The sequence below is a fragment of the Chenopodium quinoa genome, unplaced genomic scaffold, assembly GCF_001683475.1.
Source record: "Chenopodium quinoa cultivar QQ74 unplaced genomic scaffold, ASM168347v1, whole genome shotgun sequence".
Lineage (NCBI taxonomy): Eukaryota > Viridiplantae > Streptophyta > Magnoliopsida > Caryophyllales > Amaranthaceae > Chenopodium > Chenopodium quinoa.
The window spans coordinates 464,363-608,541 of record NW_018743369.1 but is presented as its reverse complement, the minus strand read 5'-3'; the positions used below and the strand labels follow the sequence as shown (position 1 = coordinate 608,541).

The 144,179-nt window shown below is 37.2% G+C and overlaps 2 protein-coding genes and 1 long non-coding RNA gene across 4 annotated transcripts; 1 reads left to right on the top strand and 2 right to left on the bottom strand.

Annotated features, from left to right (window-relative positions):
- Positions 1-70,078: 70,078 nt before the first annotated feature.
- On the bottom strand, positions 70,079-84,677 carry LOC110738076. The gene is made up of 3 exons (XR_002514546.1): positions 84,592-84,677; positions 84,267-84,268; positions 70,079-70,100 (listed from the first exon to the last, which is right to left on the bottom strand). It is a non-coding gene; the product is annotated as an uncharacterized LOC110738076 (long non-coding RNA).
- Positions 84,678-99,418: 14,741 nt separating this feature from the next.
- Positions 99,419-102,496, bottom strand: LOC110738079. Of its 2 annotated transcripts, none has more exons than XM_021918448.1 (5): positions 101,545-101,616; positions 101,343-101,454; positions 101,062-101,240; positions 100,862-100,982; positions 99,419-100,444 (listed from the first exon to the last, which is right to left on the bottom strand). In XM_021918448.1, the coding sequence occupies exons 2-5, from the start codon at positions 101,412-101,414 to the stop codon at positions 99,830-99,832; spliced, it is 987 nt and encodes a 328-aa protein (XP_021774140.1). In that variant the 5' UTR covers positions 101,415-101,454; positions 101,545-101,616; the 3' UTR covers positions 99,419-99,829. The 2 variants fall into 2 exon arrangements, with proteins under 2 accessions (XP_021774140.1, XP_021774141.1); XM_021918449.1 differs by lacking the exons at positions 99,419-100,444; positions 100,862-100,982; positions 101,062-101,240 and adding exons at positions 101,701-101,831; positions 101,929-102,034; positions 102,110-102,496 and having other exon boundaries at positions 101,387-101,454; positions 101,545-101,622.
- A 3,495-nt stretch (positions 102,497-105,991) lies between these two features.
- On the top strand, positions 105,992-134,501 carry LOC110738078 (cullin-associated NEDD8-dissociated protein 1-like). The gene is made up of 28 exons (XM_021918447.1): positions 105,992-106,112; positions 106,431-106,505; positions 106,826-106,995; positions 109,786-109,996; positions 111,700-111,865; positions 112,015-112,144; positions 114,119-114,233; positions 114,876-115,033; positions 115,132-115,255; positions 115,359-115,409; positions 115,491-115,573; positions 116,352-116,436; positions 116,552-116,653; positions 116,737-116,835; positions 117,632-117,742; positions 117,852-118,076; positions 120,674-120,766; positions 120,907-121,028; positions 121,116-121,283; positions 121,365-121,605; positions 126,089-126,337; positions 126,403-126,579; positions 126,694-126,840; positions 127,925-128,041; positions 130,473-130,641; positions 131,532-131,609; positions 131,873-132,011; positions 133,826-134,501. Exons 2-28 carry the CDS (start codon positions 106,470-106,472, stop codon positions 133,920-133,922), a joined length of 3,663 nt encoding a protein of 1,220 aa, XP_021774139.1. The 5' UTR covers positions 105,992-106,112; positions 106,431-106,469; the 3' UTR covers positions 133,923-134,501.
- Positions 134,502-144,179: the final 9,678 nt, after the last annotated feature.

Below are 144,179 nucleotides of genomic sequence, written 5' to 3'. Positions count from 1 at the left end.
GTTTTCATCTTGAAATCCACTTACATCCAATAGGAGTATAACCTTCGAGTAAGTCAACCAAGTCCTAGACTTGATTTTCAAACATGGCCTCATGCCATTTAGCAGAGTCGGTGCTTGCCATCGCTTGCTTATAGGTTTCCGGTTCATCTCCACCCATAATCAGGATGTCATCTGAGATCTCGGTTAATAATAAACCAAGATATCTATCAAGTTGAGATCTCGGCCTCTGAGACCTACGTAGGGTAATGGATTGAGCATTTGCATTGTCGGTTTGACTTTGCGCATTTTGATCATTTTGACCCGCGTCAACAGATGTTGTTTGAGCACTTTGACTGTCATTCTGATTTTGTTACTCATCCTCACGAACTTTGTCAAGTTCGATTTTCCTCCCACTTGTCATTTTGGAAAGGTGTTCCTTCTCTAAAAAGACACCATCGCGAGCAACAAATACTTTGTTCTCCGATTTGTTGCAGAAGTAATACCCTTTGGTTTCTTTTGGGTAGCCCACAAAGTAAACCTTGTCAGATTTGGGATGAAGTTTGTTAGAAATCAATTTCTTGACATATGCTTCGCATCCCCATATCTTTAGAAAAGACAACATAGGAGGTTTCTTTGTCCATAATTCATATGGAGTCTTTTCTACAGCCTTTTATGGTGCACGGTTCAATGTTAGTGCCGCAGTTAAAAGTGCGTGTCCCCAGAAAGAGATAGAAAGATCACTATGACCCATTGTTGATCGTACCATGTCCAAAAAGGTCCGATTTCTCCTTTCGGATACTCCAATCCATTGTGGAGTTCCTAGAGGTGTCATTCTGAAAGTATACCCTTTTATTTCAGATGGTCATTGAATTCTTGGCTCAAGTATTCATCACCTCGATCCAATCGAAGGGCTTTGATTTTCTTGCCAAGCTGATTTTCAACTTCACTCTGAAATTCTGTGAACTTTTCAAACGATTCAAATTTAAGCGACATTAGGTAGACATAATCATATCTACTATAGTCATTCGTGAAGGTGATAAAATATCGGTGTCCATTTCTTGTGGTGTAGCTCATTGGTCCACATACATAAGTGTGTATTAGACCTAATAAGTCTCCTACCCTTTCTCCCAGCTTGGAAAATGGCTGCTTAATCATCTTTCCTAATAAACATCCCTCGAAGTTCTCAAACGATTATGACGAGGGGAAAACTAGGTCTTTATCTAATCTTCCCTCGGTCAAACTAAATTTATAAACACTTTACAAACCTAAATACGAGTATAGAGGCAAGTCAAGGGTCGAACCCAAAGGAACGGTAATGTTCAAGCACTTTCAATTATGCGCCTAAGCTAGGTCGAAGACGAAGGTAAGAGAGAATACTAACAACTAAAAAAACAAATAACCAAGGAAATAAAACACTAGGAACGGGGATCAACAAGTAATCATGTCAATTACAACAACTTGGGAAGAGCATGCCAATCAAAGGTTGTGAGGACTAATGATAAGAACAATCAATAGGAATCAAAGAGCTATCTCCTATTGTTAAGCTAGGATTCACTATGAATAACAAACTAAGAGAATCACAATCAAAACCAATCAATAATTGCAATTCCTAAATCAATTGTTCATGTCATTAGCAATTACAATGCAATCTAGCATAATTCTCAAGGCCTAATTAAATTACACACATGCAAACCTTCACTAATCACTTTAATCTCAACAATTAATCAACACAATTCTCAAACGATTCTAAATCGAAAGAGTCTATCCATTGCTCAAAAACTAAATGCAGAGATGATCCCAACAAGGAAGACAATTCAATTGGCCGGTAGGTCGGTGAAATCACCTTGTGGAGAGCTTGAGGATGTTCCAATACAAGTGGGACACATCTACGTGCCTTGTGACTTTGTAGTTATGGTGGAGGATGATGTCAACACTCCTTTGATCTTGGAACGTGAAGCTCTTAAAACTTTGGGGCGGTCATCAATTGCAAGAACAACATCATCATATGTGAGGTGGCTGATGAGAAGATTGTCTTTGAGTTTTCTAAGTTGCTCAAGACCCCCATGGTTGAAAAATGTTATAGAGTCGATGTTGTGAATGAGGAGTTAGATCGCTTGGAGAGGGTCATGATGAAGCCTCAAGATCTAATGGTAAAAGCTCTTACATGCAAGGAAGAGTTCCACTCTCAGGAGGCAAGAGAATTTGTCATGGCAATGGAGGAATACTCAAAGGAGGAGGTTGAAAAACAAGTTGAGATCGAGCTTGAGTTTAAGAAGCAGAAATTTGAGGAGAGTTCTAAGCCTCCTCCCAAGGTAGAACTCAAGCCCCTTCCCCCTTCTTTGAAATTTTCTTATCTTGATAAAGAATGAAAATACCCTATTATAGTCAATGCTACCCTAGATGGTCTTAATTTGTAAAAACTACTTGATGTTTTGAGAAAATATAAGGATGTGATAGGGTATATCATTGAAGATATCAAAGGTATTAGCCCTTCTTTATACATGCATCATATTCATCTTGAAGATGATCATTCCACCTCTATTGAACCTCAAAGGAGGTTAAACCCCAACCTCCAAGAGGTTGTCAATTAATAAAGAAATTTTAAAACTACGTGAGGCGGGCATCATCTATGCTATCTATGATATCAAGTGGGTTAGCCCGGTTCATGTGGTTCCAAAAAAAGGTGGGATGACCATAATCAAGGGTGAAGGAGGAGAAGAAATCTCCACCTGGACAGTGACCAGGTGGAGAATGTGTGTTGATTATAGGAGGTTGAACAAAAACACCAATAAAGATCATTTTCCTCTCCAATTCATGGACCAAATGCTTGAGAGACTCTCTCATCATGCTTTCTTTTGTTTCTTGGATGGGTACTCCGGATTCTTTCAAATCCCTATCCATCCAAGCGATCAAGAGAAAACTACTTTCACATGTCCATATGGGACATTTGCATACCGAAGAATGTCATTCGGCTTATGCAATGCTCCTTCTACCTTTCAAATATGCATGACCTCCATTTTCTCTGAGATGCTTAAAAAAGAAATTGAAGGTTTCATGGATGATTTTAGTGTTGGTGGCTCGTCTTTTGACACTTGTCTTTTTAACCTTGAAAAGTTTTCAAAAGGTGTCAAGAGACGAGCTCGGCTTAAATTGGGAAAAGTGCCACTTCATGGTCGAGGAGGGTATTGTCCTCGGCCATAAAGTTTCAAAAAATGGCATTGAAGTTGATCCGGCCAAAGTTTCAGTGATTGAGAAATTGCCCCCTCCTACTTCTATCACGGGAGTACAATTTTTTCTTGGGAATGTCGGTTTCTACCGGAGATTTATCAAAGATTTTTCATCAATTTCCAAACCTTTGACTGAATTACTCAAAAAAGATGTTGCTTTTAACTTCAATGAGGCTTGCCTTGAGGCATTTCATAAGCTCAAGGAAGTTCTCATTTCCTCTCCCGTTGTGCAAGCTCCGGATTGGAGCTTTCCTTTTGAGCTAATGTGCGATGCGAGTGATTTTGCAGTGGGTGCCATTCTTAGGCAAAAGAAAAAAGGAAAATCATGTGTCATCTACTATGCAATTATGACTCTTGATGAAGCTTAAAAGAAATATACAACAACGGAAAAGGAAATGCTAGCGATTGTGTTTGCCTTTGATAAGTTTAGGTCCTATCTTATTTTCTCTAAGGTGATTGTGTACACGGATCATATTGCGGTGCGATATCTCATGACTAAGAACGAAGCAAAGCCTCGCCTTATTTGTTGGGTTCTATCTCTTCAAGATTTTCACATGGAAATGAGGAACAAAAAGGGAGCGGAGAATTATGTTTCGGATAATTTGTCTAGGCTACCTTTTGGGAACAAAAGTGATGTACCAATCAATGATGAGATAGGATTTGAAACTCTCATGGATATGGCTTCAACATGTAGCCCTTGGTATGCGGACATTGTCAATTATCTTGCTTGTGGAGTCATTCCCCCAGAGTTTTCTTCTCAACAAAAGAAGAGGTTTTTCAAGGAAGTGAGGAGGTACTTTTGGAATGACCCATATTTGTTCAAACAATGTGGAGATGGCCTTTTTCGAAAATGTGTTCCGGATCATGAAATGGAAGGAGTTCTTGAGCATTTCCATTCACTACCATGTGGAGGACATTGGGGTGTTGATAAGATGGTGGCAAAATTTTCTCAATCTGTATTGTGGTGGCCAACGATGCATAAGGATGCTCACAAGTTCATTTCACAATGTGATAGGTGTCAAAGAAGTAGTGGCATTACCAAAAGGGATGAAATGCCTCAACAAAATGTCTTGGAAGTTGATCCCTTTGATGTTTGGGGGGTGGACTTTATGGGGCCTTTCGTTTCTTCTTGTGGAAATCTATATATCTTGGTAGCGGTTGATTATGTGACAAAATGGATTGAAGCCATACCCTTGATCGAGGGTTAGATAGGTCGTTAAGCTACTACCCTAATCAAATTAATCATTTATAATACCTAAACTTACATCAAACTAGTTAGTATTAAGTAAAGGGTTGAACCACTAGGGAAGCGCACTAATCAACATTAATAATCACTAATGCAAGAGTAGAAAGAGAATTGTTTTTCTTGGTTTTGTTGAGTAAGAACACTAAAACTACAAATAAGCAAGAAAATGATGATTTAAATCAAGGGAAAATGACTCTAGAGAATACGGGGGTGTCAAATATGATTATAAAGAGGGGAATAATAATGATTATCATGAAACACATGCCAAAGAACACAAGATTCTACCTAAACTATTAATTCTCATGCAATAGTCTAGGAAAATCATTGAAAGAGATCTACACTAAAAAGGATCATTCTCGTGCATCCTATTAGTTACAATCAAATCAAGAGAATAAAGAAACACAATCTATAAAAACTCCACTTTAATAACTCATTCTCATGCAATCATTGAAATAGAGATGATCTTAATCTAGTTCAAATCACTTTCATGCATTTAAACTAGAAAACATCAAATAGAGTGCAACAATAATCTCAAGCTATTAAAAATCATGTCTTTCATCAATTTATGGCATAAGTTCAATCCAACCATCATCATTCATCCAATATCAACTCATATCATACACCCCCTTCCCCTAGCTAAAAGATTAGCCTAGAGAAGGGGGATAAAACATAATATCAAAACTAGAAACAAACTCAAGAAACTCAAAACAAAACATGATTAAAAACAATGAAATCAATATCAACTTGATGAACTAATAAGATTATCAAAAATAAGCAACAATAAATGATAATAAATAAAGCTAAAGGAAAGGATTAGAAATTACTAAAGAAAGGAAAAGATGAAAACTTGAATTCTTGCTTGATTAAAGATTAAACTTGAGAAAAGTTGAATACTTGGAAGAAAATTGAGCAATAATCTACTTTCTCTCTTTAAAAATTATCTAATCTAACCCTAAAACCTAGAGAGAGAAGCCCTCCTAAAACTAGAGAAAAAGATCTAATAATCTCCAGAAGTCCCGTCCAAAAACAAGCCTCGAATATAAACAGATACGCGCAAAAACGCTGAACAGGGCTCGTTGTGCGCCCGCGCAAGGGAGTGCGCGCCCACGCAAGGCGGCTGCGCGCCCGTGCCTTTGTGGTTGGGGCTTACTGGCTGAGTTGTGCGCTCGCGCAAAGGAGAGTGCGCCCGCGCACAGGTCGCACACAACCCGCGCAAATCTCTCTGCCTCGATTCAGAAATTTACATCATTTTGCGCGGGTTCTGACAAGGCTGCGCGCCCGAACACTATGGCCGCGCTCTCGCGCACATTTTGTGCTCCCTTTCACCTTGCTTCTTCGATTCTACTCTCATGCTTACTTTTCCTCTTCTTTGCAATCTAAGACTTCAAATACCTAAGCACAAGCACCAAGGGAAGCAATAAGGTAAAGGCAACGGTGAAAACACGCAATAAAGGGAAGCATTTAAGCATATACGCGATTTCATCCAAAACACATTGAGACATGTATGGACGCATTATTTGAACAAAACAACTACAAAACACCTCAAGAAAAGCTAAAACAAAGCATAAACACAACCCTAAGCATGACATAAATGTCACTTATCAAACTAAAAACTTAAAATATAAACATAGAAAATAAGAGAAATTTAAATAAATTAACAAAATAAGCTAAAAACTATTATAAACTACTAAAATACATAAAATAGAGATCAAATAAGGAAAATAAGAAAAAGAGTGAAATAAAGCGTAAAACTAGGGAAATTATTAAAAACTAAACCGGAAAATAAGCATAAAAATACCCTAAAAGTGACATAAAAGTCACTTATCAAACTCCCCCAAGCTAAACTTTTGCTCTTCCTCGAGCAAAATAACATGAAACACGAGAGAAGGAAAGTAAATTATTCACGCAAAGCTAAGATACTAAAGGAGATACGAATGTACACTAACTCACTTTTGTAGGAATCACGGTGAATTTTAGCAACTAAAGACAAGCCCTTAAAACCCCTAGATCGCCCTAGAGGATGAGTATGCTATCATGAGGGTTTCCTAAGAGCTTAACCCACAACTCTAGACAAAAACCAAGGCAAAACAAAAGGAAAAAGAAAAGCAAACACAAAAAACAAACACAACCATGACCAACAAAACATAGCAAGGTTTAGGAAAACCAATCAAGCTTAAAGGCGGAAAATACTTTATTAGGACTCAAAAAGAAGAGACATGCACCAAAGAATACTCACCTTTCTCAATACAATGAGGGAAAACACGTTCTAAGATGCTCTTGGTTGAAAGAGACAAACCTAAGCTAAGCATAGAGAACTAGAGAATTCATTCTCCGCCCTAACCCCATCTAAGATGGTCCACGTTCTCTCCAATAGCTTCAAATCACCCCCTAGTTAGCTCCTCATGATTCCACGAAGGAACCGGAAAAAGATTCAATTTGTGGATTTAGTGGGTCATCCCGACATCTCAACTATGCATACTCTCTCCATAGGGTTGAAATATATCTCCCTCCACCGGAATTTGACCTCACCCCTCTAAAGTCTAAGGGTCTTAACTAGGGTTGTAACGTAAGGCAAAGGGTTAAGGCGGGGTAAAAAATTGAAATTTTTGGTGATTTTCCAAAGTGAAGCGAAAGGATGATCAAACCTCAAAAAAAAACTCAAGAAATCATCAAACATCAAACAAAAATACCAATAGTGTCATCTCCCCCAAGATTACTTAACACCAACATACCATAAAAATAAAAACGAAATAACGCTCCAACTCCCCCAAGCTAGAACGAAGCATTGTCCTCAATGCTTAACTTAGGGAAAAAAACAAAACCTAACCTTTTTTTTAAAAAACTTTTATTTGATTTCCTTGCATTTTTTTAACTAAGGACGGCTTTTTTTGGGATGCATTTTCTTTATTACACACAATATATACAATTTACTTTCTTGCTTGGTACAAAGAGCATAATACTTTCTCATTTTCATTACAACACAAAATAAATTCTCAAACCAAAATGCTTCACAAACTAAGGGTTAGGGAAACGAAAGGTCATAAGGCTTGTAATGTGGCTCATAATCAAGAAAGGGAATAGGCTCAAAGGGTTGGAAAGTGGAGCAAATGCAAAATAAAACAAAAAATGTAACAAAACAAAAAGAAGATAAAGAAAAATGAGAAAAGGGTGCCCTTTTCCTCCCCTAGAGCTGCTTGGTCACGATCTTGGGAGTTAGAGGACAACACAAGGATTAAGGTATGCATAGTCAAGGATCCTAAACGCCGCTCAACAAAATTGATGAAGGCTTGAACAGTTTAAACCTCACAAGGGATGGGAAGTAAGCAAATACTAACTAATTAAAGAGCTTCAAATCCACTATAGAGAGCAACACCATCTTACCACTTTTCCGTGAACTAAGGGTTCAAACGTCCTCAATAGTTCTTAAGCTTTCTACCTTAGCTTAAAATTTGTCTATCTCAACCACAAGCACTCTCAAACCATGTAGGCCATCATCAATTAGGAAGAAAAACATTCTTTGGCACATTATCAAAGCAATCAATTCCAAATGCATGAGCGAATTCCAAAATAAATTCATTTCATCTTGCCATAGTCATGTTTGCCACAAAAAATGGAAAACAAAACAAAAGAAAGAGGAATAAATAAAAAAAAAGGTTCACAAACTAGGCATATAATCCAAATAAGTCCCAATTGTCAAACAATTGATCGTTCGGTAACAACATCAACGATCCCAGGTTCCATAGAACCAATGCAAACAACCTCGGACCATTCAACTTCTTCCTAAACTAGTCATAAACTAAGCACTCAAAGAAAGAGTAAAAGAGTAAAAATAAGAAAGGTCTCACCGGGAGGCTGGCTTATCAGAATTAAGGAGCATAAAATAAAGTTCACCAAATGTCACTCTGCTCCAAACTTCCAAAAAGCAACCTACAAGGCAAGACAAGACACAAAAGAAAACATTAAAAGAGAACAAAGAAATAAAACAAAAATAAAAAGAAAGGAGGGGGGAGAAAAAGGGTTAGAAATCCTCCGGGTTGCCTCCCGGGAAGCGTTTGTTTATGGTCTCTAGCTTGACCCTTCACCTCATTCAAGGTGGATTAAAGAACATCACCCTCATCAACTTGAGGATTGAATCATAGATGCCCCCTAGCTTGAGAACTAGCACTCCTTGAGGTCTCACATCACCACAAGGAAAAGGAGGGAATTAATTAAGAGCCAATAGTGGCTCATCTTTTCTCTTTCTCTTCTTCTTGTTGATTCTTCTTCTTTTTTCACTCTTCTTTCTTTTCCTTCTAAAAGGGGTATCGAGCTTGGAATCCTAAATATTAGGAAGGGCAACCTCACCTTCCTTAAGAGAGCCTTCAAACCAAGCGGGAACTTCAAGGAAGTCATCATACCTCATTGTCACCTTATCATCACGTGGAGGTAAGCTCTCATTAGCCATCACATCATCGACTACATTAACTCTACATACACTCATCGCCATAGGGCTATTCAAAACGACATTCTCAACTACCCTACAAGGACAGGGAACCGGGCCTTCAAACTTGTTTGGTTCACTAAAATCAAATGGCTCCTCATTTTGTTCTTGAACCTTCTTCTCAACCACATCATCTACAACCTTGTCCTCCTTGCAAGTTCCGGGTTGATAAGTATGTGAAGGGTTAGTAGATGATTGTAAGGGGAGTTTTGTGGTTAAATGGAGAGAAGAAGTTTTGGCTAGTTGGGAATCAACAACTTCATTGTAAGATTTGATTTCTCGGAACTGTTGAGTGATAATTTGACGTTGTTGAAGAATTTGAGTTTGTGTGTGGTCGGGTGGAGATTTTTCTTAATACGCTTGAGGACATAGGTCATGATTTTGATCTTGAGAGTTCTCTACTTGGTTGGAAAGGTAGGAAAAGTTTTGGGTTGCTGGATTGAAGAGAGGTCCATCTTGCGGGTAGGAGTTTTCTTGCCTTGGAGGTTGTTGAAGTTGTTGGGATTGAGCTTGGGTTACAAACTCTTCTTCCCTCAAAGTCAAAGCCTCACCTTGCTTGGGATTGAACTCTCTACAATACGATGCATCATGATCCGTCCCACCACAACAAGCACATAAGAAATAAATGATTTGTGAAGGTTTTGAACACAAACCAACACTTGACTTAAACTTAGAAAGACCTTCATTCAAGAGCTCAACTATGTGCTTAAGTTGGCCAACTTTCTCCAACTCATAAAGTTCTCCTTGCTTCCCTGGGGACCTTCTTCGTCCTCCCCAAGAATAGTTAGTAGCCACTTCTTCAATAGTAGATTCAACTTGGCTTTGAAAGATCTTAATCAATTGGCACCGGCACCCGCATCTAGATTTTTCCTTGATATTGGCTCCAAGCCATCTTAAAAGAATCTCATGAGCAAATTATGGTTGAATTCATGATGAGGACATGCTCTTATCAAATCCTTAAACCTTTCCCAAGCTTCCCCAAGAGTTTCATCCGGTTCTTGCTCAAAGGAAGCTATCTTCCTCCTCATTTTTGTAGATTTTCTCAACGAAAATGAACCTCTTGAGAAAGGCCTTCGCAACTTCCTTCCATGTGGTGAGAGAGTTGGGCTTTAAAAGCTTGAGCCATTTCTTTGCTCTTCCAGTGAGAGATTGCCGAAACAGATGCATACGAATGTAATCTTGGCTCACTTCATTTGTTTGCATCATAGCACACAACTCAAGGAATCAGTCCAAATGCTCAATGGGGTCTTCACTTACGCCTCCGGAAAATTGCTCAATTTGCACCATCCTAGTATATTGTGGATGGATTGTGAAATTAGTCTCGGTGGTCGGGAGAAGTATACCACTCGTGAGCTCATAGATTTCCGGATTTCCAAACTCCCTAAAAAGAAGGTCATCCTCTTGTCTTACCATATCTCTCTTTGAATATAACAAAGCTAAGCACACGATTGCAATGACAAGTAGGATTAAGCAAGCAAAATAAAAGAAAGGAAAGCAAATAAAGTTACTCTAACAATAGCAAAAATAAATGTTAAACAAGCCGCTTCCCCGACAACGGCGCCAAAATTTGATCGAGGATTAGATAGGTCTTTATCCTACTACCCTAATCAAATTAATCATTTATAATACCTAAATTTACACCAAACTAGTTAGTGGCAAGTAAAGGGTCGAACCACTAGGGAAGCACACTAATTCAACATCAATAATCACTAATGCAAGAGTAAAAAGGGAATTTTTTTTGTTGGTTTTGTTGAGTAAGAACACTAAAACTACAAACAAGCAAGAAAATGATGATTTAAATCAAGGGCAAATGACGCTAGGGAATACGAGGGTGTCAAATATGATTAAAAAGAGGGGAATAATAATGATTAGGGAATTTTGACAATTACCACCTTCTGTTATGTCCATTTTAGCAATTACCACCTTCTATTTTGTTTTTTTTGAAAATTACCACCTTCTACTTTCAAAAACATCAAAAGTTACCACCTTCTTGCCCCCCAACTACCACATGATGTCATTTTGGGCCCATTCTTTCCCTTCCCTCCCTATATCCCTCACATTTTTCATTCCTTTTTGGATTCTCATCTCCCCTTTCACTTTTTTCCCCCAAATCACCAATAATTGTTCGTCAATTTTTTATTTGGAGGAGTGAATTGAAGTGTTTTTGATTGTTTGGGGGAAAAAGGTGAAAGAGGGGATGAGAATCGAGTTAAAAATGAGAAATGTAAGGGAAATAGGGAGGAAGGGGAAAGAATGAGCCCAAAATGACGTCATGTGGTAGTTGGGAGGCAAGAAGGTGGTAACTTTTGATGTTTTTGAAAATAGAAGGTGGTAATTTTCAAATAAAAAAATAGAAGGTGGTAATTGCTAAAATGGACTAAACATAAGGTGGTAATTGTCAAAATTTCCTAATGATTATCGTGAAACACATGCCAAAGAACACAAGATTCTACCTAAACAATTCATTCTCATGCAATAGTCTAGGCAAATCAATGAAAGAGGTCTACACTAATAAGGATCATTCTCATGCATCCTATTAGTTACAATCAAATCAAGAGAATAAAGAAACACAATCCATAAAAACTCCACTTTAATAACTCATTCTCATGCTATCATTAAAATAGAGATGATCTTAATCTAGTTCAAATCACTTTCATGCATTTAAACTAGAAAACATCAAATAGAGTGCAACAATAATCTCAAGCTATTAAAAATTATGTCTTTCATCAATTTATGGCATAAGTTCAATCCAACCATCATCATTCATCCAATATCAACTCATATCATCCACCCCCTTCCCCTAGCTAAAAGATTAGCCTAGAGAAGGGAGATTAAACATAATATAAAAACTAGAAATATACTTAAGAAACTCAAAACAAAACATGATTAAAAACAATGAAATCAATATCAACTAGATGAACTAATAAGATTAACAAAAAAAAGCAACAATAAATGCAAATAAATAAAGCTAAATGAAAGGATAAGAAATTACTAAAGAAAGGAAAAGATGAAAACTTGAATTCTTGCTTGATTGAAGATTAAATTGAGCAAAGTTGAATACTTGGAAGAAAATTGAGCAATAATCTACTTTCTCTCTCTAAAAATTATCTAATCTAACCCTAAAACCTAGAGAGAGATGCTCTCCTAAAACTAGAGAAAAAGATCTAATAATCTCCAGAAGTCCCGTCCAAAAACAAGCCTCGAATATAAATAGATACGCGCAAAAACGCTGAACAAGGCTCGCTGTGCGCCCGCGCACGGTATCTGTGCGCCCGCGCAAGGGAGTGCGCGCCCGCGCCTTTGTGGGTTGTGGCTTGCTGGCTGACATGTGCGCCTGCGCGCCTTGGTTGTGCGCCCGCGTAAGGGAGTGTGCGCTCGCGCACAAGTCGCACACAACCCGCGCAAATCTCTCTGCCTCGATTCTGAAATTTACATCCTTCTGCGCGGGTTCTGACAGGGCTGCGCGCCCGCGCACTATGGCCGCGCTCTCGCGAACATTTTGCGCTCCCTTGCACCTTGCTTCTTCGATTCTACTATCGTTCTTACTTGTCCTCTTCTTTGCAATCCAAGACTTCAAATACCTAAGCACAAGCACCAAGGGAAGCAATAAGGTAAAGGCAACGGTGAAAACACGAAACAAAGGGAAGCATTTAAGCTTATACGCGATTTCATCTAAAACACATTGAGACATGTATGAACGCATTATTTGAACAAAGCAACTACAAAACACCCCAAGACAAGCTTAAACAAAGCAGAAACACTACCTTAAGCATGACATAAATGTCACTTATCAAACTAAAAACTTAAAATATAAACATAGAAAATATGAGAAATTTAAATAAATTAACAAAATAAGCTAAAAACTATTAAAAACTACTAAAATACATAAAATAGAGATCAAATAAGGAAAATAAGAAAAATAGTGAAATAAAGCGTAAAACTAGGGAAATTATTAGAAACTAAACCGGAAAATAAGCATAAAAATACGCTAAAAGTGACATAAAAGTCATTTATCAACCCTCTCCTACCAACGATCATAAGGTTGTGCTTAAGGTTTTAAAGAAGAACATTTTTCCTATATTTGGGGTTCCAAGGGTGTTAATTAGTGATGGAGGCTCCCATTTTTCCAAAAAGCAATTTGAAGCTCTTCTCAAGAGATATGTCGTTCATCATAAGGTTGGATTACCTTACCACCCTAAAACTCGAGGACAAGTGGAGGTCTCAAGTCGTGAAATCAAGAATCTACTTGAAAGGATGGTGAACGAATCAAGGAAAGATTGGTCTCTCAAGCTCGATGTGTTGGGGTTTTGTGAGTCCAACTCACCGCGGAAACAAACCCAAAATCAAGACTGCACTCGCAATAAATAAAACCATAAACATAAATAAATTAATCACAAGATTAAGACAAGATAATTACCTTTGGAGCGTGCTTCGCCCGAACGGAACGAGCTCTTACTTCGAAAGTAAGCCTCGAAAATACGACGACCTCCAACGATGGTCCACCCACAACTCGACCACCGAAAATGGTCCAATGCCTTGGAGTTAGCAAGGCCCAAACAAAAACCCGAGTGATTAATGAGTTCAAAGGTTTTCACAATGGTGATGCCTTTTTCAACTCTCACTCAAGTGATTTTCCCAATACCCCAACTTAGGTATTTATAAGAAAAATAAGAGAGTGAAAAAGCTCTCCCATCAATATGGGAGAATTTGATTTTTCCATTTTATTTTAAAGCTAAAATAAAATTAATAATCAAACTAGTAATAAAATAACAAGTGGCAAGCTCATGTGAGAGGTTAGGTGAGGACCATTTGGATGAGGGGGACCAAACTTGCTCTCGCTCCCTTTCCAAAAACCGGCCAACACACCCCTTCAAGCTCCCCTCAATTCGCGCCACGTGGCACCCACACTTGGGCACCAAGGCACCCAAGGTGGCCTGCCTTACCGAGGCTGCCCAGCAAGCTCAGCAACACTAGCATGCGCGCAATGGCCTAGCCATGCTGTGGCTGGCGCGCATTGCATACTAGCTGTTGCGGCTTGTTGCGGCATGGCTGCTAGCCAATGCGCTCACAAGGCAGCCTTGTAACAGCGCTAGCACGCACTAGGCTATGCCTAGTATTGCGATGCTAGCCAACATACCCCTAGCACTCGGTTTTCTCGGGGCATTCTGATACTAGGGGTATTTTAGTCTTTGTTAATTTATTATTTTCATGTCTCGTCTTTTATTATTTTTCAACTTGACTTTCGACGTTCGGTTTTGACGCTCTAAGCTCGAATTCCCGACGTCTAAATATTAATTACTCGGTTAATTTATTAATTAATTCATAATTAATTAGTGGCTTCGGTTCGTTAGTTGCTTGGGTGTGACCCGAAGGGTTCAGTCAAGATTAAGCTGTAATATTAATTATGCATTAATATTACTGATCGTAAGCGGCCTCCACCCAATCATTCCAATCACTTGACCTTACTGAATATATTAGCTTTCTAATAATTCTAAACCCACTAACAAAATAGTACACTTGTTCGAAGGACACCATTCCTTTCAATCTCCCACTTGTTCTTCCGGACAAGTGCGCATTTATTGTACAGCCACACAATGTCTCTTCATGAACTATAAGGTAAGATTATTTTGTCATCCTTATTATGTCTAGAAGTGTTTCTCGATTCTGAGTCCGACTTTTAATAAACAGATGATTTCTAAAATCCATCTGATCACGGCCATGCATTTTTACAGTCTTACTCTACGAGATGCCTTGTATACAACAAAGACATCTTCCCTATTTTAATAGGGGGACATTCCCAATCTTGTAATGTAGCTCCTCTGACTGAGAGGACCTAGCCGCCAAGTGTTGCCGTTATAATCCCCTATTACGGCAGACGTTTGACAACATCAAAGCGGACTAGTACTCAAACAAGAGAACTCACAATACTCATTGCCGAGGAAATAGGTTTCGATAGCCATAATGAGAAGTATATTTATGACGATTTTTAATCTCTTAAAGTATTTTCATAGGTCGATCCAGTATGGTTCTAAACCAATACCTGTGCAAATTATTTATGACAATCATGTCCTCGTAGCAAAAGAAATGGTGCTATAAATGAGACTACACACTAATCTCAATTGGTCATTAATCGTCCATTGTTTAAATGACCTTGAATAGGGATAATTTTCGATTATAATATTCAATGTTCACTTAATAGGTGTTTCCTTACCAAGACTGGTCTTGATACCCTATTTAGAATATTCCAAGAATCGAATGGACTCATTATTTAATCCTAAACCATAATTAAATAGCAAACGGAGTAATAAAATATTGCATGAAATTTATATTACTCCAAAACCTGAATGGTTTTTCTTAGTGTCTTACATTAAATGTTCAAAATTTGACTAAAACACTAAATAAGGAAATCAAAGCCTATCTCCTACATGCCTGATTCCCATTGCCTCAACGTGCTTGTTGTGCTTCACTTGAGGCAAAGGTTTAGTAAGTGGATTGGCTACATTGGCATCCGTTTCAACTTTGCAAATTCTGATTTTACCTTCTAATTTCCATTCTCGAATCATGTGAAACCGTCGTTTGATATGTTTGACTTTCTGATGTTCCCTTGGCTCTTTGGCCTGAGCAATAGCTCCGTTATTGTCACAATAGAGAGCTATTGGACCCTTTATGGAGGGTACAACATCAAGTTCACCAATGAACTTACGAATCCAAACAGCCTCCTTAGTCGCTTAAGCAGCTGCTAAGTACTCGGCTTCAGTTGTACAATCTTTAGTTGTTCTCTTCTTGGCACTCTTCCAACCGAACGTTCCTCCATTTAGACAGAACACATATCCAGATTGCGATTTGAAATCGTCTCTGTTTTTCTGGAAGCTTGCGTCGGTATAACCTTCCACAACTAATTCCTCTAAACCACCATACACTAGGAATTTATCCTTGTTCCTTTTCAGGTACTTTAGGATATTCTTGGCCGCAGTCCAATGGGCCTCTCCTGGATATGATTGGTAACGGCTCGTATCACTCAAGGCATACGATACATCTGGCCTAGTACATATCATGGCATGCATGATCGATCCAATAAGAGAAGCATATGGAATCAAATTCATTCTTTCCCACTATTCAAGTGTCTTTGGACACTGCTTCTTGCTTAGGATTATGCCATGTGACAATGGCAAGTGACCTCTCTTGGCCTCCTCCATGAAAAATCGAGCAAGTACCTTATCAATATAAGTACTTTGACTCAATCCAATCATCCTTTTTGATCTATCCCTATAGATCTTGATGCCTAGTATGTACTGAGCCTCTCCTAAGTCTTTCATTGAGAAGCATTTTCCAGGCCAGGCCTTTACATACTCTAACAACGGAATGTTGTTTCTAATGAGCAATATGTCATCGACATATAAGACTAGGAAGGCGATGTCACTCCCACTGACCTTCTTGTAAACATAAGATTCATCTGGATTCTTGTTAAAACCAAACTTACCGATAGCTTCATCGAATCGCAGATTCCAACTTCTTCTAGCTTGCTTTAGTCCAAAAATGGACTTCTTAAGCTTACAAACCTTCCCAGCATTGTTTTGGTCAACAAAACCTTCAGGCTGTGTCATGTACACAGTTTCATCCAAAATACCATTTAGGAAGGCGGTTTTGACGTCCATCTGCCATATTTCATAGTTATAATATGCAGCAACCGCTAGGAGGATCCGAACGGATTTAAGCATTGCGACTAGTGATAAGGTTTCATAATAATCAATACCATGAACTTTTCTATAACCTTTTGCCACCAATCTAGCTTTGTAAATGAACACATTTCCATCTTTGTCGGTTTTCATCTTGAAAATCCACTTACATCCGATAGGTGTATAACCTTCGGGTAAGTCAACCAAGTCCCAGACTTGATTTTCAAACATGGAATCCATTTCAGATCTCATGGCCTCATGCCATTTAGCAGAGTCGGTGCTTGTCATCGCTTGCTTATAGGTTGCCGGTTCATCTCCATCCATAATCAGGATGTCATCTGAGATCTCGGTTAATACTAAACCAAGATATCTATGAAGTTGAGATCTCGGCCTCTGAGACCTACGTAGGGTAATGGATTGAGCATTTGCATTGTCGGTTTGACTTTGCGCATTTTAATCATTTTGACCCGCGTCAACAGATGTTGTTTGAGCACTTTGACTGTCATTCTGATTTTGTTACTCATCCTCACGAACTTTGTCAAGTTCGATTTTCCTCCCACTTGTCATTTGGAAAGGTGTTCCTTCTCAAAAAAGACAACATCGCGAGCAACAAATACTTTGTTCTCCGATTTGTTGCAGAAGTAATACCCTTTGGTTTCTTTTGGGTAGCCCACAAAGTAAACCTTGTCAGATTTGGGATGAAGTTTGTTAGAAATCAATTTCTTAACATATGCTTCGCATCCCCATATCTTTAGAAAAGACAACATAGGAGGTTTCTTTGTCCATAATTCATATAGAGTCTTTTCTACAGCTTTTGATGGTGCACGGTTCAATGTTAGTGCCGCAATTAAAAGTGAGTGTCCCCAGAAAGAGATAGAAAGATCACTATGACCCTTTGTTGATCGTACCATGTCCAACAAGGTCCGATTTCTCCTTTCGGATACTCCGTTCCATTGTGGAGTTCCTGGAGGTGTCAATTCTGAAAGTATACCCTTTTCTTTCAGATGGTCATTGAATTCTTGGCTCAAGTATTCATCACCTCGATCCAATCGAAGGGCTTTGATTTTCTTGCCAAGCTGATTTTCAACTTCACTCTGAAATTCTGTGAACTTTTCAAACGATTCAGATTTAAGCGACATTAGGTAGACATAATCATATCTACTATAGTCATTCGTGAAGGTGATAAAATTTTGGTGTCCATTTCTTGTGGTGGAGCTCATTGGTCCACATACATCAGTGTGTATTAGACCTAATAAGTCTCCTGCCCTTTCTCCCAGCTTGGAGAATGGCTGCTTAATCATCTTTCCTAATAAACATCCCTCGCAGTTCTCAAATGATTCTGACGAGGGGAAAACTAGGTCGTTATCTAATCTTCCCTCGGTCAAACTAAATTTATAAACACTTTACAAACCTAAATACGAGTATAGAGGCAAGTTAAGGGTCGAATCCAAAGGAACGGTAATGTTCAATTTAAATTATGCGCCTAAGCTAGGTCGGAGACGAAGGTAAGAGAGAATACTAACAACTAACAAAACAAATAACCAAGGAAATAAAACACTAGGAACGTAGATCAACAAGTAATCATGTCAATTAGAACAACTTGGGAAGAGCATGCCAATCAAAGGTTGTGAGGACTAATGATTAGAGCAATCAATAGGAATCAAAGAGCTATCACCTAATTGTTAAGCTAGGATTCACTATGAATAACAAACTAAGAGAATCACAATCAAAACCAATCGATAATTGCAATTCCTAAATCAATTGTTCATGTCATTAGCAATTACAATGCAATCTAGCATAATTCTCAAGGCCTAATTAAATTACACACATGAAAACCTTCACTAATAACTTTAATCTCAACAATTAATCAACACAATTCCCAAATTAATCACAATTAATCAATCATACAAGTTTCACCCAATTCCTAGCCAAACAACTATTCAAGAATCATCATCTATCAACTAACAACTATGGAAATCAAGAATCAACAAAATATCGAGAACAAGTACACTAATCAAGCATCAAACATCAAAATTAAACCAAACAAACATGAAATTAAACAAAGCAATATGGTGAGATAGAGTTAAGAATGCTCATTGATAATTGAGAAGATCTTGAACACAATTGTCACCCTTGTATCTTCAATCTCTCAATCACCATTGAAATCCTTCACTTTCTCTCTCTAAAACTAATCCTAATCTAGCCTAATCTAGAGAGAGAAGCTCTCAACCTAAGAGAGAAAACTATTCTAAGACTAAGAATTATGTGAATGAATGATAACAAAAACACCCAAAAACAATCTATAAACAAAAGGAGAAAAGAAGCTTAAAATCGTAAAAGACCCAGAAGTCCGCGCCCTCGGAGAAATCGGCCGCGCCTGCGGACATTCTTGAAGTCACGCCCGCGGCCAAAGCCCGCGCTCGCGGGGCCAAGGCCCGCACCCGCGGCCAGCCCGCGGAGAGTTATTGTCCAAAATCGGCAGAAATAGGTTACGGTAGATCTGCAGGGCAGACTTTGGAAGGCTGTAACTCACGATCTAGGAATTTTATGAAGGCGTGAAACGTATCATTGGAAATCGTTTCAAGTCTAGTTTCCAACCCAATTTGAATCACCTCAATCTGATCTGTAGAACTCGAGATATGGCCGAAACAATGCACAAAGGTCCTTTTTGATATTTTGTAAGCCTTCATTTTCCTTTGTTTCTTGGATTGGCTTGACTTGCGTGCTTGGCTTCCCTAAATTGGATCCGTTAAATTCCTTGAATGCACTCAAGCTCCCTCCTTGATGATTAAATCCCGGGAACCTCGACACACCTACAAAACAAGTCAAACAAACGGAGAAGTGAGGGAAAAAGCCGAGAAATGAATAAAATAATAAGAAAACCACTAAAAGCACGCATTTCTCTAAACTAACACACAAACACGCAAATCAAGCATTATTCCCTAAAAACACGACATAAACGACTAAAAACGAGCATAGAAATATAAAGAAAACATAGTCTAAAGGTGTCATAAATGGCACGAATCAAATTCCCCCAAGCTAAACTTTTGCTCGTCCCGAGTAAAACAAAGGCTAAAAAGGAAAAAGAAGGGCTTATTCAAAATAAGAAAAGAAAAAGAAAGAGCTGAGAATATACACTAACTCACTTTCGTAGGAATCACGGTCAATTTTAGCAACTAAAGACAAGCCATTTAAACCCCTAGATTGCCCTAGAGGACGAGTGATGCTCTCGTAAAGGTTTCCTAAGAGATTAACCCATAACTCTCATAATAATACAAACAAGGCAAAGCATAAAGAAGGAAATTAAAAGAAAAGAAGAGCAAACACATGTTCATGAAAGGACTTTTTAAAATGTACAAGCACAAATGAATGCAAATCTTTTTAAATAAGTAAGGGAGTGCACGCTCCAAGATACCTAAGGTTGATTGAAACATAACTATGCTAAGCATAGGAACTAGTTATCACACTCCACTTTCATCCCAAACGGTCTTACCGCGTTCCCCCTACTAATCTCATATCTCCCCTTAGTGAGCATCTCATAGATTCCACGAACGTACCGAAAAAAGATCAAATTTTTGGCTTACTCGACATCTTGACTTCGCATCCCCTTTCCTTAGGCTATAACCCATGATTCCCTCCACCGATGAATGACTCAACCCCTAGGTCAAAATGTCTTCCCAAAGGTTGTAACGTAAGGCAAAAAGGGTTAAGGTAGGCTAAATTTAAAATTTGGTGGTTAACCTAAATTGTGAAGCAAAGATTGTGCATTTCTTTACACCATAACCAAGTAATCACCAAAAAAAAATACCAACACCCCCAAGCTTATTCAAAGCTAAGATCAGAAACATATACACAAAAAGCGTAGAATGCTTCCCCCCAAGCTTAAATGGAGCATTGTCCTCAATGCTCAAAAAGGAAGAATACTCACATAAAAATATTTTTGTATTTTTCACTTTTTTCATTTTATTTTTCATAATTCTTTATTAGTGCTTTGTCCTCGCCTCTTTTAACTTTGGACGGCTTTTACAACTTTGCACTTGCTTTGTCCTTGCCTTTTTTTTACTTTGGACGGCTTTTTTCATTTATTCACTTGGAATTATTCACAAAATATACACAAAAACACGATCTTGCTTTCATTTTTAACCAATAACCAAGCTTGTATACCACAATCTCCAAAATATGATCATTTGCTTCACAAAAATCCAAAGATGAAAACGAAAATGAAACAAAAGGCTCAAGATCTAAAGATGTGGCTTGAAAAGAAGGGAAAAAGGCTCAAAGGGCTAGCAAGAAGGAAAATGTATCCCAAAAACCAAAAGTAAAAAGAAGGACACTATCCTAGTAAAAGGAAAATACCTCCCCGAAAAGAGGCCTTTGTCTTCCCTAGGTGGTTCGGTCTCGGTCTTAGGAATCATACGTCAAGATTCTAGATTAGGTCCGCAATAGTCAAGGATCCATGCCGCTCATGCAAGAATATGTCGAAAGCTTAAAAAAGTATGAATCTCACATGGTTGTGGCAAAAACTCACTAAGGTTGTCAAATCGAAGATAGGGAGCAACTACCAAACGTGCCACAAACAAGTAGAATCCGGCTTCATGATCCCCCTAGTTCTAGACAACTACCTTAGCATGCTTTATCCTAGAATCAACCAAACGTAATCTCAAACAGTTCACACCACTACCACTTAGGAAGAAAAGCATTCAAGTATACAAGTCCAATTGTTATTATGTCCAAAGCAAGAACAAAACAAAACACATTGAAAATTTTCCTTGATAAAAACAAAAATCTATTTGGAGTTTTTCAAATTATGAGAACATGGAAAAGCATATACAAAGGTGCATGACATATATGAATCAACATTCCACCAAACATGATAGAATACCCTCCCCCAAGCTTGAATGAGACTATACACTCAAACATAAATCAAATAATCCATGGGAGGGGAAAACAAGGAGATCAATCCAACCAACCAACATACACTAGTAGAAAATAAGTGATGGGAAGCCCCAACTGGCAAGCGGTTTTAAAAATCCGCTTGCCATTCACCTTTTTTTTTAAAAAAAACTAGTAATATTAAATGGCAAGCGGTTTTGGCGCGAACCGCTTGTCAATATATATAATGACAAGCAGTTTGGGGTTGAACCGCTTGCCATTTAATAAATTGGCAAGCGGTTCAACCCCAAACCGCTTGCCATTTAAAAAAAACCCTAAATCCGCACACCCCTTATTTTATTTGTCTCTCTCCTCTTTCTTTACTGATCAGCTCTCTCTCTCCTCTTTCACTTTGGCTGCTCTCTCTCCTCTTCCGTTTTCCCTCTCTCTCCTCTTCTCTTCCCTCTAATTCGCCCCTTTCTTCTTTCAATTTCTCTTTTCTTTGTTCTTTCTCATCTCATCAAATTTGAACCATAACCGGGTAATTTCGAGCAAAATTTGAAGATAATTTCGAACAATACCGAGCAAATTCGTGCATGCGTGTAGGTGTTTAAGTTTTTTAAGTCAAATTCGACCATGGAAACTCTAGATCTAGAGTTTTTATGGCCGAATTTGACCTTTAAAACCATAATTTGAAGCCAAAATCGGTGGGTTAGATGGTCGTGGTGGGTTATGTCGAAGGTTTTTTTTATTTTTATTTCGATTTTAGTTTTATTTTTTATTTTAATTTGATTTTTGGTGGGGGTCGTGGTGGGTGGGTGGCTGGTTTTAGTGGGTGGGGGTCGTGGTGGGTGGGGGTCATGGTGGGTGGGGGTCGTGGTTTGTGTTAGGGTCGTGGGTGGAGATCGTGGTTTGGGGTGGGGATCTGGTTTGGTTGGTGGGGTCGTGCGTGGTTTTGGTAAGGGGTTTTTTGGTGGGTGGGGATTTGGTTTTGGGGGTCATGGTGGGTGGGTGGCTGGGGGTTGTGGGTTTCGGTGAGGGGTGTTTTTTTGGTGGGTGGGGATCTTGTTTTGGGGGGGTCGTGGTGGGTGGGTGGCTGGGGTTGTGGGTTTCGGTGAGGGGGTTTTTTGATGGGTGGGGGTCGTGGTTTGGGTGGGGGGTTGTGGTGGGTGGATGGCTGGGGGTTGTTGGTTTCGGTGAGGGGGTTTTTTTTTATGGGTGGGGGGTCGTGGTGGGTGGGTGGTTGGGGGGTTTTTTTTTGGTAGGTGGGGGTCGTCGTGCTGGTGGTGTGGGGTGCTGGTTGCGTGTAGGGTGGTGATTGGTGGTGTGTGGTGGTGGCTGGTGGTGTTTGGTGGTTGAAAATAATAAATTGTAATTATTATTAATTTTTTTGTTAATTTTTTTTTTGTGATTGAAAATCAGAAATTGTAATATTATAACAATTAATTAATAAAAATATTAATGTTTTTATATATGGTTTGATTGTGTATCAATTTAATTGAAAAAAAAAAATTATTTTTAATACCTCTAATGGGCAGCGGTTTGGCGCCATAACCGCTGCCCTTTCACTACAATTGGCAAGCGGTTCTGAACCGCTTGCCATTTAAAAGACCAATTGGCAAGCCCCCTAAAGGCATGCGGTTCAGAACTGCTTCCCATTAGGGGGTTTGAACCGCTTGCCATTACGTATTTTCTACTAGTGATATGTCCAACATGGCATCAACCATTAGAGAAAGAGCAAGGAAGGATATTACCGGATTTTAGGTGGGTGTAAATACCCGCAAATGACCCAATTTTAACCTTTCAAAGCTAACAACCTCTAATATTGAATCTTGCCTTCTATATGCTAGCAAATGTGGTGCCAATCTTCCTTGATTCTTGATCCAAATAGAAGCACCAAAGTATATCAAGTCATGTACCTAGCAAAAGGAACACAAACATTTCCATGAGAGAAAATCTATTCTAAAAAGAAAAGAAAATGAAAGCAATAAAACATGGGTTACTTCCCAAGAAAGGCTTGCTTAAGGTCCAAGCTTGACCGCTCAAGAAAATAATAATTCAACGCGCGCAAGAGCTTGTCAAATGCACTACTACACATTTCATAGGAGAGAAGGTAGGCAAATGACGCGAAGAGTACGTGCAACAAGGATAGTGCACACAAATGAGGAGAGAGATGCCAACAAAAGGAAGAGGAAGAATCAAAAGAAAATTCAACAAAATATGAAGAAAAAGAAAAAGAAGGCAAACTCTCCTCAAAATATTTTTGGGTGGCAACATCACCCTTTTCCTCAAATGGGGACAAATGAGCTTCATACAAATCATCATAGAAAAAAGGGTCCCCAATAGGCTCATTGACAAAAGAAGGGAGGGAAATAGGATTGTAAGGGATATGGTTGAATCTTCTTGAAAAAGGGGTATGAGAAAAGAGAAAAGGAGCTATGGTCTCACAAATGAACTTTTTCTCACCACCATGCCTCAAATCACCAATAAGAGCATGGAAATTAATCATAGAGTCCTCAAAAGAAGAAGACTCATGATATCCATCTCCCTCAAACATCCAACCTCCAAGAGGAATAACATAATCCCCTCCATCACAACTATGAACAACAACTCCCTCAACAACTTTAAAGCCCAAGGTCTCAAAACCATGCATGAATGGATGCAAATTCATTTCAAACTCATCTCACTCCCATGAAGCATCCTCAATGAACTCATTTAAAAGGCTATGGGTTTTCTCTCAAAGAATGCATTGGTCATAACCTCAATCGAGTCAAAATACTCATGGATAGAAGAGTCACAAACATGCACATGAGACTCATCAAGATGGGAAAGAGGGTTAGAAATTTCAATATCAACACTCTCTTCATTCTCAACTCCTTCACCATCACTCAAATTCTCACCAATGGGATCCTCACACTCTCTTGGTTGCTCAAAATCATCATCATCATCCTCAACACACACATTAAATTGGGATTTATCACAAACAAGTATCAAGGATGACAATTGGCTTTCTAACTCTTCTCCTCTTCTCTTTTCCTCCTCAATACGCTCCTCATTCTTTTTCATTATCTCTAATTGACCTCTCATAGAAATAAGAATCATCTCCTTACTAGGCCCAAACTCATTATCAAGCTCAATGCGCCTAATTTGAGACTCAAATGTATCAACAAGAGATTCAAAAGATGTAGAAGGTTGAGGCTCAACAAGAGAAGAAGAAGTACAACCAAGATTGGAAGAATCAACATTAAGATCATGAGCATATACATCACATTGGGGAGTGGGGGCACAATTTATAACATGAGATTCATCTTTAAGGGAATGAAGCACATCACAAGAAGGCATGGTAAATAATGAAGAATATTGAAACACACCATTAGCATCAACTTGAGCTTGCACTTCATTATCATGAACAAAAGGAGAAATAAAGTTGAAATCATGTGTTCTAGGTTCACTTAAGGGATCATGTGACAAATCATGGGAATTCTGCTAATATTACAAGAATCAAGACATTTCATATCAATATTAGACTCATGATTACCCCTATCATAAACATCCCTAGCAAACCAAACATAAAATTCCCAAGCATCATCAATTGACAATGCTCTAAATTCACCATTATGCATACATTCAACTTCATCCCTAGTTTTCTCATTCAAACCAAAATAACAAATCTCACAAGCCTCCCAAATATTACAAAAATTATAGTCCAAAAATCCCTCAAGTGTAATGAAATATTCACAAAAAGGCTCATTGCTATATTAAGGAAATGATAGACATGCCATTTTTTTCACAAAACAAACAAAAATCAAATAAAAGTAAAAGATATACACAAAGACCTAGACTCAAGCAATCAAAAACACTCAAACATAGACACCGTTCCCCGACAACGGCGCCATTTTGACAAGGGAAAAACTAGGTCGTTATCTAATCTTCCCTCGGTCAAACTAAATTTATAAACACTTTACAAACCTAAATACGAGTATAGAGGCAAGTCAAGGGTCGAACCCAAAGGAACGGTAATGTTCAAGCACTTTCAATTATGCGCCTAAGCTAGGTTGAAGACGAAGGTAAGAGAGAATAATAACAACTAACAAAACAAATAACCAAGGAAATAAAACACTAGGAACGGGGATCAACAAGTAATCATGTCAATTGCAACAACTTGGGAAGAGCATGCCAATCAAAGGTTGTGAGGACTAATGATAGGAGCAATCAATAGGAATCAAAGAGCTATCTCCTAATTGTTAAGCTAGTATTCACTATGAATAACAAACTAAGAGAATCACAATCAAAACCAATCGATAATTGCAATTCATAAATCAATTGTTCATGTCATTAGCAATTACAATGCAATCTAGCATAATTCTCAAGGACTAATTAAATTACACACATGAAAACCTTCACTAATCACTTTAATCTTAACAATTAATCAACACAATTCCCAAATTAATCACAATTAATCAATCATACAAGTTTCGCCCAATTCCTAGCCAAACAACTATTCAAGAATCATCATCTATCAACTAACAACTATGGAAATCAAGAATCAACAAAATATCAAGAACAATTACACTAATCAAGCATCAAACATCAAAATTAAACCAAACAAACATGAAATTAAACAAAGCAATAAGGTGAGATAGAGTTAAGAATGCTCATTGATAATAGAGAAGATCTTGAACACAATTGTCACCCTTGTATCTTCAATCTCTCAATCACCATTGAAATCCTTCACTTTCTCTCTCTAAAACTACTCCAAATCTAGCCTAATATAGAGAGAGAAGCTCTCAACCTAAGAGAGAAAAGTATTCTAAGACTAAGAATTATGTGAATGAATGATAATAAAAACCCCCAAAAACAATCTATAAACAAAAGGAGAAAAGAAGCTTAAAATCGTAAAAGACCCAGAAGTCCGTGCCCGCGGACACCCCAGAAGTCACGCCCGCGGCCAGCCTGCGGAGAGTTACTGCCCAAAATCGGCAGAAATAGGTTGCGGCAGATCTGCAGGGCCAACTTTGGAAGGATGTAACTCCCGATCTAGGAATTTTATGAAGGCGTGCGACCTATCATTGGAAAGCTCTTCAAGTCCAGTTTCCAACCCAATTTGAATCACCTCAATCCAATCTTTAGAACTGGAGATATGGCCGAAACAATGCAAAAAGGTCCTTTTTGATATTTTGTAAGCCTTCATTTTCCTTTGTTTCTTGGATTGGCTTGACTTGCGTGCTTGGCTTCCCTAACTTGGCTCTGTTAAATTCCTTGAATGCACTTGAGCTCCCTCCTTGATGATTAAATCCCGGGAAGCTCGACACACCTACAAAACAAGTCAAACAAACGGAGAAGCGAGGGAAAAAGCCGAGAAATGAATAAAATAATAAGAAAACCACTAAAAGCACGCATTTCTCTAAACTAACACACAAACACGCAAATCAAGCATTATTCCCTAAAAACACGACATAAACGACTAAAAACGAGCATAGAAATATAAAGAAAACATAGCCTAAAGGTGCCATAAATGGCACGGATCAGATTCTAAATCGAAAGAGTCAAGAACACCTTCCTGTAGAAGTCTCTTGATGCGTTTGATGTTAATGTGGCCAAGACGACAATGCCACAAGTAAGTTTGGTTTGACTCCATGGTCTTAACTCTTTTGTTAGTATCATAAACAATTTGTCTAAACACACAAAGGTGTAATTTCCATAAATATAAACAAGACATTTAGACAAAAGGTCTTGTGATCAAGGTTAAAATGACGTTCAACGTCGCAAGATCCAAGTATGGTGGAAAAAACTTAGAAAGTTTTAGAATTTTAGACAAAATACATGAGATTACAGGCTTTCTTTGGATATATTTTCTTCATATTACTCTTGTGTACTCATGACCACTTGAAAAACACCGCTCATTTCGTTCCTGAAATAAGAGCATAAAATGAGTCAATTTTCCGATATCTAATACCTTATAAATTGCTTATTTTCAAGTGTGTAGATGGTACCTGAGATTGAGGCTTTCTTTCCTCTTGCCTCATCTTCCAGATACTCGCTACATTCTCTTTTGTAGTGGCCTTGCTTATTACAATAGAAGCAGCGCATCTTTGCCTTGTTTTTGAACTCCTTTTTCTTGAGCCTTAGAGAAAACTTAGCCGCCTTGCAAGAATAGGTTTTCTGGAGCTCTTGGAAAACTTCCTTGTAGGATAGTTTGTTCCGATTGTAGGTAAGTTGCATCTTAATTGCAACGTATCCCGAGTGGAGTGAGCTTAAAAGCATATGAGACGCTTGCTCATCCTCCACCGATTTACCAATCAGTTCTAGATGGTTAAATAACCTTGTCATGCACATACTTCTTGTCTTTCTTTTCTAAGACATCCATCTTGCGGTGGCTTGATCCTCATGTTAGACAATGAACTAGTCACTTCTTCCACGAGTCCATCATAGTTGCCCTTATCGCTCTTTGTTACCCTCAAATTGACCACATCTTCTAGAGCCTTGAGAAGTACATCCGGAAGGTAGTTGGAGAATTTCTTCTTCCACTGTTCTGGAATAGAGTTTTCCATGAGTCGAGAGACTCTCTTGCAATCATAACTCCACTCCTCATGAGCCATATCTCTCATAATCCCTTTTGAGTAGTAACTCGGGATGGGAGTATCCAAGATATGCTCTAGGTAGCAATTACGGAGGGTCAAACAGAGTTCCTCTTCCCATTCCTTAAAGTTTACCAAATTCAAGCTAAATGATAACTTCTCGGGAAGTTTTGGGTGTAACACCCCCAAATCTTCCTCTACGGAAATACTAGTATTATCCGTATAATTATACCGTAGAGATAGACTTAGGCATATTACCGTCGCGTGATTACGCAAGGCTATTCAACTTACTAAAAATAACAATACTTTGCAGTGGAAACTCAAATACTCTTCTTTATTAATAATAACTATAATAGTAACCAATGTTATGAGTACTCAAAATAGATACAAGACCAAATCCTAATTTAGTGAAAACCAATCCCGGGACTCCAATGCATCATTTATTGACTCCAACCTGAAAATAAGCAACACTGCTTACCATTACGGTAAACAGGGCGAACCAATGCAAATAAGAAGTACGAGTTAGCAAAGTATGCTAAGTACGATAAGTATAAGATAATTAAGCTCAATTTATTCGCAAACATGCTTTAAAACCAATTTCCAATAAATAATCCAATAATACCAAACTCATGGTGTAAAACCAATTCTCAATAATTCCAATATCAATAATCAATAAAACCAATTCCAATTATTTTAAAAAAAAATCAATTCCTCATATTAAAACCAATTCCTCTCCCAAGTGTGCACACCCCCCAAGCTAGTCTCCTTATGTTACAAGGCTATTCTTGAGGAAAGATCCGGTCATGCAAAGTCCAAGGCCTTATCAATAAACCAAATCCGCATAGTGGGATTACCAACATGCTTATAAGGCATAAATAATTATAAATCCATGATTCAATAAATCCTCTTTTAAATCCAATAATTCAACCTTTAATAAATTCAACATGCTTTTAAAATCAATCCTTTTTAAACATGAATAATAAATAAATTAATCAAAACATGTTATAAAGATCATTACTTTAATTTAATTATTAAAACCAATCCTTTAAACATATTTTTAATTCATAAACCATAATTAAATTCAATTTAATTCAAGCAACATAAATCATTCAAACATGTTATTCAAATCGATCACTTTCAAGGTATCCAGCCACCTAACGTACCTTGATCTTCGCTTAGCCAACAACACTTCAAAATAACTCTCAAGTAGCTTGATCAAAAAAACCCTACAAATAAATATAACCTTAATCAATATAAGGTTAACGAATAATCACAAATAGTTAAATTAAACCCTCCCAACTATATGTACATGAACCTCTTAAATTAATTCAACATGAACATTATTAAAATCTGATTTTATATAATTAAAACTACTCATAATAATTTTATATTAATCTCTTAAAATAATAATAATAATTGAATAAGAGAAAAGGAGAAGAAAAGAATTGGATTTGCGCATGAAATAATAGGCAGAACTTTCAGAGGCTATAACTCCTTCGATATAGCTCCGAATTGGGTGATTCTTGATCCTAACCTCAAGGAATTTTTGAAAGTAACACCTTTTTTTGAAACGTCAATACCCCAAAAACTTACCAGAAGTGCTCGAAAATTGGCTTCAAAGATGAACGGGATGATTTGTGTAAAATTGAGAAGAAAAGAAGAGAATTGGTGTGAAGAATGTGAGAGGTATGAAGGGGTATTTATAGGCTAGTATGAGCATGAATTATGGTAGGAAAATGTAGGAAGAATTATGGTAATTAGGGTTTAAGAGATTACTTGGAGAAGTGAGCAAAGATTTAAGGAAAGTTTTGATATTTGAAGGGATTGTGTATAATTGAATATGGAAGGTATGTATGTCATGAAAAATATTAAGGAAATTGGAATTACTTGGGGAATAATTAAGAAGAATGAATGGCCAGAAAATATAATGATTGGATATCAAAAAGATGGAGAATTAGAATTATGGAAAATAGGAGATTTTAAGAAGATAATTAAAAATACAAATTACCAAAATATTTTCCCAAAATCTTCATGGTATGGCCGAAATTTTTGAGCTTTCCTAAGATCATATTTTCGGCCCTCCTATTTAGTATTTAGGAATATATTTTGCTAGTTTTAAGGAATAAAAAATAATTGTGTAAATAATATTTATTGTAATAATTAATTAAATAATAAAATACCAAATATTCACCAAATAAATTAACTAAATAAAAATCATATTTTCACATAGGAAAATCCGAAATTATTAGCTAATTAATTGGAATTTTCGGACCTATTAAAATAATAATAAAATATAGCTTTAATTAAAATATCCGAAATATATAAATAATCCGATTTTTAAAATGAGATAAATGGATAATAAATCTTATCCAAAATAATGATTAGTTTTCAAAATACTTTTGGCGCCAAAATTCAAATATTATTTTGGCTCCAAATAATAAATTTACTAAAATACCCTTTTTTATAAAATAATTCTTAATTAATTAATTAGGAAAATAAGTATGAAAATACGAGGTATTACAATCTACCCCCCTTAAAATAAGTTTCGACCCGAAACTTGGTCAAAAGAAACGAAGATCATTTTGAAATTATTGGTTCATGCACATCCTAACTTGACTCAAGACTCCAACTCAACTTAAATAAGACTCGAAATCACTCTAAAATGACTCAAAAAGTAGACGCGCGAAACTCTATTGCCCTCTACCCCCCTTAAAAGGAGTTACGCCCCCGTAACTTGACTAATAACCTTAGGTAAACAGTTCTGGGTAACGTTTCCTTAAATCAGCCTCAACTTCCCATGTAGCCTCTTCAGTTTTCTGATTTGACCATAATACTTTCACAATGCTCACATCCTTGTTTCTTGTGCTCCTGACCTTAGAGTCAAGAATCTTTACTGGTCTTTCCTCATAAGTCAAATTCTCATCTATCTCAATGGTTTCTAGTTGTAACACATGTGTCACATCAGGAATATACTTTCGGATTTGGCTCACATGAAACACATTGTGAACCCTTTCAAGCTCGTTAGGCAAATCCAACTTACAAGCCACTTTTCCCACTTTATGAATGATCTCATAAGGCCCTATGTACTTTGGGCTTAATTTCCCTTTCTTCTCGAACCTCATCACACCTTTCATGGGTGAAATCTTCAACAAAACTTTCTCTCCTACTTCATATTCCTCTTCCCTCCTTTTCAAATCAGCATAACTTTTATGTCGATCTTGGGCTGCTTTAATCTTTTCTTGGATCAAATTGACCTGCTTCACCATATCCTCAATCATTTCTGGTCCAAGTACCATAGTTTCACTTATATCATTCCAACATACTGGGCTTCTACACTTTCGACCGTACAAAGCTTCAAACGGTTCCATCCCAATGCTTGCATGGTAACTGTTGTTATAAGAGAACTCTATCAAATCCAAGTGGTCTTCCCAAGACCCTTGATACTCCATCACACAAGCTCTTAACATGTCCTCTTATGTCTGAATCGTTCTTTCTGTCAGACCATCTGTCGCCGCATGAAATGTTGTGCTCATTAATAACTTAGTTCCCATCGCCTTTTGCAAACTCTGCCAAAAGTTAGACAAAAACCTTGAATCTCTATCCGAAATGATATCCGTGGGTACCCCATGGTACTTCACCACAAACTTCACGTAAGCTCTTCCCAACTGATCCATGGTCTAAGTACTTCTCATGGGTATGAACGCTGCTGACTTCGTCAACCTGTCTACTATCACCCAAGTAGTGTCATTTCCCGCCTTGGTCTTTGTTAAAGCTCCCACAAAATCCATAGAAATCGAATCCCCATTTCCACTTGGGCTCCTCCAAGGATTGGACCTTTCCTTGAGGCCTGCGATGCTCAATCTTCACCTTCTGGCATGTCAAACACTTAGCCACAAATTCAGCTACTTCTCTCTTCATATTGGGCCACCAAAATGTCTTCTTCATGTCCTTATACAAATTATCCCCTCCAAGATGCATTGAATAGGGAGAATTATGGGCTTCTTCCATAAATCTTTGCTTCAAATCACCACGATTCTGCGGTATACACCATCTTCCATTAAAACGAAAACTTCCCTCATCACCAATGGTGAAATCCAACACTTTCCCTTCATCAATCTTCTTCTTGATTGCTTTCAACTTCTCATCTTCCAATTGGCTATCCCTTATCTCATCATAAATGGATGGTTGAACCACCAAGGCATTCAACATCCTTGCCACTCCACCATGTTCCATCACCTCCAAGTTCAACTTCTGAAATTCCACACACAACTGATCTGGGACTACCATCACATTCACCGTATGTTCTGACTTTCTGCTCAAAGCATCTGCCAACACATTAGCCTTTCCTTTATGATATTGAATATCCAATGTATAATCACTCATATACTCCAACCATCGTTTCTGTCTCCCATTCAAGTGCGTCTGGGTGAAAATGTACTTCAAACTCTTATGATCCGTGAAAATCCTACAAGTCACCCCATACAAGTAATGTCTCCAAATATTCAAGGCAAACATTATTGCAGCTAACTCCAAATCATGGGTTGGGTAATTCCCTTCGTGAACCTTCAACTGCCTCGAGGCATACGCAATCACCCTTCGATTATGCATCAATACACATCCCAATCCCAACCTCTATGCATCACTATACACGTCATATAGATCACTCCCATCCGACAAAGCCAGCACAGGTGCTGTGGTCAACCTTTCTTTCAAGATCTTAAATGCCTCCTCACACTCTTGGGTCCATGAGAACTTATGCTCCTTTTTCATCAAAATTGTCATGGGCTTCACGATCCTTGAAAACTCCTTCACAAACCTTCTGTAATAGCCTGCTAAACCCAAGAAATTCCTTACATCCGACACATTCTTTGGGGTTGGCCAATCACTCACAGCTCGAATCTTGCTTGGGTCCACTGAAACTCCGCCCTTGGAAATCACATGGCCCAAAAATGCTACTTTCTCAAACAAAAACTCACACTTAGACAACTTGGCATACAACTGATTCTCTCTTAAACATGACAACACTTGCCTCAAATGCTCCTTATGCTCTTCTTCATCCTTTGAATATATCAAAATATCATCAATAAACACCACTATAAACTTGCCCAAGTATGGCCTGAAAATCCTATGCATCAAGTTCATGAACACTGCAGGTGCATTGGTCAAACTAAATGGCATAACTGTGAACTCATAATGACCATAACGGGTCCTGAAATCACTCTTTGCAATATCTTGCTCCGCAATTCTCAACTGGTGATAACCCGATCTCAAATCTATCTTTGAGAATACCCCTGCTCCTTTCAACTAGTCAAACAAAGCATCGATCCTTGGTAATGGATACTTATTCTTCACTGTCACCTTGTTCAACTCTTGATAATCTATACACAACCTCATACTTCCATCTTTCTTCTTCACAAACAATACTGGAGCTCCCCAGGGTGATGAACTAGGCCTAATATAACCTTTATCCAACAAATCATCCAACTGGGTCTTCAACTCCCTCAACTCAGCTGGAGCCATCCTATATGGAGCCTTAGAAATAGGTTCAGTTCCAGGCACTAGATCGATAGTGAACTCAACATCCCTCACTGGTGGCCTACCAGGAATCTCATCCGGAAACACATCTGGAAACTCTTCTACAACAGGAATACCCTCTTCACCTTTCTTTTCCTCACTTTCAACCTCTTGAACACTACACAAAAACAAAGGACAACCCTTCTTAACCAGCTTCTGTAGTTGCATTGCAGAACAATTCTCAACCCCAGATTTTCCCTTCCTTTTTATACACCACTTTGGTCTTACTTGGGCTAGTCAAGGTGACCTCTTCAGCCGCACAATCAATTTTTGCTTCATACTTTCCCAACCAATCCATACCCAGAATCACATCAAAGTCATTCAAGTCAAACTCGATCAAATCAGCCAAAAACTCTACCCCAGATATGGGAATAGGCACACTCAAAAACAATCTCGAACAACTCCTCACTTCCCCATACGGAATAGACACATCTAGAGAAACGGAATCAGGACTCTCTAACCCGAGACTCCCAACTACTTCCTTAGAAATAAAAGAATGTACCGCCCCTGAATCAAACAAGACTTTCATAGGAGAAGAACTTATAAAGAAAACACCAATTACCACATCATTAGCAGACTCAGCCTGCCGACTATTCATCACGAACACACGACCCTTTAGGGCACCTCCCGCACCGCTACTGGTTCCAACGTTGGTTGTAGGTCCACTAGACTGAGGTGGTTTACTAGTTGCACTAGACTCTTTCACTTTCCCAGACTTAACATCAGCTTCCTTCTTGAAACACTCATACTCACGGTGTCCCAACTTCTGACAGTAACGACAAGTTACCGGGTTTCCCTCACAGTCCTTCCCTGGGTGGTCTTTCTCACACCTCTTGCAGAAATACTTCCTCTTGGGTTTCTCACCCCTTTGGTTCCCATTCCCTTTATGGTTGGACGGCTGTCCCCCATTCCCCTTCCCAAATTCCCCTTGTTGTCCCTCCTATCTCTAGAATTCCCTTGGTAATTTCCATTAGGCTTGTGCCTCTTTTCACCCCCGTGAAAAGAGTCTGGGTTCTTCCTTTTCTTTCCCACCTGCTCCATCTCCCTCCCCTTAATTCCGTACAGATGGGTTGCATGGCCATAGACTTCATCTAGGGTCTCAAAAGTCACTCCCGCTAGCTTCCCTTGGAGGGTCAAGGTTAGGCCTTGATAAAATCTTTGAGCCTTAATGGTTTTAGTAGGGACTACTTCCAGGGAAAACCTCATCAACTCAATGAACTTGTTGTAGTGTTCAGTGAGTGACATGTTTCCCATTCTTAGGTTGGTAAACTCCATACACTTCCGGTTTCTAAGGTAGGAAGGGTAAAACTTCTCTCTCAAGGCTTCCTTAAACTCATCCCACCCAAAGTTTGGTCTTTTCAGCAACTCATCCTTTCTTTGGACCCACCATAAGTCAGCTTCCTCCCTCAAGTAGTAAACCCCATGGTTCACCCTCAGCTCACTTGGGCAATTGATAGCATCAAACAGCTTGTCAAACTCCCTAATCCAGTTTTCAAGGTTGGCTGGGTCCTCTTTTCCCAAGTAAACAGGTGGTTTAGCTACAGCTACCCTCTTAAAGACTTCACTATAGGCATCAAGCTCAAGATTTCGGTGTTCCCTGTTCACCACCTTCGTGATGTTCTCAGTAATTTGGGTCAACTGCTTAAGGACCTTTCCAAATTTGGAACTAGTGCGCTTACTCCTTAAATGTTCCCTCATTCTCGGAGACATAATTCCTGGGTATGATTATTACACTTGGAAATCAAAACAAGTTCTACTCATACAAGCATTTAATTCACTTAATAACATAGAGAAAATTCAAATAAGAATAAATTTCATATTATTAATAACTAATGAAGAGTACAACTTTTGTCATCTAGAAAATTATTCAAAGCAATAACATAGTCATAATTTAATCATTCAAACAGCACTCTCAGCATAACCATCTTCAACTGGATCATAATCAGGATCCTCTTGCCTATCACTTGGTTCAGTCATAAAGGCAGGGTTGTAACCACTGTAGCTTGGGGTACGACCTGACGAATTTTATTTTCGAAAATAATAAATATGTACTTGAATCAAGATTAAAGGACGGTCAAGCCCACGTCTCCCAAGAAAGTTACCTATGACGTTGAGGTGAGCCTTTCCTAGACAGAGAGTCGTACCCATTATAGGCCTCCGTAGAGAACTCCAGAATCCTTTTCTCCCTCATCTTTCCACAAATAGGAAAATAGTTTCTAAGTAAAATAAAGCTTTTGACTCAAGCACAAATGCGAAACTCTATCTATCCTATATGCCCCCTTAAGTCTACCCACAATTTTTTTTATTACTATTCCAATTTTAATCTTTTTAGGACCTTGAAAACTGATACCACTTTATAACACCCCCAAATCTCCCTCTACGGAAATACTAGTATTATCCGTATAATTATACCGTAGAGATAGACTTAGGCGTATTACCGCCGCGTGATTACGCAAGGCTATTCAACTTACTGAAAATAACAATACTTTGCAGCGGAAACTCAAATACTCTTTTTTATTAATAATAACCATAATAGTAACCAATTTTATGAGTACTCAAAATAGATACAAGACCAAATTCCTAATTTAGTGAAAACTAATCCCGGGACTCCAATGCATCATTTATTGACTCCAACCTGAAAATAAGCAACACTGCTTACCATTACGAAAAACATGGCGAACCAAAGCAAATAAGAAGTACGAGTTAGCAAAATATGCTAAGTACGATAAGTGCAAGATAATTAAACTCATTTTATTCGCAAACATGCTTTAAAACAAATTTCCAATAAATAATCTAATAATACTAAACTCATGGTGTAAAATCAATTCTCAATAATTCCAATATCAATAATCAATAAAACCAATTCCAATTATTTAAAAAAAAAAAAAAAAACTATTTCCTCATATTAAAACCAAATCCTCTCCCAAGTGTGCACACCCCCAAGCTAGTCTCCTTATGTTACAAGGCTATTCTTGAGAAAAGACCCGGTCATGCAAAGTCCAAGGCCTTATCAATAAACCAAATCCTCATAGTGGGATTACCAACATGCTTATAAAGTATAAATAATAATAAATCCATGATTCAATAAATCCTCTTTTAAATCCAATAATTCAACCTTTAATAAATTCAACATGCTTTTAAAATCAATCCTTTTTAAACATGAATAATAAATTAATTAATCAAAACATGTTATAAAAATCAATAATCCAATTTAAATATTAAAACCAATCCTTTAAACATACTTTTAATTCATAAACCATAATTCAATTCAATTTAATTCAAGCAACATAAATCATTCAAACATGTTATTCAAATCGATCACTTTCAAGGTATCTAGCCACCTATCGTACCTTGATCTTCGCTAAGCTAACAAAACTTCAAAAGAACTCTCAAGTAGCTTGATCAAAAACACCCTACAAATAAATATAACCTTAATCAATATAAGATTAACAAATAATAACAAATAATTAAATTAAACTCTCCCAACTATATGTACATGAACCTCTTAAATTAATTCAACATGAACATTATTAAAATCTGATTTTATATAATTAAAAATACTCATTATAGTTTTATATTAATCTCTCATAATAATAATAATAATTGAATAAGAGAAAAGGAGAAGAAAAGAATTGGATTTGCGTAGGAAATAATAGGCAGAATTTTCAGAGAATATAACTCCTTCGATATAGCTCTGAATTGGGTGATTATTGAGCCTAACCTCAAGGAGTTTTCGAGAGAAACAACTTTTTGTGAAACATCAATACCCCAAAAATTGACCAGAAGTGCCCGAAAATTGGCTTCAAAGATGAACGAGATGATTTGTGTAAAATTGAGGAGAAGAAAAGAAGAGAATTGGTGTGAAGAATGTGAGAGGTATGAAGTGGTATTTATAGGCTAGTATGAGCATGAATTATGGTAGGAAAATGTAGGAAGAATTATGGTAATTAGGGTTTAAGAGATTACTTAAAGAAGTGAGCAAAGATTTAAGGAAAGTTTTGATATTTGAAGGGATTGTGTATAATTGAATATGGAAGGTATGTATGTCATGAAAAATATTAAGGAAATTGGAATTACTTGGGGAATAATTACGAAAAATGAATGGCAAGAAAATATAATGATTGGATATCAAAAAGATGGAGAATTAGAATAATGGAAAATAAGAGATTTTAAGAAGATAATTAAAAATACAAATTACCAAAATATTTTCCCAAAATCTTCATGGGATGGCCGAAATTTTTGAGCTTTCCTAAGCTCATATTTTCGGCCCTACTATTTAGTATTTAGGAAATTAAAAATAATTGTGTAAATAATATTTATTGTAATAAATAATTAAATAATAAAATACCAAATATTCACCAAATAATTTAACTAAATAAAAATCAGATTTTCACATAGGAAAATCCGAAATTATTATCTAATTAATTGGGATTTTCAGACCTATTAAAATAATAATAAAATATAGCTTTTGTCTTAATTAAAATATCCGAAATATATAAATAATGCGGTTTTTAAAATAGGATAAATGGATGATAAATCTTATCCAAAATAATGATTAGTTTTCAAAATACTTTTTGCGCCAAAATTCAAATATTATTTTGGCTCCAAATAATAAATTTACTAAAATACCCTTTTTTATAAAATAATTCTTTATTAATTAATTAGGAAAATACGTATGAAAATACGGGGTATTACACTGGGAACATAAGATTGTTGTCGATAGTTGAAGACATGATTGTACATTTTAAAGAATTTTGAAATGAAAAACCATTCATAATATTTAAATAAGATTGAATTCATGCATTTTTATCAAACTTATTTAAAACGTCTTATTCACACATTTAAAGTTGTCCCCATTTTGTGTGAGAATAAGTCGATTCCAAGATCCGAAGAAACAAAGAGTGGTTAAGCATGCTTTGGCTTGTCTTAACACTCAATCTCCTAAGGTAAGCAACGCTTTGCTAATGGCTCCAAGCCACTCTTGGTTGAATAAATCGTCGCATCTAATGCTCTCTCAACAATTTATTCACTTTGCCACGACATGTTAGGACTCCATTACTCATATCGTTAAGTACAATCAAGACCAACTTGCATACCCGGTATGCCTTACGCTCCTAGGAGAGGTAGTGATGCCTCGCTTTGGCGTAGCCCACCACTACCCTCGTTCGGTTGGTAAGTGTTGTTTTGGAATGGCAAGTTTTACTCAATATTTAGGGACCTAGGGTTTCTATGTTGGTTGATTTAAGTGAGCTTAATTAATCATCACAACATTCGAAATCCTAAACATGCATCTAACATATAATTCATACACATAAACATATATATATTTATCGAAAAACATAAATATAGATGCATTCGGAAACTAGCATGACCCCTTGAGATCTTCAAATCTTCAAAAGGTCTTCATTTGCAACTTCATGGCTTCGTCTTCCAAGACTTGACCATAATTAAATGCAACTACTAGTATCTACGATTAGGACTAATCTAAATCTTAAGGTACAGAAAATACTCAACGGTACGCAGACCGTATTTAGAATTATAAAAATACATCACGGATCACAGTCCGTATTTTCTATCCTAATCGGGCCCCACTAGTTGCCATTTCATAAAACCTGTGAGAGAATATATATTCTATTCATCCATTCACTATTTGTGAATGGCCCATGCATTTTACAACGATAAACAAGCAACAATGCATAAACGCGCAAGAACTAGTAACTAATCTAGGTGGTTAATCCAATTAACACGCCTAATTAAAAACTAGTCAAAGTTGTTTTAACCGGTTATGTAAATAAGCGCAATTAAAATTTGAAGCTCCCACTGAATTCCGCATCCAACTTAATTAATCCAATTAATTAAGCCGGTAAACCCAAAATTTGTCAAAATAAATTTTGCCAATGCCGCTCAAAACCGAGGCCTAGCCTCCAAAATTTATTAAAGTAATTAAAACCAAATTAGATTAATAAAATAATTAAGACGACAATTTAAGAAAAAAATTACGTACTCCAAAACTGTCTAAGTGCCTAGCACTAAGACATGGAGTGCTCACATTCCGCACAACCGTTTGATGCTCAATGAACGTGGGAGTGGCCCTTGATGTCGCTAAGCGTTACACCGCCCACATCAGCGAACTTTCACACATCAATAACGTGGCCCTTGATGGCCATGTTGTACGAACTCATTGAACTACATTGCTTCGCAAGCAACGTCTATGCATATTCCCCTTTATACGACGCATGCACCAACCAAGCACACCATGCTCGTGCCCCCACATCCGCGCCACAGCAGCCCCATGCACCACGCAACGCAGCACGCACACGCACGCACAAGGCAGCGTGCTGCCGCTGTGCTGCTGCTGCTTGCGACCGTGCGCACCAGCCACGGCTTGGCTGCACGCACACACATGGCATACCCTTGGCAGCCATATGCGGGCTGCTATGCAGCCCGGCTAGCCAAGGGTGCTTATGCCATGATTTGCGTGTCATAGCCTCGGGATTTTGATTCCAAATGTTCCGTGACATTTTAATTAATTCTAAATTAATTTTAAAACTAATTTATTGAGAAAAAATAAAATTTTGAACAAGTCTAACTTAAAATAAAATTTTCAAGGTGCATGTAACCAAAATAATTCCCAAGAACCATTCTTTAATTAAATTGGTTTAACTTGGTGCAACAAAAATAAGAGGGCAATTACTCACTATTAATTTAATTAATTTAAATTAATCTTGAGTTTTTGACAAAATAAGAGGGAGTTGGAAAAAAAATGAACATAAGTTCAATAAAGATTCCAACTTTAATACTTGTGAATCCTTGAAAAATTATATTTCCCAATGTGAAGATAAACAATATTCTATCACAAAGTTTCAAACTTTATGATTCCAATCAACTCAAAAATGATTCAATTAACAAAGTTTAACAAAAATCATGGAGTTTAGTAACTTAAAGTTTCAATCACTTAACATAATTAAAGATTGAATCTTTAGTACTTGGAAGCCTCAAAGAACAACAATTTCACACTTAATGCAATTAGTTTGCAATTATGTGAAAAATAAAATCAAGCTTTCAAGCACAAATTACTACCAAGTAATCATGCCTAAATAGGTTTAAAATTGCATATAAAATATGTATTGAACCAATTACATAACCACCATAAATATGCAATTAATTTTCAAGGTTAGATAGACTTAAAAATTTCGTAAAAACGAAAAAACCCTCAAAAAGTGCATTTATGGTCGTTTTTTGGCTAAAAACGGTTCCCTAGAAGAAAAAAAAACCATTTCCATAACACATTTTCACCCAAAATTCACTATTTTGGGGTCGAAATCTGGGTTCGGGGCTAATGATAGCTTTAATACGAGGTTAAAATAAATAAAACGAGCTACTAATCTAATTAGTACTTCAAAACCAGAGAAAATTAAGCCATAAAAATACCTTGAAAAAATATTATGATTTTAAAAATAAACAAGCGAGGCTCCGATACCGCTGTTGGGGTTTGGTGAGTCCAACTCACCGCGGAAACAAACCCAAAACCAAGACCGCACTCGCAATAAATAAAACCATAAACATAAATAAATTAATCACAAGATTAAGACAAGATAATTACCTTTGGAGCGTGCTTCGCCCAAACGGAACGAGCTTTTACTTCGAAAGCAAGCCTCGAAAATACGACGGCCTCCAACGATAGTCCACCCACAACCTAACCACCGAAAATGGTCCAATGCCTTGGAGTTAGCAAGGCCCGACCAAAATCCCGAGTGATTAATGAAATCAAAGGTTTTCACAATGGTGATGCCTTTTTCAACTCTCACTCAAGTGATTTTCCCAATACCCCAACTTGTGTATTTATAGGGAAAATAAAATAGTCAAAAGCTCTCCCATCAATGTGGGAGAATTTGATTTTTCCATTTTATTTTAAAGCTAAAATAAAATTAATAATCAAACTATTAATAAATCAACAAGTGGCAAGCTCATGTGAGAAATTAGGTGAGGACCATTTGGAGGAGGGGGGACCAAACTTGTTCCCCACTCCCTCTCTAAAAACCGGCCAACACACCCCTTCAAGCTCCTCTCAATTCGCGCCACGTGGCACCCACACTTGGGCACCAAGGCACCCAAGGTGGGCTGCCTTGCCGCGGCTGCCGAGCAGCACTAGCATGTGCGCAATGGCCTAGCCATGCTGCTGCTAGCTGCTGTGGCTGGCGCGCATTACGTGCTAGCTGCTGCGGCTTGTTGTGGCATGGCTACTAGCCAATGCGCGCACAAGGCAGCCACTTAGCAGCGCTAGCACGCACTAGTCTATTCCTAGTATTGCGATGCTAGCCACCATGCCCCTAGCACTCGGTTTGCTCGGGGCATTCCGATGCTAGGGGTATTTTAGTCTTTGTTGATTTATTTTTTTCATGTCTCATCTTTTATTATTTTCCGACTCGACTTTCGACGTTCGGTTTCGACGCTCTAAGCTCGAATTCCCGACGTCTAAATATTAATTACTCGGTTGACTTATTAATTAATTCATAATTAATTAGTCACTTCGGTTCGTTAGTTGCTTGGGTGTGACCCGAAAGGTTCATTCAGGATTAAGCTGTAATATTAATTATGCATTAATATTACTGATCGTAAGTGGCCTCCACCCAGGCATTCCGATCACTTCGCCTTACTGAATATATTAGCTTTCTAATAATTCTGAAACCACTAACGGAATAGTACACTTGTTCTAAGGACACCATTCCTTTCACGATGACACACTATGGGCTCTTAGGACGACATACAAGACTCCAATCGGCATGACCCCTTATAGATTGGTCTACGGGAAGACTTGTCACTTGCCGATTGAGTTAGAATACAAGGCTTGGTGGGCCATCAAGGAACTCAGTATGGATTTTTCTTTGGCCGGTGAGAAGAGATTTCTTAAGCTCAATGAACTTGAAGAACTTAGAAATTATGCTTATGAGAGCTCAAGATTGTATAAGGAGAAGATCAAAAAGTGGTCGGGTCCTTTTGTGGTATCGAAGACTTCTCCTTATGGTTCCTTTGAGTTAGATGTGGATGGTAACAAGTTTATGGTCAATGGTCATCATTTGAAGCACTACTTTGCAAGGAAGAAGTTGGTCTCATTGAATGTCTAATGCTTGATCCTTTCGATCCTAATCCTCCCCCTTGATGAATTTTTCTCATGAACAAGCTAGTGACCTCATAAAGAAGCGCTTCTCGGGAGGCAACCCGAGTTTTTTACTCCTCTTTTCTTTATTTTTCTTTTTGGTCGATTTTGTTTATAATTTTTATCTTATGGATTTTGGTTTTTCTTTGTAGGTACTTGACCCCTTGGCACATGTATAAGTGGGGATTGGAGGCCATATGATGGTTTTAATAGAGCTAAGTTTGAGTTGAAAGAGGAAGAAGGAAAAAAATCAAGGTGTAAATGAAAGTGTGAAGTCGCGCCCAGGGATAGCCCTCTCCAGGAGGCCACGGGCGCGGCAAAGGAAGGAGAGGGCGCGGCTCTTTAATCAAAAAAATGATCAGGAACCTGGAGATGCCTTGCCGCGCCCCTGGAGAAGGCGTGGCAGGAAGACCCGCGGGCGCGACCCTTTTGGTACCCGCGGGCGCGGCCTACGGGGTTTCAAATGCTGAATCGGGGCCTCTTTCCCCTTCATTTTGCCTACTCACTCCTCTCTTTATCATTCTCTCTCTAAAAACCCCCAAACCCTCAAACCTAACTACCAAAAATACATCAAAATCCCTCATTCTCATCTCAATTTCTTCAATTTTTCTTCATAATACAACAAATTCATCAAACCTCCATCATAAAAAATCCGAAAATTCTTAAAGCTCCACCATTGTTACTCCTTGAAGCACCAATGGAGTTCTTGTTCTTTGATGCTAGTTAGAGGTGAGTCTTGGCTTCATAGTTGGTATAATCTACTCCCTTATAGTTCTATTGAATTTTTAAGCAATTATTGGATGTTTTTCATGGTTAATTCTTGTGATTTTTGTTTGGTGATTTTTCAAGCTTGATTTGATGAATTTTGTTGTTAGTTTTGCTGTAACTTTTGGTTGATTGTTGTTGTGAAGTTGTTTGTTACAAATTCTTATAGTGTTCTTGGTTAATTTGTGTTGTTTGGAGTTTGAGGAGTATATTGCTTGTTGTGGTTGCTTTGTGTAATTTATGGGTGGATTTGTTAAATTTGATTGAGGAGTTGCAAGTGTTGTTTGTTGAGAAGTAAAGATGGAGGTTGGAACAAGTTCTAAGAAGAGGAAGAGTGGAAGGAGCCACGAGGTTCATCCTCCCAACCCCCTCAAAATGTGGAACCACCACCACCTTTGCCTCCAACCAAATTCTCAAATAGAAACCACAAAACCAAATTCTATGCCCTTCAATCAAGGAAAATCCTCCCCACTAAACACTACCATCAACCCACAACAATCAATCTAGGCATAGATGAAGATTGTTGGTTCTTTTTCAACAATCTAAGGCTAAACACTTTTGTCTTCAAGGCCTACAACACGTACCGGGAACTTACCTTGGGAGTTTCTTGCCTCATTTGAAAAGCACACTTCCAGAAACAACTATATCTCCGTTTCATTCCAACTCTTCAACAAAAAAGAAACCATGTCCCTTCATGAATTCAATGAATACCTCGGCCTTAACCCAAATGTCGATATTCTCCTCCCATAATATGTGGAACTTCCTAACTACAACCCCCAACTATGGTGGAAACGGATCTCCAGAAAAAATAACTTCAATGTTAAGTACTCCTTAGCAATCTAAATCATGCACTTGGTCCTTAAATAACAAACAAGGTTTGGCGAAGATAACACTAGAAGAGATCCGGATTCTTTGGCTTGCATCTAAGCCGAATCTTGGGCATAGAGTAAACTTGGGTTATATCGTCATCCAATGCATCAAAGCCATCTTGTCGGGGATCAAGACGGGGGGGATCTGTTGTGGGGCTATGGTCACTTGGTTGTCCATAAAGTGTGGACATGAGTCAAAGTTGCGCTCATGCACCATTGTTGAGAAAGGTGACAGGAGTGATATATTGTTTGATGAGCGGCAACTTAAAACAATGCAATTCATCAAAGGGATCCCCAAGGTCGACGGGATTTGGCGTCTCCTTGTATCCCGCGAGCATCATTGCTTTCTCCCGAAGCCGGAGTTCACCTCCCACACAAGAGTGGGAGATCACCCTTAGTGGGTGCGGAGGACTCGAGTGTCCTTCCCGATAACATTGTGGTCAATTTGGATGAGGTGCATGAGGAGGATGAGGAGATTTAGGATGGAAGGAGAAGAAGAGGATGAAGTGGAGGAGCAACAACAACAACAACAACAAGGAAGAAGAAGAAGGAAAAAACAACAATATCATCAACCCGATTTTCAACATGACATGGAAAGCGTGAGAGCTCCAATGGAGAGCATGCAACTTTGCATGCAAGGTATGTTTGCCTCTTACCAGCATAATGCTTTTTAAACTAACGCCCTTTATGATTTGATTGTATGTAGGGGGGAGGTCACTCCTCCGATCAACTACCCTTATGCACCGGCTCGATAAGGGCTCGTGCCTTCATGGGGTGGTGAAAACCTCCCTACGTACCCCTATTTTCGAGTGTCAAGAACCCCGACGTGCTTAGGCGTGAGTCTCCTGACGAGTCTGGTCACTATGATTACCGGGTCTCGGGTGGGAGTGACTATAGGGGTGACCTAAACTACCCCTATGTTCACCTCGATCACCCTGCTCCTTGTTTTCAACTCGAGCCCTTTGAACAGTTAATCCTTTCCAACTTGACCTTTACAATGGTCATTATGGGTGGCCCCCCGATTACACTAGAGGGTGGGATCCCTATGTCTCCCCTTGGGATGATGATGATGCCGGCCCTAGTGGCCACTAGTTCCCCCCTTGGTTTGCATGTTCCCCCCCCCCTTTTGGTCTCTCCCTTATGTTTTTATTTGCATGTGAAGTATCGAGGACGATGCTCTTATCTAGTGCGAGAGGGTGTTTGAATCAAAAGGGAGTAGTTTTGAGTAAGTGTGGGGGAAGGCACTAAGGACTCGCGGGAACGTTTGAGAAGCTCATGTTGGGTATTGTTGTTATGCGTCGGGTTGGTTAGCTTTTGGATTGTTTTAAGCTTGTTGTTGTTGGTCAGTGTCTTTGATGATGATGAGATGATTGTGATGTAGGTAGTCGGTTATGTCCATGGGCCAAGTTTGTTAGCTTTTTGTTTTAAGCTCATGTCCATGTGTTGTTGTTGGTCAGTGTTTTTTTTTGCCTTTTCTTTCTCTCCTTTTTGTAGCTTTGAAGAACGATGGAAGCAACATTTGGAGCTTTGGCATTTTGGTAAATGGTTTGGTTGCTTTATTTTTCTTTAAGAGACATTTGGGTGATGTAGGGAATATTTCAAGCATTACCCCAAACTTGAACCCCATTGTGATCATACACTAAAGTATGATGGAGTCCTAAGGGAAGGAAGATAGAGCAAAAGAGTCGCCAACAAGTTTTAGGAACTTGTAAACCGTTCACTGTGTGAAGGTTACACACCTTGACGATCTAGGAGATAGTTAACTCCAATAGGTCTGGAACCATGACTGGAAGTTTGGGGATGAAGGTACAAATCTAACCTAAAAGAGATTGAACATGCCCTAATAATAGGCCTCTACTTTATTCTGATCGTATTCATGTGCGCTTTCTGACTAACATGCAATCAATAGGTTTACCCTAAACCTATTTATCTATGTTGGTTGAATTTAATGCACAAATAAACCTATTATTGGCGATCACTTGAATTATAATCAAATTAACCTAAACAAGATTATTAATTATCTTATTAAGCGTGATTACAAGTACCAATTCCCTTTAAACACGCATAAAAGGCGTGATCAAGCAATAAAAATAAATATATATCAAGCAACATAATAATAATAATAATAATAATAATAATAATAATAATAATAATAATAATAATAATAATAATAATAATAATAATAATAATAATAATAAAAAAAATAATAATAATAATAATAATATAATAATAAATCATTATTATAATAATCATAATAAAAATAATCCTAATAATCATAATTAAAATAATCATGTTAAATCATAATAATAGCAAGATCCTAGGCATGATACTAACAAGATTAATAATAAACCCTAGCATGTCACTAAACAATAAAGATAAAAGCTTTAACCCTAACATGATACTAACATGAATATTAAGAAACAGAATACGAAGCATCGCAGGGATCATTATAAACATATTTGATATTATAACCTTTTCCCTAAACATAATACTAGGAATCATTGTTGTCATTCAAAACATCAAGCATCCTAACATCATACTAGGAATCATAATAACAACCTAGACATGATTTCTATGTCATAATATCAATAAATCAATTAAAGCACTTACTTGGATGCCTCGTACCTCTTTCTATTAACAAAATACACACGTTAGTAACTTCAAGGAAAATATAAAACAAACAATTAAATTAGATAATTGAAAGAGAGATTTGGGACCAAACCCTTAGAAATTAAAACCTTTCACGTCTAGGGCGAAGGCAACTTCGAACTTTGCTAGGTGTGTCTAGATCTTGCGAATGCGGAATTTTGTATGAGAAAAGCTAGTTTAGAAAAGAGAGAGAGAGAAGATACCAAGAATTTTATGATGAGAGTTGGTGATAATAAAGAATTGAGAATTGATGATTAAAAACGGAGGTTTTGGGAGGTTATTTATAGAGAAAATTAGCAGGATATGATAAAAAGCGAATTAGAGTTTCGAAAAGAATAAAACACAACGCTGTCGCCAAACACGCGCCTGTCGCCAGACGCCAAGTTTGTCGCTAGGCGACAAAAATGTCGTATGGCGCTGCAAACAGTTCTCCACGCGTTTTCTTATTTTTATAAAATTTAAACGTACGAAAGGGTAAAACTGTAATTTCCTTTAAAACACTTCTTTTATTCTAATTAAAACTCTTAAAAGTCAATTTATCAATGCTAACCAAATTAGGATTCAAAAGAACCTTCTAAAATATTCTAGAAGACTATAATCAATCCTAATCGTATTAGGAATTAAATATCAATAATAGGCCCTCCTCTAGATCATTGGGCCGCATGTAAATATCAAACCGGGCCCAGTTTAGTAATTTGGCCATAACTTCCTCATTATTTATCGGAATTGGGCTTGTAATATATCTTTGGAAAGCTCTTTACAAACCCGACCCAACTACACCATTATTGGACCCTTGTCATGGACCAAACCAAACTGGATTGGCTGTTTTCATAAAACTAACCGCAACACTAGACTTTCCACACTTTCACTTCATTCGATTATGATTCTACATGAAAGGTACTCATCACTGGGTTTAATTTTGGGGAGACACAAACGGGTGTCTACAGAAACCCCCACTTTGTCTGAGTTTGGAGAAACGCAAATTTCGAAAACAAAAGTCAAAGTATCGATAGCGACGGAGAATGATTAAGAACGTTCTGCGATCATAAATCATACTTGTAACGCCGATACCTGCAAAACTAGCGTTATTTAAAAAAAATAAGAGAGTTAAGAAACGCGTATCTTGCACCATCGAGTACACGTTTCTGAAGGTAACTGATTTGTTTTTGTTGCATTGCTGTTGTTGACAACCTTCCACAAGCTAGGGAACGTCATCCTGCTGTTTGTTTTGAAGATCTTCCGCAAGCTAGAGAATACCACCTGAAGAATGCTACTCCTGTGACTGCCTCCAACTCTGCCTTGATAGACTTCTACAAGCTAGAGAATTCCATCGAAGATTGCTTCGCCTGAAACGACCTTCTAGCATTTTGTGACCATCTTCCGCAAGCTAGGGAACACGATCGAAGATTGCTTCGCCTGAAACTATCTTCATTTGTTGCGACAATACCCTGAAGAGTATCACCGAAGACCAACGCCTGTTGATCCTTCGCTTTTGCTATGCCAGTGCGTCGGTGCTTTGCTGCTTTTGAACCAGTATGTCGGTGCTTCTGAATTGTGAACCAGTATGTTGGTGCCTTTGTTGTATTGTGAACCATTATGCCGGTGCCTTTTTACTTATGAACCATTATCTCGGTGCCTTTACATTGAGCTAATGTTTAGGCGCTTTAAGCTAAGTGAGACGATCATTTATCAGGTCGATCACTTAATGTGATTGTAACCAAGCCGATTACTAAACCATGTTAAATTTCTTATAGGGGCTAACTGGCGTACCAAGGAACCCAAAATTATTGTAAGAGGTCGAAATAAACGTTCTGAGTGGCTTCGAGCTATGTCGCCGCTGCTGTTTTGGGTGTTTTTGTCCCTCGGGAGAGTTACGTCACAAAGATTTGTCCGGCTGAGTTGTACCTGCAAAACAATGGAGACTCTGGGTGGTTGGAGCTCCGCCTCCGAAGATCAAGTTAGTAAATTGAAAGAGAATAAAGAGTGCGGAAATTTAGGTGAGGATCTGCTTGGATTCCAAGCTCAGGTGCTTCTCTGATGAGAGAGAATGTAGGTGTAATAAATTATTGAATGTGTCCCCAAAATGGGGAAATATCTCCCTATTTATAGGGTCATTGGTAGGAGTGCCCCTATCTAGGTCACCTGACCTAGATTTTAGTGGGCTGCGCCGTTTTACGGCGCTTCTACGGATTTGGGCCCTTGAAGGCCGCCATTTTAGAATTCTTCTGAAGGAGCCACGTGTCGAATGGTTATGTGACCACTTAGGTCAGCCTGGTATTGACACGTGGCCTTCTCCTATAAGGACACCTGTCTAAGGTAATTTTTACCCTAAATATTTTCCCCTCACAGGGGTCATGTGGATGTCACGTGGGGCCTGTGACACGTGTCCACCTATCAAAGGTGAACAGTGATAACGGATAGTAAAATTTAAATTTCAAACGAGAATGCCCCCGTTTTCACCTTCTATAAATAGAAGTTTACCTCTCTCTTTTTCTCTCACTTCATTTTCATTTGACTTTCTTGAGAGAGAAAGAGAGATTTTTAGAGAGAGATTCTCTGCTTCCGTCTGCGTCAAAGTTTTTCAGATTTCCGCGTGCTAACGTTGCAACACCCGGTTCACCGTCTGTAGCCGTTTTCAGATTTTTCAGAGCTAAAGTAAGGTAACCGCCTGTACCATCTTTAGCTTTTCTCTTTTTCAACTTGTATACATTCTTTCTCCGCCTGTATACATAGTTTAGAAATAAAAATGAGTTCTCAATCCACACACTCGGCACTGCCTAGGACACTCAGCCGGTCCCCTGGAACGGCTGAGTCTAGAACAGGGGGTGCCTTTTCTAGACTGTCAGAATCGATGTGCTCATCTCCGAATTCCTCCCTCTCTGTGTCTGTGCAGGACACAATGGCCAGAGTCAAACAAATGGCCAGAAAGTCTAGGAGCCGGCGCACTATGGCAGTGCCAGCCGATGAGATTGTTCGGGATGGGGAACATGAGGAATTGGAGGAGGGTGATTCTGATGAAGAGGCTCCCTCTACTTCCGGGAGCTCGGGCGAACGGGAGGAAGGCGGAGAGGAAGCCGCTTCCTCTAATGGATCCGGCGATGATGAGGCTGGTAAAAGGTCGAGGGCCGAAACTTCTGGCTCTAACCAGGTTAAATTTGCGGCTGACTATCAGCAGCCGCTGAAAGTAGCTGACAACCCCAATCCTAAAAGGATTAGAATGCTACCGGGTGACATTGCCCTGTTAAAGAGTGGTTTCAGGGCTTTCAAAGAGAAGCACCCCTTTGGAAAGGGGTAGGATATTATCGTCCCGCCAGCTGACGCGGTAATGGCATGGGACGATGACATTGATAATGCAGACCACTACTTTTTCTGCTACGAGGCGGTTATAGAAGCTGGCCTCCAGTTCCCCCTCCATACCGGGATTAGGAAAAACCTAAAGGGGTATGATCTGGGAGTTTGGCAGCTCACCCTCAACTCGTGGGTGAACATTTTGTGTTACATTGCCGCTTGCGAGCTCCAGAACATAGCTCCCAGCTTCTCCGCCTTCGCTCATATGCATTACTTGAGCAAGACACCAGGTGGTCATGGGGCATGGTACACTCTTTCCAACTTGCCCTAGTATTTGATGAGTTTGGACAAGGTGTCCAAGTGGTCCGGGTGGAAAGATAAGTTTTATTTGATTTCTTCTCCAACTCTGAGACACAACCTGACACTACGCCAGTACAACAAGGAACCGGTTCTTCTGGGCAGGAAATGCCCTCTCCCGGAGTTATCTGCTAGGTCCCGGGAGCAAATAATGGAGCCGGGTTTCTTTAAAACCACTACTGAGCCCATGGGGGATGGGACTCATATTATAGTTCCAAAAAACTGGATCCCCCACCCGGACTACTTCAAGGACGAATGATTCTTGTCCGCCTGTTGGTTAACTCCCATGTTTCCCAAGGGTAGATCCACTTGCATCCTGAATGTTTGTGATTTTAGTTTTACATTACAAACTTTCCATAATTTCTTCTAACTTTTATTTTATTCATGCAGCCGACGCCTTGAAGATGGTTGACCCGGCCAAAACTCTGGCTAAGTCAGCGGCGCTTCTGCGCAAGGAGGCTGTTATTGCCAAGAAAGTAGCCGTTGAAACCAAAGAGTCAAAGAAAGGCGGGGTAAGACCGCCAGACTTATATTAGTATTAATATTTTCTTTTCTTTTCTTTTTTTTTTTACAAAGGAAGTTTTTCGGTTGGGTATACTTAACTTTTTAATTTGCAGGACTCTGCAAAACGTGTGCCACGATCCTTCTCCAAGCTTTTAAAAAGACAAGGAGAAGATCTAGAAAAGGCTCCGGCTGCAAAGGCCGCTAGAAAGGACCCTCCCCGGTCAAACTCTTCTGCCAAAACCGATCGTCCCATGACCGGTGGCAAATCCCCTGCTGCAATGAAGATTCTGAGCGAAGGCTCAAAGCGTTCGCAGCAGAAAGCGTCGGATGCCTCCAAGGCATCAAAGGGTGGCCCGCCACCTAATGTTGCAGCCGGTGCGGCAACAATCGGGGAGGAAGAGACACCTACGCCCCATCCGGATACCCAAGGTAAGGGAAAGATTGAAATACCTTGGCCACTTGACTTCATGAGAGTCAAGACTAAGGTAGACCCCTCCGGGGGTTCAGTCAGCAGCCGCCAACGGATGATGCTAACTATGCTGCTTCCTTCTCACAGAGTAATTCTACATTTTGTGCAGATCTTACATCCGACAAGTCGGATCTTGCTGGTTTTGCAAAACGGATGGTGAGGACCCTCACCCGGTCAGAGAAGAATTCAATGCCTGATTTGCAGGTAGTGGACTTCGACCGGATAATGGGCCAGTTGGCTGAGGTAAAGAATCCCCACCTTAACCCTGATATCTTTTCTTTATTTTAACTAAGTATGCCATAATCCGGCTGCTCTTTTCTCAGGTAATGCTGAGAGTGGACGGACTCCGAGGCCCCTTCAGGCGGAAACAGGAAGAGGTAAATGACTCCAAACGGAGGGCCCTTGAAAACCTCAACTCTACTGAATATGCTAGTTATATGTGTTATTTAGAGATTAAAGTAGTAGAGTTGAAACAGGAGGAGCTGGTCCGGAGCTTGACGGCTGCAAATGTGGAAGCCACCAGCTGGGCTAATGACCTTGAGCAAAAACTGAAGGATGCCAAATCTGAGCTCAAGGCATTAGAGGATGCCGACAAGGAAAACGCCCAACTTGGGGCAGACGTCTCCCGTCAGGGGGTCGAGATTGTCAAACTGCGGAACAAGCAGTCGAACGAGATTGCCCAGGAGAAAATACGGCTGATGGAGGAGAACGAGCGGGACAACGAAGCCCGCCTGAAGATAGCATGTGGGCTGCTCTACCCAGATGTAGACTTCGAGGTCTACAAGCTTAGGTATGATTACGCCACAGCGGTGTATGATGCCCAAGTGCTGGGTGAGGCTCCTCCGCCTCGCTTCCAAGACTGGGCTGCCGAGCAAGGGTATGAAGTGTCACATAATGTGGAGCCGGCGGAGGTAGAGCGAAATGAAGGTAATCAGCCTCAAGTAGCTGATGAGCAATCTGAAGCCCTCCCAACCGGCCAAGACCAGTCGGAGCAAGGTGAGAAAACTCCACTCATTTTTTATTATGACGAAAAAAGGGTGCATGAACCTAGTATACGATCATAAACGACTTGGTGCACGACTCGAATCGGAACATAAAGAAAGTGTGTGGACTATACTTGACTCGTGAGTGACTAAGTGATGTTATAAGACTCGTGGTATGATCGTATGGCTATACATGTGAACAATAACCAAAATGACTGACACGAGGACCAAATTAACACGGAAGACTTGACTGCACTTATTTCAAGGGCACCGTGACACGGTACAAACTGCCGTGACGCAGTGGTTTTTTTTTGGGAAATCCACCGTGTCACAGTGGAAATTTCCGTGACAGGTGAACTTTCCCGTGCCACGGTAAACATTCCCGTGCCACGGTGGATGCTAACGTGGTACGAGAATTATTTTTTTTTTTTTTCGAAATCCACTGTGTCACGGTGGAAATTTGCCGTGACACGGTAGAGTTTCCCGTGGCGCGGCAGACTTTTTTTTTGCTGCAGGTCCACCGCGCCACGGTGGACAGTCCTGTGTTGCGGCAACCCTTCCCCCCCTTTTTTTTTTGCTAATTACTAAGTGAGTAAGGTCCATTGGCAATCGTAAGTCATAAAATAATCCACCATAGACAAAGAAAAATCGTTAAGGTTAGGATCAAAACGACCAAACATAAAACATGTAGGCACAATGATGCAAAGAATAGTTCGCAACCTAAGGTCAAGTTCTATGTTCGACTATGGTCAAGTTTATTTGGTGTCAATAGGGTACCATGGTTAAGAGTTTGGACGCGTTAGCAAGGCAGCCTCCCTTGAGGGTGTATGCCAACGGGCGGCTCCGCGAGTTCGTGATGAAATCGAACTCGACTCCATGGTTTGGGTGGATTTAATAACTCGGATGAACCCTTAATGCCATGAGCGTTTTTGGGTTGATAGAGCTTAAATACCCTGGGGCTAAGACGTATGTAGAACACACACGTTTTTTTCAGAAAAATCAAAGGAAGTTGACTGTGAGAAGAGAAAATAAGCCACCAGACTGATTTTAGGACTGCCGTGACACTGCAAAGATTCCCGTGCCACGGTACGGCACACCGTCAGACAGTGCACTGTACTGTGACACGGCAGATTTTGTCGTGGCGCGACAGTCAGAAAATCTGACTGGTGCCCTGTTTTCCTTCGTACGCAATCAAGTTATTCAATTTTTCCTACGGGACGGACCTACATGCGACGTTAAAACGTGTATACATATGCAAAAATGCCAAATTAATCACAGGAATATTTTTCAAGAATCTTTCAAGTCTCATCCACTCATCTTAATTAAATATCGATCACTCAAATCGATAAATAACCAAGAATCCTCCCCAGTGGAGTCGCCAAATTGTAGGCGTCGTTCGAAGTGCGCCTACGTTAAACATGTGGTGAATATGCTTGGCACTCATAGGAAGTAGGAATTGACATTACGATTAGGGACAAGGAAAGTAGGGAGCCGCCAACAAGTTTTTAAGGAACTTGTAAACCGTTCACGGATCATAAAAAGGCAACCACGAATAAGGGACAACAAAGGCAACAACGATTGACCCGTGAAGGTTACACCCCATTCATAATCCATGAGATTACTAACTCCATATGGTTCGGAACCACGAAAGGAGGATCGGGGATGATGGTACGAAGTGAGTCATGGAGTCACATTCGCCCGTATTGGCCTCTACTCGATTCTTATAGTGAAAAGCATTCCTGCTATCTCAAAGGCATACAAACAAAATATTCAATTTGCTCCAAACTATTATTAAGCTAAATTGGTTGAATATTAATGCAACACATAATTCTAAAATATTGTGATCACTTGATTTAACAATAAGATTAAGAAGGAACCTAAACCGGTTGTCCAAATTATCTTATTAGGCGTTATTTTCAATTACATATTCCCTTTAAACATGCAATATGGTGATCAAAATAATAATAGAATAACATCAATATTGGAAGCAATTTAACAATAATAGTGTTAGTCAAATCAAATATAAAATAACCTAATCATGATACTAGCAATATAAAATAAAATAAGAGTAATTAATTTAATTAATTACTCACATTCTGCGCGTTCCTTTAAATTGCTAAATCATGAAGAAATTGTTAGTAACTTCAATAAAAAATATAAAGCAAATGAAAATTAAATTAAATTAATATATATTTGATTTGGTCCAAACCCTCAGTTATTTGTACCTTTCACGCCTTGGTTTACGGACGAAACCTCGGGTTAAGTATAGACTCCTTGGAGTGCTTAGGGGAATTATTATGGAAGAATAAGGAGGCTAAAAATTAGGTTAAAGAGGTAGAAGAGAATGATTTTTGGTGTAAGGTGAGAGAGAATGATTATTGATGCCCCTAACTGCAAAAAGGGGGGTCCTATTTATAGGGAGAATGAGCAGAGGGAACACGCGGAACCCTAAAAAAATAAAAACCCTAAAAAATAGTATCGTGTCACGGAAAAGAGCACTATGACACGGTGACAGGCACCGTCAGACGGGGAAGATCCCGTGACACGGGGAAAAATTGAGTGACGCGGGAAATAATTAGGTTACGGGAAGTGAAAACGCGTTTAGGGATTACGCGGAGAAAACACGGAGCAATCCCGTGGCACGTGATGTGCACCGTGACACGGGAAGAAATGTCGTGACACGGCATTGTCCACCGTGGCACAGTGCAGTATGCCGTGTCACGGTGTAAAAAGTACGCGGAAATTACACGGAATATCCCCGTGTCACGGAATGGGCACCGTGACACGGGAAATTGCACCATGACACGGTGCAAAATCCCGTGACACGGGAGATAATTGTGCAGAAATACAAAAATGGGCACCGTGTCACAGGGTCAGCTTTTACCGCGTCGCGGCATTTTTGCTGCTGCGCGGTAATTACAGTTTTTTTACCCGTTTTTAAAATAATCATAACTTTTGATCCGTAACTCGGAATAAGGCATATAATATATAATTGGAAATCTTATCAAGTCTAATTTCCAAATCAATTAGAATCAAGTCAAAATTATATGTATATTTTAAGATATGGCCGTTTTAGTGGAAGGGTGTCGGTTTTAGGCCGAGTTTAGTGTTTTGCTCATATCTTTTTCGTTATAGCTCGGAATTGGGCTTATGATATATGTTTGGAAATCTTATTTAAAGGCCTATCCAAAAATTATTATTTGGATCAAAATTATATAGCCATAAAATCAGTTTCTCTCAATTTTGCGATGTGGACACGAAAAGTGGAAAATAGGTTATGGTTTAGGGAAATGAGCTAGAAATTGGATTGGTTCATGAAATATATTGGATAGAACATGAAAGATTAAATACTCAACTACACCAATAATGACGGTGAAAGGTGTTCATCAACGGGTTTGGTTTTGGGGAGACATTTTTAGGTGTCTACAATGTTCTATTGCTCCCGCCGTCACATTCAGGGTAATATTACCAAGCGCTTGACGACGAGTGTTGTCATAGGCCCTTATTCCTTGTGAAGACGGATTTAAATCTTCGTCCCTTATGCCTAGAATCCTCGCATTTCTAAGTGGACAGACGTTGATGGCTGATCCATTGTCTACAAGAGTCATAGGAACAATCATCCTCTTGCAAACTACTGTGAGGTTAAATTCATTGTAATGTTTGTCACCTTCTGGGGGTAAATCCTTGTCAGAAAAGGTGATCAAATTAATTGGACTAGGAAGATCACTTGTGAGGAAGTTGGATAATCCCTCAAGGGTAGTGTCAGAATCTATCCCAATTTTGTCCAAGGCATTCATTACAGCCAACCTATGTTCTCAAGATGTTTCCAAGAGTTTCCATACATTCATCTCAACTTTTGTCTTCTTAAACTGCTTAACAATATCATTGTCTTCAATGATAGGTATGGGAACTTGTTGTGTGGTCGGCATAGGTTGTGTTGAAATGGGAGGTTGCATTCTCCCGGATCTCGTGAGGACGTCTATCGATGAGTCTTCTTCAGCCAAAAAGTCATCTGCGGTGTATGACATAGAAGGTGGTGGTCCTACTATGTCTTTTAGATAGACATCTTCTTCATCACTGTCCCAAAATCCATTAATGGTTGCATCGTTTTCTTGTGGAACTTGGACTAGTTTCTTTTCATCAATCATTTTCTGAACCAAATCCTTGAATTTGAAACAGTTTTCTATAGTGTGACCACCTGATTGATGATACTGACAGTAATATATATCCGTCCTTTTCAATTATTCGAATGGTCTCGGTTCGAGAGGTTTGATCTCGCCACTCTCGGAGAGCATTTTGAACATTTGCGCCTATGGGATCCCAATTGGAGTGTAGATTCTATTACTTGATCGGCCCCCTAGGTGTCGTTAGTTCCTAAAGGTCGAGTCAAGAATAAAAAGAAAACCCACGTCCTAAACTAACCAAAGGTAGCATAGTGGAAGAGGGGTCGAATCCTCAGGGAAGGTCAAACGTCTCTTGCTTAGATCACTTATAAGTCAATTGAAAAGGGAGGAATAAATTTTTGATGGATTTATCTATAGCTACTAGGGAAACAAATAAACTAAGAACTAAATTAACAAGCAACAAGCAGAGGTATAAAACTTCGAAAATCAAGGAATAGCAAACACTAGGGGATAGGGGAGAATTCCTAACTAACAATGATTTCAACAATTAGAGGCAACAAGAATGGTTCAATCGGTCAACCAAACAATTGGGGCCTATGGTCCAACATCTAGGATTCCCTCTCGGGCTCACCTAAACACCGCCTACCCAACCCCGCCTCGGTGGTCGAGGTCATCCCTAACCTAGTCATCATCACATACAAGCTCACTCTCGCGCAACTAGCATGCAACACAAAATAGGGTCTTAGAGGTGATCAATCTCTAATTCCTAACAACTAAAACCTAGGTTGGAATCAATTGCAAAACTTCTCAATCTACCCAATCTTGCACCACATATCATTCATTTCATCATTAGTTCATCATTTCCCCCTCCCCTAGCTAGAAACCTAGCCTAGAGAAGGAAGGGTCATACCAAAGCACACAAGAACATTAACAAAAGCAAAAACTAAGTTTAATGAGAGAAACATGGCTAAAACCAGAAAATAGGATGATTAAACTTTACTAAAGAAGTTAACTTTGAAGAGAATATGTTAAGTCTACTTGTAATCTATTCTAAATAGCATGAAATCTAAGCAAATAAGGATAATATTATACTAATAGCAAGAAAATAAAGGATCAAAACCAGAAATTGCAAGTTTAAACAAGGAGGCAACTAAGACATTAAACTATTCTATTGACTTGAAATAACAACTAAAGATAAGCTAAAACTAATTAAAATAGATAAATAAAGCAATAAATAAAGAGTAGGGATAGAAATAATACCAAAAGATTTAATCTTGGATTGAAAATGAAAGAGAGTAACAAAGAGTAGTGTTTTAGATCTAATGAGGAACTAAACCCTAACTAATCTAAAGTGCAAAAGAAAGAAAGAAAGAAAAACAATAAGCTGAAATCTGATTTTCTAATATTTCTCTCTACATACCTCTCTCCAATTACAAGGAAGAGAGGTATTTATACCCTCCTCTAAAACCTAACCCAAATCAAGGCCCAAAATTTTAGGCATCACGTGCAGAGTAAAATAATTAGAGCCGTCGGCCTACGCGTGTAGCAGAGTTCAAATCGGTCAGGGGAACACGGAGCGCCCGCTCTAAGGCCAGAGCGCCCGCTCTGAAGTCTCGCAAAAAAATGCTCTGATTATTCTGGGAGCTAGAGCGCCCGCTTCAACATTAGAGCGCCCGCTCTGAGGGTTGGGTACTTGGTTTTTCTGCAGCAAGGAATACAGAGCGCCCGCTCCATATCTAGAGCGCCCGCTCTGAACTCTTCTTTCCTTCATATTTTGGGCTCCAATGCTCCAATCCCTTTGACTCCAAAGCATGCCTAATCCTTGCATCCAATCCTTGCTTTCTTAGCCACGGGAGGACCTGTAAGATGGAAAACACAAATCATAGGAAAGGTTCTAATAGGAGCAAATTGAAATGGGTTAAAGGAGAGGGAATAAAACCTTAGGAAATGAGCCAAAAATGACTCAAAACCACTCCAAGTAACAAATATGCTCAATAATAACAAAACTAAGCTAAAATAGAGGAAAAAGGGCAAACAAAGGGCTCAATCGGGGAAGAAACGAAGTAGAAAAGTGGGCCAAATGGCCACTGATCAAATTCCCCCCAACTAAGTCCTTTGCTCGTCCTCGAGCGAAGTAAAATAAGCAAACAAAAATAACCAAAAGCATAAGTCTATACACTAACTCACTTTCGTAGGAATCACGGTCGTTTTTAGCGTAAACGACAAGCCATTTAAACCCCCAAGTCACTTAGGAGGACGAGTATGCTCTCGTGAGGGTTTTCGAGAGAGATTGACCCACAACTTCGCACTAAATCAAGGCAAGGTTTTTAGAGACAAATAGAAAAATAGAAAAATAGAAAAATAAAAAGGGAAAGAAACACAAACATGAATGGTTGAACTTTCACTACAATGCAATCACAAGGATGCGCAAGCTTCTTGACAGGATAGGTGGACAAGCTAGCTAATGCTCCTGGTTGAAGGCCACATAGCTCATGCTCAAAAGCTTGGACTATAAAGATCCTATCCTCCAATTGTCCCTCACCAAGGCAACCTTCCTCATCTCGATCATGTACACTAGGCGGCTAGTCGTCTCGAATTCCACAAGAGAATTAGGAGAACAACAAGTAGGTGGGCAAGGTAGGATTGCCCTAACTTAGTAAATGCAAATCCAATCTAAAAGCTCGACCCATGACTCTCTCCACCGACATTGACTCAATCACTCAAGGTCCAAAGGGCTTTTAAGGTGCAATGAAATGGCTTGGGGTAAGGGTTAAAAAAAAGAATTCTGGCTGGTGGTGTAAGCTCCTAAGAGTGAAACATTAATGAATCGAGCAAAACCAAGGCCAACTAACCTTAGTTGGTGGGTATTATACCCCCCAACTAACTCTAAACTATATACAAGATCGATGCCTTACTTATGCATTCTTATTCCAACCTTTTTTTTTTTTTTTTTTTTTTTTTTTTTTTATACCAAAAGATTTAATTGGGGAAACAAACACGTCCCTTGCAATTTACATTATAGACATCCACTATGCCAAACTTTTAACTTAGATACAAAGCCAAGCTCGAGTTTCACTCATTTCTATAAAGGTGAAAATAAAATTAGGTTCATAAGGCTTGTAATGCGGGTAGACAAAAAGTGGAAGGCTCAAGGGGGTACGCAAAAGGTGAATGCAAACCCAAAAACCTGAAATTTGAAAGTAAAGGTGTCCTAGGAAATAAAAAAAAGGATCTAAAAAGAACGAAAAATTATGCCCTTATCCCGAAATGAATGCCTTTATCATCCTATGAGTCGATTCGGTCGCGGTCTCAAGAGTCAAATGGAGCGAGTTTTAGATCAAGTAGCAAAACACTAAGTCTCCAAATTTCTAGCCACCTAGCTTTCATTCACAAGATGAGCTACGCCCACAACCACAAACCGAGGACAAAAGGGATCAAGGCCTAAATAGCCCAAGATATGTCCAATAGGAGTCATTTGAGCAATGAAGCTATGTGATTTTCAACCAAAACATTAAAGACCTTGTAAACCTATCAAACCAAGGAACCAACTCATATATGTTCATACATTGTAGCTACTAATTCAGCCAAACACAAAACAAAGTTTTAACACTTGCCTTGGATAACACTAAGAGAAAGAAAAAGAAAAAGAAAACATTGAAGAGCAACAAGAGAAGTAGGACTTCGTTTGGAATAAATTCCATAAGTGGGGGCGGTAGAAGGTACGTGAATTGAATGCACGTCCTCCTAGGCATAAAGCCGGGCGCCTCTCACGAGGTGTGAACCTCGCCCCGTTGCTACTCTTCAACAAAAATAGAAAGGAAGGGATAGAAGGATAGAAGAGGAACTCAAGAATGAAAGCATCAATTCACACAATTCTCAGTACACAATTCCAAGTATGCAAACATCCATGAATCAATCAACTTAATCCTAACTCCGCTCCTAGGAACTAAGCAAGATAAAATAAATAGAAGAGAGTTTGGAAAGATCTCACCGGAGCCATGCCAATCCAAAACATAAAAAGAATGATGGGTTCCAAGTCAACCAACCTTGGCTCCTTCCAAAAGTAGTATACAACCTGCCAAAAAGTGAGAAATACCAGAACTCCAAAGCAAAAAGATTAGAAAACAAAATAAAGAAGAAAAAGGAAAAGTGATCATGCATAATACAAACCAACAGATTATTAAGCACAAGCAAGCATAGGAAAGGCTGCTCATCCCCAAAATGATCTTTTCATTTGCCCCTAGATATGAAAATGCTAAGGTACCCCCCCCCCCAACTAAAACCAGGCACCGTCTCGGTGCGATAAAGCATGTAATAGTCAAGGGTGGGTGGGTGGGTCAAAAGAAATGATCATCTAATCCTCAGAATCATACTCTTCCTCTCCCTCTCCCTCTACAACTACAGGGGGCGCCCAATCATAATCAACATCGATTGGCGGCCCATATGGCTCCCACCCACCGTAATAACCGGGGGGAAAGCCGTCACCCTGATAAGGATAGGCGGGATCACCGAGGTAATCACACCCACCTGGGCGCTGGTAGTTGTAGGGGGGAAAGGAGCAGGGAGGGTCATGCAGGGTACCTGGGCCTTGCCAATAGGGGTATTGGCCGCCGGTACGAGGAATGGGGTTCCCATTGTCATCTACCTGAGGGGGCTCCCAATTCGGGACAGGCCCGTGTTGCGGAGGGTAGTAGGGGTAGTTGACACATGGGCTAAAATGTCCCTGGTCCACATGGTAATCATAAATATGGTTTTGATAAATATCAAAAGTGGGACCAGGAGACTGAGCAGGGGCCTCCTCTCTTTCCCTAGGCCGGGCTTGAGCAAGGTTCCTAACCTCCAGAGTGAGGCTAGCGAAAGCTTGCTCAATATTAAATGCAGAAGAGGAAGAGGGCTCACCTCCCCCCGGAAACTGGGGGGGCTGCTGAAGATGTTGCTGTGCTTGAGAAATAAGCTGATTAAATTGCTCTTGTTGCTGCTGCTGAAACTGTTGCTGCTGTTGCTCTTGTTGTTGCTGGAAATGTCGTTGTTGCCGCCTCGCTTGCCTGATTTCGTTTCTATGATCAATCTCGGGCTGGGAGAGGTCAGTCTCGTGAATCTGCTCCATAGGGACTCGCCATGGTAACTCAGTTCCCGGGGGCGGATTCATCATGAACGGACACGGCATGTAGCACCAAGGGACGTCCCGGATACGCCAAATGAAGGCTTTCCCCGTAACTCCCGTGGAATCCGAAATGAATTGCATTCTTTTCATCTTCTCTATGTTCAATTCGGCTGCCATGTTCAAACTCTCCATCTGTTGCAGCTGGGTCTTGTATCTGTACTTGAAGGCGATATAAGTGACCATCCCTCCCATAAAGATAGGACCAGTCAAGAGGGGGGAGTCCCTTATTGCCTTACATCTCTTGGCAAATAGATACCCTAGATTGATCTTGTGCTCCGGGGTGGTGGGTGGGTAAAGAAGCGCACCCTCGGTAGCTCTCCAAAGAAGATATAACTCTTGATCGCTCATTTTCCCTAGATCTTTTCTGGAGAAGAAAATATATGCAAGCATCCGGTGAAAGTACCGTAAGGCGGCATGGTGGATCTCAGAGGCCTTTGAGGAGTTGGATTGGAATTCTCTAGCTCCGCTTGTGATTCGGGCCCAAAATTCTTGAGGATTGTACCCATCTACGTAGCCTTGACCATCAAGCCCGGAGGTATCCAAGATTTGAGCATTTGGGTCCCAACCAAATAATTCATTGAAAGCACGGAGGGTAATGTGGCGGCCTTTGTTGAACAACCGGAATTTTACTTTGAATGCATCAATGCCTTCCATACCCTCTTCTTGATTTAACTCGAAGCTAGCAAGAAACTCCAATGTTAGGGGGCGGTAAGTTAGAGGCGGTTGGGTGGGGTAGTAGTAGGAAGTATCTGCGGTGATGTAATCATTTGGCAATCTACAATCCAAGAACGCATCAAACCCCAGATTCACTGCAAGCTCCCTAACCTTCTCGTCTACTCCAATCATATAACAGTCGTGTTGGGAATAGAAGAGAGTTGGATTAATTGCCCTCCTATCTAATGCGGCCAATTTGGCCCTTTGGGCCGCATGTGGCAGGGTAATGTTGAATTGAGTGGGTTGAGCATGCCCACCACCACTACCGGCACCACTACTTTCTCCTACATTACCACTCCTTGGTTCGGTTCTTTGCCTCTTTGAACCACCAGCCATTTCTCACAACAACAATATAGCAATTTTCCAAAGCAACACACCACAACAACCCAACAATTTCCAACAATTCTACACAATGATCACAAAAACAAAACTCTCCAAAACTTTGCACAACCACCAATTCTAAAACCAAAACTTTCTACACACCAAAACCTAGCAAAAATCCACAATAATTTTCCCTTGCCAAAGCACCACAACAAACAACACACTACAATTCACAACAAATTTTCACCACATAAAACACAAAACCCATTCATTCACCATCAATTCTCCAATTAAGCCAACCTTAATAAGCAAATATCCAAAGAAATAGGGAAAATTAACTTAGTAAGAGTAGGATTATACCAACAATTGGAGACAAATTAGCCTAGAGTTGAAATTGAAGAAGAACCCGACTTGGCCCGACGCGAACCCGGTAGAACCCGCTTCAATTCTTGATGAAATCCGGACTAGGTGCTGAATTCTTGATGGAGATGTATGATTTTTGGAGATAGGGGATGAATAATTTGTGAATTTTAGAGGAATTCGTAGTTGGAAGGTGGAGATTTGGAGGAGATGAAGGTTTGGTTATGGAGGAAGAAGTTGAGGGAGTTTGAGGTGAGAATTTGGGTGCTCAAAATTAAAAGGGGATAAAACGCAAAGTCTGAAATGAGGGTCGGAGCGGGCGCTCTAAGGGTAGAGCGGCCGCTCTAACATTTCGCTGAAAAATCAGGTTTCTGGGTTGAGAATCAAAGCGCCCGCTCTAAGACCAGGGCGCCCGCTCTAAAGCTGCGCAATTTTCCCACACTTAGTCAATTTTTCACCCAAAACTCAGAGCTCCCGCTCTCTGACCAGAGCGCCCGCTCTAGCTTCTCGGATTTTAGCACCAAAAATGTAGAATTTCTGAGGGACCTTCAACGCGCCCGCTCTACACCCAGAGCGCCCGCTCGAAATTCTCGAAATTTTCTTCCTTAGCCCCCTTAAAATCAGAGCGCCCGCTCTACACCCAGAGCGCCCGCTCTAAATTCTCGGATTTTGGCCTCAAGTATTCTGAATAATTCCCAATGATGCAGAGCGCCCGCCCTCTGTTTAGAGCGCCCGCTCTAGACTGTCGGTTTTTTGGCTTTAAAAGCATTATTTCCCAAACCTGCAAACACTCAAATATCACTCAAACCAAAATCGTTAGTACTTCTATAGGATGCGACCTAAGTACCCGACTCAACCATTGATTGGTTGAGCCAAGAGGTCGTGCCCTTCGGTTTATAGCATTTTGGCTAACGATAACCAACATAAACCATCCCCTCTTTGGGGAAAAATCCTCCGGATTTTTGCAAAGTACTTAAAACAAAAAGTAACTAAAGAGATAGTTCAAAGACAAATATTCACAATATACTACAAAGCATGCTAGTTTAACGTCCCTAGCTTGACGTTACGTCACGAGCAATAAAGCTAAGGGGGAGGAACGGTGTGGACCGTCCCAAGCATTAGGCAACCGATCTTTCCAATATCTCCTTCATCATAGTATCTTTTGATCCGTTGCCCATTCACCATGAACCGGCTCCCATCTTCATGATTTTCCAATTCGAACGAGCCATAGGGGGTTACTTTGGTGATTGTAAACGGCCCCACCCATTTGGACTTGAGCTTCCCGGGAAAGAGTCGGAGACGTGAGTTGAAGAGAAGAACCTTGTTACCCACCTCGAAGTCACGATCTCGAATCCTTTTGTCGTGCCACCTCTTGGTTTGTTCTTTGTAGAGTCTAGAGCTCTCATAAGCATCATACCTCAACTCTTCCAACTCGTTGAGCTTGAGTAACCTCTTTTCTCCGGCCAAGTGAAGGTCCATGTTGAGTTCCTTTACAGCCCACCATGCCTTGTACTCCAATTCCACCGGAAGGTGGCATCCCTTACCATAGACAAGTCGATATGGCGTGGTGCCAATCGGTGTCTTGTAAGCGGTCCGTAAGGCCCATAGTACATCATCCAGTCTTAGGCACCAATCTTTTCTAGACTTGTTGACCATCCTCTCGAGCAAACTCTTAATTTCTCTGTTGGACACCTCCACTTGCCCTTGGGTTTGTGGATGGTAAGGGAGTCCAACCTTATGATGTACCCCATATTTCTTCAAAAGTGCTTCGAGTTGTTTCTTGGCGAAATGAGATCCGCCATCACTAATTAGGCACCGTGGCACCCCAAATCTAGGAAAGATGATCTTCTTGAGCAACTTCAACACTACCTTGTGGTCATTTGTGGGTGATGGTATCGCTTCCACCCATTTAGTCACATAATCCACAGCCACAAGGATATACAAATTCCCACATGAGGAGACAAACGGACCCATGAAGTCCACTCCCCATACATCAAATGGCTCAACTTCTAAGATTGATTGTTGCGGCATTTCATTTCTCTTTGTGATTCCTCCCATCCTTTGGCATCGGTCACATCGAAGGATGAACTTGTGAACATCTTTGCGCATAGTTGGCCACCAAAGCTTGCAACCTAGGATCCTTGCCACGGTCTTGTTGACACCTCCATGACCTCCACAAGGTAGTGAATGACAATGTTCCATAATACCTTCCATCTCATGATTTGCCACACATTTTCGGAACAAACCGTCACTACACTTCTTGTACAAGCTTGGATCATCCCAAAAATACCTCTTAACTTCCTTGAAGAACCTCTTCCTTTGTCGAGCATCATAGTCATGAGGTACCACCCCGCTTGCTAAATAATTTGCAATATCAGCGAACCAAGGGATGGTGTTGGTAACGATCGCCATAAGAGAGTCATCTCGAAGCTCATCATCGATGGGATCCTCTTTGTCAAGGTAAGAAGGGTGGTCTAACGGCAACCTTGAGAGGTGGTCAGCCACTAGGTTCTCACTTCCTTTCTTATCCCGTATTTCAATGTCAAATTCTTGTAAGAGAAGGACCCATCGGATTAGACGCGGCTTAGCATCCTTTTTGCTCATTAAATACTTCACCGCGGAGTGATCGGTGTAGACAATGGCCTTGTTGCACACCAAATAGGGTCTAAACTTGTCAAAAGCGAAGACCACCGCCAACATTTCCTTCTCCGTGGTGGTGTAATTCTTTTGTGCCGTATCTAAAGTCCGGCTTGCATAAGAGATCACATTCAATTTCTTTTCTTTCCTTTGCCCAAGGACTGCTCCAACTGCATTATCACTCGCGTCACACATTAGTTCAAACGGGAGTTCCCAATTCGGTGCTTGCACTATAGGCGCATTCACTAAAGCATTTTTCAAGGTTTCAAATGCCTTAGTGCAAGCATCATCGAATTTGAACTCCACCTCTTTTTGAAGTAAACTCGTCAAAGGTCTCGCTATTTGTGCAAAATCTTTGATAAATCGGCGATAGAAGCCGGCGTGCCCCAAGAAGGCACGTACCCCGGTCACCGATGATGGTGGGGGTAGCTGTTCTATCGCCGAGACCTTTGTCGGGTCTACCTCAATACCATTAATGGACACTTTATGCCCGAGGACAATGCCCTCCTCGACCATAAAATGGCACTTTTCCCAATTCAACACAAGGTTCGTCTCTTGACACCTCTTTAAAACCTTTTCGAGATTGTGCAAGCATAGGTCAAAAGACGAACCACAAACACTGAAATCATCCATGAAAACTTCTATTGCATTTTCGATCATATCAGAAAAGATTGCTGTCATACATCGTTGGAAAGTCGATGGGGCATTGCACAATCCGAAGGGCATCCTTCGGTAGGCAAATGTCCCAAATGGACAAGTGAAGGTTGTTTTATGTTGGTCATCCGGGTGAATTGGGATTTGAAAGAAACCCGAATAACCATCAAGAAAACAATAGTGTGAATGCTTCACCAACCTTTCCAACATTTGATCGATAAATGGCAAGGGGAAATGATCTTTTCTAGTGGCTTTATTAAGCCTCCTATAGTCAATGCACATTCTCCACCCCGTGACAGTGCGGGTGGAGATATCATTCCCCTTGTCATCTTGTATGATGGTCATGCCTCCCTTTTTGGGAACCACATGAACCGGGCTCACCCATTTGCTATCGGAGATAGCATAAATGATCCCCGCTTCACGTAGTTTGAGGATTTCCTTCTTAACCACTTCCTTCAAAGTCGGATTCAACCGCCTTTGAGGTTCAATGGAAGAGGCATGATCATCCTCAAGATGAATGCGATGCATACACAAGCTAGGGCTAATCCCCTTAATATCATCAATGCTATACCCGATAACACTCCTATATTTTTTTAAAATCTCAATTAATTTTTGCAATGAGGTGTCATCGAGGTTAGCATTGACAATAATAGGATGTAAGCAATCATCATCCAAATAAGCATATTTGAGAGAAGGAGGGAGGGGTTTTAGTTCTACCTTGGGAGGAGGCGTGGAACTCTCCTCCTTAGACTCACTTTGGATCGATGGGAGCTCATCCACGGCTCCTTGAGTCTCGGGATGAGTTTCACCTTCAAGGCTTTCAACCTCCAAGGCACACAAAGATTCTCCTTCACCCACCTCCTCACATGGGAGGTCTTCATCACCCTTGTCTTTAAATACCTCATGAGACTTCACCAATTCATCAAGTTCGGAGTCCACCAAGTCCACCCGCCAAATCTTCTCTACCATAGGTTGCTTCAAAGTCTTTGAGAATTCAAACTTGTACTTCTCATTGGCCACCTCACATGTAATGGTATTATCTTTGCAATTGACGACCGCTCCCATGGTCTTGAGTGCCTCTCTTCCAAGGATAAGAGGAGTATGAGGGTCCTCCTCCATATCCATCACCACAAAATCGCAAGGCACAAACAAATTCCCAATCTTGATAGGAACGTCTTCTAACTCACCGCATGGGAATTTTGTGGACCGGTCGGCTAATTGAATCACCTTTCTTGAAGGTATCATCTCGAACTTGAGCTTCTTTGCAATGGATAGTGGCATGAGGCTCACACTTGCCCCAAGATCGGCTAGTGCACCCGTGGTCTCCATATCACCAATCTTGACCGGAAGAGTGAAGCTTCCCGGATCACATTGCTTGGTAGGCAAGGTTCTTTGCACTAGGGCACTAACTTGATGAGGAAGAGTGATACACTCATCACTTAGCTTCTTTTTGTTGGAGAGGAGTTCCTTGAGGAATTTTGCATAGGGTGGCATTTGAGTCATGGCTTCAAGGAATGGAATGTTGATGTGAAGTGACTTGAGCATAGCCATAAACTTGTTGTACTTGTCATTCAATCTCCTCTCAACAATCCTCTCGGGATAAGGCGGTGGTGGTTCAAACCTTGATGGTTGATAAGATGATGATGGTTGCTTGTCTCTCCCAACTTCCTTGCTTTTTTCACTACCTTCACCCTTCTTCTTCTCAATGCTTCCTTCAACACTATTGTCAATTATTTGACCTTGGCTATCTCCATTGACCTCTTCAACCTCTTGCTCTTCACCCTCCTTGTTGTGCTCCGATTGATCACTCCTAGGCCCCTCATAAGACTTTTCCGGACCTAAGAGATATAGCCTTGATATGATGGGTGGTGGCGGGGTTGGTAGTAGGTTGGCCCGGAAGCTTCTCATTGGCTAGATTGGTCACCCTCTCGGCGAGTTGAGCCACTTGATTGTCCATCATCTTTTGATGTGCGGCGACCTCTTGATGCCTTTGATCCGCTTTCCGCTCACTATTGGTTATTCTTTGATCCATGGCGGATAGGGTTGATTGGATTCTATTGAGAGTTTCCATGATCATTTGTTGATTAGGGTCATTTTGCATGGAAGGGTTGGGTTGGAAATTCTGAAATTGGTTGGGTGGTCCTTGCTTGAATGGTGCTCTCGGATGGTTGCTTGCATTTTGATTTGGAAAGGGAGCCAATTGACCCGTATTGTTGCTTGGGCCACTTGCATCTTGAAATCTATGACCATAATTGGCATTGGGGACTCTCCAATTATCACGTTGATTGTTCATGTACCCCATTGCCGCTACATGCTCGGGATCTCGACCACCACAATATGATATGTCGTGGTTGGTACCCCCACAATTCTCACAAGAGAAAGAGTGCACTTGCTTGGCGGAGGAAGATGAAGACTCTTGGCTTTTTCCCAACTTCTTGTCAATGACTTGTTCCATAAGGGCCTTGAGTGAACCTTGGTCAAGCTCGAACTTGCCCGAAGCTCTCTCATCACCTCTTCTTCTTCCACCACTCGTAGAATAGTACCTCACAACTTCCTCTATGGTGTCCTCCAATTGAGCTTGAGGCACCTTGCTAATGTGCCCACCACATCCGGAATTCAAGTTTTGCTTGGGTATGTCGTCAAGACCATCATAGAAGAACTTGATGAGAAGTTGCTTGTCAAACTCATGGTGTGGGCAAGCTCTCACATACTCTTTAAACCGGTCCCAAGCTTCCCCCAAGGATTCATACCTTTCTTGCCTAAATGATGAAATTTTCTGCCTCAATTCGGTTGATTTGTCTTCTGGAATGAACTTGTTCAAGAAAGCTTTGGCCGTGTCTCTCCATGTGGCCAACGAGCCGGGCTTTAGGTTTTTGAGCCACCTATAAGCTTTGCCCGTGAGCGAATACCGAAAAAGGTGCATCCGGATGTATTCTTGAGTGACTTGGTTGGTTTGGACTAAAGCACATGTCTCGAGAAATTTGTCCAAATGCTCTATCGGATCTTCATGAGCTGCTCCAGAAAATTGATCTCCACGCACCATTTGAGTGTAGTGCGGGTGGATCGTGAAATTTGTTTCCGTTGTAGGAAGTAGAATCCCACATTGCAATTCATGACTACCCGGATTACCAAAGTCACCAAAAAGAGCGCCATTGGCATCCCCCATGTCTGAAGAAATATCACTAGAAGAATCAAAGAACTCCTCCTCCTCACCCGTTTGTTCAACAAATAGTCTCCTCACTCGCCTTAGAGTGCGGTCAATGTCGAGATCGAGGTCGTGAGTAGGTGGTCCCTGTGATCTTCTAAGCATTCAACACAGCTAAGCAGACAATTAGCGAATGACAACAACGGAGAAATAAATGAAAAATAGAAGGATAGAAGTAGAAAACAATTGAAAAACAAGATAACTAAGCAATAAACAATGTTGCCACTTCCCCGGCAACGGCGCCAAAACTTGATCGGCCCCCTAGGTGTCGTTAGTTCCTAAAGGTCGAGTCAAGAATAAAAAGAAAACCCACGTCCTAAACTAACCAAAGGTAGCATAGTGGAAGAGGGGTCGAATCCTCAGGGAAGGTCAAACGTCTCTTGCTTAGATCACTTATAAGTCAATTGAAAAGGGAGGAATAAATTTTTGATGGATTTATCTATAGCTACTAGGGAAACAAATAAACTAAGAACTAAATTAACAAGCAACAAGCAGAGGTATAAAACTTCGAAAATCAAGGAATAGCAAACACTAGGGGATAGGGGAGAATTCCTAACTAACAATGATTTCAACAATTAGAGGCAACAAGAATGGTTCAATCGGTCAACCAAACAATTGGGGCCTATGGTCCAACATCTAGGATTCCCTCTCGGGCTCACCTAAACACCGCCTACCCAACCCCGCCTCGGTGGTCGAGGTCATCCCTAACCTAGTCATCATCACATACAAGCTCACTCTCGCGCAACTAGCATGCAACACAAAATAGGGTCTTAGAGGTGATCAATCTCTAATTCCTAACAACTAAAACCTAGGTTGGAATCAATTGCAAAACTTCTCAATCTACCCAATCTTGCACCACATATCATTCATTTCATCATTAGTTCATCATTTCCCCCTCCCCTAGCTAGAAACCTAGCCTAGAGAAGGAAGGGTCATACCAAAGCACACAAGAACATTAACAAAAGCAAAAACTAAGTTTAATGAGAGAAACATGGCTAAAACCAGAAAATAGGATGATTAAACTTTACTAAAGAAGTTAACTTTGAAGAGAATATGTTAAGTCTACTTGTAATCTATTCTAAATAGCATGAAATCTAAGCAAATAAGGATAATATTATACTAATAGCAAGAAAATAAAGGATCAAAACCAGAAATTGCAAGTTTAAACAAGGAGGCAACTAAGACATTAAACTATTCTATTGACTTGAAATAACAACTAAAGATAAGCTAAAACTAATTAAAATAGATAAATAAAGCAATAAATAAAGAGTAGGGATAGAAATAATACCAAAAGATTTAATCTTGGATTGAAAATGAAAGAGAGTAACAAAGAGTAGTGTTTTAGATCTAATGAGGAACTAAACCCTAACTAATCTAAAGTGCAAAAGAAAGAAAGAAAGAAAAACAATAAGCTGAAATCTGATTTTCTAATATTTCTCTCTACATACCTCTCTCCAATTACAAGGAAGAGAGGTATTTATACCCTCCTCTAAAACCTAACCCAAATCAAGGCCCAAAATTTTAGGCATCACGTGCAGAGTAAAATAATTAGAGCCGTCGGCCTACGCGTGTAGCAGAGTTCAAATCGGTCAGGGGAACACGGAGCGCCCGCTCTAAGGCCAGAGCGCCCGCTCTGAAGTCTCGCAAAAAAATGCTCTGATTATTCTGGGAGCTAGAGCGCCCGCTTCAACATTAGAGCGCCCGCTCTGAGGGTTGGGTACTTGGTTTTTCTGCAGCAAGGAATACAGAGCGCCCGCTCCATATCTAGAGCGCCCGCTCTGAACTCTTCTTTCCTTCATATTTTGGGCTCCAATGCTCCAATCCCTTTGACTCCAAAGCATGCCTAATCCTTGCATCCAATCCTTGCTTTCTTAGCCACGGGAGGACCTGTAAGATGGAAAACACAAATCATAGGAAAGGTTCTAATAGGAGCAAATTGAAATGGGTTAAAGGAGAGGGAATAAAACCTTAGGAAATGAGCCAAAAATGACTCAAAACCACTCCAAGTAACAAATATGCTCAATAATAACAAAACTAAGCTAAAATAGAGGAAAAAGGGCAAACAAAGGGCTCAATCGGGGAAGAAACGAAGTAGAAAAGTGGGCCAAATGGCCACTGATCATTACTCTTCTTGAGTTTTTCAGTGACTTGTAAGGGAAAACGCTTTGCCTCATAAATTGTTCTCACTGGTGTGAACTCTCTTTTAGGTTCATCTTTCGGAAGTGGAACCTCGTCACATTTCTTTTGGGGTTCCTTTATAGCTTTGAGAGCTTCACGTAGTAAATGCGATACCTCCATCATAGACAGCGTGAGCAATTGTATATCTTCTTTACTTGCCGGTTCTGGAAGGTTATCCTTGACATCAAAGAAGGTTTCCTCCTCCTTTTCTGTGGCATAGATTTCTTTGACAGGTCTAATGAGAGACGAAGGGTCAACCTCTCTTTCCTCATCGGAGATAGCCAGGGTATGAGCAAGAGGTGCATTATCAATGCTTGACTTTTTACTGGCAGGGGGCAACGGCAGCTTGTTGTTGTCGATTCAGTCTTGGATAGCTTCCTTAAGCTTCCAACAGTTTTCGGTGAGATGGCCCCTACCTTGGTGATACTTACAGTGTGCATTGGGGTTCCAATTAGCCGACCTCTTTTCGACTGGTGGGTCCCCAAATGGTCCAATAGGAGTTATAAGACCTTTTGTATTCAAGCGATCAAATGTGGTGTCATAACTCATGCCAATAGGAGTAAAGTTCCTCCTAAATGGTTTCTTTTGTCCTTGATTATTCATAGCAAGGACTTCTCCTAAATTAAAAGTGCTAACATGGTTTGAGTGGGTGGTTTTGGAAGAAGAAGGATTGTCGTTCTTCTTTCCTTTCCAGCCACTGTTGGAGTTATTGTTGGCAGCTTTTAACTTAGTCGGGTCGTCTTCAATATTGATCCCAATGTCATAGACGGCCTTGAAGGTATGGAGATTATTTTGATACTTGAGATGCTTGGAATATTTTTCTTGAAGGTTCTTGATGAACAACCTCACGGAATTTTTGTCACTTGGCACCTCAATCATCTTAGCTGAGGTTTCTCTCCATTTGTTAAAGAAAGAGGTGAAGCCTTCGTTCTCTTTCTGTTTGAGGATTTCAAGTTCCCTATGGTCAGTCTCAAACCTGAATGTTGCACTTGTACCTATCAATGAAAGCGTTTGCTATGGACTCCCAGTTAGAGGTCTTTTCTTTCTCGAGAGAAAAGAACCATTGTTGGCAAACGGTCTCGAGAGATAATGAGAACAGAGAGGGGAAAACTTTCTTATCGATACCCTTAATACTCATTATTGTTTCGAATGCTCTTAAGTGAAAATAAGGGTTATCAGTTGCTCTGAATTTTGGGATGTCGTTGGCATTGAACTTCTGCGGAAGAAGATCTTTGTCTACCGAGACCCCTTGTGATGTAACCCCTTGAAAATTGTAGTCACTAGACAGCTTGCTTAGACTCTCTTGCATGAGGTCCATCTGTTGTTGCTTCACGGGATCATCGATCTTGAGTGCTAGGAGCTTCAGTGTTTCAGTCACAGTGACCAGTTGGTTCCTAAGCTCATTGACTTCTTCTTGTGTTGCCATTATAGTCTTAGCTTTCCTCTTGCGAGCTATAGGTTTGTCGAAAAGTTGGACTTGTACGAAAAGGTTGTCTTTGATTAACCGTCCTTCCTTTCTTGTCCACGCGCTGTAATTTAAACCATTTTGCGTTTTAATTACTTGACTCGAATCAACTTGACTTTACGGTTTATTTTAGGGAGAAAAAGATAAAAAAAATAAAAATAAAAAATGGGTGCATATTTTTGGCAAAAATAATGTACATATTTTTAGGGAACTAAGTATAGTTTTTTAAATTGGAGGATTAATATCCGACTTACCCCCCTAAAAAATGACGGAAAAAAACGCGCACGCAAGACTCTCTTAGACATGGTCAAAGTCTGTGTATTGGTGTGTGCGTTAAGTGTAAGTGACATGTTTGGACTCTTGTGTAATACCATGGGACTTAGTGCCTAAACTCGATTAATGACTCAACCAAGTGCTATTGACAGCAAAAATTAACCGAATTAATTAGAAAATTGGTTAATTAGACACTAGGTGATGACTCGACCAATAATCCGAACTGTCGGCCAAACGACAAAACTGGCATCACACTGTGTAGCTTGGCGCCAGACGACAGAGTTGTCGCCAGGCGCCACACTCCACATTGTGGAGCTACAGCTCAGACCTTGGCGCCAATATTGGAGCTTCAATTTGGGACTGTTTTCGGTGTTATTAATCAATTGGGGTATGCCTAAAGTCGTACTAGGACAATTCCAATTAAAATATTAGACTTTATTGACTCTAATTAATTAATTAATTAATTAATTAATTAGGCAAATTTCTTTAAGTCATTAATTTATTTAATCTCAACACAAGTCAAACAAACGGTTAGGAGAAACATAGAATAAATGCACAACAAATAATGCACAATTAGTCAAGTAGGCACAATACGATGCAATGAGTTTGCAACCTAACCATGGCTCTAGTTCTCTAAAGTTCGGGATATGGTTTAGTCAATAGAGGGTCCATGGTTAATTGTCCGAATGCACCACGCGGAAGCTTAACCGTGAAGGGTTGGCGCGAGTGGATGGGACACCGCGAGCTTTAGAAAAAACTCGCTTCCATGGTTTGGTGAATTCAACATCTCTGATGTACCCTTTGTTGCACAGAGCGTTCAATCAGGTAGATGGAGCATGAATTCCCAAACGGTTATGTACATATGTAGAACACATATGGGTTTCAGAAAAGTGAGAAAAAATTCAATCAGGAAGTAGGATCGAGCAAACAATACGAAAAACCGGTCGAAATTAGAACGCTATTTCTGGCTCGGTATTGGGGGAAATTGGCGCCAGCAATCAGAGACTGGCGCCAGTTTTTAACTATAACGCCTGGCGCTAATGCTGGCGTCTGGCGCTACGGTTAAAATGCTGGCGCCAATGCTCTGGCCCCTGACGCTACTTCCCACATGCCTCAGCAGCTTTCTGTGCTCGATAAAATTTTCCAGTTTCGCGCGGTGTTATTTCGGTCCTAGTTGTGAAAGATATTTCTCAAATTTCCTACGTGTAAAATCCTATGTTTTTAACTTATTACGGATGGTCTTTCCAATGAGATCTTTTTTATGCATATGACAATAATGTTAATCAAAATTACGCACATGAAATACTTAGAACGTTTCAAGTCTCATCCACTCATTCTAAATCATTGCCGAAACAAATTCAGGAATTAAAATAGAAATCCTCCCCAGTGGAGTCGCCAAAAACTGTAGGGAATAATTTCAAGCGTTAACCCCTAGCTTGAACCCCACTGTGATCATACACTAAAGTACGGTGGCGTGCAAAAGGGAAGAAGATAGAGCAAAAGAGTCGCCAACAAGTTTTAGGAACTTGTAAACCGTTCACGAGGTGAAGGTTACACCCCTTAACGACCCAGGAGATCGTCAACTCCAATAGGTCTTGAACCAAATAAGGGTTCGGGGATGAAGGTACAAATCCAACCTAAAAGAGATTGAACCTGCCCTAATAATAGGCCTCTACTTTATTCTGATTGTATTCATGTGCGCTTTCTAATTAACATGCAATCAATAGGATTAACCCTAAACCTATTTATCTATGTTGGTTTAATATTAATGCACAAATAAACTATTATTGGCGATCACTTGAAATTATAATCACAATTAACCCTAAACAAGATTATTAATTATCTTATTAAGCGTGATTACAAGTATAGATTCCCTTTAAACATGCATAAAAGGTGTGATCAAGCAATAAATAACAAATATCAAGCAACATAAAATAATAAATAATTATAATAATCAATAATTAAAAATAATCATGATAATAAAATTATAATAATCATCATAATAATAATAATAACAATAATCATCATAATAATCATCATAATAATAATAATTATAGCAATAATAAAATTATAATCATAACCAAAACAATTATAAAAATAATCAAAACTCATGTTAAAGCATAATAAAAAGGAAAATTGTAAACTACTAATCCCACCTTTAGTCGGTCTTCCAGAAACAATCCCACCTTTTGAAATTACACAAATAATCCCACCTTTAACATGCATCTTCCACTAACGATCCCTTTGACCTACAACCTGTTAAACAAATTAATCATTATTATTAATTTTTTTTACCTAAATCTCTTATGGGGCCACCAGTCCACCACCACCCACAAGGCCACCACAGATTACTCCAACCATGCTGTAACCACCCCTAAAACTCAACCTCCGCCCCAAAAACTTGACCCACAGCCCCGAAAAACCTCCACCCAACCTGAAAACTAAACCCTCAGCCCTTAAAAGTAAACCCCGGCAGCCCTAATCACCTCTAAATTCAATTTTTAGCTTGAAATTAAACCCAAAAGCTCCTCTTTAACCACCATCTTTAACCACAAACATATGCGGCAACGACGTAGTCATCGAAGCTGATGAATCGATCTTCGTAAGACAAGCGAGAACATTACAACCACCGATGTTCATAGCCCTGAAACCAAAAATTTCTTCGTGGCAAGATCGGCAGAAGGTGACTAGGTGAGAGAGAAGGATCGATTTTGTTCTTGATCTTGATGAGAGCGTCAAGAATCATGAGACCGTACTCCTTGAGGTTGATCTCATAATTTTTGAGCTCGGGTTTCGAAGGAGTCGAGGTTCTAGCGGTAGATTTAGAAGGTTTTAATTGACATTGGTGGCGGCGATGGTGAGTTGAGGGCTAGGTTGGGTTGCTGGGGAAAACAAGGGCGGCAATGGGGAAGGGAAAGTAGTGGCGGGGGTGGGGCTGTGTCGGGGCTGGAGATGGGGGTTTGGTTTTTTTTTTATTATTAGTTTTTTTTTATTATTATATATTATTATTAAAAATTTGAATAAACCTATTAAAATTCGACACGTGTCTTATAACCTAAGAAAACCGGTTACCAAAGCTATCCAACCGGTCAGGGATCGTTAATGGAAGATCCATGTTAAAGGTGGGATTGTTTCTGGAATTTCAAAAGGTGGGATTATTTCTGGAAGACCGACTAAAGGTGGGATTATTAGTTTACATTTATCCTAATAAAAATAGCAAGATCCTAGGCATGATACTAACAAGATTAATAACAAACCCTAGCATGTCACTAAGCAATAAAAATCAAATCTTTAACCCTAACATGATACTAACAATCATAAATATTAGGAAGAACATAAAAGGCATCATAACAATCATATTTGATATTAAAAATTACCCTAGACATGATACTAGGAATATCATAATAACAATGTAAACATGAACTCTACATCATAACATCAATAAAACCATTAAAGCACTTACTTTGATGCCTCGTACCTCTTTCTAATAACAAAATACACACGTTAGTAACTTCAAGGAAAATAATAATTAAACAAATTAAATTAAATAATTGAAATAGAGATTTGGGACCAAACCCTCAGAAATTAAACCTTTCACGACTAGGGAAGGCAACTTTGAATATGGCTAGGTGTTTCTAGATCTTGTGAATGCGGAATTTTGTATTTAAAAGCAAGTTTAGAAAAAGAAAGAGAGAGGAAAGGATGAATTAATGAATTAGAAGAGAATGAGAATTAAAAACTAATTGTAGGTGAATGAAAACGGAGTTTTTAATACGTTATTTATAGAGAAAATCGGCTAAAAAGATAAATTAACATAACAGAGTCCTGGCGCAACTGAAACAGAGCTGGCGCCAGGCGCCAATGGCTGGCGCCAGGCCTAGCTCCAAGCGCCAATGCCTGGAATCAGGCGCCTGTTTTTGACGCATTTTCGAAAATCAGATAAGTTTTACCGTACAGGAGGATAAAATCGTATATTTTCCTCAAAAATGCTCTTTGATCTTAATTAAAACTCTGAAAATTCAATAAAAGTCAATTTATCAATGCTAATTGAATTAGGAATGAAAAGAACCTTCTAGAAGAATCTAGAAGACTAAAACCATTCCTAATTGCATTAGGAATGATAAATCATATTAGGCCCTCCCCTAGATCATTGGGCCGCATATAAGACTCAAACCGGGCCCCGTTTAGTAAATTGACCATAACTTCCTCAATATTCATCGGAATTGGGCTTATAATATATCGTTGGAAAGCTCTTGTCAAACCTCATCCAACTACACTACTATTGGACCCATATCATGGACCAACCAAACTGGATTGGCTGTTTTCTTAAAATAAGTTTTCAAAAACAGAGAGAAGAGAAAAGAAATTAAAACTATCCGCAACACTAGACTTTCCACACTTTCGCTTCATTCGATTATGATTCGACGCGAAAGGTACTCATCATTGGGTTTGGTTTTGGGGAGACACAAGTGGGTGTCTACACACCTCCAAAGTAGTTAGGGTCTACATTTTCCCCCATCCCCCCAAACGGAGCATCGGCCCCATAACCATGGACTGAAAAGTAGTCCACATAAGTATCATAGGCTCCGGGGGTTGAATACCCTCCTTGGGGGTATTGGAACCAATCGGGAACTAATGCCTCGGGGGAATAGCCCCTCGACGTGCATTTTGTTGTCTTGATATCTTTGAAGCCATTTTATATGTAAAAGGTAGGATTTGAAGCTTTCTCTCTCTAAGGGTTTTGAGAAATTTTGAGAGAAAGTGGTAGAAATTTAGTGGGGATTGTAGAGGAAGGTGTAAGAATGGAGAATATGTAAAAATTTTGGAGTTTTGATGGATGAATTTGATGAGATTTTGAAAGGAAAGTGAGTTTAAAGGTTTGAAAATGGAGATTTTAGAGAGAGAAAGTGTGAATGAAGAAGAAGAAGTAAGAAGGAAAAAGAAAAGAATTTAAGCCCGGCCAAAAAAAATAGGCGCGCCCGATCGGACGAAGATATGTATTCAGATTTCTGAAGTTGTGCGCCCGATCGGGCGCAAACTCGAAAAAAAATTTCGCCATTTTGCTCACCCGACATTTCTTTTTACTTTACTCGATTTCTCCAATAATCCGCCCAATCAGACGAATTTCCCTTGATTTTTCTTCCTTCCTTGCGCGCCCGATCAGGCGAAATAAAGCTCCAATAAAACTCAAATTGCGCGCCCGATCGAGACTCCTTGCCCGATTGGGCATATTTTTCCTCGATTTTGACCCTTAGGTGCGTGCCCGATCGGGCGAGCCTCGCCCGATTGGGCCCGTACCCAAATCGGAATGCTCTTTTCTTCGGACTTTTTCTCTTTAAATCTCCTTACTTTATGATTTAATACCTGTACAAAAACACTTATGAAAGATAAAATTGCACTCTCCTCACCTCTCTAAAAAAATAAAAATAAAATAAAGGAAAAACTAGTCTAGAAAGCAAGAAATACGGGTTGCCTCCCGTAAAGCGCTGGTTTATCTAGGTCCCGCACAACCCTCTTACCACATTGAAGCTCAAAATGAACCGGAACCGCTTAGGTGAAGTAGTTCAACTACACCAATCGTAGCCCCCTCATGATATAGCTTGAGTCTCTGGCCATTAACCTTGAACTCGTTACCATGTTCATCAAATACCTCCACAGAACCAAATTTGTTAGCCCTTTTGACAGCAAAAGGACCTGACCACCTTGACTTCAACTTTCCTGGGAATAGTTTAAGTCTAGAGTTGAACAACAACACTTTATCACCTTCTTTGAATTCTCTCAGAAGGATCATCTTGTCGTGTCATCTCTTTGTCTTCTCCTTGTAGACACGAGCACTATCATAGGCCATCAACCTAAACTCATCGAGTTGGTTAAGTTGAAGTAACCTCTTTTCTCCCGCTAATTTGGCATCCAAATTGAGCTCCTTAATATCCCAATATGCCTTGTATTCTAATTCCACCGGAAGATGACATGATTTACCGTACACGAGTCTATATGGAGTAGTACCTATTGGGGTCTTAAACGCAGTTCTGTATGCCCAAAGGGTGTCATCCAACTTATCGCTCCAATCTTTCCTTGATTTTGCCACCACCTTCTCTAGAATGGCCTTGATCTCACGGTTGGAAACTTCAACTTGGACACTAGTTTGGGGATGGTAGGCTAAATCTGTCCTATGGTAAACACCATACTTAGCTTTTTGAGGAGGGTATCTAACTTCCGCTCATGAAAGTGAGATCCTCTATCACTGATTATAGCTCTAGGCACTCCAAATCTCGGAAAGATAGTCTTCTTGAAAAGTCTGTGGACCACCTTGGCATCATTAGTAGGAGTAGAAATGGCCTCAACCCACTTGGATACATAATCAACGGCGACAAGTATATAGCGGTTCCCGTTTGAAGACGGGAACGGTCCCATGTAATCAACACCCCAAACATCAAAAATTTCAACTTCTAAGATTCCAGTTTGAGGCATCTCATGCCGCCACGAAATGTTTCCAGTCCTCTGGCAAGAGTCACAAGCCTGCACAAAAGTGTTATCATCCTTAAACATAGTGGGCCAATAGAAACTTGACTCATTAATTTTGGCCACCGTTTTTGTGGGGCCATGATGTCCTCCATATGGTGAGGTGTGGCAACTAGTAAGAACACCGTGAACTTCCCATTCGGGAACACACCTGCGAAATAATCCATCTGCACACTCACGAAACAAAAAAAGATCATCCTTAAAATAATGTTTAACATCATAAAGGAATTTCTTTTTCTATTTGTAGGACAAGTCAGGAGGTAGGGTACCACCCACTAAATAATTAGCAAAGTCAGCATACCAAGGGTGTTGCTCTACAACTGCATACAGGTTGCCATCAGGGAAAGAATCATCTATAGGAAGAGAATCCTTACCCTCATCATACCTGATACGTGACAAGTGGTCTGCCACTACGTTCTCTGCTCCCTTTTTATCTTTTATCTCAATATTGAAATCCTGGAGCAAAATAACCCAACGGAGTAGCCAAGGCTTTGATTCCGCCTTGGCTATCAAGTATTTCAAAGCTGCATGGTCAGTAAAAACAATGACTTTAGAACCAACAAGATATGATCTAAATTTTTCTAAAGCATATATGACAGTAAGAAACTCCTTCTCCGTAGTGGCATAGTTGACTTGGGCTTCATCCAAAGTTTTTCTTGCATAATAAATAGCATGCAAAACTTTGTTCTTTCTCTGTCCGAGCACGGCTCCTAGTGCAAAGTCACTTGCATCACACATAATCTCGAAAGGTAGATTCCAATCGGGAGCACATATGATGGGTGCCGATATCAAAGCCTGCTTAATCCTGTTAAAAGCCTCAAGACACTCGTCAGTAAAAATAAAAGAGGCATCCTTGAGTAAAAGTTGAGTCAGTGGTTTAGCAATTTTAGAAAAGTCTTTGATAAAGCAACGATAAAACCCCTCATGTCCTAAGAAACTTCTAACTCCCTTAACATTAACTGGGGGAGGTAATTGCTCAATCACTGAAATCTTAGCTTTATCTACTTGTATGCCCTTGTCAGATACAATGTGACCTAGAACTACTCCCTCTGTCACCATAAAGTGACATTTCTCCCAGTTTAGCACCAAATTTCATTCTTCACATCGTTTCAAAATTTTAGCGAGATTTATTAAACATGCATCAAATGAAGAACCATACACGCTAAAATCATCCATAAAGACTTCCATAATAGGCTCTATGAAATCAGAAAAAATGCTCATCATGCAACGTTGAAAGGTAGCGGGGGCATTACATAAACCAAAGGGCATCCTACGATATGCAAAAGTACCATAAGGGCATGTAAAGGTAGTCTTTTCTTGATCTTCAGGGTGAATTGGAATTTGGAAAAATCCCGAATACCCATCCAAATAGCAAAAGAACTTATGGTTAGCTAACCTCTCAAGCATTTGATCTATAAAGGGGAGGCGGAAGTGGTCCTTTTTAGTGGCGATATTTAGTCTACGATAATCAATGCACATACGTCACCCTGTAACAGTTCTAGTGGGGATTAATTCATTTTTTTCATTTGTAATCACAGTCATCCCACCTTTTTTAGGGACTACCTGCATAGGACTTACCCACTTGGAGTCAGAAATAGGATAGATAATAACTTCATGACCTCTTTCTTGACTACTTCCTGCATATTAGGATTCAATCTTCTCTGGGTTGAATGCAGGGCTTATAGTTATCCTCTAAATGTATCTTGTGCATACAAAAATCAGGGCTAATACCCTTGAGATCATCAATATTGTACCCAATTGCTCTATTATGGGTTTGAAGAACCCTAGAAGTTGGGAAGTTTGTAGGTCATCAAGTGTAGTAGTGATGATCACGGGGTATAGTTCCTGCTCATCTAGAAAAATATATTTTAAGTGAGAAGGGAGAGGTTTTAGTTTAGGTTTCTTAACCTCTGTAGGTTTCGATTCCTGAACTAAATTTACTACCTTCATTGTCTCCTTAGGGTCTAACTCTTATAGGGAAAGAGCTCTTTCAATATCATGTACTTCATTACCCCAGACGCTTGCATTATCTACAGATAAATTCCCACAAAGAATTTCCTCCAAGGGATCCCTTGCAAGAACCTGTGGCAAGCTATCATCACAAATATCATCCATTATATAAATTACATCAGTAAGACAACAATTTTCCTCTAGCATAGGTCCTTTCAAAATTTTCCCTAAATTAAAAGTAACATTATCGTCACCAACAGAAAGGGTTAGTTTAGTATGGAGCAAAGGCCTACCTAATATAATGGGAATTTGTGTGCCCTCAACCATGTCTAAAACAACAAAATTAACAGGGATAAAAAATTTACCAACTCTGACAGGGACATCCTCTAAAATACCTAGAGGGTATTTTACAGAACGATCTGCCATTTGCAAAGTTATATTAGTAACTTTTAAATCGCCCATATTAAGTTTAACACAAATAGACGATGGCATAACACTGACACTGGCACCCAAATCACACAAAGCTTTATCAATAAAAACATTCCCTATATGACAAGGGATAAAAAAACTACCAGGATCCTTTAATTTAGGAGGGGATTTATTTTGCAATAAGGCACTACATTCCTCTGTAGAAGCTACAGTTTCTACCTCAATAAAGGCCCTTTTCCTAGTCAAAATGTCTTTCATAAATTTAGCATATGCAGGAACCTGAGTGATTAAATCAGTGAAAGGAACTGTTACTTGCAAGTTTTTCACAACCTCCAAGAACTTACCGAATTGTTTATCAAACTTACTCTTCAATTGTCTATTAGGGAACGGTAGTTTGATAACTGGGTTCTGCACATCTCCTTCCTTTTCCTGAGATTTACCCTGCAAAGAAACATTAGAAGGGTTAGTATCTTTTTGTAGCCCTGCAGGGTTAGCAGGATTAGCGTTTGGTATAGAGGAATCTGGATCAGGAATAGGTCCATCATCCTTTGGCATAGGAGGTCCATCATAATGTGAACCACTCCTTAGAGTGATTGCATTGACATGATCTGTGGGATGGATTGTTTGTGATGGTAGAGCTCCCTACTGACGGGTTTGTAGGGTAGATGAAAGTTGTGCAATTTGATTATCCATGATTTTATTATGAGCTACAATTGAATCAATTTGTGCATCCCTACTCTCCATATGCTTTTGCATGTTGGTAAGCATTGCTCTAATTTCTGTCATAGCAGGGTCAGAAGATGATGAGGGTTGTGCTTAGTTTTTCTGGCCATAATTAGGATGGTTAATATTTCTGCTGTGGTGGAGGTTGTTGTTGTGGTTGTTGTGAAGGTGGAGGGTTTTGTACATTGGTACTCCGGTAAGAAAGATATGGATGGTTCCGGAAACCAGGATTATAAGAGTTGGAATATGGGTTATTTTGCCTATAGGTTTGTAAGGCATTAACTTGTTCCATAGAACTCCAACAATCTTGCTCCCAATGCCCTACAATTCCTCAATTTTCACAAAAAGCTTCATTGTTAGAAACAGCAGAAACATTAGCTACAGAGTTAGGAGTAGCAGTAAGATTATCTAGTTTCTGACAAATAGATGTTAATTGAGCTTGCAAAAAGGATACGGAATAAACATTATGTTTTCCTTTATTTGCAAACCCTCTCGGATTCCCGTATTGGGAATTGTGTATTGTTATATCTTCGATAACCTGTCCTGCATCGTCCACATTTCAATTCATGAATCTCCTACTAGATGCAGAATCTAGAACTGATCTAGATGAATTTCCAATTCCATTGTAGATTAATATAGACTTGTTTATTAACTTTCCTTTTTCCCATTCTTAAGCCTCAATAATTATTCAATCAAGCCCAAAAGAAGAGCCTTTAACCGATGTATTATGAGGCTTGTTTGTGAGCTTCATTTGAGCCTTTTTAGGCTGATTTTTGCAGCAGCTTTGAGGGATTAGTGGATGATCATATTACCCTAATTAACCCCCTCTAATCAATGGTAATAACACCTAATTATGGCTGCCCAACTTCTCCACTTCTCCTTCCTCTTTTACGTGTACATTATATGCTAGCTTCATCAGTTTTTCTTCACCAAAAAATGATGCATATACTCTCCTCTCTCTTCATCTTTTTCGTGAGTTTCAAAGGCAAATCAAGAGAGAAATCTAAGCCTAATTTGCTGCTTAATAAAACTACAATTCGTGGCCAAATTTCCTCCTCTTTCAAAGTGTCAAAACCGAAGAACTTTGAGGGCTCCAAGAGGGCTGCTTGTGTGGGTGTTTGTGCGTGTTGTTACTGCTGTTTGTGCTTGGGAGTGCTGTCCTTTTCTTCTTGGTTTGATGGCTTATGCATCAAGGTAACTGACAGGCTCAAGTCGTATTCACCTAATAAAAAATAAAACCTAAATCCACTAACTATGTAGATAGGGAAGAAGGGTCGAACCACAGGGAAATAAGTCAATTTATTCCTAATTAATTAGAAGCAATCTAAATTATCAAGTAACCAAATTATTGTAAAAAGGTAATTAAACTACTAAAGGTAAGAGTAGGAAAGGAGTAAAATAAAAGGTAAATGAATGGAAGAAAAACCTAGGGCATAGGTTCACTAATAAACAATATTCCAGGGTAAATCATAATAAGCAATCATCAATGCATCAATTAATCAGATCATAAAGGGCTTTCGCTACGTATTACAATCACAGAGTTAATTTACCGGTATTAAATCTCATCTCTCAAATCTCGACTTAACCATTTATAAATTAGTCCGCCTATTGAAACTAAGCCTAAACATCAATTCTCATCTCTCGAATCTCGAATCAATATTGCTAAACTCATACAATTAAATCTGGCCAAACCTAATTGCATAGCATTAAATCAATCAACAGGAAAATAATTAAGCATTGACAATCAACAATCACAAATTACCCCTTCATATTATTTATTGGATCCCCATAAACCCTAGAAATTAAACTACTCACGCATAATTAAATCTAAACTAATCAAAACAATAAAATAAGACATGATGAAAGAATTAAAGAAAATAACTGAAATTAAAAGAGAAGACATTGTTACCCAAAAGTAATCTGAATTAAGGAATGGAATTAAGAACAAAGTTGAGGGAATTTTAGAGAGAGAAGATATTCTAAGTAGAGAGAGAAAGTCTTAAAGAGAAGGTAAATCAAAATTACGTACAAAAATCGTACTTAAACATCCCTAAAACAAATCCTAATTGAAAACTAAGATCTCGGCAATCAGGTGCCTCCAAAAACACGCGCCCGATCGGGCCCACCTTTTTCTTCAAGGTTCTCCTGGGCAGCCGAGCCCGATCGGGCGCGCCTTTGTTGATGCCCTCTTCTACGCGCCCGCCCGATCGAGCGCAAGCTTGCCCGATCGGCCCGGTCTCTTCTTCGAGTCTTGGACTTCGATTGGGCTTGATTCTTCGGCCCAATCCGGATTTCCTCTTCAGGTCTTGAATACTTGGTCCAAATGTCCCGGTATCACACATCGAGCCCTTAATCACCGGCTCTAACCGGTCCCGGGCTTCAAAGATGGTCGTGTCCTCTTCATGTTCGTAGTTGCTCCATGAAAAACCCGGAAAACACTCCAAATGCGCAATTTCCTACAAAACTCAAGCAAAACTACAAAAACACTAGAAAACACCAATTAGTAATAAAAGCGGCTCTAAAGAGCCAAAAAAAACTACTAATTATGACCAAGGGACGGGGGTAAAACACTATATAAATTGGACATATCAGTAACTAGCCTTTCTTCCCTTAGATTAGAAATGCTAGGTTTTAGTGTTGAATTAATAGGTACGAATCATGTTAGGGTTAGATTGATTTGTTGATTTTTGTTCTTGATATGTATGTCAGAATTTCGTGTACAATTAAGGTGATTTTGGGTGTTTGAATCATATTTTTCATGCTTTAATTTTCTTACAATCAATCCCTAATAGGTGTATTATATTTGGTTATGATTATATTAGGTTTTGTGATGATTTTTGGGTACTTAAAATCTAATTATGTAATATGATTATGTGCGTATAAGACTATAGTTTCTGCAATGGTTATTGGCTGTGAATGAGCCATGAATTCAATGATTTTATTTTATATTATTGTATAGGATTGTTTTACGATCGATTTGATATACTATGGGTAAAATTCTAAGGTGTTTAAGACCTCCAAATGACTGATTTTGTGAGACAAGTTGTGCTGCCAACGTGAATGAGGACGTGATATTAGATAGAGACTTTGAGCATGTAAATATCTTATTTTTGTGACCAATTGAATATATCTTCAAGATTATCATGTAAGTATTATGTAGGAGTTTTTATCTTAGTCAAAATATGTGTGTTTGAGGCAAAATTCTCGCTTTTATATGCAAGTACTTTCGAATTAGTGTGTTGTAATGACAGCTTGTGTTTCACATGTTCCTAGGCTTTGAGTTAATTATTTGTGTTGATTTTATTGCCTAAATTCAATTAGTATCATGTTAGGCTATCATCTAATTCATTTTGGCATGATTCTAAGCAAGTTTGATTTGTTTGAATGGCCTATAACTAAGTATAGGAATTGCTGCCATCCACAGTGAAAGGAGTGTGATTAGAGAGTTTCAAGATGTTTTTTGCCAAATTTCTAAGCCTAAATGCATGATTAACATGACATATTGTGTTTTTAGAGTGTGTACTAAAATAGGCTAAGCATAGTTTCATGTTTAAGGTGGGTTTTTGGGTGATTTGGTATGATTGGTACTGCTGTATATTAGTGTAGGGACTGTTGTAAATATGATTTTATTTTGGCATGTTCTCTCTTGAATTTTAAGTCTGAAATTGTGTTATATGATGCCTAATGAGTGTACGTATATGCCCTAATTTTTATTTCGTATTTGAAGAATATTTGGTTGGGTTTTTAGATGATTATTGGACTTGTATGTTGTTGTCCTGTTATAATTGTTTTATGAAATGATAGTTTGGATTTTTGGTTTAATTAAATGATTTTATGTAATTATTATTGTAAGTATTATATAATATTTGAAATTATATTTTAATAGGTGATGAGTGAATTTTTGGGTATTATAAACCCCTAAAGTGAAATGTTTCGATGTGTGTTTGAATATGTAGGGGTTGTAATTGTATTGTCGACGTCGTAATGCTTTAGAGAAGGATAAAACTTTCTTTAGCATCACTTCACCAAGAGTTGTGAATGCACTTAATTGTTGAATTTCGATAATTAATTATATTCCCAAACTCAGACGATACCTTTTGTGATTTATTATGTTGAAGTGCGTTTTGAATTGAAGTTTCAATTGAATTTAAGAAATATGATTTTCTTATGTTTTTTGAATTGAGTGTAAGACCATGTTTGGCTTCTCTGCAGATTTCTGAGTGAAATATATTATATTAAGTATTTTAAGTGATTTTTGAATTGTGTGTGGGGCCATAGTCGGGTGTGAGCCGAGTTGCTTCCCGATGGTTAATGAACATGCTAACTACATGGATTGCGAGTCTTAGGTAAGTGATGCGTGAATTTTTAAGTATTATAAACCCCTGAAGTAAAATATTTTGATGTGTTTGAATATGTGTGGGTTGTAATTGTATTGTCGATGTCGTAATGCTTTAGAGAAGGATAACACTGTCTTTAGCATTACTTCGCCAAGAGTTGTGAATGCACTTAATTGTTGAACTCCGATAATTAATTATGTTCCCAAACTCAGACGATACCTTTGTGATTTATTAAGTTGAAGTGCGTTTTGAAATGGAGTTTCAATTGAATTTAAGAAATATGATTTTCTTATGCAGTTTGAATTAAGTGTAAGACCATTTTTGGCTTCTCTGCAGATTTCTGAGTGAAATATATTATATTAAGTATTTTAAGTGATTTTTGAATTGTGTGTGGGGCCATAGTCGGGTGTGAGGCCGAGTTGCTTCCCGATGGTTAATGAACATGCTAACTACCTAGATTGCGAGTCTTAGGTAGCTCAACCTGGATTAATTGTTGTCATCCGGGGGTGTGTAAGACCTTATAGGCATCTACCCATAACCGGGAGTTGGCCAATCTTAGACACGGTCTCTGCGAGATGACCAAGGGTTCGTCCTGACAAACCTTAAGAAGTGGATTGCGAGGCCACTAGCTTTCCCTCCATGCCAATTCTACTATTTTGAAGGTTTTGAGTTTGAATTATTTAAACTATTAAATTATTACTTTTGAAGTTTATATATTATGATTGAAATTAAGTGATTTGATATCGATATTCCTATTTTAAGTACATTTTGAAGTTTATATATTGTGTTTCATATAATTTTTATTGATGCTATAAGCATGAGAAAGGAGTTATGTAAGTGCCTATGTACACAAGGAATAAATTGTATGTTGGTTCCTTAGTGCACTTAAGGTGTTTTTAACACCAAGGGATAGGATTTTGGCGCATTAAGCGTTTAAGGTGTCTTTGACACCAAGGTAGATTTAAAAAGGGTTCAACATTTAATAATATGTGGTCACTAATTATTCAAGAATTAAATTAAAGTGTTTAATTGTTTGGATAATCATGATGTGTTGATGTTGTTATGATTTGAGATTTATCACCAAGTTTAATAAATTGTAAAGAACGTAAAGTGAAAGAGATTATGCACCAAAACTCTTGGAACGTATATACCTTGAGTATGAACACATGGGGGGAGTTATGAGGTTTTATATTTAACCATAACTTCTATTGGAGTATAGGACGCTGTACATTCCTTTTATTATTATGCGTAAGAATTCTGCCACTTAAGAGTGGTTCTTTAATACTGGCATGGTTAGCTCCCGTGTTAGTACCTCTTTATTGGGGCAGGTTAGGGGAAACCTGTTCGATGCGTAATCAAAACTAAATAAATTATTTAGTTGCTTAGTTAAGAAGTTTTGTTGAATGTTGTGTGCTTGAAAAACAGGTGCAACAAGGTAAGTTGTGTGTTGATAGGTAAATGCATGCTAGTGTTTTTAAATACGTTTATGTACTCAGCTTTGCTGATTGTGTGGTGTTTGTTGGCCTTGTCTTTACCTTGGCCCTATGATGACCCATTTAAAATGGAGAGTAGTGGAAACAAGTAGAGAGAAGCTTTTCAGGTGATGAAGCATATTCATGATGGGCTTGAGTGAAGAGTGAATCATGCTAGTTTCCATAAGTTTATGATGTGTTATTGCTTTATTTATATTATAATATTTCTATTGCAAGACTAACATAAAAGTTTTTAATTTGAATTGGTTTTGGTTAAGGGCCGACAATGGTTCCAAGTTGTAGGTTTGACTTTAGTTTACTTTGGTTTGACTTTACTTTCGTGAATTGACTTTTTAAGTTGAGTCGTTTAAAAATATTTTAAAGAATAGTCTTCCGCTGTGTGTCTTTGATAGTGCCTTCACCGTTTTCACAGTGACAGTAATATCTTATATTTTTCTATTTAAAGTTTTAAACAGGCCAAAACAGGTATTTTAAAAAGAAAGGGGGGTGTTACATTTAAATCTAATGTTTTTATTAACTAATCAACTAATTTAAAATTTTTTTTTTTTTAAATATTAAACATGAAAATCTTCATGTCAGGTCCATTTAAAAAAAAAAAAAATCTTCATGCCATGTGAAAAAAATAAATAGTTAATAAAAACTTTTCTTTTATTTAGGAAAAAAAGCTATTTTTTAAATAATTGTAGTATAACATTTATCTTCAATACTTGCAAAGTAAACTTTTTATAATTTATACAGTGAAACAAATACTTGAATTTCTCTAAGAAAAATAAAACCATATTTTAGGAATGAAGAAATTTATATCTTTTAGCCATGAATAGTTTTTATAATTAGATACAAAATATATTTCAAAAAAATCTACATCACATCATATAACTAATATATAAAGCTAAAATTTTAGCCAGGCCCCGACATTGCGACACTTGGCGTTCTAACTTTTCGCCAAGTGTCGCGCCACGTTGGATATATTTAGATCGATTTCATAGGGTAAAAAAAATAGTTTAAAATTCTATTTTCAATCAAATTTGGATAAAATTTTAGGATAAAATTGTTAGTTGAGAGTTTTATTTTTGATAACATACCAATATTTCATATGTATAAATTGAATTATAATTTTATTAAAAAAAATATTAGATTATAACTTTAAAAAAATGCCAATATTATTATTAGTCATTTACATGCCTACTACTACATAGTTTAAATCGTCACAAAAGCACATCAATTTCTAACTAATTTTGTATTAGAGATTTAGAGATATATTTTGAAATTTGATTAAAATTTATCTCAAAATATAATAAACAACCCGGGTATCGCACGGGGCACAAAACTAGTTAAATTATAAAAGGGAACGAATTGATAAATTGTACTTGCTAAAAATTTTATAAAAAAACACATAACCTAAAGTCAAAAGCCAGTATGTGTAACCAATGTAAAAAAAAAATGTTTTTATAATAAAAAAAAAAAATTCTATCTTTATCAAACAGTTTTCTCCTTAAGTTGTTCTAGTTTATTCTCCCTTTAAAATATCTTCTAAACTATTTTTTTTGTTTTTTTTTTCAATTAGGGAAATCTCGGTAGTTACTTTAACGTAAGTTTAAGTTTTATCTTAACTTATGTACAATTAAAAAAATTAAACCCCCTTAAATGGAAAAAGCACCCTTGTAATGTATGTATGATATTAATTGTAAAAGAGTAATCTACGTAATTTTGATAAGTTTCTTTATTTTTATCAATAATTTAGTTGTTTCTTTACTGAATTACTTCTAAAGTGAAGATTTGTTGAAATTTGAGATGATGCAGTCAAAAGGAAGATAGAACTAAAAACTCAGGCGATGCACGACTGTTTATTGTGTTGTGATTTTTTATTTTAAAAAAATAAACATCAATAAAAATAATATGGGATCTCAACGTCATACATAATATGGGTTAATATATACGGTTTTTCACCAAATGCCTTTGACCTTTTGCAAAATTCACCAAATACCTTCAAGTTTTTCAAAATTCACTAAATACCACCGAAATTTGTTATTATTTACACCGTGACCTCAAAATACCCCTGACGTTAAAGGTTCGTTAGCAATAAAATTTAATTCATCAAATGCCCTAAATTTGTTAAATAATTACACAAAAAGGGAATGAGTAGGAGGCAAAAGATATCGGAATGGTTTGCCCAATGGGTGTTAATAAATAAATAAATTACTAAAATAGTGTTCACTTAAAAATATTTCTCAAAGTAGTGTTCATGTAGGTTCGGAAATTACGAAGCTAGGAGTTAATATTACTTCGTTTAAAAGTCTAAATTAAAAATTAGAGTCTCAAAACTAGTTCTCTTAGGTTTTATTATTTTACTATTGTTATACACTGCACGTTGATGGTAGATGCGATCGGGAAGGAAGCATAGTCAATCTCTGAAATCACTATAATTAGGTATGCTTTCCTTCTTTTCTAATTAAAATTCAACTGAAATTTCTGGGGGGGTTACATAACAATTAGATTAAACTTTAATGGAACAATGTAAATTGGTAAAATTTAACCTAATTATGAAAAATTATTTGTGAGTATCGTCCGATTATACTCATATAAGCTTGGTGAATTAGACTTTGCAATTGTATATGTCAGACATGACCACTTACAAGTGCTCAGAGTTCTAGGAGATTATTGGGTTAATCAGTATTCAATAGCAATTAGTTTTAAATTAATTGTTTCAATTTTTTTGGATGAAAATCTTGATGGGTTTTAGAGTTATACTCAAATTGACATTCTTTCGAGTGAATACATATTTTGTACAAAGACGTGAATCATCCAAAAAAAGGTTTCTTGATGGACATTTGTATAGCGATAAAACAACGATGGACATAGAAGCAAATGATGCTAAAGCAGTTCATCACAAGGTTGAGATGTATTGCCGAGACAATGGCATCTACCAAGTGACAACTGGACGTGGCAATAGAGAACAAAAAAAGAGTTCTCATACCCATACAGTCAACCTTAGTCACAAAACTTGCACATGTAACAAGCTTCATACATACAAAATTCCTTGTTCCCATGTTCTTGCGGTATGTAGGTCATATAGTTTGTCACCAGCTCAATTTGTTGACCCATTTTATTCAAGTGGTGAATATATGGGAACATATAGAGCAACTTTTAATCCTATCCCTGACAAAGACTATTGGACACATTATAAAGGACCAAAAGTTGTTGCCGATGCTAGTCTCAAGCGCAGTCCCGGACGACCTCCTTCCCAAAGATTACGAAATGAGATGGATGAAGGTAATCGAGCAAAGGTGACATGTAGTGTTTGTCGACAAAAGGGACACAATAAAAAAAACTTGTTCATCAAGGTTAGCTAATTTTTTAAGATAATTTTATTTCTTACTAGTTGTTGGCCCGCGCGCAACTCGCGCGGTCCCCCAACGGTGATTTTGCTTTGGTGATTAGTGTCTAATTAGCTGCTGTTTAGCCTTTAATGTAATTTGCCGTAATTTGATTGTTGGTGGGTGTTGTTTTCTTAGATTAATTAACTCAGATTATCATCATATAGATGGAGCAGAATCATCATTTTGCTTATATTGTATTAGAGTTTTGTTTGTTATATTTGTTAATTAGTATTCATTTCTACTGGAAATAACAAAAGTTATAAAAACATTATACATATTTTGTACTTTTTTACTCTATTTTTCCTGACTCTAAGTATGAATACGATTTTTATGAAAGAAGTAGTGAGTATGATTATGTTAATATTTACAAAGCTTCAAGTTGGTCTTATGTATAGATAATATAAGCATCCTTTTTTTTAATTTTTTACTTATATATATGTAATAAATAAAAGCATCTCTTTTTATGTAATTGGATATAATTTAGTTTTAATGATGTTTATCATACTTTAGTTCCATATCATTGAATATTAGTTAATCCCTAGAGTTCCACGATTCATCAATTATTTATAAAACCCTTTTCTTGTAATTTCTTACAATAGTTCATAAATCTTAATGGTCCACATTACACAATGGATGTGTATTATTCGCTAATTTAAGTAATATAGTTGTATTAGCTTTTACTATTAGGATAGAGGTTTGAGTAAATAGTCTATTCATGTAATCAATATCGACATTAGCTTTATTCTTGTAATGATTCAATAGATGCTATATAGAGCTATCGAGTTTTAGCAACGTTAATGCATAATAGTATTAAAATGAGTGTTCTCTTCTAAGTTGAAATTTAGATTAGTCGGAGTTTAATGGGATTGATACGATTATATTCCATTGGTTGTTTGCCTTACAAAAATCAATGGAAAACTGGCATGTTTGCAATCTAGTGGTGTACAAGCATTATCATCCGTATATTTAAGTACTAATGATGAATATTTAATGAATTGAATAACAAATACTACTCCATAGTTTGGTTGATTATTGAATAAACCTTGAAATGAGAAGTCCATGAGATGAATTGAAATGGAGCGTCGAAGGATTTGTCTTGTTAGCGTGATTGATCGAGATCGCGCGCAATTGTCTAGGGGGAATGCAAAAGGCATGGCTTTAAATTGTGTATTAGACATCTTTAGAAATGTCGTATAATAGGGTCCCCTTTCTCTCTTTTGCTTTTGCTCCTTTCATCCTCACTCTCCTCACATCAGATTGCAATAGCTACACAAGTACACAACCAGTTTGATGTTGGAGGTATTTCCGCGTTTTCCTCCATTGAAGATTTTAAGCTTACTTCGAGCTTCTAATAAAGGCTTGAAGGTTGCGTTTAATAATAATGAGTTGGTTAATCTGAAAGTTTGACAGCTTGACTTAAGTAAGGAATGGTGGTGCTTAGTCCATAAAAATTTAAAAAACGACAAGATAAGATGTAATGGAGGAAGCAAAATATCTCACATGAGCAATGTTTGTGTGCATGATACTATTAGTACAAAACAAATAGCATTATTGATGATTATCTCATATGCATTCAATTTTGCCTATGTCACAAATAAGCTATAAATAAAACAAGCAAAGATAAAATTCAGAAATTAAACCAATTAATAAAAAAGAATAAAAATGCCGAAAATCATAGTAAAGATGAAGCATACCATACCTAATTGCAGTGTATTAAGCATTTTAAGAAGTGTAATGGAAATTTAAGTATTACCAATAATAATAAATAAAAACAAATGTCCAATGAACCCTGAAAAAAGATAGAAAACTGATCTTGTCATATTATGATTTTCAACAATATTAAAAAATAACTTAAAAGTATATTATATTACATTTAATAAGTAATAGTAATTATATTACATGGTAATATCGTAACTTTACACTATTTACTTTAAGATACAATTTTTTCTAATGATATGTAAAACTTTTTTCGCTATTAGCCATTTAACGTGCAAAATCCTCCAAAATAAAGTTGGTCGGTTGGTGTTGATCTTCTATTATGGAGTTTTCTTCCATCTCTTTCATGTAGACACCAACACCATTGGCTTTACCGGCCAATTTGGATTCTGTTTAGGTGTTTAGTTGTCCATTTTTTAGTGATTTTATTTAGTGACAACTCACCTAAACAGATATATATATATGTGTACGTAATATGAAAAATATCTAAAATTATAGATTTTCTCATATTCGCACACTTCTCCCAAGTTTATTTGTTGAAGTTGGATTCATCTGATGGAAATTAATTCCATTTCTTTGACATAAACACCCACTCCATCTTCTTTAATGCATAACTTGGGATTTATTTATACACTTTAATATTAATATGTTACTTCTGCAGTGAATTTAACCACCAGTAACATAATTATATTAAAGTGCATTTTAAGGGAATACGTTACCACCAACTTTGGTGCTGATTCCCTGTTTTACCACGAACTTTGCTGCTGATTGTGTTTTTATGTGTAGATGTAACGGTATTTTTATGTAAGCCGAAATTTTTTTTTGGTTTATAATAGGAAGGGGAAGTCGATATATTTCGATAGTTATTGTTTGAGGCATTTTTTTAAACTAGGATGATAAGGAATTTGTGTTTTTCTTTTTGTAGATAATTTTAGGTTTCTATTTGGTTTGCAATGCGTTGGAATGAAGAATGAAGTGTTTACTCATATTCATGTTAAGTCCTATTTATAGTAAAAAATGCTCCTTTTTATTTTTTATTTTTTTTACAAGTAATTTTTTTCTTAGGTGAGCACTTTGTTTTGTAGTGCTTTCATTATTGCTTTTTATTTGATTGCATGCATGTAAGAACGGCTCATCAATATCAAATTGCTAAGTAGCATGATATTGTTGTAAAAGAATACCATCTTAGTACAATAATGTAACAATTACTAAAGAAATTACATACTTACAAGTTACATAGTGAATCTTAAGCATTTGGAGAACCACCATGATATGAAGTTCGTTTGACAATTATAATCTATGTGATTGGTCTGTTCATTATATCACTTTAAATAGATTTTTAACTATAAACCGCAGAAATGTAAGCCAAAATGCTTACTATGAAGCATGATTTGCCTTCGATTGGGATTTCAAATACTCCAATTGAAAATTCCTGGAATACCTTGTTTATATTATCTCCTTCCGAGATCATGTAACTTTTAGTAACCATATAAAGTTTAACATAAAGAACGATTGATACGATTACTTTACCAGCATTACCAAAAGTATACTCTTGTTTAGCATAAGTAATTTAGCTTTACTTTAATAAGCAAATGAATTGATAATTTGTTCAAACTAAATTGAGCAAGTTTAAAAGTTCAATGGCTTAAAAGTACTACGGCTATTCTCTTTGAAAAATAGCAGCTTTAAGCATCACCTTTATTTTGATAATACCTTGCATAGTGGTTGTGCTTCATAGAGATATTTTACAATACATTCACTTTAAGCATCACATGGCTACAGCTGTAAACAAATGGTGCATGATAAATTGCAATTGCTGGCATCTCTGAATAAGTGTCATGCATGCTTGTTTATTTTGCTGCAGTATGAATAAGTGTCATGCATGCTTCTTCACTATTTCGAATTAACGATGCAGCTTTGTTGTCAAGATTCTGTAATGTTGAGTCTTATCTTGAACAAACTATATTGCCATTGCAGTTAGCTATTCATTTAAATTGGGTGTAAGATAATAATAAATAAGACTTCAAATGATAATTGAGAAAAGTTAAATGCTCCCACTTTAGATGTAATTATATCTCTATGTATATTGCCATTGCAGAATTTATCTCTATCTATTTGTTTTTACTGGATACTCTAGGCTGGAAATTTATCTTGTTGTTGATATTGTTAGTATTGCTTTATTGATATGAATAGGTATCTTCTCAGTGTTCTTATCTTTATTGCTTTGTTGTTCAGTAGGTATGGATGACAACTATTATTGATTTATCACCAAACACACTACTCAGTGAACCATATTGATATATGCGACTGTTTTTTGTCAGTGGCAGCTTTGGATTCCTTCGTAATTTGTTTGATCTAATACATTTAGGTGATTTAAATTAGTAACTGATTATAAATAAATTCTTTAAACCAAAATGATTTCCACAGAAAATTGTTAGTAACTGATTTTCAAAGAAATCTGATTTTTAGGCTCATAAATAAACTTTTCAAAGAAAACTCTTATTGACTGATTTAATTATGAGATAGTTTAGTTGTTACTTTTGTTTTTTTTGTATGTACATAGGAAACTCTTACATAGTATATGTGTATGCAAAGTTTAGTCAAGAGCTTTGAATGCTTGTAAGTAATAGTCAATGTGAACATTTGAATATCATATATGTTATTAATACATCACTAATAGATTTCTTTAATTGCGGTCAATATCTGCTAATTGTAACTTTTATTAGAGCTGGAGTTACTGAGATTTTTGCATAGACAATTATTTCTTTGATACATTATATTAGTGTAGTTGTTTGTATTTTTTGAATAGATGTATTGGTATTTAGAATCATGAGTTTATATCAGAATTTGCCGTCCCATTTGGTGTCTTTTGAAGAGAAATGTCGAAAACAGCTGCTGCAGAAGAGGTTTTTACTGATTGTTGTTAATACTTGTCTTCTTTGTTGTAGAATTGTCTTTGAGGTTTTTAATATTTGTTACAGGAGCTACCTGAAAGATGGACTTCTATGCTAAGCTGTTTATTCAGCCCTGTGGAACTCCTTCGTGGGAGCAATAGTCGGATATGGAATGTTGAATTGGCAAAAGTCACAGACCAAACCAGAGAGTATATGACTCTTGGCATTGGTTGGGAAGCTTTTGTAAACGATAACCAAATCTGTGAAGGCGAAGTTCTTATGATATATTATGGTGGGAACAAGTATTTTTATGTGAGGATATTTTCAGCCTCAATGGTAGAAAGATTTAGTCTTATTGAACCTCTACACAAAGCTGCTTCAAGTGATTTACTTTGCTTGTCTGAAGATTAAAGTTGCCTTAAAATCTAATAATAATTGAGTAATGGATTTATAGCCAAGCTTTTTTTAATTGTAATAGCTTCAATAATGTCAAAGAAATTTGTATGGGAAAGCTTTGAATAATAAACTATGTAATGAAATTCTAATATGAGTACATAGTAATCTTTATGGGGGAGCTTTACATATGTAATGGATTTACTCCTCTGATAAAAGTGATGGATCTTCTTACATGTTTTTTATTTTTTTTATTTTTTTTCCCTTTTGTTTTCTTCTGTTTTTTTCTTCCTTTTGCATTGATATATCAATCGTGATAAGCAATTTCGTTTATAGTGTAGTTCACATGGCTACTGTTCACTTTGATTTCTTTTATAAAATATATATGTTTTTTTAAAAAAAATTTATGTAATGTTAATGAGTATATAAGAGAGTGATATAATTTGGAGAATTTGAGTGTTTCATTTACATTCGATTGGTGGCGTAGTAATAATGGTATAGATACTCGAACATGAAAGCCGATGATATTTATATTTTAGTGTATTGTAAAGTATGTTCATGTTTGTTTGTTTTTCTTTTCCCTTCTGTTATTTTAGGCTGATGGCAGTTGTGCAATGAAGTGGGTTCTAAGATTGGATGAAGATCATCTAGAAGCAGTGGTATATTCAGCTATTTTTAAAATAATGTCTACTTTTAAACTTGATAAGTTTATGTAGTCTTGATTAGGTTGATTGTTACTATTGTTTAGGAGATTCCTTCTGTGTTTTATCACATTCTAGCACATCAACGTGGAGCTTTTCAAATTTATCGCGGTGAAGATGGAGTTGCATGGGACGTAGTTGTTTATAAGACTTGCATTGGAAAGTCGATTACTGGTATGTATATTGATGCAGGCTGGAAGGAATTTGTCTCAGATAACGATCTAGTAGTAGGAGATACTTTGATATTGTATTTCATGGGTAATGACGTCTTTCACACCAAAATGTATAATTCATTCGGGGAGGAAAAAACACATGTAAATGCTCTTACTAATCGAACTATCCCTGTTCGAAGAAGGCTCCCTCTGAGTGCTGAGGAAATGGATAGGCATTTAACTCAAATGCAAGAACAATGCCCTGATCCATCGTTTAAGTATGTGTTTGATCGGCGATGCATTTTCCAGGGAAAAATTGTGAGTTTTTCATTTATAGTGGATTATGATCATAGTTTGTTGCTGTAAAATAGTGTGATATTTTATATTCTATGCAGGTGGTTCCTCTATTATTTGCAAGGGCTCATTTTCATGAAATAGAACCTTGCACTTTAGTTTTACTTCGGCATAGAATGAAACAGTGGCCTATTGAACTTCATCTAATAAAGGGGAATAACATTATCACTGATAGTGTTTTGAAGAATGGAGTTAATTTGTTCTATGAAGATCAAGCAATTGTCGATGGAGTTGGACCGTTAGTTGTTTATCGACATGGTTATCCTATTTTGTTTGAGTTGTTGCTTGGACCAGTTTAGGAGCTGTAGCTTAATTGTCTTTAAGTTGTAGAATTATTGCTTTTAGAATATGTTCTTAGATTATGTAGTCTTTATCCTTGCCTTAGTTGTAGTAGATTTTCATCGTATTTGTGTATACTAAATAAATACAGTATTTCATCTATTGTAATATATATTTTCTTTTGCATTTTTTCCTAAACTTTTACATTATCATTTGCTTTTTTAAAAAAGTTAACGAAATTACATATAATAGTAATAGAAAGACAAGTAGTTCATTTTTAATAAATATATTTTAATATATATTCATATAAATAGGAATACATAGGACAAAGTTTTAGCTTGGTGTTTGCTAGAAACAATAACCACAGTCATTGTTTCTAGGAAACCCCTCAAAAGATTTCTTTCTACAGCATCCTTCTTCTATATACATAAAACCATAAGGATAGACTTAAAGTTGATCCTTAGATGATGCTAGATACACAACATAAAGCACCTAATGTGCCATTTGCTAGATAAACCTGAATAGTTGTGTTTTTAACATAGCAAAAGTAAACAGCTATGGCTGCCTAGATACTTGAGAGCAGCAAAAAATTTAATATTCAAAAGGTGTGCAGGAAATGCACCTTAAGCAGCCGATATTAGATAGTCGATCACCTTGCCACATATATTGCTTGGCCTTCTTTAGGTAGCTGATAAGGGAAATTCGATGATTCTGTTATATATATGCTTTATACATCAGGTACTAATTACCATCAGTGGCTGGTTCAGTTGAGGATTTTTTGTTTTTTTCAATCTTCACAGTGATAGGTGTGGTCTGCTTCTGATCAGTTTCGGTTAGCTCAGCAACATCTTGAACATTACCCCTTCCCTGATATTTGGTGTGGCCTTGAGTTTTAGTTTGCTTTTGTGGAGACATACCACCAAAGCAAAGCTTTTTCTTTGCAGCAGGTTGTGATTCCAGCAACTTTGATGTGTCTTGCTCCGCTTCAGTTTCCATGGGCCTTTTCCCTGCAGATTTTGTTTGCTTGTTCATTTCAGAAGTTTGCTGAGCTGATTCTGGCTTCTCAGTAAAAGTTTCTTGCTGCGAATTATTCATTGAAGAGATTTTCAGGTTCGGTGTAGGAATAAATGGCTCAGAACTTTGCATCTCAGTCATGATCTTAGGAACTTGTGTTTCATTTGTTCCTTGTGTTTGATCTGTAGCCTCTTGTGTGTTAGGATCATCTTTCAACTCTACAGATTTGAGAGCCCACTCTAGGACATTGTTTTGAGCCAGATGCAAAGTTGGCCCTACTTGAATGTAGAATGGGATGCTGCTAAGCATATTCTGAATAGTCTTGAATGAGTCATAATCACCCTGTATTGAATGCATTGTAATAGCATATGTCAAAAATAAACTCTAAACATGTAACAGGTGAAATTTACATGTATGATTTTGTAGGTTTATAAAACTGTTTATGTGGTGTATTTTTTTTAGTCAAATGTAATTTCTGCCATAATTAGCCATTTCTTAATGAGAATTTCATGTAACAGAGTGTGCAAGATCGAAACGTACGTGCACAAAATGCAACAAATTTATTAGTTTTCAATTTTGTACTGTATTTTTATGTAGAATTCATTTAGTGTGTGTCAGCGTGTACTTTATGTAAGGATACTGAATCAATTAATTTTGTCAAGAAGAAGTGGCCTAAGTGCTTCTTCTAATTATATTCTCATTTATAGGTAAATTAATACGAAAGTAAAGAGTTATAGCGGTCATTGTTATGTTATATACCTCTTCCTTTATAGCATAGATTTCAGCAGCAGATTTTCTGAATAGTCTCTCTGTATCATTGTTGAATGTAGTGAATGCCATACTTCCTGTGTCATCTCTAGCTTCGAACTTAAATGTTGCTCTAATATAAACAATAGGTATATGTTATTAAGTATAATGCTAGTAAATAGAGATAGTTATATAAGTTCATATGTATATACCTCTCTGTGCAGATACTCTCTTTGTTTGAACAAGAAGAACACGAGAAACGCTTCTGCAATGGGAGATTGGAGCGCTTTGAGCAATTAGAACATCCTGTATATGTGTTCACCTTCTCTAAGTCAGCATTTTGAATAGTCACTTCAATCCAAAGAATCTCTTCTTGCATGGTGTTGCTTGGCTATGCACACATTATAGTTAATGAATACTTGTTAGATTTCACATGTCTAAGTTTCAGTTAGGCATGAATCTTTGAATCAATTCAGTTATAGCAATGTCTTACCTTTCTTCGCTTCAGATCAGCAATTGAGACTATCTTTTTGTTTTCACCTGGGTATTTAACATCTAATACCATTGCTTGTCTGTCAACTATTTTCTGGTGGAAGAGGTTTACCCTGGCATAAGTTTTAGTGCAAACATAACCATAAGCAAAATAAGGTTTTTGGTGTTGTTATTTCAGATTATATTTTTGCATAGAAAATTACCAGTTTGCAGTACACGTGCGCGTTCTCCCTTAGGTTCATATATTATGCGAGTAGACATACTTGAGTTCATTGAAAATCCTATTTATAACAGTAGTGATTACATATTCATAGCAATAAAGTGTTAAAGTAATTTAATAACATTAGTTGATGTCTTACCACGACGAGTATATGGTTTGAGTGCTCTAAATCCTATGACTTGGAACGAATCTGCCCAGTTTTTTAATCTGTCGAAGTACCTTGCTTCTGTCAAGTCATTCCACAGAGAGATGGATAGTGGTTGATCGCAGCTATTATATGAAACACACATTCTTAGTTATTGTAATATAGAAACATGATTGAATAAAGTTACTATTCTCCTTGACACTGAATATCATGTAAAGTAACCTTTGATCAGTGATGATTATTTCTCGCACTAAGCTATCTCGTCCTCCATCTTTCCCTTCAACTCTTCTTGGTTCGTCTTCAACATAAAGAACCACTCCTACAACATCTGTGATTAAAAAATGTTTATTAGTATTTTTGTTAGATAGAGTCATTTTGAACATGTTAAGTTATATTATCTTACCATATCTCTCATCAGGATCCACTGCACGAGGAATAGCTGCTATTAGCTGGTAGTTAGGTAAAACTGGTCCAAGTTCAGGATCAACTGGCTGAATCACAGTTCTACTACCAAAAGTCATTTGGTAAGGGAACTGATCAAGGCCAGTTCTCCATTTTTCATCTATAAATTTGATTGTTGCAGCAGAAATATCATACTCTCCCAGATACTGCAGTGCATCTTCAAAAGCCTCAATCTGATCTCCAAATAAAGTACCTCGCATCCTGTTGCCCTACAACATTGCAGTACAAACTTGTAAGCTACACGATGCTATCAGCTTCACATTGTAAAGAAGATTCAGGAAGCTACTTCTACTTGTTAGCTAGTATAAGGCATTCGTTTTAAATTGAAAGTCAAAGTTATAAATAAAAATAGTTATCTTCATATTTGGTAAAAAAAAATGATGTCATTAATGTACTATAATAATCCTATTATATAATCTATCACTATTGTAGAAATCGTTGTGGGTTTTGTTTCAGCTCAAATTATAGTTAATTTATAATATATGATAATGATAATGAGTCTTTTTCTTTTTTTTTTTCAGCTCAAATTATAGATAATTTATAGTGTGGTGATAATCAAATGATAATTTTTTATAAATGATAATAACTGAGCATAGTATAATAGCTGATCAATCTGTTAATCAGTCTAGATGTCATTTTTTTATAAATGTACTTTATTTTGTCTTGATCAACTTATTGATTGTTTTAAAACAAGATTTGATTCAAAGTTGCAAACTAATCGTGTACATTTACTAATAGCAATTTATGCTCGTAACTTGTAGAACAAAGTCCATAAAACAACTCATTGAAAACGGTTAGATTCTCACATTCAAAACAGTCCAACAAAAATTGAGTAGAAACATTTAGATTCTCACATTCAAAACATACCTAAAATAATATGGACATATAATCTTCTAAAGCAATAAATAGATACCTGCTCGTCCTTCAATAGCAAAGTCTGGAATCTGACAGTTTTTTTGGAAGATAGTATGTCTCCTCCCTTTTCAGCAACTACTACTCTGACTATAAAAGTTTTGCTTGATGCATTTAACTGATTCAAATACACATACTGTGGTTTGTGTCTAGTTGTTCTGAATTTTAACTCTGTGCATATAAATGTGTACAGAATTTATTGTTAGTATCAGCTTTAAAACATAATCTACAATTCAATTCATTATTTTTTTTTTCTAAAAAAATAGACAACCAAATAATAATAAATTTCTTAGAAAAGGTAAACGAAATAAGAATTCTAAAAACTAATATGAGTAATTATTGCATAACTAAAAAACCATACCTTCCATAGTTCAGAAATTAATGCTGAGAATACTTGCTTCTGTAAACCCAAAAAACGTATGCCCTAGCAGCAAATGCTTTTATAGTGCTTTAAAAAAACATGTAGTCCTTAAAAACACAGGTAAATTGACTACAATAGCCTTGGATACTTCTAGAGATAGATTGGAAAATAGACAGTGAGGTTTTTTTTTATTGTGCTGTCACTGTTTATACTGTTCATCCCATACCTCTGATTAGGAAATTTGTACTCTGAACTTTATACTGCACATTCTATGCTTTTGGTTAGGTATTCAAAGTGTCCATTTTTTACGTTTGATATGCCTAGCTTTCTACTTACACATAAGAAAATAATAAGTTAATTTTTTTTTAAAAGTCTTTAAAAAAAAAAGAAGCCATTGGAGAAATTTTTTATGGTACAAGTTGTAAATTTTGGCTGAAAAGTCTCTAATATGTTGTCAGATCTTAAGCCACCCTAAAAGCCACCCTAAAAGATAGTCTAAATTTTGTAGCATACTCTATGATACTACTATTATACTATAATATTTAGATATTTATATGAATGATGGAAATGAAAAGCTTTCTAAGAAGGAATACTACATATTTCAAATCAAAACAAGAAAGAGTGCATAATGCATCTTAGCCTATACATATTTTAATACAACAAAGAAGTACATCACACAAGTATTTTAAGCCTCGAAATTCAAATATCTTCTATACTTAGTATATTTAAATACAATAAATATTCTAGCAATTTTGTAGTACAACTCAAACAGCTGCACCACATCATTCCTTGTGCAAACACTGTAGATTAACAGTATCCAACCATTAATAATATTTCTTGCTTTTCTCGTCAAAAAAATAAAAAAAAGTATCCAACCTACAACAATTTTCCAATTGCAATAATTAATCACCTAATTAGCTAACCAGACCATATCCTTTGCTACAAAAATAAAATAAAATAAAATAAAATAAAATAAAAACAGTATCCAACCTACAACAATTTTCCAATTGCAATAATTAATCACCTAATTAGCTAACCAGACCATATCCTTTGCTACTAAAATAACAATTCAAGAAGAAATAGGCCAAACAAATTTTCCAATCACAATAAATAATCACCTAATTATCTAACAATACCATAACCTCCGCCACTAACACAAAACATATAAAATGAAATCCCAAGGTAAATAGCAAATTAACACAGCCAACCATAAATCAAAGATAACTAAATTTCGGGGGAAAAAAAGGGAAAAAACAAAAAACGCACCTTATAATAACCCATAAGCATCATATATAAAGCAGCAGCAACCCAGATCACAAGAACAATCTCCATTGAACTATGCTCTGGAAGCGAAGAAAACGCAATCACCAAATTAATTGCCTAATCCTTAATTACATCAAAGGTGGTTATTACATCAATAAAGAAAGAAAAAAATTACATCAATAAAGAAAGAAAAAAGGTTCCCAGGAAGTATAGCTCCACACGTGGCCAACATCAGCTAACAAATGTACACCAAGCAAGGATAAAAGCGAAAGGACAATCCTACCCTTGGAATTTTGGTGCTCCAGCAAGGGAGACAAAGGGCAAATGCGCCATTTCCCTGTTCCTAAGGAACAATAAATTTGGAAGCAAATTTGGTGCAACAGTAAGTTGCTTTGGGACTTTTATAAGAGTTAAGGATATGTAAATATAGTTAGTCAAATGAAATTATTTTTCTTACTAACAATATTACATGTCTACTTTTTAACAGATCAAATAGAGCTTCCAACTCTACTTCTTGGCCAACATGACTCTTCAAATTTTCATTTGAAGCATGAGCACACATTCTTGAGGGCTGTTGGATCATCATCTCCAAATTCATAAAACACGGTGCTAAATTGAGTTTTTTTTATTTAGCTAGTATGACATGTTTTGAGTTATTTTGTAATAAAGTAATACCATCTCCAAATTGATATTGCATTGTAGAACTAGCAGTTGGTTTCAAGAATGGTGATTGAGTGCCCTTTGATGATTTAAATCCGTCTAAATAATGCATTATGTATTATGTTACATATACGTTTTTTTGACAAGGTTATATCCAAATCAAAAATGCTAAAATTTTTAAACATTTATATTACTTCGTATTCATAATCCATACTCTGGTCAAGATACCGTAAGCATTAAAAATAAAGAATTTGATGGTTTAAATATATGTATTTTTGGATTGTATTAGCCATTAATTTTTAATTCCTAGCTTTGTAATTTCCGAACCTACATGAACACTACTTTAAGAAATATTTTTAAGTGAACACTATTTTAGTAATTTATTTATTTATTAACACCAATTGGGCAAATCATTCAAGATATCGTGCACGCATTTGTGTGCGCTTCTAAGCTTGTATAATACTCCGTAAAAAGGATCATTTATATCAATTTGGATTTCTTCCCAAAAAAAGAAAATTAAAATTAATAATGTATATCAATGACAATTAATTTTTTTTAAAAAAAGAATTATTCCTTCGGAAAAAAAAAAGAGTTATTGCTCTAGAAGGATTTATTACTATATATACAAAGTACTATTTAAAAAAAAAAAAAAAAAACCCAAGAGACCTCATACTTCCCTTTTTCACCTTTCATTTTTTCCAGAAAAAAAAAAAAAAAAAAACGAATTCCATAGTCACTCGCTCTCAAGGTAAATTCAATGGTCGTTTTGTTTTCTGTAGAATTCCAAATTAATTCTTTCGTAGTTTATCAGTGATTTCAATTACTAGATTTTGGGGTTCAGTTGAACCAATTGAACCCCCTTTATACGCCACTGAACGTGTGCGTTACTGCTCGAAAAACCCTTATAATCTCAATGTAATTAGGGTTTTTGCTTAATTTTTTGATTATGCATTTCAGGGTTTAATTTTTTGTTTTTCCACATTGTTATTTTTACTTGATTTCGGGTTTTATATATGATTGTGCATGTAAGGGTTTAATCTTAATCAAGAATCTTTCATCGTTGTAGTTTGCTGCATAATTGCTTCAGTTGCTTGGCTGTGTAATCATGGCGAACGTTGCATTGACAGGGATACTTGAAAAGGTACCATCTCTTTCGAAAATTTTGCTTTTTTTTTTTTAATTTTTTTTAAAATATATATTTATTTATTTTTACTAATTTGTTGTAGTTATTTTGTTGCTTGAAAAGTATGAATTATGACATTAAGATCTCTTCAAGTAGTACTAGGATTCTTTGGGTGATTTTTAAAGTGAATGAATTTGGTTTTGTGTTCGAGTCACCGTAACACATTATATATTTTTGATATTAATGTCATGAATTATCATTCATATTGTTTGACAATAGTTAACGAGTTCTTTTATTAATTTTTTCTTGACTTATGTTCGTATTCTTTTTTTGTCCAGATGACTGGTAAAGATAAAGATTACCGCTATATGGCTACTTCTGATTTGTTAAATGAATTGAGCAAGGAGGGATTTAAGGTTGATTCTGATTTGGAAATTAAGTTGGCACTTACCATTCTTCAGCAACTTGATGATTCGGCTGGGGATGTTTCTGGACTAGCTGTGAAATGGTTTGTTCTAAATTTTAAAATTATTTTCCCTGTATTTTCCAATCCATCTTTTTGTTTAGTTTTAACTTTTTACACTCATATTGATGCCTCTGCATTGTTTCATCAATGAGCCATGTGTTGCTACTTAGCTGCTTAATCTTGTCTTTCACCTATGAACTTTATTTGTATAGCCTTCTGGTGTCTCTCGTTAAATTTTATACCATCTGTAGTCGATTATATCAAATAGCCGTTTGTTTAAAATTTTTAAAACCATTTTCCCTGTATTTTTCAATCTATCTTTTTGTTTAGTTTTAGAGACTTTTTACATTTGTATTAATTGATGCCTCTTGCATTGTTTCAACAATAAGCCACGTGTTGCTGTGTTGCTACTTACTTGCTTAATCTCGTCTTTCACCTATTGACTGTATTTGTATAGCCTAATGGTGCCTCTCATTAAATTTTATACCATCTATAGTCGATTACATTAAAAAGCCGTTTGCTGTAAATTTTAAAACCATTTTTCCTGCATTTCCAATCCATCTTTTTGTTTAGTTTTAGAGAGTTTTTACACTCGTATTAATTAATGCCTCTTGCATTGTATCATCAATGAGCCACTTGTTTCTGTGTTGCTACTTAGCTGCTTAATCTTGTCTTTCACCTATTGACTGTAATTGTATTGCCTATTGGTGCCTCTCATTAAATTTTATACCATCTGTAGCCGACTAAATTAAAAAGCCGTTTGTTCTAAATTTAAAAACCATTTTCCCTGTTTATATATATATCTATATCTTTTAGAGACTTTCTACACTCGTATTAATTGATGCCTCTTGCATTGTTTCATCGATGAGCCACGTGTTGCTACTTAGCTGCTTAATCTCATCTTTCACCTATTGACAGTATTTGTATAGCCTACTGGTGCCTCTCATTAAATTTTATACCATCTGTTAGTCGACTAGATTCAAAAGCCATTTGTTCAAAATTTTAAAACCATTTTCCCTGTATTTTCAAATCCATCTTTTTGTTTAGTTTTTAGAGACTTTTTACACTCGTATTAATTGATGCCTCTGGCATTGTTTTATCAATGAGCCACGTGTTGCTGTGTTGCTACTCAGCTGCTTAATCTTGTCTTTCACCTATTGACTGTATTTGTATAGCCTACTGGTGTCTCTCGTTAAATTTTATACCATCTATAGTCTATTAGATTAAAAGGCCGTTTGCTTTAGATTTTAAAACCATTTCCCCTGTATTTTTCAATCCATCTTTTTTGTTTAGTTTTATAGACTTTTTACACTTGTATTAGTTGATGCCTCCTGCATTGTTTCATCAATGAGCCACGTGTTGCTGTGTTGCTAGCTGCTGAATATCGTCTTTCACCTATGGACTGTATTTGTATACCCTACTGGTGCCTCTCGTTAAATTTTATACCATCTATAGTCGATTAGATTAAAAAGCCATTTGTTTTAAATTTTAAAACCATTTACCTATATTTTCCAATGCATCTTTTTGTTTAGTTTTAGACTTTTTACACTCGTATTAAATGATTCCTGCATTGTTTCATTAGCCACTTGTTGCTGTGTTGCTACTTAGCTGCTTAATCTAGTCTGTCACTTATGGACTGTATTTGTATAGCCTACTGGTGCCTCTTGTTAAATTTTATACCATCTATAGTCAATCAGATTAAAAAGTTGTTTGTCCTAAATTTTAAAACCATTTCCCCTGTATTTTTTAATCTATCTTTTTGTCTAGTTTGAAAGACTTTTTACACTTGTATTAATTGATGCCTCTGCATTGTTTCATCAATGAGCCACGTGTTGCTGTGTTGCTACTTAGCTGCTTAATCTCTTGTTTTAGCTATGGACTGTATTTTTATAGCCTACTGGTGCCTCTTGTAAATTTATACCATCTATAGTAAATTAGATTTAAAAGCCATTTGTTCTAAATTTTAAAATCATTTTCCTGTATTTTCTAATCCATTTTATTTTTTTTAATTATTTTAAATAAAATTTATTTAGTTTTAGAGACTTCTTGCACTCTCGGTTGCACAGAAACGGATATGGGTACAAAAACGGGTACGGGTATGGGGACGGGATACAGCAAAATCAAAATTTCAAAAAACGGGTATGGCATAGATACAGCAAAAAACTTTTTTGTAAATTATAAATTCATAAAATTTCTAAAAAAAAATCTGGACAATAAAAATTGAAAGAAAATAATTCCATAAAATGATAAAACCACATAACCAATTAAACAAAAAACAAAATAAAAAATCGTTTAAAAAAAAAACAAAATACCCGTATTGCCAAAGTACCCGTCCCCGAAACGTACTCGATACGAGATATGCTACCTGTTTGACGTATCTGTGCATCATTGCTTAAACTCGTATTAATTGATGCCTCTGCATTGTTTCATCAATGAGCCACTTGTTGCTGTTTTGCTACTTAGCTGCTTAATCTCGTCTTTCACCTATGGACTTTATTTGTATAGCCTACTGGTGCCTCTTGTTGAATTTTAATACCATCTATAGTTGATTAGATTAAAAAGCCAACTTAGTGACTTATACACCTCGAAACATATATGGAATGCAATTACTCCGTATTCTTTATGTTAAGGATAGATTTTCAATCAGTGAAATTGGGTTTGTATAGCCTTTGACAGAAAATCTATTCTGCAATTCTCCTGTATGATAACATAAGGAAATTAGTTTTGTGGAGCAAGAATGACGCTGAAGTGCAATGGTTCCATTATCTCTATCTTAGTATTTTTTTGTCTCTATTGCTATTGACTATTTGACTTGTTTCCATAATTTTTCAGTCTTGCTCCACTAGTGAAGAAGGTCAATGAGGCAAGGGTACTAGATATGACGAACAAACTTTGTGAAAAGCTCCTGAATGTTAAAGAACAACACAGAGATGTTGCAAGCATAGCTTTAAAGACGATCGTTTCTGAAGTCAACAGTTCATCAGCTGTTCAAGCTCTAATTGATTCTCTTGTACCTCAGTTAACAACTGGAATAATTGGCAGCGTGAGTTTTAAACTATTAACTTTTAGTTAGCATAAGAGTTTTGTTTTCTTGTGGAAAAGATTAAATATCACTAAGCCATAATTAATCGAATTATTTTTATGATCCTTGCATTTGTAAACCTGCTTAAGTACACTGGGGTCTCACTAATTTATAGGCTGCTTCAAAAAATGCCCCACAGGCCACACCCCCTCAAAAAATAATAAAAGATTTTATTTTGAAAACATAGGTCTACTTTCCCAGACTAGAGGAAGGGGTATCTTGAATTGATCAACTTTAGCTTTATCAATAACTATAGAGCCAACTGACTTAACATGGATAGCATCATTGATGACCATATCATCATAAAGCCATGTATCGCAATACAATCATCTTGTAATTTGTCTCCTTGATGACAAGTTTTAGTGTCAGCACTGATCCCTGAATTTATTGAAATGAGGTTCTTGTGGCTCACTTGAAGGTTGTCCTTTATAGTAAAGAATTTCGGTAGAGTGTTAATTTCCCCAATAAAGTATTCATTTATAAATGGATGGTGGATCTTAAAGAAAGAACCTTACAACTAACCATAAATCAAACACATTGTTGTGAATATACGAGCTATCAAAATAAATTGACAACTGCTTAGTTTCTGTAACAATCTATCAAAATAACTGCCTATTTAATCATCACTATCGTTTTTGTCCTATCTATTCAATTTTAGACAACCAATTTCACCGTCTTGTTTCTATTTTCATCTTTAACTAGCCAAACCTCACTTTCCTTTTTTATTTTTTTATTTAAATTTTTTAATATTTTTTATTATTATTTAAATTTATTTGTTTATAACAATATTCACCTACTCTCGACCAAACCCCACTATCTTGTTTTATTCACCTTCCTAAAACTTGTGTAAAAGGCAAATGAAGCTTTTATTAGGGGATGGAGGAAGTATTACGTTTCCTTGGTCATTGGTATATTAAATTGAGGAATCTAATGGTCCAAGCACATTCAATAATGGTGATCTGCTTCACTCTTTCTAATGGATGAGTTTCCATCACTCACCAAATCCTTAGTATGCTGCTATGCCTAATAACAATTATGGGGATTCTAAAAACTTAACTTATGAATTTATGTCTGCTAATCATACTTTATGAATAATGGAGTTTGACTTAAGAGAGAAAGTTAGAATCTATGCTCACAACCAACACCACTATGTTGGACTTCAAACTAAATGTAGGCCCCCAAAGTATTTAAGTAGGTAACAATGCAATCCATGCTCACAACCAACACCACTATGTTGGACTTCAAACTAAATGTAGGCCCCCAAAGTATTTAAGTAGGTAACAATGCAATCCTCCATAATCCTTTAACCCAGAAAATCTCAAATCTTGATGAGGTGGAAAGCATGACACTTTATAAGTTAATGGATAGTTGAAATTCGACCTTGGTTAGGCTCACCACTGTCAACTCATAGACGAATCTTTTGAATGATACATGAAGGTATGTGACTGTGGACCAGAAGCTTCTCAATGGAGAGTGTAAGGGTGATATCTTAGAGACCCTAGTCCTCAAATTCATGACTTTAATCTGCTAAATTTTACTTCTGCTGATTTTTTCACCTTTTTTTTTTGTTGATTAGAATTGATAATTTTTTACATTTATAATATTATTTGTTTTAATTTATGAACCTGGATGCTGTATCTTGATAACCTCTGTGTGTGATACAGGGATCAAGTACAGAGATCAAATGTGAGTGTCTTGATATCTTGTGTGATGTTCTTCATAGATATGGGAACCTTGTGGTTGCCTATCATGAGGAGCTGCTTCGTGCACTGCTCTCTCAGTTGAATTTTACTCAAGCCACAATTAGAAAGAAGACAATTTCTTGCATAGGTAATATATTCTAAACAATGATCTGATGTAGTATAATTTTTCCTTACAATTCCAGATCTCATGGTTTTCAAGTCTTGCCTTAGGATAAGGCTCCAAGAAACTTCTTTAAGGTCTCTAAACAATTTTCTTCTTATGTTTGCTTTGCTCAGCATCACTTGCATCAAGCTTGTCTGATGATTTATTGACGAAGGCTACAGTTGAAGTTGTTGGACTTTTGAAACGCAAGGCTACAAAGCCTGAAATGACGCGAACACACATTCAAATGGTTGGGGCTCTAAGGTCTGTATATGTCATATTGTAGCTAGTTATTTTTTTTTAATTTTATTTAATTTTTTTTTTATGTCTGACGTTGTTTTGTATTCCATGCTGGTGGTATCCCTTTGTATTTTCTCTAATGTTGCCCATTCCCCTAAACAAATCCAACAAATTGCTAGTTATGTGTTGTCCATTCAATTAGTGATCATATATTACATGTTTTGCAAAGCAATATATATTTGTAGGCAAGGGAATATTTCATCAGCTCTTTGATTAAGTATATGGATGTTAACTGTTATGTTACCTTGGTCAGCATTTTCTTGTTTTGAACCATGTTGTAGACAAAAATAATATAAATAAAAGAGAGGACATGAGTTATGGAAAATATGCTGCATTTTTATAAATCCCTGATTGATTAAAAGTGAAGAATGGTTCAAGGCTTTTGTTTTGGCATGTCATTTTTGAAATGGTAATGCATTGCATTGAAAATTGTGAAATGTTTTGTGATAAGGAAGAAGATCTATTGTTAATGCATTGCATTGAAAATTTTGAAAATGTTTCTTTTTCAAAATTTCCTTGTGATAATGAAGAAGATCTAGTGTTAATGCTTTTGGATGCTTTCTCTTGACCATGCTGATTTTAAGGGGACTTTTGGGATGGTGCAGCCCCTTAAGCGCGCACTTTTCTTTTCGTCCCTTGTTTATACAAAGAGATGAAATTTTCTCCCTTAAAACCGTTGTAGCTTGTCTTAAGATCCATAATTTTGCTTTCATTAAATTAGCCGTTTAGATTGGAAGAGAAGGGTAAGGAAAATTTTGCTGAATAGAGTGTGGAAGATTGTGCTATGGCAAATGGGTGGTCACTTGGAAATACTATAGTTAAAAAAAAAGATGGTATAATATTAGCAAAGCAATCATGAAATAACAAATTAAGCTAATTTTTGTAAAAACTCAATGAGCGTTTGGTATAGTAATTTTAGATGTAGGAAACAGATTCAAATAAGTGTTTCCATTTCTAGTTGTTTGGTATTAGTTAAAACACTTAAAAGTAACAAATACCGTTTCCGAAGGGTAACTAAATCCCCCAATTTGTTACCCTTGACAAACTAAACAAAATACAAAATACATTTCCTTAATCACAATTTTACTCAAATTGTTTCCATTCCATTAGGATTTAGGATACCAAATTTAGGATACCAAATATATAAAATATATAGTAATGATAACATTATCATTGCTCTTTCCCCTATTTATTTGAATTCTTTCCATTCCATTTACAGTGTTTATACCAAACACCCCGTCAAAGAAAGTGGTATAAAATAATAAAATTAGAGCAAAGACTGAAAAAACACTAACTAAACAAATAGAGTGATGCACCTTGGGAGTATTCATATCACTGTATTATATCTGTGTCTGGTAAAGGTATCTCTACTGGTTGAAGTTCCCATCCCTTGTGATAAATTTAAGAAAGCAGAATGAGATGTTTTGAGTCTGGACAGTGGATACTTGTGCAAGCTATAGGTCGAAAATCTATATATGTACGATTCATCCTCAAACTAACTTAAAGCACAATCACTCTTATTTAATCTTTTTTAAATTTGTTTTATTTATTTATTTTTTATCGGATGTAACCAGTGATGTAAAGTGAGGCTAGGAACAAAAAGCATCGTTAGGCTGGCAATTGACATCATAATTTTACCTTCGGTAAATTAAATTGCGTGAGACCATGGACTCTGCAATACCAGATTGGAAGCCTATTCTCTCCTTGGGGAAATCCCTAGTGTTCAAAGATAGCCTATGGACTTGTTAAGTTCTGTATAGAATTCTTGAGAAAACCATTTTCATGTAGTTTTTCTTGATATGGACCTATTACTTATTGTGATTTCCATGTGTTCTTTTTGTGTTGGTGAAATTATTTTATTATTTTTCCTGTCTTTTTTTTTTGGTGCTTTATTGTAAAGCTTCTCCATTTAATAGATTTTGACTTAATGTATTGTAGTCGTGCTGTTGGATATCGTTTTGGGCCTCATCTTCAGGATACTGTTCCTCTGTTGATCAATTATTGCAAAAGTGCATCTGAGAATGATGAAGAGCTTCGAGAGTACAGTTTGCAGGTACGATGTTATTTACTTTTTGCCAGGAATCACATGGGAATTATTATTTTATGTTCATTTTTTTGCCCTTTAAAGGCAGTAGAAAGCATATTTTCTAAAATGTGGGTTTTAGCTATTACAAGTTTCTGTTTTGTGGTTATTTTTGCTGGTAGTTATAATATACTTCATTTTCTTTACTTGCAACACAGCCTCGTGACACGCTCTATGAAGAGGAGATTAGATAATGTCAATGGACAAATTAAAACAATTATTTATACACATACTTCCTCCATTCATTGATTCATTATATGCAAGGAAAAACGTATTCATTTGGGATCTTATTATTAGGATTGTCTCAGTGAAACTATCATAATATATAACTATTATAATTATTATTTATGAATAATTAAAATTATTGGGAGTTAATTTTGCATTGGCAAGCGTGATTAATAAAACAGGTCAAGTAAATAGAACGGAGGAAGAAATACTTTAGCAATTCCCCCATTCCCAGTGTTAAAATTATTTTAATTAAGTCTTTGTTTACCTTCTCTTATCACTTCCTAAGAGGATGAGACTGTGTTGGAAGTAAAAATAAGAAAGTGATTGCTATTGGCTTTGCTGTTGTTTTTTTCAATATTTAACACTACATTTTTCATTTTGCAGGCTCTTGAGAGTTTTCTACTTAGATGTCCAAGGGATATTTCTGCTTATTGTGACGAAATTCTTCATCTTACTCTGGAATTTCTTAGTTATGATCCAAATTTCACTGATAACATGGAGGAAGATACTGATGACGAAAATAACGAGGAAGATGAAGATGAGTATGTATCTAATGGCTGATGTAGCACTCAAAATTTCATTCCTGATTGGGATGTCATCCTTAAACAATATTTTTTTTGTTGATGTTATCCCTTTGCAGTGAAAGTGCCAATGAATATACAGATGACGAGGACGCTAGCTGGAAAGTGAGAAGAGCTGCAGCAAAATGTCTAGCTGGACTCATTGTTTCTCGGCCTGAGCTGCTCTCAAACCTATATGAAGAGGTGATTACTTATAAGCAATTCGAGTTGCCAGAATAAGTTTGTTGCTTTATTTATATTGAAAAGGGCTTATAATTGATGAGTCTGTTGATTGTTCATTTTCTAGGCTTGTCCAAAGCTTATCGAAAGGTTTAAAGAAAGAGAAGAAAATGTTAAGGTAAAGTAGACTGGCTCTCTCCTACTTGCCTGCCATTTTCAGCGTTTCTCTTACTTGATAGTTTATTTTGTGCGGCTGCAGATGGATGTATTTAATACATTCATTGAGCTCTTGAGGCAGACTGGAAATGTTACCGGAGGGCAGATGGATACAGACGAGATGAGGTAGGAAACATTGTGCTGTTATTTTTGCTCCTTATTTATTTGAAAGTTGCAACATTTTAACTTGTGCTGGAAATTTAGATGTTTGTGGGCATTTTTCTTTTGATTGGAGATCCACAGTTGATTTGTTGAGAATTCTGGAATTATGAGTTTGTGATCTTTTACGTGAGATTATTTCATTTTAAGTAATGTTGTGAGTTATGACTGTCATGTACAACCAAATGGTTGACAATACGGGCTATTTAGTTAGTGTTGCTGTTAATTTGTTTTGACGGTTTGTTTCTTGTGCACAATTTTATTTTTGTACCATCTGAAATTCTGAAACTAGTGTCCAATTATTATTATTTTTTTACTGTTTTATTTGAGCACTGGTGAGTTCCAGTTTGGGCGTGATGGTTAAGCTTAAAATTTTCTATTTTGGGCTTTATGATTCCTCTAAGAGATGACTTATAACTAGTCCCTCGATTGTTGACTGTGAATTGTAGAAAAGAATGAGGGGATGATATCTGATTCTTTGATGCTTGTCTATATATTTAAGTTGCAGAATGTTAGGATGGATATAGTTGGCAATTACAGAATGGCTTGTAGACATGGAACCTCAATTTTAGTGTACCCTTAAGCCTATCCTTAGTAGGTCCCTTGGCTACTTGAACATATTTAATGATCCTTTTTCATATGTATGCAATTGGATGGGCTATTATGTAAATCCTTGATCACTACAGCAGTGGCACAGATCATTCGCATGTTTCAAACTGATGGTAGACTCTCATCATTTGTACAGTCCTAGGTGGTTACTAAAGCAAGAAGTTCCGAAAATTGTGAAATCTATAAATAGGCTGCTGCGTGAAAAGTCTATCAAAACTAAGGTGGGAATTCTTTTTCTACTCTTTGAAATTTATGCACTTCTAAGTTACATATATTTTTATCTTATCTTTTTATTTTTGTAATATGGTTTCTTGATGCTGTTCCTGTTTTTGGCAGGTTGGTGCCTTTTCTGTGCTTAAAGAACTTGTTGTTGTCTTGCCAGACTGCTTGGCCGACCAGATTGGATCTCTAATTTCAGGAATAGAGAAGGCCTTACTAGTAAGTGTCGTATTCATTTTATTCTAAGCTGGTCTTGTTTGTTCGTTCCAGGATTCTCATCTCTTCTGCACTAATGCTGTCAGGAAAACTCATCTACATCAAATTTGAAAATTGAGGCACTTGTATTTACGAGATTAGTTTTGGCTTCACATTCACCTCTTGTTTTTCATCCGCATATAAAGGTAATGTTTATTATTTTCAATGTTCATCTTATTCGATGTATATGTAATGATTGCTATATTTGGGTTTAGGATAGCTTTTCTCTATAATCATATCGTGGTTTTTTTTTTTTTTTTTTTTTTTTTATTTTAAAGTATTCATATTGAATGCTAATTTTGCATTTAGGAGACTGGTTAGAGTTTTCACTTTTCCTCCTTCCTTTAATGGGCTGTCCACAGTTAACTTGAAATGGCAGTCATTGACAGTAATGGAATAAGCAATTTTCTTCTATTACATGTGACTGTGGGTAATTCCTGTTGAAAGTTGTAATGTTTTCTTAGAAAAACAATAAAAAGAAGGATTTTCTGTAGTAACTGTAAATATAAAGATTAAAATCATAATATTACACTCTTACATTTATTAGTGCTGATAAGAATTTATTAAATAAATAGTCGTATGACGGTATGTTTTGTGAATCTCATGCGACATAATGGTTAAGAATATGCTACATAAAAATGCTTCTTAAGAGTAAATTTACTTAGGAGCAGGTTAGAACTCTTTGTAGCTGAATGAATAATTCTTTATTAACGGCATTGCGATAAATTAGTTCTTAAGAGTAAATTTACTTTGGAGCAGGTTAGAACTCTTATAGCTGAATGAATAATTCTTTATTAATGGCATTGCAATAAATTAGTTGTAGGACGAAAAGGAAGTTTTAATCCTTGAAAGGCGTATGATGAATTTATGACCTGGCCTTGGGCACCACTCCTGAGAAAAGGGTTGGCTAAACTTGTTTAGTTGATGATTATACTTGCACAGGCTCTTTCTGGTCCTGTACTATCTTCGGTTGGTGAGCGATACTACAAGGTCACTGCTGAGGCATTGAGAGTTTGCGGAGAACTTGTCCGAGTTTTGCGTCCAAGTATTGAGGTATGATTGTTGGTTTGGTTATGTATATCACAGCTAATTGATATCGTGACAAGTTGACAACCTACTGATGTATCAATACAACTTCATTCAAATGGCCCTGTTTGTGTAGGTTTCTGGCTTTGACTTTAAACCATTTGTTCATCCTATCTACAATGCTATCATGACACGCTTGACGAATCAAGATCAAGACCAGGAAGTTAAGGAGTGTGCTATCACTTGCATGGGACTTGTTATTTCAACATTTGGTGATAATCTTACTGCGGAATTACCAGCATGTCTTCCTGTTCTTGTTGATCGAATGGGAAATGAGATAACCAGGCTTACTGCAGTAAAGGTTAGTTTTTTTGTACTTTTAACTTCATATATGTTTATTTCCATCCTTTTTTTTGGCTGTTTTATTGATGCTGTACAAAAGAATAACTATAGGATGCCTATGAGCACAGATAGGGGTATAGTGTTTAAGGAAAGTAGTGGCTAGAAGTATAAGTAGTGGCCTGATTGAGAGAATAAACTTAGAATTCCTTGACAAGCAACATCCACCCAGTTCTCCTGCCAGAAACCCAGAGAAATCTCACCGGCAAAGTCTGTTATACCACCAATTTGTCAATTACATCTCTATTGCGAATTAGGGTCTCCAGTAATTAAAGCTTTCAATATGGGGTTGAAAGCAAGTAAAATCATGTAATTAATTGAGGGATTTTTCTTATTTAAGACTGGATGAGATTAGTTTGAGAAATTTTGGGAACTTTGTAAGTTTCAAAGCTTTTGAACTTTAAGTGCAGCACCTGGTGCCTTGAGGTGCCTTGACAGAGGCATGTGCCTCTCAGTGCCTTCTGTAATGCGCTGCACCTAGATAATGTTGCGCCTAAGTCAGCTTTTTTAAAACTAGGGAAGTGAATGTCGGTGTTTTATGCTCTTTTAACCAATGTTAAAAAAAAAAAGGAAGGCTAGGCTTTGCTCCTCTTTTTATGCTTTTTTATGGTGCAACTCTTGCTTGTTATTATTCTTAATTTTTTCTACTGTACAATTCTTTTGCGATTTATCTCTTTTTTCCTTTGCTTATTTGCGTTTTGGGGTTGGAGTGGATGAGTTTATTTTATAACTCTATTCTGTATAGTCTCAAAATCTCTACGAGGTGGGATGGTATCTTTTTGGTAGTAGCAGCTGCCATTGCGGAAACTTTCATTTATTAAATTGTGAGAAAGTATTTTTTATTGCCAGAAGGGGACCTACTTTTCTAGAAATAAAAAATGAATTATATTATGTTGAGAAGCTTTAGGATACTGCATTTAATGATTTTCAGGCAGAAACCATCCTTACAATGTGAAGCTTTGGCTGACATTCCCTTGGTGCTCTAATCATACATTCTTTTTATTCATTGTCGATGGTGTAGTAATAGAATAAGAGGTGTTTTAGAATTGTGTTTTGATATTCCATGCTCTTTCTTAGATTTGAGATTTGCATCTAATCAGGTCTTCAAACTTGATGGTTGACTGATGCTGATTAGGTTCTTAAGTCAGCTGCTATTTGGTATCTAATGGTTGAATGTGCTGGACAGTTAACCATGTTCAAGAATCTGATTTGTACTGAGTACTGTTTTGCCAAATTGTTTTAACTCAGCATTTTGGTGTAGTTGTAAGTTGATGACTAGTGAATTTTGGGAGTCCTAGTTATTTAATAGCTTTGCAATGGTTGACTGATGTCTTTAGTTATAATGAACAATTCTTCCCTCTTAAATAGCGAGTGGAGGATGGTGTATTGGTCTTTGATGATATCAAAAGGAATGGTGAAAGATACTTAATATGAGGACTGGCAGAGGTTGCCTAGAGGAACATAGGCTTCTGTTCCACAATTCAATTCAAGTTATGCAATGCTATTATATTTCTATGGTTTAGGTTTCTTTTATCCCCACATCCTATTTGCTGATGGGGATGGAGACCATGATGTGATTGGTTGTCAAACTTTTAGAAGAAATAAAAAAAAACCGTTCCACTATTCCAACGCTTATCTGTAACTGTTGACAACTTGACATGACAACTATGCAATGCACAACTATTCGTTCAACATTTTAAGCTAGCTACTTTTGAACAAGACTAATATAAGAGGGGGTTTGGATTTGTTTGGTTCTTTGATGGTTCATGCAGCTTAGAACTGGAAAGGTTACCCTATATACCCAATCACCGACCCAAAATTTAAACTCTACCAGAAATTACGACCCAAATTGACGCGATTGATGTTGATCCAACCCACCCGGACCGAAATCAATTTGTCTAATAATGATTTACTTTAATCATTAGCAATAGATTGTAGAACTGAATTTAATTCAATTACTGAATTTGATTTAATCAGAATTGAATTAAATTTGAAATCAATCTGGTGAGTCTTCACCCAAACATTACCCCACTTGAACAACCCGGTTTGCCACCAAAGTTTACAAGTATTTTAACCCCTGTTTTCTTTTATTTTTTATTTTTTATTTTTATATTTTTTTTAAATTTATTTATTTTTACATAATTGTTTTCTTATGGGGCGACATGCAATCTTGGTCATGTATCTTTGTGCTGAGGAACATTACTGGAAGCTTCACTGACATTATGTGATTGTGGTATATTTTTATGACTTGTGTCAAGGTTGCTGTCACTGTAGAATTCTATTCAGAGTAAAATGTCTAAGGTGTTACATATTTAAAGAGAGGATGTTTTATTCAGTTTTTCACTTCTATTTGACAAGATCGAATTGTTTTTTGCATGTCAACAGTATTGCTTGAATTTTATAGGATTGCCAACTAAGACACCTTCTTTCAAGTTCTTTAGATGCTACGTTTAATGTTTAGCATGAGCTCCATAGAAATAGAGCTCCTTTGCTTTATGCTTAGTTTGTTATACTTGTGTCAAATAGTACTTGTTAATTATGTGCTGATATTCCACACAGGCTTTTGCTGTCATTGCTGCTTCTCCACTTCGTATCGATCTGTCATGTGTCTTGGAGAATGTTATTGTTGAGTTAACGGCGTTTCTACGGAAGGTATAATGATCCTGCTAATTGTGCTTATCTTGAAGATCAATCTTTTTGGGTTCTCTCAATATTCTTATTGGGCATTTTCTAAAATTTATGTATGGCATTAAATTGTTTGCTGATACCTTGCTGTTATGATTTTGAAATAGGCCAATCGAGCGCTTAGACAGGCCACTCTGGGGACACTGAACTCTCTAATAGTTGCATATGGCGACAAAATAACTTCTTCAGCTTATGGAGTCATTATTGTTGAATTATCAACTCTCATTAGGTTTTTCTTTTACTAATATGTGGAGGTCTTATATATATGTTTTTTGTGGAGTTTAGTTTTTTTTTACATAGATGCAATTTTTACCAGTGATTCAGACTTGCATATGACTGCTCTTGCTCTGGAGCTGTGCTGCACTTTAATGACTGACAGAAGGTCAAACCCAAGTGTTGGCTTGACTGTGAGGGACAGAGTTCTTCCTCCTGCGTTGACATTAGTCAAGAGCTCTTTGCTCCAGGGGCAAGCACTCACGGTATTGTTTTGGTCAATGGATGCTACTTATTCTTAATTATCTTCCTGCTAGGCTGCTAGCTGAAAAAAGTTTCTTGAATGCTGCAGGCACTACAGAATTTTTTTTGCTGGCTTGGTGTATTCTGCATATACAAGTTTTGAGAATTTGCTAGATTCTCTGCTTTCATGTGCTAAACCATCTCCTCAGTCTGGTGGTGTCGCTAAACAAGCGATGTTTTCAATTGCTCAGTGTGTTGCTGTTCTTTGCCTTGCTGCGGGTGATGACAGATGCTCGTCTACAGTAGACATGCTGACAAATATTCTCAAGGGTGACAGTACAATCAATTCAGTAAGCTCTGATGCTGTTAGATATTTTTTTTTTTGGTATTGATTCTGAAATATAATGCATGTAACTTCTTTCTCTTGGTATCAAGTTCTTGTGAAATTTAAATGGCAATGTTAATCGAAACTAGGACAGGTATAAGTGCATGCTTACGACTTATGAGTGGTTGAAATGTTTTACATGTTGGCACGTTGCATTGATCACTATGGGTTCTTGACTATGTTACATCTCATCTATCAAATTTCTAGTCCGCTTATGATTGTTGGGATTGGTCATTCCTTTTGTTTATAGATATTTGCTTAGCATATGAGAACTTTGCATTGCGAAAATGAAGATAATCTTAGAGCTCCTAAACATGTCGAATGGGGGTATTGAACAATTGACCATTTTTCAGGCGATGATGTGCCAACAACAAAGCTTGAGTTTCAAAATATTTTGGGGTTGGCTAAAATGAATAAGTCATAAGGAATGTCCATGAAAAGTGAAACAAGAGAAGAGAGATTAAAACAAGTGAGAAAGTGTGGAACAAAATATAGAAAAGTGGAAGCAAAAAAAACGGGGGTGGTTGAAAATGGAAGTCTTAAAAAAAGGATATACCAAGTAATTTAAGTTTGTTTAAGTTTTCTAATTATTTTATTTTATTTATTTATTTTATTTATAATTGAGAAAGATTGTGAATAAAATATGCTTAAGGGTGAAAAATTTGCAAAATACAATGAGTTTAAAAAGGAATGAAAAAAGGAAATAAATAATAGAAAGAATGTGCATACATAAAGTCATGTGATCTGCATTCATTTTCGTCTTCAATGGCAATGCCATATTATTCTTAATCTTTACACTTTGTTACTCTCTTTTCTTCACAATTCCAACAATTTGTCACTTGTTATACCTCTTATCTGGCGCATAACTTGATCCATCCAACATGGCCAAATCATGTTAGGAAAATCCCCTTAATTTTGTCTCGAATAGGTGTAACTTGCCCATATTAAGAATGTGAATATTTTCAAGATAACGGGTAGCGTTCCATACTATATGAAAGTGCAGTCTTAATGTCCCTTCATTATGTTTGGATCACATAGAAGCCACCTAGAAACAAAGATCACATAGAAACCTTAGATACCTAGTAGTGCTCTTCCACATCAACCAGCCTACCTTGACTCTATGAGCAACGTCTTCATTGGATTCCTATTCTATTGGATTAGTTTTTAAAAAGTGTGCCTAGGTAATCTCCATTGTCAGGTGCCGCCCATAATGAAAGGCGTATGCCTTTGCCTAGGCACTAGGCGTTGTGTCTCTATCCTTTTTGTTTTGTGGCGCAAGATTCCCCGAGTGCTTTTTGTTAATACCGTGAGGGAAAGAATAATTTTATTTAATTACTCAGGCTTTAAGACCCCATTTTGAGATAAAACCTTAAATTGCATGAAATGGCTTCAAATAATTCTAAATTACAATTCTCTAATCTAGACTAAACCCTAATTTAGAAAATAGGTTACCATTCAAATACCTAGACTGTTTTCAGTGAGTTTTTCTTGTAGGATTGCCATTTGTTTTTTACGCTCTTTGCTTTCAGTTTAGGAGTGCCATTTGGTTTTTCTGCCCTTTGCTTTCAGTTTAGGATTGCCGTTTGGTTTTTCTGCTCTTTGCTTTCAGTTTTTATTGATGTCTAGTCTTCTTTGGTTTTCTGATTTTATCTTTCTTATTTTAAGTAGTGACCTACTTGTAGAAGCCCACCATTCCCTTTATGGAACTTTTATTTTTGTCTTATTTTGGTATTCAATATTTTACACGGCAACCTTTTTAAGAAAAAAATATTTATAATTTTCCATTTGTATAGATTTGCATTCTTTTTTAATCACAATGTAGGATGAAGTTATTTATAATATATATATATATATATATATATATATATATATATATATATTTAAATTTCCTTTTTGTTTTAAACTTTATCATTACTATGATCTCTTTACGGGTAATGAATTTTAATTCCGCCAAAATAAAAAAAAAAGAAATAAGAAAAAAATTAGGAAAATTGGCTTAAACTAATCCACCCTATTAGTGGTGGGTGCAAAATAATATGACCTCAGTTGTTTGGTTTCAACGGTACCACCTTTTGTAATATATTTGCAAAATGGTACACTAGTTATCGAAGAAGGTATCTCAAGGAATATTTCGTCCACCTATATTATTATATTTATTTTATACCATTAATTATTAATTTTTTTCCAAAATACATAATTTTTACATTTTATTTACATTAACACACTATTTTGACATGACACATAATTTAACAAAGATATTAGACTAGATAAACAGATAAAATCAATCAACATAAATTTTATTACCAATAAGAAAGTGTTATGTTAAAAAAATGAAGAAGAAAGTGTTAAGTTGCTACGATTAAAACTTGTAGCATAATTTGTCCGCTTATATAGTCTAATCATTTTTTCAAATAGTTTAGCATGCCAAAAGGTGTGTTGTAAGTATGAAAGACAAAAGAAATATTTGTTAATTTTGGTTTTTAATAAATTTTTTGAAACTAATAATTATATCAATATAATATGCATTCAGGTACCCTATTTACTTTTGTTTGATAGTAAATAGTCTAATAGAGCATCATTAATTTGGGTAGGATAAAATTATTAACATAAAATGTATTTTGAAAACAAATACTTTAATATTAAAAAAAATAATAAAAATTATATAATAATAATGAATATGAAAAGAATATTTCTTAAAATGTTTTCTTTGGTGGCTGGCGTACCATTTTGAACATATAGTACAAAATGTTATACGGTTGACAAATAGTTGAGGTTGTAATGTTGTATTATTTTGCACAAACCATTAATAGTTGTATTATTTTAAGCCGATTTTCTAAAACATTAAAATCTAAGTTGCATCTTGTAATGAAAAGCTCACATACCTTTGTGTTGTGCCTTGCGCTTAGGCTTCAAGGATCCTTATCTAGGTGCCGGACAGTTTCACTTTTTTCATCAAATGAAAAATATATCTTGGGTTTAATTAGAGCCAATCTTTGATTTCATTATGCCTTGTTTCATTGTTTTGAACATGTACAAGTAAGATCCTTTTTATTTTGACTTTCAGCAGATCTTCCACTTTACTCCACTTTGGATATTTTATTTTCAATTTTTTTGCTATCAATCATCTTTTAGAATCTTCTTTCCCCTCCCGAGTACAATTGCACTATGCAATATGAATATTGTAAAAAGACAAAGTTGGTCTGTATGATTAAGAATGTTATAAAAGTTACCTAGCGTTTTTAGTTTATTGCAATATTGCTATCAAATTAGCTGAACTAGATTGTTACGGCCCAGAAAAGAGGGTTTCCCCCCCCCCCCCAGCTGCCACATAATGTGCTTGATGACTGATATTTGGACTCAGATTTTACCCCACCAATATTTCTGTTGACTTTACTCATGTTCTGACTTCGAATATGGGTCTCTTGCCTGAGAGAAAATGGACGTGGCCAGTTTCATGTACTGATGTAATAAAATCATCACATCATATCTAGAGTTTCAAATATGCTAAGGCTATAGGTAGCCATTGAGAGGAAAACCTTAATATGCTATCTTGTCATGATAGTTACTGTTGGCCACTGTGCTCACCTAGTCCTGGGTAAAGATGCTCAAAATAAAATTTTTGAATTTGAATATCAACTTATTTACCAGCTATACTTAATAGAACTCCTATTTTTCCCCCCTCCGTTTTTTTTAAGTGCCCCATTGGTGATTTTGGCACTATTCATGAAACATAATTTGACCAATGTTTATGAATTATACATAAGAAAAAATAGTCTTGTGGGTACTTGTTGGAATCGTCTCAATGAGTAGATTATTAATATTCAATTGTTATAATTTATGGTTAATGATTATTAAAGATATTATTAGCCAAAGTTTTGCATTGGCATGCGTGATATGTCACTATGGGGCACTTAAAAAAAACGGAGGGAGTACTAATTATACAGTCAATTTTTTTTTTGGGTGTTTAGAGAGGGGCGGGGGTGAGAATCGATCCCAGGACCTCCTATCAGGAGGGAAGCTCTAACCACTTAAGCTATCCCTCACTCTCACTAATTATACAGTCAATAGTTCTTATAGAATAACATTTTGTTTACATCTGTGTTCTCTGAGTCCAGTTTAAAAATATGGACACTTAAAGTTGCCCTATTTACTGTTTTAGAATCTCAAGCCTGACTCTTGGATTCTTAGCTTACATCCATTTCGTAGTTCAAACATCTTTGCTTGATGACCCTAGTTGTTTTCGTGAACTACTGATAGCTTTTGTTTCTATTTGTGATGTTTATTCTGTGCCATATTGTTTACTGTTGAGTGTTGACTGAGAATAGGTTGCTTATTTAGGTCTTATATATTTGTTTTTTATTAACTAAGATGCCGAAACTTTTCTCTGTGTTGATTTGTCTAATGGGTTTATTTATTCTTTTTCAACAATCTCCATTTACAAATTCCAGGCAAAGCAACACCTAGCCTTGCTCTGTTTGGGAGAGATAGGAAGAAGGAAAGACCTGAGCGCACATGCTCATATTGAGAATATTGTTATCGATTCTTTTCAATCCCCTTTTGAAGAGATTAAATCTGCAGCCTCCTATGCCCTTGGGAACATTGCTGTTGGAAATCTGTCCAAGTATTTGCCTTTTATTCTGGACCAGATTGATCATCAGCAAAAGAAGCAGTATCTGTTGCTGCATTCATTGAAAGAGGTATGTTCTTAAACTCGCCATTCTAAGGTTCTTCAGTTCTTCTAAAACTGTGTATGTTTGTGCAGGTTATTGTTAGACAATCAACAGATAAAGCTGAGTTTCAAGCCACTAGTGTTGATAAGATTCTAAACCTGTTGTTTAATCATTGTGAAAGTGAGGAGGAGGGAGTACGCAATGTGGTCGCTGAATGCCTTGGTAAAATTGCTCTCATTGAGCCCAATAAACTTGTCCCTGCACTAAAGGTGTCCATGATATAATCTTACCTTTTTTTTTTTTTTGGCAATGATTTTTAATAACTTAATTTGCTTGGGTTTTTGTAGTTTTACTAAATTGTTCCTGTTTTTGTGATTGCATAGATGCGAATTACAAGTCCTGCTGGATTCACTAGGGCCACTGCCATCATTGCCATTAAGTATTCTCTGGTGGAAAGGCCTGAAAAAATAGACGAGATACTGCATCCTGAAATCTCTTCATTTCTGTTGCTAATTAAGGATCAAGATTGGGTAATTCTGTTACACTTTTTGTTCCTCATTGATGTATCTATGGATACAAAGAGTTTCGTAGAGTGCATAAGCATATTGTTCTCTGCTTGATTATTGATTTTAAATTTGTTTTTAGTCTTGAAATTATTGGTAATTTTAAAATATCATAATCATGTGGATCATATCGATTGTTTGGTTCTTGTATTTATCTGTACTTATTGGGACTAGACTGCTTTATCATGAATAGCCTAAGGTGTTTGACTAGGTGAAGGTTGGTCATTCACCTACCTAATTATTGAATTCAAGTCTTTGGTGCCATGTGATTTGTGAGTTGTTTGTCAGATGCAAAGAATTGAACTGTCATTACATAAGATGAGGCTCACACTGTAACAACATAAGAGGATATAGTATGTAATTAATACATCTTCTCGGAGATATTGTAGTTTGGAGATTAATTTAAACGGTGAATGAACATTTTTAGTTTGTGTTGTTAACCCCTCCCCTGATTTCACATAATACCTTATTGGAGTAATTATTAAATGAAACTTTGTTTAATTTTGAAGGCATTAAGCCTTACCATCAGATGTTACATTTCACAACCTTTTTTCCTGAGTCTTGACATGCTCTGTGGTTGTCAAATGACTTTTTTTTAAGCCACGATATGCTAAATACAGTACGTTAAGTCATCAGCCAAGTGGATCCACCATTAGGCAAAATTTTGTAAGGCAGTGCCTTTCATGATAAAATATGTGAAGATAGATGACTGATATTGTTTCTCATTACTAAGTGGTCATTGCAGCATTAGAATTCATGAAAATTGAATGTTGTTTTATCGTATCAACCTTTCTTACCTACTTTAGGCTTGTTCTCTAAATATTCATTGATTTATGGACTTAAGGCTATATGATTGACAGAACAAGTATTAGGATTTAGCTCATTGCTGCTCTGCAATGACTAACTTGCCTCTCAGCGCACTGTCAGATCTACTGTTTCTTAGAGTCATAAAACATCCTTTTGCTTTTGCATTTAGATTGTGTTTCTGAGATCTGGTTGTTCTGTTGTTAAATATATTTTTTGTTTTTTTTTTTCTCTTTCTTTAATGCAGCATGTTAGACGTGCAGCTGTTTTGGCTTTAAGTACAGCTGCCCATAATAAGCCAAATCTCATCAAAGGGCTTTTGCCGGAAATGCTGCCTCTTCTATATGATCAGACTGTGGTTAAGGTAATACAAATTTCTGATATATTACACGGAATGTATGTTCAGCTTCCCGCCTAGCTCCATTTATATGATTTGGTATATGCTTCCCCCATTTAAATTTAGATAAAACACTTTATTTTCACACTTGTTTATGCATATATTCAACCAATAATAGCTTTAATGATTAATAAATAAAATTTATAAACAATGATATGTGAAAAGTATATAAAGACTAATCTAACAAGACTCACGTGACTTTTTTTATCCAAACAAAAAAATTCCAAAAACATGGATTGTATATGTCATTAGTGTGACTTTAAAAGTGTTGCACCCATAAAAACGGAGAAATTTTTGTACTTCTTTTGTATAATGTTTTTATATGATGGCGAGAAGAAATTCCTCAACAGGAAGTGATCTATTCTTAGTATAATCTTAAAATATGTGTTGCTTTAGATACAAGTGATTATTAGCAGTGGTATCTTTTTAAACAGTGTTGACATGTGTATTACAGATTGTGAATATGAATTTAATGTCATAGCTAATCAATCTATTAATCCCGTTCTCCTAACTAATCTAAAGGAATGTGATGGGCTTCTTATGCCTCAAGTCATCTTCAGCCAATAATCTTCCGATTACAGTGAATAGGAATTGGTGTAGTAAATCGGAGCATCGTTACCAGTTTCACGCCTACCCCTCACGAATCTTGATTGGGTTTGCCGTTCGCACGAACTAATTCGTGGTTCGTTGACGTCCCGATTTGGTGTAGTTCGTGAACCAAAATGCCAGTACCATCATCGTGAATCTGCAACCCTAGTTTTAGCAATTGAAGGTTAAGGGTGGCACATTAGTTATTGGAAAAGGCGTAAATGCACACTCTAACTTGTAGATCTGATCCTATATCTTTCCGGAGATCAGATTGATAAGAAAATAAATTACATAAAACCCAGAATGTCGATAAGACTCATAGTATGGTGTGTTTGGTGGTTAGGGGTGGCTTTTCGATGGGCGAGGGGTTGAGTTTTGGATGGTGGTGGTGGTGGGGTTTTGGTTCTAGCATGGTGGTGCTGGTGGTTTTGGTCTAGGGTGGTGGTTGGTGTTGTGGTGTTGTTGATAGGAGTGTAGGAGTCTTGAGGAAGGGAATAGGAAAACCTTTTTTTGGGGGGGGGGGAATCAAAGTAGAAGACTGGGAAATAAAGATGGTAAAAAGAACTATTAAAATGTCCTAACAAACAAGCAAGCAAGTTATCCATTTTGATTCCCTCACCCTTTGTTAAACACCCCAAGCCAATCTCCTCCCTAGCCTATACCAGTTCACTGGAAGGCATAAAGAAAAGGTAGATGGTGGACCAATTAGCAAATGTTGAAGTAGGACTTTTGGACGAGTTTTACAAGGTTCGCGGTACATTGGCCCGAACCGCGACCTGGTTCGTACGTACCGGAATGGGGTACAAACGTGACTCAGGTTGCTGGAGGTTGCGTTGGGTCGCCGGATTCCGCGAACCTGTGTATGATCGGTCGTTTTGATTTCTTTTTCTTTTAGTCTCTTTCTCCTCTCACGTGCAGCAGCAGTGTTGTGTTTTTTTTTTGTCTATTTTTTTGTAGTATGGCGGCTAGGTTTGTTATTGTTGAATGGGCTTTGAGCCTTTGACATACACCAATAATTAGGCCTATTCTATTAACCCATATTTTGTTATTCTCATTTCTATTGAATGGCATGCCCCTACAGAAAAACTGTACTAGATATTTATCTTAATGAGTATTTTCAACCTTCATTGGCTAAAAAAAAAAATACTTCAAAAAATAATATTAATTATCTATTTCGTACACAATCGTTTCGGATTCACAAAGAGTAACGTTTCACGTATCCGTTTACGTACCACATTTCGAATCAACCCCGTACAATGTACTACGTAACTTTTTTCAGGACCTCCGAAAATGTCACAATATCAAGATCCATCTATAATACAGTGAAGGGAGAGGTACTATTTTACCTCATCACCGACTCGTTAAATCATATGGTTATCCCTTGTGCCCTAAAGCCCTATATATGTGCATAATTTTTTGATTCAATATTTTCTTTTCCCAACTAAATGTATATCTTTTTTGAGCTGATGTTTTTCCCCTGATTTTTCTTTAAAACCATTAAAAAATAAGCATTCTGTTTTAAAAAAAAAATGCATATCATGTATGTAGTTAAAAAATAAGCTGCACATTTAGTTAAAAAGTATGCACATGTATGAATAAGATGGACCTGAATTCCTTTTCATTTTGAGTGTCATCTGGTTCTTCTCATATAATGACATATTATTAACCTCCTGCTTTATTTCTGAAAGAAGTGCTTTTTTCTTGAATATTTGCCTAGGGATTAGTTTGTAAAATTAGTTATAGACCTATGGCACAATTTAATGTTCAGTTTTTCTTGTTATGGCATTGATTCTTTTATTCTGTGTTGCAGCAAGAGTTGATTAGAACAGTTGATTTGGGTCCATTTAAGCATGTTGTAGATGATGGTCTTGAACTAAGAAAAGCAGCTTTTGAATGTGTTGACACTTTGTTGGACCATTGCCTCGATCAAGTCAATCCAGCTTCCTTTATTATCCCCCATCTAAAATCTGGTCTGGATGGTAAGTAGCTACAATTCATGCTTGCAATCTATGTTACTCGGACACGGCATTTTGCCGTCATACCCGGATCCGGGTATGAAATCCGTTCCAGACACGTCACTTGGCTCTCGGGTACGTTATTGTCATCTTGAAATGATTTTCATGAAAAATATCCATAGAAAAAACCTATAATTTAGGCTCCTGTATACTTTTCCGGCGAGGCTGTATGGCTTCTCCATGGAAGTCGAGCAGGTTTTCTCAGACTTTTGGCCATATAAAAAGAATATATATATATAATTAAAGGAGTAGGTTGGATACAGGGTATTATTTTTACTTTGATCTCTTGACCTGACCCCACCACTTCTTTAACCATACAAATTAACAAATTGTTTCTCACAATCTACCCCACATTCCTACATGACCCATCCCTTTTCCCTTTTCCCATTTTTTATTTATTTATTTATTTTTTTTTATTTTTTTTTTTACTGTCTTTTCATTACTGCTCACATACTATATTATTTCTACTAGCTACTCCGTTCTACTCTACAATCTACACACGGTAAAAGATTTTTAATTTTGTTTTTATTATTAATATGGGCATATTAATTATCCAATTTTTTCTGAAAAATTTATTGCCGTATGCTCGTATCGTACCCGAGTCCAAAGTTAAGACGGTGTCCTCGTGTCCTAAATTTTTGAAATTGACGTATCGAACACTCAGATCCATACCAAATCGGATACCCGTACCCGTGTCAATGTTACATAGGTTGCAATTTTCTGCTCAAGGCAATAGACAATCTGCTATAACACTTAATGTGGTGTTAATCCCTCCTATATCTATCTTGTAAAGTTAAGAAACCATATTCTAATTTATATGACCTTTACTGAAAAATTTATCCTGCTTTTGCCAGATCATTATGATGTTAAAATGCCGTGCCACCTTATCCTTTCTAAACTCGCAGACAAGTGTCCATCTGCTGTATTGGCAGGTTAGTGTTCGCAGATATTAGATGGAAAATGCATCACCCATTATCACTTAGTTATTTGCATGGGATTCGAATTTGAAAAATGTTTCAGCCTTTTCACTTCACAAGCTTTTTTTAATATGAATGATGCTAGATTCATATTATTTTTCATGCAAGCTTTTTCATCCTATTGCAATCGATATGGGACACAAAATTTAGTAAATCTCTGATTATTTGTGCTACAATGCTTATGATGGTTTGCTTTGTTCCAAATTTCAAATTGCCAGTCTTGGATTCGTTGGTGGACCCTCTTCAGAAGACTATTAATTTTAAGCCAAAGCAAGATGCTGTGAAGCAAGAGATAGATCGTAATGAGGACATGATAAGGAGTGCTCTTAGAGCAATTGCATCTTTGAATCGCATTAGGTACGTAACTGCTCAATACTTTTATTTTTCAGGTTAGATTTTTATGATTGGAAGTATTTTTGTTTGTAGTTCTGTTTTGCAAATATTTATCATCTTAACGAGCCATTGTTTGGTATATAGAGTAGGTACACAGTTTCTGGCTCACATCACATATCTGGGTACTGGAGATCTTCTATTAAATGTTTTTCTTTGCAGTATGTAAATACCAAATTTGACTCATGATATCGCATTTCTGGAATTACTAGTGCACAATATTTCTGATACTTATAGTTTTTGACTGGTTAATCATGTTTTTGGTGGTACTAAGTTTTTCATGCTTTGCTTACCTGATTCTTGAAATATGTTTGAAGGTCTTTTGTAGTTTTACAATTATCTAGAGTCCAGCAAGAAAAAGTGTAATTGTTGGAAGCTTTTTACCCTGAATTCCCTTGCAACACCTTTTGTTTTTCATCTGCAAGTTTTTCTCCTTTCTCTCTCCTCATCACTTGGGCACTAATTTCATCTCACGTTTTCTCATCTATCACATGGGTCTTCTAAATTCTTGTGCATGTAATGTTTTAAGAACAGAAGTATATCTATATGGCATGTGTTTATCAGTCTCTCTGTATGAACAGAATTATCAATTTCTTGAGACCTTTCAGAACATACTATGGTGTTATGGCATTGGCATTTCTTTTTGTAATAGGGCCACAGAATTTTTTTAGACCTTTCAGAACATACTTGTAATTGTAATATATGCTGTACTCCTAATATCCAGGGCCCTATGCTTATTTCTGATTGCTTATATACATGTGTTGTCTTATCAGCTATACTTTGTTGTGAACTAGCATATTAAAGGTAATCATTACCAAATCATTCCAACTATTATTAAAAAACTTATGATGGGTTTCGAACACTAGACCTCAAGGAAACAAGATCTACTTCCTTACCATCTTAGCCAAGATGTCATCTACACATATAAATATAACTATAAATGACATGCATCAATTAAAAACGAAATATGAGATTAGCAGTTTGAAAAAAAAAAAAAAAAGGAATAAAATCAACATTTTACAAACAATAGTGTGTTAAAAATTATCTTTCTATACTCTATCAATTAGTAACATTATTTTTAACATTTATGCATAACATACATAATCGATCATAATATATTTCATTTTGTCAAAAAAGATGATAATATATTTCATAAAAAAACAATTTAATCAAATTGGTAACCCGGTGCAACTCCCGGGCCACACTAGTTTGAGTTAAATGTCAAGTATTCAGAAGACTTGATGACACAAGTGTGGCTGAGCTAATTACTTTCCTACCCTTCTCTAGATGTATAAACTTTTGATTCTACTATCTTTAACTTATTTTCTGCCTTATTCTTCGAGCTTTCTGACTGAGTTAGTGTGCAATTCAAATTAAACCCTCTCATGTCTTGTTCATTGCACACAAGTATATATACGGCTTAGGGTGCTTTAAGATGATTGGGGTCCTAGAAATTAGGCATAAGATGAGAGGAATAGACAGAGTGAGGCACATATTTAAATTTGAAACTGTACGAGTCATTTGGATCAAATACTCGAATTAGTAAAATTTAACCTAGTTTAAAAATTTAAAGGAGTCTTTTTGAATCTATTACATCAGAATTAGAAAGCTAGAGTGTTTGTGGGTTTTTCTTTTTTATTTTATTTATTAAGTTGATGCTTTTTTGGTTATAAAGGGCTTGAGGTGCATTTCTGTTTATGTGACACCTCAGCATAAATGTTGATTGCTTGAAAGCGTCTGCATGGCAAAAGTATATGATTGTAATTGCTCCTTTGTTGCAGTGGTGGTGATTGCAGCATTAGGTTCAAGAACCTCATGAATGAAATTTCGAAATCCCCTACACTATGGGAAAAATATCACTCCATCCGCAACGAGTGATGGCATGTGTAGCATTCTGGCCGCATACAACTGAGCTGCATGATAAGCACTCAACAGGATATTGCTTCAATGAACTTGCTGCTAGGCGCAAAAGAAGGGATGCAACTGGAAGCCCATATGATGTTTGGACTCGATGCGACATGAATTTCGAAGAGTTGTAGGAAGATACAAAACTAACGGCCTTTGAGTAGGAAATGTTTTGTACAGACAGGCATATTCCTTGACACTATTGATAGTTTGGTTCTGTAGGATTATTGTTTCCTTTATAATTTTTTAATAGCACCGGACGTCTATACATTTCTGCCTGAAGCAATATGCTGTTCATTTGCAGATAGAGCATTATTCAATCCTGGCCTGTGCTGGAGATTTTGCTTGAGTTGCAGTTTCTGCAGGTTCATGCTGAACATGCATATAATTTTTATCTATACTTTTTAAATGGCTACTTCCTGCTTAGGGTTATTGTCTTGTACGTCTATACCTTAATGTTCTTGAGATAATCATTAACCTTAAATCATATAGCTGTACATGTATTATGTTGTGCTTCCTTAAGAAATTGATTTTTAGTAAGGCTTGATAGTTAGATACGAGTATTTAATTTGCCAACTCCAAATGTTCAAATAATGTGATACGATAAGATTCATATAATATTTTCAGTAATAACGTACTACTTGTCTCTTTCTCTAGATTTCTAGAGCATCTCTCTCTACTTTCGTTCTTTCCTTCTTTTGCCTTTTGCCGCCCTCCCAACTACCCCTTTCTCCTTTTCGTCTAACCTCTCTTTCATACTTGTATTACCCTTCTCCTTACTACCTTACTTTTTCTTATCTCCTATGTCGGACTTGGGACTTCGCTAACCCAAACATAGACCCGTTTGCCTTCTCTAATCTATGACAGATAGGACTTGTACTACGTCCCACAACGAATGAAAAGTTCAAAGCGCATGCAGATGCAGGGCGTATGGTTGTGGGTAAGTTCAAAGATTGGAGGAACAAGGACTTTACTAGGGAGGAAATTCAAGCTTGGGTGTTCTCTAATTGGAGAGCTAGAGGACTTATGACAATAGAGAAAGTTAAGGACATCTTCCTCTTTAAATTCACAAATGCAGAGGATTGTAGAGCTTTGGCAAGGCATGGAGTCACTATCTATAAAGGAGCGCTACTAGTCCTGAAAATGTGTCTCAATAGTCATGCTTTATGCACAATGCCCTTTGATTCTACCTACATTTAGTTTCGAATTGAGGGTCTTCCACTCTACTACAACACCATCAAAATTGCAAGCAGAGCATTTGCAAGGATAGGGGAAGTGCTGTTCTATGATGAAGACTCGCTGAAGAACCCAGTTAGATGTGACATACGTGCTAGAGTCTGGGCGGACATTAGTAAACCTCTCATCCCAGGCTTCTATTTCGAATATGCAATTGGTAACTTCGAATGGGTAAACTTCAGATATGAAGGGGTATTCGTTTTCTGCAATGTGTGGCAGAATTGGCCATAAAGGCAATCATTGCAAATCTTTTCCAATAAACACAAGCAGATAAATAGAAGCGGTAATGATGCGAGTGTGCAATGGGGATGGGTGCTTCAAAATTAGTCAGTCCTACAAACCGTTGTTCACAAGGAAGCTAGTGGGTCTGAAAAGTGTGAAGTGACACCGAACAATGTGAAGTGACGATATTGTGACGGATCAAGTGACTCAGAAATCTAATTGGGACCCAAAATCATCGTTGGGATCGAACAAGGACGATGATGACAATAATGAAGATAATCCTCCCGATGATGACGATGACGATACGATGGGGGAAGCAGAAGATTTGAGCGAAGATAGTTTTGACTCGCCGGGTGGACGTGGAGGAGACAGGGATGAACCGTATAAAAACCTAGGTGTTGATGGTATAATAATAAGTTCTTCAAGATTCCCATAAATAGTATTAATGTCATACCAACTACTTAGGTTGACATTCCCCTATCTCATGGATTAATGTATTTATACACCCCAACCCCACATATCACTCCCTTTCTTCCGAACCTTTATAAAAAAACCCGAACAAAATCCACCTCCTTTCCAATGCACATGGAGTTTCTAAATTATCAATCTGAGCTGTTCGACATGGGTTTCCCTATAAGAGACATTAAGTCTCTCTTTTCGTCCTCCTCGGATGTGGAAAGCTGGGATAGGTTGGTGCTACCTACTCTTGATGATGCAAACCTTTCCAAGAATGGCGAACCGAATTTTTTCCTTTTGGATGTAAATGCAGCTGTGATGGTCTCCAATGATGGCATGCAAGGTGGTCCAACGAAAGGAGGTAAACGTTATACTGCTCCTACCTTTGATTTTTCGGATGATTTGGACTTTTCTTTCGATTCCTGGGATGAACTTAGTAGGATGATTGAACCTTTTCTAAAGCCTAAAAAACAACCAACCCAAAAAGTATCCCATTGTGATGCATTAATTTCTATTTCTCAACAACCTCCAAAATTTGCCTTTAAAAACCCAGCCAGTAACCCAAATTCTCTAGATTCCTTTGTCTCTACTAGATCCAGTTTGGATCACTCACCAAAAGTTGACTTAACAAACCAAATGGCCCGAATCAGCGAGTTAAACATTTCACCTAAGTCATTAGACTCAGAGAAGGAAGGCGATTTTCCTCCAAAGGCTGGATCGGCACCAATTGACAAGGGGAAGGCTGTAGTACGGAGTGGGCTGGACCATTTGGCCCATGGTGGGGGGATTGAACGTGCAAACTCGGTAAGGCCCAAACAGAGTATTTATTATAAGCCTAGGGGTTTCTGAATGAAAATCTGAAAAAAAGGGGAGGCTGCTTGTGGCCAAGTGGGGTGAAGCACCCATTCAAATCAATCTTGGACCTCAACCTAGACCCAAAAGAGGAAGTGCATGCAGAGCCCAACTTACAGAAAGCTAGGGGAAAGAATAGAAAGAAGACCAAGGTCTACAGAGGTGCTGCTGCAAGGAAGTTAGGGCTTTCTGATGATGATTTGCCTTCACTGCTGGTACCGGAAATGGAGAAGAAGTTGCTGCAGGGTTCAAACTTTACGAAGGATGGGATTGAACGTGAAGTGCCGATATTTTTCAAATGCTGATGTTCGTGCTCAAAGGGTGACGTGGCTACCCCGAAAAGCCACGAGAGGCCAAATGAGGCTTTAGAGCTGGAATTGTAGGGGTTTAAGTCTTTCAAACTTCCCTACAACTCCCTTTATTAGTAGTAGTACTAGTAGATTGTTTGTTGATTGTATTTTTATTCCAAAAACTAAGTGTCCTGCTGCTGTAACAATCCTAATTTTCTCTAGAATAGGATTAAGTATGTGCTCCGAGTTTGATGCCCAGGAGTCGGCTGGGGGCTGTTTGTAGGATGGACTAAGCTATTCTCTATGGAATGGCTTGGTAGGTGTCGTTTCTTTATTTCCTATATGTAACACCCTAGAAATTCCTTTCTTTTAAAATACCTATTTTTGCCCTGTTTAAAAATTTAAATAGGAATATCTAAGATATTACCGCCATCGTAAAAACGGCTAAGGCAATTATCAAAGACACACAACGGAAGACTATCCTTAAAACCATCCAAAACAAACCAACCCAAACGAAAGTAAAGTCAAACAAAAACAACCTACAACTTGGAACCATTGTAGGCCCTTAACAAAACCAAATGAAACGTGAAAACCTTTACATTAGTCTCACAAGCATAATAATAATATAATTAATGAAGCAATAAATCACATCATAGTCCTATGGAAACTAAGCATGATTCGCTCTTCACTCATGCCCATCATGAATATGCTTCATCACCTGAAAACCTCCTCTTTACTTGTCCCCACTACTCGCCATTAGAAAATGGGTCGTCGTAGGGCCAAAGTAAAGACAAGGCCAAAACACACAAACACACACAATCAGCAAAGGGAGTACATAAGCGTAAATAAACACACTAACATGCTTTCACCTATCAACACACCCTTACCTCAATGCACCTGTGAACAAGCACGCACTACATTCAACAAGACTCTTTAACTAGACACTAAATAATTTATTTAGCGTTGATTACGCATCGAACGGGTTTCCTCCTACTAACCTCCCCAAATAAATTGAGGTTAACTGACACGGGAGCTAACCGTGCCAGCGACAAAACCACTCAAAGGTGGCGGAATTCCTGCACATAATAATAAATAAAAAGGAATGTACAGCGTCATGTACTCCATTAGAAGTTATGGTTAAATATAAAACCCATAACTCCCCCCATTGTTCATACTCAAGGTATATACGTTCCAAGAGTTTTGGTGCGTAATCTCTTTCACTTTACGTTATTTACCTTTTATTGGACTTGGTGACGACTCTCAAAGCATCATAAAACAATCAACAATAATTATTCAATCAACCCAACATACCAAATTAATTCTTGAATAATTAGTGACCACATATTATTTAATGTTGAACCCTTTTTAATTCTACCTCACTGTCAAAGACACCTTAAACGCATAATGCGCCAAAAATCCTATCCCTCGGTGTTAAAACACCTTAAGTGCACAAAGGCACCAACATACAATTTATTCCTTGTATACATAGACACTAATATAGCTCCTTCCTCATGCTTAAAGCATCAATAAAAATTATTTGAACCATAATAAAATTCATTTTCAATATTCCAAACATAGTTAAACATGTAGTTTAATTAATCATGCCTTCTAACATGACATAAATAAAAATGTGATTCAAACACAACATGCCCAAAATATAATTTTCCAATCCATAACCATCACAAATAATTCATGCTTCACAATTCAATCACAAACACCATAAATTCACAATTCCATACATAAACCTTAGCATGATACTACTTGTATTTGATTGAAATCAAACCTAGCATGATTCTACATCATCAAAATATGCTAAGTACGCGTACGTACCTCAAATAAGCTCTTAAAATAACCGAGTACTCTACAACAATTCTCGAACCAAGTCTCCTACATAAAAGGACAATAACACTATATCAATTACCCTTGTATACATAATTTCCAGCAACTTAAACTCACTTTAAATAACTTATAATAATCTGAAAATTATTTTAAAACCCCTAATTAAACTCCTTATAATAATCACACGAAAAAAACACTACTTTTTTTTTTTTTTTTATCAAAATTGGACGAGTTCAGAACCAGATCGGGATTAAAAGGGGATTAATATTAACGAACGAAAATCTAATTATTAAAACATGAATTTGCGTGATCAAAATAAATCTGGAATTAAGTTAAACTAATTAGTAGTTATAATCACCAAAATTTCAAAACATCATTACTATAAAAGCTTTAATTCAATTGTTCATAAAAACCCTAAAATCATGATTTTCAATAATTAAAAACCCTAGGTTATAAAATTTACAAAATCTGAAAATTATGACATTTATAAAATCTGAAATTATAAAGTTTAATCATTAAAATACAATTTGATACTAATTAAATTAATTTCAAACAACAAAATCAAAACCCATAAATCAATAATTATAATTACACAAATTAATAAAACAAAGGAGAGACAAAATAAGACTAACCTTTTTGTGTGGGAAATTTTTGGGGATTCATGGGGTATTTATAGAGTAGAGAGTGTAGGGTTAAATTTGGGCTTATAAAAATGTGGGCTTGAGTTATGGGATAGGGCTTAAGATATAGGTTTTGGAATGGGTTATTCCAATAAGAGTATGTAGGAATAATTTACATTGCCCAATAATTAATAAACGTTTGGCCCAAAACTTATTTTACTTTTATAAAACTTTATATTTAAAATACTTTAACCCTTTAAAATATTTAATTAAAATACTTGAGCCCTTGACAATATATTTTATTAATACTTAAATACTTTATAAAAATACATAAAAATACGGGGTATTACACTATAAGGTCACTGACTAGTTGAATTATAAATCTATTTTTACCTTTGTTTACGGTTCACCTTATATTGATGATAGACAACATGTTTGGGATATGCTTGCTCTACATCTAAGGGCATACCCTAGAAATCATGCGTTAATTGGCAAAATCAACCAAGTGGAATGGCCGTCACAAAAGCCGGGTGGTTCACCCAACATTAGGGGGCACAGGACTTTAAACAATGGAGAATGGACAGTGGACTAGTAGACATCCCTTTCAAAGGAACACTGTTCACCTGGACGAATAACAGGGAGGGGGATGATGCAATCTTGGAGAGACTAGATCGAGCATACCGTGTTGCTGGCTGGGCTGACCTATACCCGAATGCTGTAATCTTGAACTTCCCTTGGTTCATTTCTGACAATAACCCGATATGCCTTGATACAAACCTCGATGATTGTAAGAAGAGGAGAAAGACATGACGTGCGGGCTTTATTCTTCGAGGAAGCCATGGTGCTTTTCGAGGAGGGATGGCATTCACATCAGAATAGTTCTATGATTTATCAGATTTGCCGGAAGCTACAATTGGTACGACAGAAGCTATTGACCTGGTGCATAAAAGGGAAAAAGTCCCATGGGGTGCAATGGGAAGCACTACAAGGAAAACTGCATGAAGTACAATTGGCATTCGAACCAGGAGTAGATCAGGCGCCCTTAGTGCCCTTATTTACTAAGGAAAAGCGACTGCATCAGGAGTTACTAAACGAAGCTGAAGTCTAGTGGATCTTCACGAAGTAGCGTGCAAAATTGAGATGAGACCAACTTGAGGATGCATCTACCTCTTTCGTCTTCAGAAGTGTGAAAGAGCGCAAGAGAAAGAACAAGATCATGGTGTTGCAAGGGGCAAATGACGAATGGGTGATGGAGGAAAATAAAATTTCGGAAGCTTTTGTTGACAAAATTTATAAATGTGATGTAGGAAGGGAAAAGAGGAAGCTTAAGCTAGAAGAACCCTTTGCTGGAGGAACGGATCCAACACATGCCCGTGCTTTCAGAGTCACAAATCAACTTGCTAGCTAAGAAGTTCACAGACCAAGAGATCAAAGATGCAGTGTTTGGGATGGCGCCATTAAAAGCCCCAAGACCCGATGGATGCCCACCAATTACACGACAACGGAGCTGGAAGTTAGTTAGAGCAGATGTTTGTAGTGCGGTGAAAGGCTTCTTTCACAACGGTAACCTTCTATGTGAACTAAACATGACTCACCTATGTCTGATCCCAAAGATCATAAACGCTAGCAGAATGCTTTCATTCCAGGCAAGCTTCTGGTGGACAATTGCCTAATTGCCCACGAGTTGATGCACACAATCAAAAGTAGAAAGAAGGGACCAACCTTCACAACAACTCTTAAAGTGGACTTAAATAAGGCTTATAACAGAGTCAGATGGGACTTTGTAGAAAAAATCCTTAGAAGAATGAAATTCCCTAAGTTTTGGATTAGATGGATCATGGGATGCATAACCTAAGTGTCCTATGCTATTCTGGTAAATGGGGATCCCTAAAAGTGGATCAATCCCTTGGTAGGCTTAAGGAAGGGAGACCCACTCTCTCCATACCTGTTTATCTTGTGCATGAAGGTCTTGTCTAGAAGAGTGAGCTTCTTACAAGAAGAGGGTCTAGTGATCGGCATCAACGTGTATAGAAATGCCCTTATTATCTCACACCTTTTCTTTGCTGATGATGCGTTGTTCTTCATCTTCAGGCCTACCATATCTTCATGTGCAACCATAAAGGCTTATCGATCTAGAAGATTTATGCACTATAAGTGGTGAAATGGTGAGTAAAGAAAAGTCTTATGTGATTTTCAACCCTAATACTATTCGAAGTTACAGAGGATCCTTAGAAAGCCATTATGTATAAAGCAAGGATAGAATATGGGAACTTACCTAGGCTGCCCTATGGAGATTGATGTCAGAAATGCTTCTAGTCTAAATTTTCTAGTGGAAAGAGTTTTCCAAAAGGCCATGTCCTGGAAGTTCCTAACTCTCTCCTAAGCGGGGAAACTGTAACTAACAAATTCAATTTTGATAGCTATCTTATCTCATGTAATCTCTTTGTAATGATCGCGGGTAAAAGTAGGTCGTTGGGACTACTAACCCTAACCAAATTATAAATTTATAATACCTAAACTTACACTAAACTAGTTAGTAGCAATTAAAGGGTCGAACCCAAAAGGACTAAGTGTATCAATTTTTGCTAATTAGACTACTAGGAAAGCTTGTGAGATAGAGAGAGGTTCAACTAAACACAACTAAGAACAAATAACTAAAACTAGGGAAAGTGGAATCCAATTACATCAATATATTCAATAACATCATACAATTAGATGAAAATGACCTTGATTAGGAACAATCAACACATTTAACTCACTCTCGCACAATTAAGCATGTTAATTATCCTACTAAACTAATTCACTCTCGTGCAACTAGCCTAACAAAGGTATGGAAGAAATTAGGGCTCTCAACCAACTCACTCTCGCACAATCGATTGAAGGCACAATTAGGAACATAGAATCAATTAGCTAGAAAGATTCTAATACATAAAAGCATCATCCATACACAATAATCAAGAAACAATTTCATACTAATCACAATCAATCATTCAATTTATTAACATAACCTTCATCCATTTCCCTAGAACAAAATCTAAGCTGACATAATGAAGAAAGACATGAAAAAAAGGTAAAATAAGAATAAAAACAAGATTAAACAAATAAACTAATTAATCTACTCAAGTTAATAAACAAAAAGCAAAAACTAAGAATTAAGCAAGAAATAAAGATGAGAGAAAGTTAGAAAATGCTCATTGAATAGATGAGAAGAAGTTCCACAAAGTTGCTTCTTCAACCTCTCAAAAACTCCATGGAAATCCAAGCTTTCTCTCTCTACACTACTCCTAACCCTAAGAGAGAGAAAATAAAGACTAAACTAATCTAATCTCTCTAAAACTAAAATGTTGATTCATAGTTTTTGAGAAAATAACCTCAAAGGGGGTATTTAGAATACAAGGCTAAGAAAATAAAAGAAAAGAGAAATAAAAAAGAAGTAAAACTAAATAAAACAAATAAAATAACAAAACTAAAACTAGAAAATAAAGTAAAAAGGAAAAAGAAAATAAAAGGGGAAAATAAACCCAAAATCCCCACATTCCATCAGACCCCCCCGAAATCCTCTTCCTTTCGATCTTGGCTGCTCTCATTTCTTGGGATGTAATCCCGTGCTTCACGCCACACCAAACTCCATCATCAATCATCACGCGACCATCATCACCACCATCGCAAGCATCCATCATCATCTAGCATCAAATCGTGGTCATCCGATTTTCATTAAAATCACGTGAAAAGCTCGTGATTGACCCACGTTTGTGCGCCCGCGAAGACATCGCGCAGAGGTCGCACAATAGCTACTGCCTCAACTCTGATTTTGGACTCCAATTGCGTGCGCCTTCTGACAGGGCTGCGCGGCCGCGAAGCTCCAATCAAATTGGACCTTAATTGAGGCTGGTGGGTATAAGTTGCGGGCTGATTTGGGGAAATTTGGTGGCTGCTATGTTCGAAATCGCTGCTCGCAGGTGGTTGTTGATGGTGGTTCAGTGGCGGGGAAATAGCGGCAGTTTGTGAGGGCTGAGATTGTTGGTGGCTGCTGTAATTGGAGTTGCGTGGTGGAGCAGGGGAGTTTTTAGGTGGGTGCGTGAATTGGAGATGTTGGGGTAGGGGAGTTGGTGTTGCTGGTTGCTGTTATTGTTGGTGTTGTTTTGGCTCGTGGTGTGTGGTGGTAAGGGATTTGCGTGGGTAAATTGGTTGCGGTGGCTGATGGTGTTGTGTTTGTTGCCGAGTTGGGAGCAGGGGAAGTAAGGGAGGTTGGTTTGTTGTTGTGGAGTGCATGAAGTTGGAGTTGTTATTGGTGAGTGGAAAGCAGGGAGCAGGGCAGTGTGGTGTAAGATAGGAAAATGGGGTGGTGTAGGTTAGGCTGGCAGTAGGGGTTGGCTCAAGTTTTGCGCCTCGAACCTTGGACCTCCGAACACGAATATGACCTTGAAACCCGAAACACCTACAACCACAAACACGAGGGTATTACCACGAGATAAAATAAAATAAAATAACATAAAGATAAAATAAAATAAAATAACTTAAAAATAAAATCAAAAGAAATTAAATAAAATAAAGAAAACAAAAAATGAAAATAAAATAAAATAAGAAAATGAGAGAAACTAGGAATTATTAACTAAAAATACGAAAATAAACTAACAGCTATTAAAAAGTACAAAAATACTCAAAATAAAGATAAAAGACGAGAATAAGTAAATAAAAGAAATAAAGGATAAAAA

Bases quoted from the DNA above. Each gene is read 5' to 3' on its own strand.
- LOC110738079 (XM_021918448.1), bottom strand. From the start codon at position 101,414: ATGGTATTAGATGTTAAATACCCAGGTGAAAACAAAAAGATAGTCTCA. The intron at 101,241-101,342 runs GTAAGACATTGC...ATGTGTGCATAG, and splicing joins CTGATCTGAAGCGAAGAAAG to CCAAGCAACACCATGCAAGA. The intron at 100,445-100,861 runs GTATATAACATA...CATTCAATACAG, and splicing joins TCTATGCTATAAAGGAAGAG to GGTGATTATGACTCATTCAA.
- LOC110738078 (XM_021918447.1), top strand. From the start codon at position 106,470: ATGGCGAACGTTGCATTGACAGGGATACTTGAAAAG. The intron at 115,034-115,131 runs GTATGTATCTAA...ATCCCTTTGCAG, and splicing joins AACGAGGAAGATGAAGATGA to TGAAAGTGCCAATGAATATA. The intron at 120,767-120,906 runs GTATAATGATCC...ATTTTGAAATAG, and splicing joins TAACGGCGTTTCTACGGAAG to GCCAATCGAGCGCTTAGACA.